Below are 144,179 nucleotides of genomic sequence, written 5' to 3' on the forward strand. Positions count from 1 at the left end.
CAAGTCATTCCAAATCACTGTCAAGGCCATGTCAAGATCTCTGCCAAGGAGAGGAAGGAAAGATGGTGCTCCCTGAGCCAAGTTGGAGCCCAAAGAGAGACCAGTGACTCCAGGGGTTATGTAAAAGTCACTGAAAAATTTTGAGTGGATTCAGCAAAAGGACCAAATGGTGCAACCCAGGACTACAGGGTATGCTGAGAATGGTGAAAAGTGCCAAACAGAAAAGAAAAGTTGGGATGACTGATGTGTAGGCATTTAAGGAGAGTAATGTTAGTTGTGGCTATTTGATGACAAGACCAGTGGAAGACGTGTATTTTAAAATGCTTTTAAGAGGTATATAATTTTTTCCTTTCAAATGTATGCAAATATGCAAAGAAAGCTAATAAAGGGGTGCATAATAAAGAGTCTCAGAGAACTGGCTTTAATTAAATTACCCCATTAAGTGTTTCTTAATGGCTTCTTCTAATGTGCCTGCACATTTACTATTAAGTACATTAAAACATTTTTCTCTCATAAGAGCAATAAAAAGGATGAACTACCTAGACAAGCTTAAAATAAATTAAACATAACTTATTTGAAAACAAACAAAATGATGAAAACTAAAAAAGCCACCCCACGCACACTTTGAAGTTTATTGACGGTCATGCAGCAGATTTGAATAAATAGACAACTATACTGTGTTCTCAAATGTGCACACTCAACATTAGAGAATTATGCTTTTTTCAAATTGGCATGTTTCTACCATTCCAACCTAAATCTTCATGTGATTGTGAAATTTCTCCAAGGGTTTCTAAAGTTTATTTGGAAAAGTAAACATAGGATGTTAGCCAAGATGTTTTGAAAAAGAACACTGGGTGGGGTTTGCAGTTCCAGGTGGAAACTGTAATAAATCTAAAATAATTTAAACAGTGTGGTATGCAATATTACTTGCTACTTGGTGCCATATGGTCATAAACAAAAATACATATAAGGCCCTAATATTGCATGGTGGTTTTGAATGGAAGTCAGCAAACTTTTCTGTAAAGAACCAGATAATGAACATTTCGACTTGGTGGGCTGTCTGATCTCAGTTGCAACTATTCAACTCTGCTGTTGCAGCATGAAAGCTGCAGTAGATGATAGAATGTGGTGCCTGCGTTCCAGTACAACTTTACTTACAGAAACAGGCAGCAGCCTCAATTCGGCCCATGGGCTATAGTTTGCCAACCCTGGTCTTTAAGGTGTTTATCCAGAACCTAGAATTCAAAATATACATGTGCAAATTGTCATGGAACTCAGAACTTTTCACTTAGGAAGATCTCTGTGGTAGATGGCTTAAACAAAGGGTCCCAATTTGTGCAGCATCTTCCATCAAGACTTTAGTCACTTTTCCTACCTTCTGACTTGCTTTGGCCAATACAATACTGTGATGGCATATCATTTGAAGCCTGTGCCCCCAAAGAAGACGCAAGCTTCCTCTCTCACTCTTAGAACCCAGTTTCCATGGCAACAGGTCTGGTTTCCTTTGCTGGAGGATGGGATTCTATATGGAGGAGACTCCTGGTGTCCCAGCTGACCCCCAGCCATTCTGGGAGCTGAACAGACTCACCAGTAAGCCCAGTCTAGATCAGCTGGGCCCAGATAGATCAGCAGAACTGCCTAGCTGAGCCCAGCCCAAGTTCCTGAGCCACAGACTCACAAGGTCAATAAATGATGTTATGTTAAGCCACTATATTTTGTGATGGCTTGGATGTAGCAAAAGCTAATTAAAACCATTCTGCCTTTGAACATGTAAAGCAAATTTATTTTATAACGTAGACTTTTCAAAAGGAAGAACAATTAGAAAATCAACTGTAATTTGTTTAGAGATTTGTTCTTAAGACCTTTTTGCTTAACTAGGTTCTTCTGTTTTGATATCTGATATGATTGCCTGAATATATTTAAGAAGATTGGGTTCTTCATACTAAATACTATAGGGATACAGGCATATTTTTGAAATACCTAATCTCCTGGAACCTATTACCAAGGCATAATCATTTTGGTTTATAGGCATATTGGCACCAAGTGGCTAGTAAAATTGCATTAATTGTCTTAGACTAATGAGAGAAAAATAGAGCAGATTAACAAGTAAATGATGTGTTTGTGTCTGGCCAGGTAAAAGAAAACGATATTATAGTGAGCTGTGTGATATAAGGGTTTTCAATAGTTTGGAATGAGACGTGAGATGAAATTAAATCTTCATACGGTGATGAGAAGTAAAGGCATGAACAAATCAACAGAACTTGTGCTGGGGCACCATGAGCATTCATGGTGCAATCAGCCACTTCATTTCAGCAAAATAACTTCATCCATCAAATTGCTGTTGTTATTTTGAATTTTATTGTTTTCTTGTGGTTTTGTTTGTATTTCTTCTATAAATTCCCTTTGTTTCTTTTGCTGTGTTGGGGAGTTTGGTTATTCTCTCAAGGTAAGAGCAGAGCCTTTAACTTTGCTGACTTCACTTTTGATGCAATTCACTGGGATAAACCTGGATTAGATGTTGAGACAGCCGGAATCTTTTCCCTTGTCCAGGCTTCAGTTAATATCTAAAATAGAGTATTCTAACTTGAACTGTTGTCCTCAAGCTTCAGTGAGCATGTTTAAAATGCATAACTAGGAGCTGCATCTCCAGAAAATTTTGTTAAGAGTGTAGAGGAAGACAAACACATAACATGAGCCAAAACCAACAGAATTTATGGTAGAAACAGACAATTCAAGAAAAACAGTTGACTACTTTAATACCACACTTTCAATAATGTACAGAACAACCAGACAGAAGATCAACAAGGAAATAGAAGACTTGAACGCTATAAACCAAAACTAGACCTCCTAGACACCTATAGAACACTCCATCCAACCACAGCAGAATACTCGAGCTTCTCAAACACACATTCTCTAGATGGACCACGAGTTAGGCCAAAAAACACATCTGAATAAATTTAAAACAAGTTAAATCATACAAAATATGTCCTCTGACCACAATGGAATGAAATTAGAAATCAATAACAGAAGGAAAGTTGGCAGATTTCCAAATATGTGGAAATGAAACAATACATCCTAAATAACCAATGGGTCAGAGAAAAAAATCATAAGGATAATTAGAAGATAAATTGGGATGAATGAAAACAAAAATACAACATACCAAAGCTTATGGCATTCATCTAAAGCAGTACTTAGAGGGACATTTATACCCATAACTGCTATATTTAAAAAAGAGAGATCTCAAGTTGGCAAACTAACTTCCCACCTTAAGAAACTAGAGAAAGAAGAGAAAACTAAAGCCAAACCAAGCAAAAGAGGGGAGTTAGATTAGAGCAGGAATCAATGAAATAGAGTGTACAAAAACAGTAGAGAAAAGCAGTAGTTTATTCTTTGAAAACATTAATAAAATAGGCAAACCTTTTGGTAGACTGACAAAAACAAAGGAGAAAAGAGAAGACTCAAATAACTACAATCAGGTGTGAAAGAGGGGCTATCACTATGGACTTTACAGAAATAAAAAGGATTACAAGGGAATACTATGAAAAAAGGTTATGCTAACAAATTAAACATCCTAAAGGAAATGGGTAAATTCCTAAAAAGAATTACTAAAACCAACTCGAGAAGATAGAAACCTGAACAGACGTATAACGAAAAGATATTGACTCAGTAATTAAAAACCTTCCAACAAAGAGAAGTCCAGGACTAGATGGCTTCCTTGGTGAATTCTACCATCGTTTAAAAAGTAGAAGAGAGAACACTTCCTAACTCATTCTATGAACCCAGTATTATCCTGATACAAAAATCAAACAATGACATCACAAGAAAACTACAGACCAATATCCTCTATGAATATGGATGCAAAATCCTCAGCAAACCAAATCCAGCTACATATAGAAAGGATTATACAGCACGACCAAATGAGATTTATCCGAGGAATACAAGATTGGTTCAACATACAAAAACTATCAATGTAACCCACCATATTAATAGAATAAAGGGCAAAAAACACGTGATCATGTCAAGAGAAGCAGAAAAAGCATCTGACAAAATCCAACAACTTTTATGATAAAAAAACTCAACAAATCAGAAATAAAAGAGAGCTTTTTCAACCTGAGAATTAATGTGTGTTTAGCAAGGTTACAGGATACATGATCAATATAAAAAACTGTGTTTCTACATACTAGTAAGGAACCAGCGAAAACTGTCCTTTAGGGGCCAGCCCCCTGGTAGGGTGGTTAAGTTTGGCACACTCCACTTCAGCGTCCCACGTTCACTTGTTCAGATCCCAGGCACAGACCTACACCACCCATCAGCCATGCTGTGGTGGTGACCCACACACAAAGTAGAGGAAAATTGGCACAGATGTTAGCTCAGGGCTAATCTTCCTCAGCAAAATAAATAAATAAATGAAATTTTTAAATGAACTGCCGAGTGGTGTAAGTGGTTAAGTTCACGTGCTCCACTTCAGTGGCCCAGGGCTTGAAGGTTTGGATCCTGAGCACAGACCTAGCACCATTTATCAAGCCACCCTGTGGCAGCATCCCACATAAAATAGAGGAAGATTAGCACAAATGTTAGTTCAGTGAAAATCTTCCTCAAGCAAAAAGAGGAAGATTGGCAATAGATGTTAGCTCAGGGCAAATGTTCCTCACAAAAAACAAACAAACAAATAAACAAAAAACCAGTATCAGGTCTTCCATTTTCAGGAAGATAGAGAACATGAAATTTTCCCTATTCCTCTGGTTAAGTACAACTGAAAACCTTGGATGTTATACATAAGACAAACAAAGACACTGAAAGGTGGGGAGAAAGCAGGTAGGGCAGGAACCTCAGGACCTGAGGAATGACATGACAGTGAGTTCCCTGGGTCTTCTTCTTGCCTTACCTATCCCAGACTAAGAGCTGAAGAAAATGATAACTCAGAAACACGAATGGCTGCAACCCCAAAAAACCCCAATGAAAGCCTGGTTGTCTCTAGCCAAAGGGCCAGGAAAGAGGCATCCTACCAAGACAGAAACCTTTTAGACAATAATCACTCTGCTCCATGCAAACACCACAGGAATAACTGTGGTCCCACCGCCACTCATGCCAACAAGGGGAGATGGACCTCCTCCACCCTTTGGAGGCTGTGACAAGGACCACTCCCTCCCACTGGGGTGTCAGAGATGGCCAAGTAGAGAGCCAGGGCTTTCATCCCTGCCCACCTGTAACTAGGAACAACTCCCCCTTCCCTAGGTCAGTGGCGACCACATAGGGAGCCACAACTCCCATCCCCACCCAGCAATAAGCAGGAGACCCTTCCTTGGGTGTCATCAGAGGGAGGCTAAGGAGGGTCCTGCGCTTCTCCCTCCACTTGGCAGTGAAACAGCTGGTGGGAATATAAAATGGTACAGATCCATTTGGAAAAGAGTTTGGCTGTTTCTTTAAAAGATAATCATGGGCTGGCCCAGTGGTGTAGTTGTTGAGTTTGTGTGCTCCGCTTCAGCAGCCTGGGGTTCGCCTGTTTGGATCCTGGGCACAGAGCTAGCACCACTCATCAAGCAACGCCATGGCAGCATCCCACATAAAATAGAGGAAGATTGGCGTAGATGTTAGCTCAGCAACAATCATCATGAAGCAAAAAAAAAAAAAAGAGATAATCATTCACATACCACGTGATCCAGCCATTCCACTCACAGGTTTTTTCTCCAAATAAATGGAAGTATATGTCCACACAAAGACTTGCACACAAATGCCCTTAGCTGCTCTGTTTGTTAACAGGCAAACTCTGGAAAACAGCCCAAATGTCCATCAACCAGTGAATGGACAGGCACATATTGGTGTGTCCACACAATGAAACACCACTTAGAACAAAGAGAATTGAACTATTGTTACATGAACAACGTGGATGAATCTCAAAATAATTATACTAAGTGAAGGAAGCCAAACAAAAGTACATACTGTGTGATTCCATTTTAAAAATTCGCTACTCTATAACAACAGAAAGCAGATACGTGGTTGCCTGGGAACCCAAGAATATGAGAACGAATGTACAGGAGAGATTACTAAGGGGACACAAGGAAAATCTGGGGAGTGACAGATTTGTTCATTATCTCCATTCTCTGTGTTCTTCCTTATAGACTAGAACAGGAGGGTCTGGAATATTGATAAATTAAGTTGGATGCCTTCATTAGTTTTAAAAAAAGAGAAGATTAATTTCTCCTCTATCTTAATATCTAAATTTGGAAAAAAAATTATGAAGGGACAAGTTTGGGGCAAAATATAAGATTTTATCACTCAAGACACTTGAAAGGCTTTGCATTATGAATGTAGACCACTTGAACAGGTACCATAGTCCAATTTGCATGGGTCTGCAAGCTGAATCCTGAATGTACATGTTTCAGTCCAGAAACGTGGGCTGAACACTGGAGCCAACAGAGCTGAAATTCTCTGAGTCCAGGAAAACCAATTAACACCTTTGCAGGCAATAAACTGGAATGCATAAGGGATCATGACTTTAAATTTATTTTAATAAATGGTCCAATAATTTGAAGTTAAAATAAATAATTCATCTTCTTTTCTCCCTCAGCCCTACGACTTGGAAGATATATAATAAGCTGAAATCATGGTGCAATCGTCAGCAGGTCCTTTCACTGAATTCTGGTCTTAAAGGCACTACTGGAATGGTTCCTAATGAATAGCAGTCCCCTGAACTCTTGTATTGGCCAGGTATTTGTAAATGAGTAAGAATAGTGTTGTGGTGTTGCAGTGGCCCAGAAGAGTTGAAGCTCCCCATTCCTTCTACTCTCCACTTCCCTCTCCTTCATGGGGACCTACTTGGATCATTAGTTTGGAAACCTTGCCATGTTGCCAGACACCTCACTCATGCCTTTCTAACAGGGACATGTCCCTTTCCAGGAACTTAGCCCAAATGAATCCAAAAGTGGGACAAAAACATTTCAAGCTGTGTTTTCACTCCCATGAAGCAAAACCAAAGAGCATCTTCATAGTGGGCACAGAAGCATCCATCCTCAAGCGCATTCCTTCTTGAAAAGAAACTATTTGTTTATTAAATCCTTCCTGAATTAAACTAAATCCATGAAAGAAAAGCATGTTCCAAACAGCATTTTGTTTTTAAAAATCCCTTCTTAACTATCCTAACTATGGAGAAGGGGCAAACAAATTATATTTCATTAACAAAATATATAGCCAGCTCGTAACATTCATTCTACAAATATTTATGGACCACGTACTATGTGCTGGTTGCTTTCTCAGCACTGGTAATACAGCCATGAAAAAAAGAGGCAAAAATGTCTTTCCTTACAGAGGACATTCTGGAGGGAGAAGAGCTGACCTGCAAGAATTAAAATAAGGGTTAAAGTATGTGAGGAAATACTGAGTGTTACGGAGAACAGTAAAGTAGGGGATGGAGATAGGGAACCCTGAGGGAGGGAGGGCTGCCATCGGATAGAGAGACAGAGAAAGCCCACTCGGAGAAAGTGAATTTGAGTGCTGCTTTCAAAGAGTTGAGAAGGTGAACCATACAAATATTGCAGGAAAGGGAGTTCCTGGCAGAGGAAACAGAAGGGCAGTGTTCAGAATCAGCAGCCCGACCGCCACAGCAGAGGGACTCCGTGGAGGCTGGTGCCGCTGAAGAAGAGTCTGGAGTCAGAGAGTTCACGGGGCCAGATCCCCAGGGGCCTTAGGATAAGGACTATGGCCTTGCTCTGAGTGAGAGAACGAGTCACTGAGAATTCCTGAGCAGGAGATGACATGATCTGACAAATTTTTTTGTCTCATTTTATTTTAATTTTTTTAGTTGTGGTAAAATATACATATCATAAAACTTACCATCTTCAACATTTTTAAGAGTACCCTTCAGTAGTGTTAAGAATATTCACATTGTTGTGCAACCAATCTCCTAAAATCTTTTCATCTTGCAAAACTAAAATTCTGTACTCATTAGACAGCTCCCCATTCCCCCTGCCCTCAGCCCCTGGCAACCACCATTCTACTTTCCATCTCCATCAATTTGACTACTCTAGGTACTGCATATTAGCGGAATCATACAATACTTGTGTTTTGGTGACTGGCTTATTTCACTTAGAATAATATTCTCCAGGCTCATCCAGGTTATAGCACGTGTCAGAATATTCCTCCTTTTTAATGCTGATCAATATTCCATTGTATGGGTATACCACAGTTTGTTTATCCATCCATCTGTTGATGGGCACTTAGGTGTTTCACCTTTCGGCTATTGTGAATAATACTGTCGTGAACATAGACGTGCAGACATCTCTTCAAGACTCCGCTTTCCATTCTCTTGGGCATACACCCAGAAGGGGAACTTCTGGATCATATGGTAATTCTATGTTTAATTTTTTGAGGAACCGCCATACTATTTCCCACAGTGTCAACTGAGCTTTAAAAGGATGCTTTTGCTGCAATGTTTAAGGATATGCTATAGAAAGACAAGAATGGTAGCAGGAGGTCACTGAGGAGGTCGTCATAGATATGTTTCCCTGCCAGGTTCCAAGATGAGAATTTGCATACAGGAAGTTTACCGTGGATTATGTTGGAGGGGATCCAGGTGATGCATGTCGGGAGGGCAGAAAATAGGATTTGGCAGAGGGAGGGTTTGAACAGAGACGCAGTTGCAAAATAGCCTCATCTGATCCCATGGACTCTGAAGCTAGGATGGCCCTTAGTGTTGTCCAACCTTGAGACAGGAGGGCTGGGCCTTTCTACCCCATGGTGACCAGTCACTGGACACATGCCAAATCCAGGGTGAAGATGTGATTTAAATTAGACAGCTCTCTTCAATGGAGGACAATTTCCAGAGAAGGACTCACTCAGAGCCTTCAGCCACCAATCTTACCAGCAGCTGAGGGGATGTGGGCTCCAGTTCTGAGGGGGCAGGGTGGACAGACCACCACAGCACCCCCCACAGAGGCTCCTGCAATAATCTATGCTACTGCCGACGGTCCAAGGGTCCTGGCAGTTGAGGTGATGAGCATTTGAGGTGATCGGAAGTGTCAAATTCTTGAAACATTTTGAAAGTAGAGCAAAAATTATTTGCTGACAAATTGGATATTTGGTGCGAGATAAAAAATTTAAGCCAGAATGATGCCAAGACTCTCAGCCTAGAAACTAAAAAGATCAACTTGCCATTAACTGAGATGGAAAAGGCTATTATAAGAACAGGTTTTGGGGTGATGCTCAGGAGTTTAATTTTGGACATGTTAAATATCAGGTGTCCGGTAGACATGCGAGGACCAATGTAGAGCAGGTGGTTGAATATACAATGGTGGTTTCCGAGGAAAGGTCCATCTGGGGATAAAAGTGTAGGGGTCATTAGCATAGAGATGTTATTGGAGGTCTCATCAAGGAAACGTAAACAGAGAAGAAGAGGTCTGAGTTGAACCATGGAGAAGTCCAACTTTTAGGTGAGGAAGAGCCAGCAAAGAAGATGGTGAAGGGGCAGTCAGTAACAAGAGAAGAAGCAGGGACATTTAGTGTGCTGTCTGTTCTCTGATTGTTACCAACATCCCAGATTTATTCTTTGTCCTTTCCAGCTGTTACATGCCCTGGAAGGCTGTCACCCACTTGATCCATACTATGGGCTTCCCTTTGGGTTTGGCCAGTGGGAGCCACTGTCAGAAAATCAAAGGGTACAGGGAGAGAGAGATGGGGCATTTATACCTCCCTTGCCATCCTTCTTCAAAGCAGTTCTGGTAGGGCCTGCATCACTCTACGGCGCACTTCCTGCCTCTTTTCCCCTTCTTTGGCTCCAAATCTCAACTAGGTCCTGGGAACAACATTTCTACTGTTCACCCCTTCAGGTCTAGGAGTGCTGACAGCTTCCTGGGGTTGTTAATCTACAGGTAAATCAACATCCCTTTACCCTGTCACATTTATCTTAATTGTCCACTCATTAAAATGTCTCTTTAAAAATCCCTGCCAAGCATTTCATCTGCCAAGACCCTAATGTGTGTGTTATCCTAGAAGAAAAGCAAAATTAAAAAGTATGAAAGAGAAGAATGAAATCAACTGTGTCAAGTGCTACCCACAATTTAACTAAGAGGTGGACTGAAAAATGACCACAGGGTTTCACGGCCTGCAAAAAATGTTGATATTATCAAGAGGATTTTTTTAGCAAGACGTGACAAGGGGATGCTCAGAGTTTAAGAGAGAAAAGAAAGAGACGAATTTGAAAAAGCAAGAGGGGACAACTATTTTAGGGAGTTTTGCTGTAAACAAGAGCAGAAAATGGAGCAGAGCAGGGAAGGAAAAGTAAGACCAGCACTAGGTTTGTGAGATGGGAGAAGTGATAGATGCTTAACGCTTAGGGAAATGATCTGGCATGGTGGGGGTCAACGATACAGGAAGGGAGTGGAAAATTACTGTCAACACGTCCTTGAGTAGGAGAGAGTGGGTGCTACCTTGGGCATGGGAGGGGGGCTGCCCCCAAAATGTTACTTGAGAATACATCTACAGTACTCAGAGAGAAGGCAGAAGGTGTAGGTACAGATGCTGATAGGTGGGGGGGGTGGGGGGGTGTGGGAGTAGAAATGTGTGGAATTTCTTTTCTTATCACTTCTATTTTTCAAACTAGAAGCAACGCCATCACCTGAGAGTGAGGATGAGGCAGAGATTGTCGGAGGTCTGCAAGCGAGGGATGGTGTGCCATCGGGTAGAGAGTGGGAGAGTGACGGGACCAGGGCAAGGTATGATGATTGTGAGAGTCTATTAAAGGGCCACACCTTAGAGCTTCAGAGTCATATATTTAAAGTAAGATCATGGTTGTTCTGGGTTTCTCCTGCCTTATTTAGCTACCTAGGTTCAGGCACAGAGTAGGGAACAACTCTTTTATAGGTTTGGGGTTTTTCCAAGAAAGTACTATAAAGCAAGAAAGGTCAAAAGAGCTGGGAGGCTATGTGGAAAGAGAGTGCTCATAGTGATTTTTCAGGAATCAGCATGTTAAGAGGAGTGTGAACAACAGTGCACTGGTATAAAATTAGGTATTAGAAGGAATGATATGGAAATGTAAGTGGCGTATTAGATATCTTAATCCCCACCCAAGATACACTGAAGGATGCAAAATGACTTTTGTATACATTCCTTGTTCTCAATGGGCTTAAAGTCTGATGGGAGGGGATAAGATTCTCATGGTAGGGAAAAGAGTTCACTGGCTATCTTCACCTACTTTCGCAATGCAAGGAACTTTGCAATTTCTGATTTAAGACACTTCACAGATACACGAGAAGTAGGTATCATTGCTCCATTTTACAGATGGGGAAACTCACACCTAGTAACTTGTCTCATGTTGGAAGAGCCAGGATAGTTGAAAACAAGCATCTTAGTCAGCTTGGGCTGCTGTAACCAAATATCACAGACTGGGAGACTTAAACAACAGAAATTTATTTTCTCACAGTTTTGGAGGTTAGGAAGTCCAAGGTCAAGGTGCCGACCAATTTAGTTCCTGAAGACCTTCCTCCTGGCTTTCAGACGGCTGCCTTCTCGCTGTTTCTTCACACGGCCTTTCCTGCACACGGAGAGGGAAAGATCTCTCCTTCTTATAAGGCCGCCAATTCCATCAGATTAAGACCCCACTCTTGTGACCTCATTTAACCTTAATTACCACCTAAAAGCCCTGTCCCCAAACATAATCACATGGGAAGTTAGGCCTTCAACACATGAATTTGACAGGGACATAATTCGGTCCCTAGCTCCAAGATCTTCTGATTCCACAATTCCTTGTTTTGCCACTTTGTCTAAGACAGACAAATGTAAAGATTGTTTCTGGATGAAATAACAAACAAGTCCACTGGACGTGCCCTTTCATGCCTCAAAATCTTTGCAGTGCTCCCTCTGTAAAGTAGAGACTTTCATATATTACATTCATACTCAAGTACTTACAAGAACAATGTAATATAGATCAATGAGTGTACCATTGATATCCCTGATAAAGTAAGGGGGAAAAAAGCAAACCCGAGCCCACAAGTGTGGTATGGCACCACTTCCTTTCAAATGGCATTGTGCTAGTTTGCTAGGGCTGCTGTAACAAAGAACCACAGGCTGGATGACTTGGACAACAGAAATGTATTTTCACACTGTCTGGAAGCTGGAAGTCAAAGATCAAGGTGTCAGCAGGGTTGGTTCCTTCTGAGGCCTCTCTTCTTGGCTTGTAGATGGCTGTGTTTTCCCCATATCTTCCCTCTGTGCCTGCCTGTGTCCAAATATCCTCTTCTTATAAGGACGCGAGTCATAGTGGACTAGGGCCCACCCTAATGACCTCATTTAACTTAATTACCTCTTTAAAGACTCTATCTCCAAATACAGCCACGTTCTGAAGTACTGGGGGTTAGGACCACAACATTTGAATTTCAGGATTCACAGTTCAACCCAAACAGGTATCAACATTGCGTATGTGGAGAATGTCCATGTGTGTGAGCTTGCGTGTTTGTAAGATGCACAGGCCTGTTTATAGATGCAGAAAGTGATGTTTGGAGCATTCACAATAAATTTATAGCACTTGCCTTTGGGTTGGGGAACTGATTTGGAAGATGAGGTGTGAAGGGAAACTTTTACTTCTGATTCTTATACTAGTCTTAATTCTTGATTTCTTACAAAGAAAATATATTAAGCTTGTGTTGAAAAGAATGAAATGTTTTAAAACAGTAAAGGGAAGAGTAACAAGGGCCATTTTGCACTTCATTATGTAAGCAAGTCTATAGAAACTCCAAGATTGCCCAGTTTTTATGAAAACCAGATGACAGTGGTTGATACTACAGCTGAGTTATGGGAACTCACCTACAATTGTGAGGGTCCCCAACCTCCCTTCTCAGAACCTCAGTGCTCTCATCTGCAGAAGGAAGGGTCTGGCTGAGATGATGTACAAGACCTTTTCCATTCATAAGTGTCCACATTCCATGGTCCCTGTAGGTAGGGGTGGGAAACAGTGGGCAGGAAAGAACATTGAGTAACAAGAGATGTGAGTTCTAATCCACGTGTCAGTACCCAAGTCAGTGTGAACTTGGGAAATTCACTTTGCCGCTGTGGGTCTTGGTCTGACCATTCATTCAATAAGAAGCTTGACCTAGATCAGTGGTTATTCACTCAGCTCTGGAGTATTCTGACCAGGAGGAACTTCACAGTTGGCTTAAAGGGCCAGTGAGCAGGAGTATCTTTCTCCTGTCACAAATGGGCAACTCTGTATCTTCCTATAAAATAATTGACTTCTGAAGAAGTTTGCACTTAGAGGGAGGAGAGGGTTCGATGGCTAATGGAAGTTCCTCACAGAGAAAGGGATTTGAGCATTTTAGGTGGTCTTTCAGTTTAGAGGCCTAAACTTCTAAGGGAAAGGCAGAAACATCTGATGTGTTCAGCATTTATATGTGTGGAGTATGGAATGTCCATGAAGATGTCAATTGACACCTTATATCTGGCCAGATCACAGCAGGTATCGTGGGCCATATTAAAAGGCTTAACTCTTACTGTGCTGTGTGTATTTGGAGGCTATGTTATTATGTGCATACTAATTCATTATAATATCTTGACAAATTATTCCTTTTATCATTAGCTGGTACCCCTTTCCACATGCTTTGATAATAACATTGATGCATTAATTTTTTGACACTATTTTCCATCATTTTAATCTCAACTACTTTAATTGTTATTTGCTGCTTTTGTTTTACTTATTTATTTATTTATCTATCTTTTGGTGAGGAAAGTTCACCCTGAGCTAACATCCGTTGCCAACCTTCTTTGTTTTCTTGCTTGAGGAAGATTAGCCCCTAGTCAACATCTGTGCCAGTCTTCCTCTACTTGTATGTGGGGTGCCTCCACAGCATGGCTCATGAGTGGAGTAAGTCTGGGATCTGAACCCGTGAACCCAGGCCGCCGAAGTGGAGCGTGTGGACATTTAACCACTCAGCCACAGGGCTGGCCCCCCAACTTTTGTTTTAGATATGACTTTTGTAAGCAGCATAGATGCATTTTTTGTTGTTGTTTCGCTTTATCAGATCTAATACACTCTGACTTTTAATGCATGAGCATAATCTATTTACTTTTATTGTAATTACTGAGATCATTTAATTTTTTTATGAATATGCTTTCTCTTTCCCTGCTTTTTCTTTGATTGACAGAGGCTTATTGCTTTTCCTTTGCCCTTACAAATTATTGATTCTATTTCTTTTCCATTAGCGGTTACTCTTAAATTTCAAAATATACACATTTTTCTAACTACATGTGAAATTATTGTTTCACAATTTTTCACCATCTTTCTCTCCCCAAAAAACTGTTAGAATTCTGGCATGATTTAATTACCCATACAGACTCCCTCTTTATTAATTTACCTGTTATTATTACTATCTAGTATTTTCCTATGTCGTATAAAAACAAATAATCAGATATTATTATTTGCTGCTATTTTTTTAAAGGTAAGATTTAATTAGATTTGCTAACATAGTTTACTGGTTTCTCTCGCTCTTTTTCTTTCATCTTCTATCCTCGCCCAGCTTTCTAGACTCTTTTCTCTTCTTGCTGAAATACAGCCTTACAGAGCTAGGTCCATCAGTGAGAGTCAGAGCAAAACAGTATGAAAACATCTCTGTTTCAATTCATTTTTGAATAGTAATATAGGTTGGGTTTAATTTTCCAGGTTGATATTTATTTCCCTTCCACATTTTAAGGATGTTACTCTAGTATCTACTAAAATTGATTAAAAGTTTCCTATGAATATAATTCTTGTTCTTTGTATATAATATTTGTTTCTCTTTCTAGTGACTTTTAAGAGTTTCCCTTTATCCTTGATGTCCTGAATTTTTACCACAATGTTACTAAGTATGACTTTATTTTGTTCTACTTAGTGGGACTCATGTCTGTCTTCAATTATGGAAAAGTTTTCTTTTAGAATATTGCTACATTTGTCACTCCACCTGTTTCCAAGTTCTGGAAATAATATTAAACGTATATTAAAACACCACAATCTGTCCTCAATGTTTTATAAAGTCTCTTTCGTATCTGTCATCATTTTATACTTCTGTGTTGTTCTGGATGAGTTTGCAGAATTATCTTCCAATTATCCGTTCTCTCTTTGTGTCAAGAGTTGTTTCACCTTTTGACTTGCAATTTTATCAATTGTTAAAGTTTTTTCTAGAATTTCAAAAGGCTTTAGCTCCTGTTCACCCCTTCCTAATTTTTCTCTGTTGTTTTTGTCATATGGTGCTCCACAATTTTATATAATTTTTCCTTTTTGGTTTCCTCTCATTTTCCTTCCAAACAAGTACATTTTTGTTTTCTTTTAGAGTTTTAAAATATTATGTCACATAAAATAACATTACATGTACCTGTAGTCGTTTCTTAGTATTGTTCTCTCCATGTAATCTCCTGGGGTCCCCATTTCACAACCACATATAATATAGTCAACTCAGGACTTTCATCTCACATGTTCCTGATCCACTTCCTGAGTCAGGATGGTATTTTCCCCAGTTCTTGATTTTGGCTGCCTCTGCTCATGTCTGCTCCTCTGGGAAAGCAGCATCCTTCTGGCCACAGCCTTGGAACTTAATCAAAGCTTTTATCCACTTCTTTTTAAGGGCAAGTTCACCTGCCGCCATGAACCCCTTGTTTCATGCAGTGATCAAGGATCACCCGTTACCATGTACAGAGCCTGAGTCCACTTATTATTAGCCCCTTGCAGGGTTTGATCACATGGCTATTCAGGTGTGTTTCTGGCCCGATGTCTAGTAGGTTTATATCACAAGTCTTTATTTACAGCAAGGTATTTTTGTTTGATTTCTGATCCATGGAGAAATGTATTTTTGTTTTCAGTGTCACTAAGCCTATTTATATAAATGTGTGCACACACACCCCCCACATTATCATTGTTCCAAATTTAGAGTTGAGATTACAGCCTCAGTCCTTAGTCCATAGAAGAAGGGGATGATAAAGTCAGGTTTTCATTGTAGCAAGATGCTCTTACAAATGGGGAGGAGAAACTGAGCCTTGTTAGAAAACTACTTCCGAATCCTAATGCAGAAATACCATGGAAAAAGCAGAGGCTGTGAAGCCCAGTGGGCCTGCCTTTGCATCTCTGCCCCACCACCTTCTCACCACATGATACTGGATCAGTTGCTTAATCTCCCTTGAGCTTCGTTTTCTTTATCTATAAGATGGGGATGATAGCACCATTTACCAGTAATGTTTGAGGGATAAGCTCAAATCCTGTGCTTAACAGTTCTGGCTATAATTTATTGACCAGTTCCTATGCTAAGCACTTTGTATATATTATTTCAATCAATGCTAGCAAAAACCCTGTGAGCTAGGTTTCATTACTCTCGAGTAGAGATGTAAAATCTGAGGCTTAACACAGTTGAAATAATTTACTTGCCTGAGGTTGAAATGCAAGTAAACTATGAAATTGGCATTTGATGCTGCTTCTATCTGGCTCTTAATAGAGAGAGGAAAGCTTTGTATCACTATTCATATCGCTAAGGCCAAATCTGAAGGGAGAGAGGGAAGAAGGTAATGTGGGACAGAGAGAGTGGAGATAGGGCAGAGAGGACAGGAAGGAGGCGAAGGTAACTCAGGCGTGTATTAGAGCAGGTACAAGGAGGCTCTATTCCCAAGAACAAGTACACCAATTTGCCTTCTACAACAAAGATCTGAAAGCTCGGCTTCAGGCAGACAGACATAGGATTCAGTCCAGGCACCTCTCCTTCCCAACACTGGGACCTGGGGAAAGTCACTTCACTTTCTGAGCCTCAAGTTCCAAGATGGGAATAACAGTCCATATGCTGTAGGCTTGTTGAGAGGATAAAATGCAATGGTATAGTATGTGTGCAAACACCCAGAACAGTCCTTGTCATAGAGGTGGGCACAGCCAGGAGTCAGACCCAAGTCCAGTTAACTTGAAACCACTCGCCCTTTTCACACTCAAGCCTGCTTCCCACCCAGGACAGGCACCTGACCCAGCCACGAGGGACAAGCAGGACTTGAACATGGAGAAAGAAGGTGGGAGGGTGTTTCAGTTGGGGCGAAAGCTATAAATGCATGAAAAGCTTTGTTTATTCATTTTTTCAGCAGCTTGTAACCCTAAAATACTTTCCACGTTTTGGTAATAAAGCCAAATTGGAAACCAACATAAAAAGCTTAAGGTGAGGGCTACTTTTTCTGTTACTTCTTTTTCTTTTTTTATGCAACTCTGTAATTAAACACAAATCTTGAATAATGCAAACCTATAATTCATGCAAATTGATCCCTATTGAGATGGAAACAAGCCAAGTTTTAATTTGTTGAACTTGTGGGAGATAGTATAATGAGTTAGAAAGAACAGATGCAAAAATATGTCCCCTTTCATCTAAAATGAGCCCAAACACTTCACTTCTGTGCTCAGTCTCATGAGCTTTTAATGTCTTCAATATGATTTTAAATTTTTTCATTAAGGAGATGATTGCTCATCACAGGCACATTGAGTTACATTCATGGAAAGTTTATGGTTTTTCCAGTTCCCCATAGCTGTCCAGATTCTTCAGCGACCTCACTTCCTAAGACTTTTAAGCCCTGGAAGAGAACTTGATCCATTGATGGTCTGTAATCAACAAATGCTCTAAATGCAACCTTAACCAAAGCCTCAAGATTTTTTGTAAATGGTCTGTAATTAGTTCTAATGTGGGAAAAAGGGTAGGACATTCACAAACTCTGTTCTGGCGGTAATACTGAGGATGGAAGCCAAGAGAGAAAAGCATTTCAAGCAGAAGAACTGCATAAGCAAAAAGATAAAGCATGAATATGCATAATGTATTTAGCACATAATGACTAGACAGATCATTCTCCTCTTTATATTGACTCTTCTCATAGGTACACACAAAAGGAGGTTAAACAAATTGAATTTCTCAGTGTATCTCTTCTTCAGTTACGATCTTCCCAGTGGTCCAAGTCTTTTCCCTTAATAGTAAATGATCCTTCACTCTTTGAATAAAATACGGAAGAAACCAGTGTGAGTTGCATGCAACATATACTGAGTAATAAGAGGAGGGGGTGCCAAAAATATAGTCCCCATCCGCATGGAGTTTGCACCTTAATAGAGATGTATCTGAGGTCCCCCAGATAATTCCCTAGGATGACTCATAGGACTCAGCTTATCGTCCTACTCGTGGTTAAGCTTTTTTACAGTCAAAGGATGCAAAGCAAATCAGCACAGAGAAAATGTACATGGGGCAAAAATCCAGAAGAAACCAGGTACAAGCTTTCAAGGGTCTTCTCCCAGTGGAAACACAAATAAGGCGCTTAATTTCCACAGCAATGAGAGGTGAAATAGTGTCAAATGTTGTCTACAAGGGAAGCTCATTAGAGACTCAGTGCCCAAGGGTTTCATTGGGAGCCAGTATTGTAGGCACTCTGCCTGGCTCATACCAAACTCCAGACTCCCAGAAGGAAAGCAGGAGTTCAGCATAAACCGTGGTGTTTGTATAAAGAGTTCAGGCACAGAGTGTGACTCTTATCCATTCTAGGAATGGTGGGAAACCTCCTGAAATCCATGTTCCCATCTCCAGCCAAGGACCAACCTTGCAAGAAGGCCTTTCTTAGGATAGCGGTCCCAGGCCTGCTAGGCTAACTCTTTTCTTCACAGGAGGACATAGGAGGAGTAATTATCATCTAATGCAGAATGCAAATGATACTGGAGAATACAACTTAATCTGGACAAGAATATAGAAAAAAAGACTATTTCTAGATTAGGACAATTCAATAAGTATTTATTACTGCTGACAGTGGAGCCTGGTGGAGACAGTGTTCAGAGAGCTCAGATGAGAGAGAGAACGGTGAGCAGCAGTAAGGAGGAAGGTCTTCCCTGAGCTGTGTCTGAAGGATCAAGAAGGTGTTGGAGAGAATGTGGAAGGTTGTCTAGATGGAGCAAACAGCATGAGCAGATAAAGGATTTAGGGAAGAAACATACTGATTAGAATTGGTTCATTCATCCTGCCTGTATTAGTTTCCTACTGCTGCTGTAACCAATTACTACAAATGTAGTCATTTAAAACAACCCAAATTTATTCACTTACAGTTCTGACGGTCACAAGTCTGAAATAAGTCTTACAGGGTTAAAACCAAGGTGTTGGTAAGACTGCCTTCCTTCTGTAGACCCTGAGGGTGTCTTATTCAGCTTCTAGCACCACGTACATACCTGGCTCAGGACTCCTCCCGCACATCACTACGACCTTTTGCTTCCATCATCACGTCTGCTACAACTGCCTCTGATCTCTCACCTCCCTTTATAAGGACTCTGTGATCACATTAGCCCCACATAGACCATCTAGGATAATCTTCCCATGTCAAGAACATTAACCTAATCATATCAAAGTACCTTTTGCCATATAAGGTAGTGTTCATATGTTCTGGGAATTAGAACATGGACATCTTGTGGGGAGGCATTATTCAGGCCACCACAAATCATCCACCTGTTCATTTATTCATTCGGAAAAAAGGTATTGATCAATTACGTATCATGCACTGTACTAGGCAAAGGGAATTTTAAACACACACAGGCACATGCTCACACACGCATGTTAGTTGACAAGTATGCATGTGTATGTTCAGAGCTCTGGTCCAGATCTTCCCCGGGTGTAGGAGGAGTATACAGGAGGCACATAATCTAGCAGAGGGGTAAAAACTTCTCGTCATGTATGGAGAATCATCAGGGAATTTGCTTGGAGCACTACGAGAGCAGATAAAGAAGGGTCTCGACAATGCATCAAAGGATTCCTTCCTTATGAGAAAAAACATGTGTTCCATGGCAGCCCCAGCCTCAAAAGAAAGGGCAGATATTTCAGCAATTCAGAGATCGGATATACAGTCATGGATCACATAGCAATGTTTCAGTCAATGATGAATTGCATACACAACAGTAGTCCCATAAGATTAGTACCACGGAGCCTAGGTGTGTTGTAGGCTATGCCATCTAGGTTTGTGTAAGTGCACTCTGTGATGTTCGCACAATGATGACATTGCCTAATGATGCATTTCTCAGAACATATCCCCATCATTAAGAGACGCTTGACTATAAAATACTTCATCCCTGAGACACAATGAATTTCTTACCCATTGAGGTTAATAGCCTGGGTCAAGAAAAGAGACTATTTTAATATTAAAACAAAGAGAAATGATGCGAGACATTCTGATGCCAAATTATAGAATACATTTACATGGTCAATACCTGGGTCTGTTTTTTACAGGGACTTGGCCAATTCATTAACTGTTATGGCCAATTCATTAATTGTTAATGACAATCTAAGTTGAAGATAATTAAAATATTCTCATTTATACAAAATCATATTGGTAGTCAAAAATCCAATATGTGATAGCACCGATCAAAATGCTATTTAAGTCTGTAGTTTGAAACACAAGGTGAATGCTCTCTTCAAGTGATAAGTAAAAATCCTCTCAGTATACATTTAGTGAGCACTTAAGATGTTCATGGTATTACATAAAAATGAAATTCCCAGAACCTAATCTCTAGGAGTCTGCTGGAGGAAACACATGCACAGATAATCATGCACAAATCTGACCTGGAGAAATGAAGCTGGGTAAGTGCAAAGTGCATGAAGACCCAGGAGAAAGTGTTTCATTCTGACTGAAGAATGGCACAAAATCCAGAGTGGGCACATTTTAAGTTAAGCCTTGAAAGTGATGATGATAATAGTAATAATGGTAATGTTAATAATGATGTCTACTTTTTGTGTTCTTATCATTTTTTGAAAGGAAGACAAACCCATGAGAGAAACACGGAACAGTACTGCTAGAAGCGTAATCTTCTTGCTAATATAGATAAAAGAGCATGAGTTTTAGATTCACACAGACAAAGATTCAAATGCTGGCTCTCATGCTAATTATCTGTGTTTATTTGAGTGATTTATTTAACTTGTGAGTCTCAGTATTCTCATTTACAACACAGAAATCTTAATAACACAGAAGCTGACAAGTTATTTCTTTCCATCCCCTCAGCCATTTACTAACTGTATAAACACAGACAATTTCCTCATCGTTAATTTCTTTAAACGCAAAATAGGTACAATTTATACTATTTACTTCACAGAAATGTTGTATTAAGATAACAAAATAACATATGCAAAATATGCTCTGTAAATTATAGAATGCCAAACAAAAGTTAATGTGTCCAATTTCAATATCACCTCTAACAGAGGGCCAGCCCCAATGGCCTAGTGGTTAAGTTCGGCGCACTCTACTTTGGCAGCCCAGGTTTGGTTCCTGGGCGCAGACCTACACCACTTGTCTGTCAGTGGTCATGCTGTGGCAGTGACCCACATACAAAAAGAGGAAGACTGGCAACAGGTGTTAGCTCAGAGTGAATCTTCCTCAGCAAAAAATAAATAAATATCACCTCTAAGGGAGTGAAATTGTAGATATTTAGAGGTTCAAGGAATGAGAAATGAGAATATGGTAACTTTGGAAGGCTTCCTGTAGGAGATGGGATATGAATGGTGTATTTATGTGACTTTTGAAGCACTAACTATGAATACCACAATTCAAGACCCTGTAATAGAGTAGGAAGTGCTAAGACGTCCCCACTGGGGATTTAATCAATGTAATGGATTTCTACACAGGGATATTGTCATCAAACACGGGTTTATTTTGCTTTTTATCATACAGTTGGCTTTACTGAAATAGAACTTCTTTTATCCAGGAAGTAGCTCAGGGACACAGCTCAGCCAGGGTCAGTTTCCAGTGTAACGGATGGTCAAAACTGACAGTTCAAGGGTCTAGGAGGCAGTTGGAACTTTGACTTTTCAGGATCATTCTGGTAGACGAAGGCTGGCTCAATAAGATTGGAGGATAATCAGGGAGGATACAGGTGGGGACGGATGTCTGCCCTAAGGAGAGAGAAAGGAGCCATGCATGGAGACTTAGGTGCTGGCCAAGGGAAACAGAGAGGGTCAGGCAGAGGAGCTTCAGGTCCTCAGACAGCGCCCGAGAGCCTGCTTGCTAGAGACGAATCACTCTGACATCCGCCACAGAGCTGAGAAGTTTCTGACCATCACCTCAGTATGCCAAGAGGAGTGCTGTGTAAACAACGCCTTCAGCAAAAATGTAATCTGAAAACATATCTACCTCATTCCATAATGAGTACAGAGAGAAATATATATTGATCCTATGAAAAATGGCATGAGCATGCAAATCCAGAGTATTTCACTGAAAATAATCGACTTCAGTGAAGAGGAAAATTCCAGGATACTGTTTGGAATTTTCAAAAGGTGCAATGAGATTTCTCCCTGCAGAGTCCTGGAAAGCTATAGGATAAAACAGATTGAGTCGACCAGGTAAACGGAAAAGAAAATGGATGAGATGAGATAGAAAAACCAGCAACAAGTGTATTAAAAATCATACCATAGTCTATAAAATAATTTTTACAGTGAATGTAAAAACAGATAGAATAAAATAAATGATACGGATGACAAATTTTCAAAATCAAACCACATTGCAGAGGAAAAGTGAAAATATAAAATAGCAAAAATCTAAATTATTATAAATTTCTATCTTAAAACAAAGATATGATAATGGACTGATAGGAGGTTAAAATTGTAAAAATATTGGCTTAATTGGAAAATCTAGATCTAAATATATTTATAAGACAAAAATGTAATCAGAGAACACTAGAAAACATAGACAAGCTGAATAAGACACTAACCATGGAGCAAACTGGAAAAAAAGGAGTTATGGAATTATTTCTGAAAACCTGCCCAGCCAAGAGAGTTTCTGAGTGATTTTTTTTTCAAATTCTTACCCTTTATAAATGGTGCTAGAATATAGAAATATGAAAATGCTCTCAATTTTACAAATCCAGTATATAACCTTGTTTCCAAACCCTGATGAAGATAGCATAAGAAAAAAATGAAAGTCTCGATTTGAAACATTGCTATAAAAATCCATAATAAATTACAGGCAAATAAAATCCAGCAGTAAGTTTTAAAGTACTAGAGTATTATTTTAGAAGGAAAGAATTGGATGTTAATTGAAAACAGTAATAATTTTATCATTTCTGGAAGAGATACAGACAATTTTTGCATCCTCTTTGTGGTAAAACTCAACATTACTGTCTATTACGCCCATCTCCATTTCTTCACCTCTGATTCTCTTCCGAACTACCTCTCTCAGATTCTTGCCCTCAGTCCCCCAGTTAAACCTCTCCTCCATTTTACAAAGGCCAGTGGCCACCTGTCAGCACTCATCATACTCAATTTCTTATCAGCATTTGACACAGTTGAACATCATCTCCCTCCTGAATTTATTTTCTTGGACACCACACTCTCTCGATACTTCCTCCTGCCTTTCTGGTCACTCTTCAGCTTATTCTTTCTCATCATCCCAATGTTCATCATCTATATGTGACCCAGGGCTCATCCCTGACACCTCTTCCCTATCTATACACTATGTGATCTCAGCCAGCCCCATGCCTTTACATACCCTTGCTCTGCTGACAACTTCCGTATTTATGTTGACATTCATTGCTAACTTGTGAGCCCCAGTTTCTCAGTGCACTATCTGCTCTACACCTATTTAGATGTCTGGTAGTCAAACCAAACTTCACGGGTCCAAAGTACAACTCCTTATTCCTGCCTCCCTTGCCTGCCTCTCCACAAAGGTTTACCAGCTCAGTCATTGGCACCACCAAATTCTTCAGCAGAAACCTTAGATGCCATCCTTAACCACTCTCTTCTCCTCATACCCCATGTGCAGTCTGTCAGCGTGTGTTGCCAGCACTATTTTCAAAATTAATTCCCAAACTTAGCACTTCGCTTCTCACCACCTCGACCATGATCCCTCTCATGGAGAGATGTTTCAGTCTTTGATATGGGAGCATGTGAACATTCTCAGAACGTATATAAGGACGTGTGTGTTATTCCACATCCGTTTCTGCTCTTCCTTCCTTCTACTCCTACACCAGAATTAATCTCTCTTAAAATAAATGGCATAGGGTTCAGAAAGAGTCTCTCTTCCATTCTGATGTGTTTCCACTTATTTAGAACCAATCTCAAACTTGTGATTGTCCCTCCTCTGTCTTTGCCCAAAACTCTGCTCATACCACCATCTCAGAACTTACTTCCTCCAGTTTTCTGAGCCCCTCTCCCCTCAGTGAGAAACATACTTCTACAGTATCACCAGATATTCCTGTGCCTCTCTTTGTCCCTCCGCAACCCAATTATAAGCATCCGTGAGAGGAGGGAGTTTGAGCTGCCACCCCAAAATAGGACCTTTGTTCAGAAAGAAACCTTGATAAGCTGCTCAAAGTAAACACTGAAACACTGACGTCCCGAGGGCGTGGAATCAAAGAAACACATGGAAAAGCCAAAATGCTTAGTCCTAGAAAAGAACAGAGCATGTGAGTATTGAGAAAAAACAGGAGAAAGAGGAGTTATTGAGCAGGAGGGCCAACCAGCCAGTAGACCTTTTAAGGTCTGGGAATTTAACATCCAATTTCAGCAAGGTTACATTGTGTCAACATAATAAACAACCCCCGTCTTCTTCCCAAACTCGCAAGAAAGTTGACTACCTGTGTCAATACTGTCAATTGTGTGTGTGTGTGAGTGTGTACATGGCAACTGAGAGAAGGGGCTGAGTTCTATGTCTGGACCAACATGGGAAAAAGGAGAGCGGGTGTGGCATAAACTGAACTCAGCAGCAGCAGGAGCCTTGAACCAGACATGACAATGAAAATATGAGTCTACCCACCCCACCTCACGTTGGATGTGTATAGAATTTTAAGTACTGGGCTTCCAGAGTTAGAGCTTATCTTACATGCATCTTAGATCCCAGTAGCTATGTAGACCACGCATATCTATCGCCCTGTGAGGGGCACTCAAAAAATGTATAAATATGGGGCTGGCCCCATGGCTGAGCGGCTAAAGTTCCACTCGCTCAGTTTCAGCAGCCTGGGTTCGCAGGTTCAGATCCCAGGTGCAGACCTACTCATCAGCCATGCTGTGGCAGCATATCACCTACAAAGTAGAGGGAGATTGGCACAGATGTTAGCTCAGGGCTAATCTTCTTCAAGTAAAAAAAGAGGAAGATTGTCAATGGATGTTAGCTCAGGGCTAATGTTCCTCAAGCAAAAAAAAAAAAGAGGAAGATTGGCAACAGATGGTAGCTCAGGGCAAATCTTCCTCACCAAAAAAAAAAATGTGTAAATAAATGTGATGCCTGAAGATCAGCCCATGTTGTTAATAAGGAGGGAGGAGGAACTCCTAGACCCTCTTACCTGATTAGAAGATGTTTGCAGCTTTGATGGCTCAATAAAGGATCTTTTGCTACCTCCAAGACACCGCCTTAATGAATGCTGGCAAGTGTTCAAAGCGAAGAAGGAGATATGCAAACGAGACTAATCTGTGCTTTATCTAAGGTATAAACAGAAGCTAAGTAAATGTGCTCAAAGGGACATGTGCTTGCTTAGAGTTTGGTAATGCAGTCACACACATATTCCATCAACAGCTCAGCCTCCAAACACAGGCAAAGGCACATCTCATACCAGTTTTGCGCCTGACCCCATTACCAACCAACCTGACTCTGTTCTTCAGAGTCAAAGAATATCAGGGCTCGAAGTCACGGCACCAAACCCCAAATTCCCGTCCTTGGCCCAGTGTAGTCCACAAGGAAGGTGCTCCTGGTTCATCATAAAGTGACAAAAATGAGAAGATTTGATTACAGAAAGCTAATTTTATCCCAGACGTTTCTCTTCTCCCTGTGATGTGGCTCAGGAAGAGTTGCCACAGCGGCTTCGTATCTCACATGGCTGTATCTCCTGTCAGGTGGGCCCGTGGTGGTTCCCACTCTTGTCAAGGCGGGCTGGCTTCTGGGATCCAGTAACAGTGCCTCCTCACTCTGAAACAATGAAGGCAGTGGATTCATGGTGTTACTAAATCTGGGCTGGCTCAGCATCACCTATTGATTTATCAGCTTTTCTATTACCTGTTTAACCAATTCCCTGCAGTAAACACCCTCTCTTTTGAATACTCAGAATTGTTGGTTCACAAACCAGCCCCTGTACGCGGAGGGCAAGGAGAAATTGAAGACAGAGGCAGGCCACTCCAGATTGGTAGGTGGCAGGTTGAATAAGCAGGGGAAAGTATGGACGAGGCTTATCTTAGGCGGCCACAAGACAAGCAGCTCTCCTCACCCGCACGCCAGAATCTCAAAGTTTATATAGAGGCCTTCATGGGGTTCAGTCATGTACACCATCCACAGGGTCTTAACAACACATTGCTCTCTCAAGGCTGTGTCTTTGAAAACAGCTCCCACTGTGGGAATAGTGGGCAGAACATGCATTCCAAGGATGGACGGCAGGGGGGTGAGGCGTGGGGCTCCGATTATCCCTGTCTAGCTCAAGCGTCAACTGGCGTCATGTCCTCTCGATGACCTCCTCCAACACAGAATGGTGTCTGCTTTCCTGGTTTTAACCTGATACATTACCTTTCTGGGTTTTTTTTTTTAAGTTACAAAGTTAATATACGAATCTATCTGCTATAATGCCAGGTATCACATCAAGAAATACACAATAAACTACACAATATATGGTAGTTATCTTGGAAACATGCTTAGTAGCAATGATCAGACTTCATGGATTTGAAATCTGGTTCCATCACTTCCTAGCTGTGGGAACTTAAGCAAGCTATTTAAAAGATCTTTGCCTCATTTTCCAAATCTGCAAAATCAGGATAATGGTAATAGCTACTCTAAGGGCTGTTGTGAGGATTAATTTGATTCATGTACAGCACTTGAACGAGTCCCAGTACAATAGGTCCATTAAACGTGCGTCATTTTCATGAGATTATCACTAAAAAAAAGAAGAAAAAGTCAGTTGATGAAAGACCAACCAAAAAGGGAATGAGAAGTAAAAGCCTTTGAACACCTAGTCTGAGCTCGTTCGAATCTTATGATTCCAAAAGCAAAACATCTATCTTTTAAACTAGTTCAAGAGGTCAGCGGTATCACCATGAGTACACTGGGCTCTCTTGTCACCTATAGAATTGAATGTGTGTGTATACACACATGTCCGTACGCATATCTGTGTGTGTGTGTGTGTGTGTGTGTTACATATGTATGTGGTTCTGTCTTTGTAGTTATCCTATAGCAGCTAGAAATGTGCCTGTTGGGTTGTTCCTAGCTTGGCTGGTTATACAACTCTTCTGGAAAGAGCACGAGACTGGGAGGTAGGAGTTAGAACTTTGGGTTTCTAGTTGAGGTTGTGCCGCATAACACTTATGTGATTGAGAACAATTTACAAACTCTCTGAATTTAATCACCTTTACCTACAAAATGGGAATAATATCTGTCTTCATAGTTTGTCATACAGATGAAATGGAATTTTGCTCATAAGACAACAGCAAATTATGAAAGGGATTTCCCATGTTCTCCAATAAAAAGCAGAGGTGGAGTCTCAGGCAGAAGAAACCAGGAAAGCATGGTTCTATCTCTGTCCTATGGTTTTGGTTCCATTATTATCCCCTTTTCTGGATGAGGAAACAGATTCACAAAGAACTTCACTATCTTGCCCAAGATAGTTAGTAAGTCGCAGAGTCTGGATTTGAACCCAAAGGGTCTGGAATCAGAGCTCAGGTTAATAGCCAGGACTTTCTCGTCCGCCTCTAACCAGGTGGGGTGGTGGCACTGTACTACATTTTCCAAGGCCTGTGTGAGGCAGGAATGTCACCCTTGTGGAGTAAGAGCCATGTATGGTTGGAGTGCCGGGGAGATGGAAACCTATGGGGTGCTTTGTAAGATGGTTCCCAGTGACTTCTCAGGCCCATAGGATGGTTTTCAACAGCACAACTCTGGAATGAAATTTTTGGAGAAAAATAGCGAAGAGCTGGAGCCTGTGTATCAGCTCCCTCAGAGTAACTAAGTTGACAGACACATGTGCAGGCGTGCAAAGAGGACATCCTGAGAAAACAATGCGAAGATATGACAGACATGGAGGGAGCCTACCAAACTCACCCAGCTTCTGACGTTGGACAGTCAGGCCTTCGAGGAGGCCCTATGTCACATCTGGGCCCCATAGTTATGTACTCAGAGAACCTGAAACAATGTAGGAATTACCCTTCCATCAGATACCAGGTGATGTGGGGCAGGCTCATTCATCTTTCCATGTACAGGTAGTTCATGTATAATCAAGAAAGACTACTGATCATATCTATGCCAATTCAATACAAGAAGAAAGCAGAACAAATCATAAGACTCATTGTATTGTGTTTGCAAATGTTTCCAAATTCATGCTCCCAGTTGAATCTTATACCAATTCGACCTTATTAATAAAAGCTGATATTTATTGAAAACTTACAATAGACCAGGCACGACAGTAAGCACTTTACCAGTGTTTTCTAATTTAATCCTCAAAACGCCCCCATTTTATTGATGAAAAAAGTGAGGCAAAGAGAGATGAAGTAATTTGTTTAAGGCCTCCCATCTAGTAATTGGTGGAATGCAGATCCCAACCCAGAATGTCAGCCTCCAGAGGCCAGGATGAGTAGGCGAGGCTGACAGAACTCTGCAACTCACTAATGAAAAATTAGCTACAAGGCAGGGATGATGAATTGGGGAATGACTTTGGAAAGTACTGAGTGCTTAGCAAAGGGAGCACTTTCTTGCAAACGCAGATCTCATTGCCAGTGGCAAACGTCAGATTCAGGTGCCAGAGTTTCCTCTGCAGTGTCCGGGCCAGATTGTAGCCCTTCTGGTGCGTCTGCAGTTGGCTGCTTTGCCTGATGAGTGCCACCCTGGAGTCAGGAAGTCACTTCCCAAGAGCGGGAGAGCCCCCCCAGCTCTGACCACAGGGACCAAATGGCAGATCTTCAGGCCTCTGCTTCTTTGTTTGCATTTCAGAGAGAGTCAGGCTACTCCTCTTAAATATTTCATATTAGCCAGGGCGATTGTTTAATGCATACTTTACATACCTTTAAGCCCTTCACCCCTTATCATTGCCTGAAAATGGAAATGGAATTTGGGGAGGGTCTAGGCCTGGATTTAGAAAGGAATTGGAGCCCGCAGGCCTGCGTTATGGGACTCTTATGAGATTAGATCAAGTCAAGTGTGTAAGCAGTGGGGCTCCCTTCAACAACAGAGGGGCTGGATGGATACGGCCAACTCCAGGATGCCCCCAAACAGCCGTTTCACTACATCCAGCATCTCTTTCTTGTCCAGGGGTTTATTTGATCTAATGGAGTTAGTCCTGTTTCTAAATACAAGGTAAAAAGAGAAGGTTGGGTAAAAACCCTAACCCTAACCCTAACACTCTGCCCACCCCATGCTGGAAGCCCCGTTTTGAGTTCTGTTGCTTAGGTCACTGCCCACGGCATAAGGAAGCGACCCGGTCCTGTGTGAAGCACTCTCTCGTATGCGCTGCTTCCTGATGCTCTTGCTGTTCCGGTCCAGCGCAGGTGTTGGTGGTTTTTCTAGAAAGGATAACCCCAATCCCTCTGATGCTAGCCTGGGCCCCAGCCCCACACCCCTGGGCCAATTAGTTTATATCCACAAGCGCAGTCTCTTTTCTCAGAGCAAACCCTTGGGGCCGGGTGGCTGCGTAGGGTCCAGGCTCTCCTGACACGGCCTTGTACTGCATCCCAGCCAGACCTGCCTTCCACAGAAGAACATCTGTGATGGTGGTTCTCACACTTCAGAGAGTGTATAACGCAGATCCCAGGCCTGTTTTATTGCTGCTTTTAAAAATAATAATAATACCTCCTTAGTAAGTCTAAATCGGGATGAATGTCAAAATGAACAGGATGCTGATATAATTGGTCTAAACTGGTCTGTGCACAGCAAACAGGGTCCTACATCACCAGAGCTATAAGCCAATAAAGCGGAAGGGAACGTGGTTATTGTTTCCAAAAAGCTTTGGCAAGTGGCTGAGACTCCTTGAATGTAACTGGCTGGTGGCCTATCTGGTTTCTCTCTTATACCCTAAAGGATAATGTAAAGCAGAGAACAGTATTTAAATCCCGTGGTGGGGACAGGGATGAAGAGAGACTTCCTGAACAAGGTTCCATTTGAGCCCAGCCTTGAAGGCTGATAGGCTTGTAAAATCCTTGGGAGAGAGTGGGGCAAGCGGATGGTCCAAGCTCGTGGAAAGGGCACAGTGCTGACCAGAGCTGACCGTGGCAATGGGTGCTGGGGGGTGGTGAGTCATCTTCGGGGGTGGAAGCAGAGGACAAATGAGAAGAGGAAAACAGAGGCGGCAGGGATGCAAAAGTAGTTTGCTGGGTCCCAGAATGCTCTCCGGGAAGTTTAGATTTGATTCCCAAGGGAATATAGATTCCCCTTAGGAGATTACAGTGGAGAAGTGGCCCAATTAGAACTGGATTCACAGAAAATGCTGGCCGCCTTTTGTGTATTTCATCAGCGGAGGAGGAACTGGAGGCAGCACACAGTGAGGCGGCCGCTGGGAGGGTCCAGATGAGAAAACCCCACAGCGGGGCTGCAGCAGGAGGGAACAAAGAGGAGAGGAGAGACCACTGGGAGAAAATCAACAGAACTCTGTGTTCTCAGACTGGGCGACTTGAAGCCCTTGTTATCTGCCTCTTCTGAATCAGGAGTTGGACTGGAGCATGTGAGTAACAGACGGGGTGCTATGTTGATGGTGTTGATTAGAAAGAACTGTTTAACAATGTGCCTAGATGAAAATTTCAGGGCTGGAGACCCAATTAGTAGGATCATTAGAGGCTCAGCACAAGAGCTCCAGCTTTGTTCTCTGGGTGATTTTTAGTGGCAGCACCAGTGATGGTGAAAGGAAGAGATACAGAACATTTTAATGACGGATGTCACTCACAAGTGCGGCATGATTGCTAGTTGGGTCCTAGAGGGCAGAGATCTGGAGAAAGGCAGCTTCTACACAGCAATACAGATCTGAGGGTGTAGCGTGATTCAACATCCCTCTTGCACCTGTTTCTGGCAAAAATAATCATAATTAATTTTAGGGTCTTTTTTTGGATCCCTTCAAAATAGAACTCGTGTATTAGCACTATCAATTCCCACTTCATAGGATCCAAAAGCATACTCACCTCAAAAGAGAAGACTCATATAATTAGCAAAGGCCTCAATTTGAGCTCTGAAGCTTTTTCTGTGAGCGCCAGTCTTACAACACTCCTCAGAAAACTATCAATGTCATGACAGTCATGAGCAGCTGACTCAAAATTAAACTTCAGTCCTCGGTGAGAATTAAACTTTGGAAGCTTGCATTGTAAACTTAAAATTAAGCTAATTGTCATCAATATTATTTTCAGTAACAAGAATGATTCGTGTTTCCTGAGCACTCACCAGTGCCAGGCTCTATGCTAAATTACTTACATACGTCACCTCATTTAATTCTCACAAAAGAAAAGCAACAAGAGCAAAAATAAACTGGACTTCAACAAAATTTTAAAATTCTGTGCTGAAAATGATGCCATCAAGAAAATGCAAAGACAACCCAGAGTGGGAGAAGATATTTGCAAATCATGAATAGGCAAGGGACTTTTATCTAGAATGGTTTTTTTTAAACTTTTACACTAATAAAAAGGGGGAATTTTTTTAAGTGGACAAAGAATTTGAATAGAGATTTCTCCAAAGAAGACACACAAATAGCCAACAACCACATGAAATGATGCTCAACATCATTAGTCATTACAGAAATGAAAATCAAGATGACAATGAGATTGCTTCATACTCACTGGGATATTTATAATAAAAAAGACACAATATCAAGTGTTGGCAAGGATGTGGGGAAACTAGAATCCTCATATATTGCTGGTGGGAACGTAAAATAGTGCAGCCTCTTTGGGAAACAGTCTGGCAGTTCCTCAAAAAGTGAAACATAGAGTTACCATATGACCCAGCAATTCCACTCCTAGGTATATGCCCAAGAGAATTGAAAACACGGCCACACAAAAATGCATACATGAGTGCTCACAGCAGCAATATTCATAGTAGGTCAAAAGTGGAAACAACGTAAATGTCCATCAACTGATGAATGGATAAACAATATGTGATACATCCATACTATGGAAATTATTCTGCCGTAAAAGGAATCAAGTACTAATTCATGCTACAATATAGATGAACCTTAAAAACATTATGGTAAATAAAAGAAGCCAGGCACAGACAGCCACATGGTATATGGTTCCACTTATATGAAATATCCAGAACAGGCAAATGTATAGAGACAGAAAGTAGATTAGTTCCTGTCAAGGGAACTCAAGGGCTGAAGGGACCAAAAAAATGAGGAGTGACTGCTAATGGGTATGGGATTTCTTTTTGGAGCGATGAAAATGTTGCAAAGTTAAATTGTGGTGATATTTACGCAACTCTTTGAATATACTAAAATCATTGAAATGTATACTTTAATTGAGTTGAATTATGGTATGTGAATTATGTCAAAATAAAATGATTTTTATAAATCTCCTTAGGATAAGCTCTTAACTATATCCAGGAGAATAAATAGGTGGTGCATGGGAAGACAGTACTGAGGAAAACACCCAGAATGCAATGCAGAGTGATAAAGGAAATGAAAGACCTGGAAAGAAGCACAGAGGCTAGATTGGGAACCTCCAACATCCATGTAAGAATAGTGCCAGATGAAGGAAATAATGGACATTGACAAAGGAGATATTAACCAGAAATATTCCAGAAGAGAAGATTTTTTTAAAAGACATAGACTGTCACATTAGAAGATGATATTTTGAGTTCTAAGCAAAAAATTTTAGATATCTAGAGAGACTTTAAAACATAAAGAAAAAGGAGAAAATCCTAGAAGCTTTCTAAAAGGAACAGATCACCTACAAAGAAATCTGTTTGAGAGCAAATTTCTCATCAGCAAGAAAACTGATGCAGATGGAAATGGAATAATATCTTCAAGGTGCCAAAGGAAAGTAACTTTCAACCCCAAATTCTAATCCTAACTAAGCCATAAATTATGTGCAGTGAAAAGTAGTGGTTAAATGCATAGTCTCTGGAGCTAGAATACATGGATTTGTAACCCAACGCTGCTCCTTATTATTTAATGGTATGTTTTAATGTAAAAGATTAAAACAGAAGTATTATGACTGAACAAACACACACAAATCTCACAAAAATGTTTCAACAACTTTCAATGGATTGATAAACTTTTCACCATCTCTTGCCATAAAGTAATTAAATTAGAAACCAACATTACAAGAGTAGAACAAACAGACCCCAAAAAAAGATGTGTACTTTCAAATTACAGAGGAAAAAAAACAAGAAAGAGTAAATATAAGCAAGTTAAGTGTTGAACAACCTAGAAAAAGTTACACTAAAGGAATAGAGGAAATAATTTAGAAGTCTGTTGAAAATTCAGAATTCAGACCGCTAATATTTTGTTCTAAAATTCTCTTCCTGGTTTCTCTCATTTGTAAAATATTGTAACTTTTGTTTTTACACATACGTTCAAAATGTTACGAAAATTGTGAGAACCATATCATAAATAGTATGCCTCTGTGTATGTGTTTGTAATGCTTCATAGAGATTATAACTCCAGGAAGAGAAGGATGAGGATTCATTTACTACCATATCCCCATTCTATATAATAGTGCTTGGCATCTAGAAGAGTAATAAATATTTATTAAATATTACAGTTGAATATGAAGTAAAATGAGTCAGACGCTAACCCTCAGAGAATTTTTCAGAGTCAAACAACATTGGATTATAATCCTGTTCTGGAACATTCTGGATGAATGCTAGGAAAGTTTGTGTCTGAACTACAGTTTTCTACAACATAAAATGGAAATGACAATAGCGACTTTTCAAGGATCTTACAGGACTTAGAAATGAGGACCAGGTGCCAACTATTAAATTATTGGGTCTTAGCTCCACACCACACTTCTAATACTCGGTTCTGTGATACTGGGGCTGGGACTGCAAACCACATTTCTGCTTGGCCAGCATGTTCCATGCTAAGTCTGGCAACAGGGGACAGTAGAGCAGGACTGTAAGGCTCGAGGAGGAAGAAGAGACTTGCTTCTTCCTGTTTGCTCCCCCATGAACTTCCTGTCTACTTCCTATTCCCATGAGCATCCCCATTGAAGGCTCCTCCACCCTGGCAGTGGCTCATTCCTGCCCTTCGGAGTAGTTGAATCCAGTTTGCAGTTTTTTTCAACACCGCAGAACCAGCTTATTGAGGGTCCCTCAGATGCACCAGCACCGGTGGAGCAGTCACTTCCTCAGAAGTATGAGTTTCAGCTCCACGACGCCTCTTCTAAATATCTACATCTTAATATATGTCATTCTAGCCTGTTCCCTTTGATACCTGAGCCCTGGAATTGCTACCTCTGTGATACTGTAGGGTGTCCCTTCTTCCCTTTTGGTTACCTAATTAACAAGTCTCTATATTCAGTTCTCTCTCTTCAAATAACTTTTGTGGTTTCTGTCTCCTGACTGGTCCTAGATTGAAAAAGAACTCAAAGCCCCTAACGTGGTGCTTCCCATTATCATTTACAAAGCACTGTTGCACGCACCACCACATTTGGTCCTCAGAACAATGTTGGGAAGAAATCACTATAGGTGGTTCCCCTTTTTCAGACAAGAAAAATAAGATTCCCAGAACCAATTCCAAGCAATTTTCTAGGATTCAACCTTGCCCCTTGTTAAATATCCTTTTTCAAAATTTATTGGGTGGTATTTTAAGATAACCATCAAAACTAGATTTTGAATTAGTCTTCATTGATTTATTTCAGCAGAATACTGAACTTGATCAAAACTTTTTAATTCATTTCAAATATTTTCCATTAAAGTAATACACAAAAAAAGACAAACATTTGATAAATCGCATCAGTTTGGTGTGAAAGTGAAGAAGACAGACCTTGTTTAATTCAATTAATAACCAGGGAGCCTTAGGAATCTAAAAGATGTGGACCTCAATCTGATCCCCACAAGTTATCAGCCATGTGAATTTGCACACGACACTTGAGTTCTGAATCTAAATCTTCTCATATGTAAAGTGGCTAATGCATCATTGGGCTGTTATGAAGATTAAATGGTTTCTGCACAATTCCTGGCACATAGTCTGTCTTGAATAAAAATTGTGTGTCATAGAATACAGAGATTGGTCCTATCCTCAGAGTAAAACAAAACATATTGTCTTTAAAATTCCTACAAAATACAGTTGGATAATTTGCACAGTTCTCTGGACCCAGAGAATAAGTTCTTTTCCATCTTGCTACATCTCTAAAAGAAGAGTTGTACTCAATCCTTGGTTTAAAGCTATATTATTTGGAGACTTAATGATCCTTGAAGTCACTTCAGGGGCTGACATGAAGAGCAGCTGCAGCAGAACTGGAGACAAGAGACCACTGAGGAGGCTTCAACCAGTCCAGAAGATTCTGGCAGCCTGTAAAGGAATCTGTAGTCAAATGCCATAAAAAAACAAGGAAACTTGTCAACTCACATATTAAGGCCAGAGGTAACATAGGCTTCAGTGCTTTAAAGAAATCTACAAGGACCAAGATCGTTGTAACTCTTTTTTTTAATCTTTCCCTTTTGCCATCCTCAGATTTCACTCTCAAGCCAGGAAGAAGGTTGCTTATAATCTTATGAGCTTCGCATATGATCCACTGATACCATGTGGGAGAAAAGAGTGTCACCTTCTGCTTCTCTATTAGGATGGAAGACTATTTTCCCAAAAGGCTCATCAGACTTTACCTGACAACTCATCAGCCAGAGCGAGGCCATATGTTCCTTTGCAAGAAAGGAACACGTGCTCTGAAGCTGGAGTGGGATCAGCTTTCTCTGAGGTACACTGTTGCTTGCAGGATGGCTGCTCAGAAAAAAAACAGGTTTCCATTAGAAAGGAAGAAGTGGGACTTGAAAAAGAGACCCTATTACAAATAAGTATTAGGAGACCACTGACCCCACTGATATCAGAGATTCTTAGTTATCACCTTTATGGAGGTTACCTGTGTGTACTAGTTTCCTAGGGCTCCTGTAATAAATTACCACAGCTGTGTGGCTCAAAACAACAGAAATCTAATTTTTCACAGTTCTAGAGGCCAGAATCAAAAATCAAGGTGTTGGCAGAGCCATGCTTCCTCCAAAGGTTCCAGGGGAGAATCCATTCCTTGCTTCTTCCAGCTTCTGGTGGCTCCTGGCATTCCTGGGCTGGCGGCTGCATCACTCCATTCTCTGCCTAGTTGGTCACAAGGCCTCCTCCTCTTCTCTGTGTATCAACTCTCCCTCTGCCTCACTCTTACAAGGACACTTCTCATTGGCCTTAGGGCTCACCTGGATAATCCAGGATGATCTCATCCCAAGATCCTTAACGTAATCACATCTGCAAAGATTTTTGGAGGGAGGGGGCAGGTCACTATTCATCTCACTACACTGAGCCACAGAGTTCTTGAGACAGAATGTATTTATAAGCTCCAGCAAGGGCTGTCGCCCAGTAAGCTTGTGATAAATGTTGGTTGAATCTAAATCCATTTATACGTCTCTGCAGCCTCAGCTGGCATTTTACTCACTCCCTATGCCATTACTTCTGCGGTTCTTGGCAAAAGACAGCATGCTCTTGGCCTGAATAAAGCATGTGAGCCAACAGAACAAAGGGAGTTCCTGTGGGATGGAGAGGAGATACAGGGGGAAGTAGGGTGACTGAGATGACAAGGAAAAGGAACAAGATGGCCACTGCAGGGAGTCTGGGTGGAGGGGAAGGCATCTTAGATTCTGCGCGCAGGATTGCTGGTCACTCTGTCTCAGGGCTTTTCTTAGTGCTGGTGTGGGCTATAAATACCTTCTATGCCTCAAATCGAGCAACCACCCCAAGAAAAGGTAACTTCCTCCTCTTGAAAAATTCACAATTTTGTAAAACATACACTTTACAGACCCTACATCCAAGGTATTTTTCTTTAGGGCAAACACATTAATCTTCCCAGGCCCTCATTTTCAAATAATGAGCCAAAGCAGTTTTCCCATTACTCCGTTTTCTATTTTTTAAAGGAAGGTGATGCCGAAATTTCATACTCCAATTTCCTGCTCAGACTGTTTCCCAGCTGGAATGAAGGGGCCATTAGAGTCGTCTATCCAAGCCTGGCATTTTACAGAGGACGAATCTGAGGCTGGGAGATAAGTTGCTTGCCCAAAGTCAAAGTCACTGACAGAAGGAACAGCTTGAGCCAAATCCCGGGTGGGGAAACAAGTTCCTGGAAATCCAGGTAGTTAAGCAGGACTGGAGCGGGGAGTGGTGACCTTGGTCCCTTCCTGGGTCACCAACTTTAGTCAAAAATTTCTGTGTTCTGTCCCTTAAATTATTCCTAAGATACTTTATGCAATCTCATTTACCAAATAAAGGTTAGACTTTTAAACTGTGAAAGAGTCATTATTTCATGTTCCGGAGACTCTGAGCAAGTGGAGTGAATCCAAAGGATGAAATAATAAGATCTATAACTTTGCCATCGATTACATTCAATGTACCATTTATCACCCTCCAGTGACAGGCAGTTCCCATCCTCAGGCTGGTCCCTGCTATGCTCACCTTTTCAAGAGTTCTTTTTTCTTTTTTCGCTTGAGCAAAAAGCCAAAATCCAAAATGATGTGATGAATGGAGGAGGTCATTGAAGAAAAGAACTACATTGAACTAAGCAGATGAAATCACAAACCTGCCTCTCTTTTCCCACCCCTGTCCTCTCACAGGCTCTGAGCAAGGGAATGTCGGGCTGGAGGGACCTTCTGGAGAAGAGTTCAGTCACAATGCCAGTGCTGCCCATCAGGAAAGACAGACCCAGGGGATTTCGGTGACTTGCCCACGAGCATACATTCAGCTGGTAAATTGGTTGGCTGGGAGCGTCCACGGCTGGTGCTTTCCACAACTCCACATTGTTAAACCAGCAACTCTGAGTATAATTTTGCCTAAAATAAAAGTATCTGCTCAAAGGCTTTGGGAAAATTTCAAGTACAATAATTAATTTGGCAACAGCAACAGAGTCAGTGTATCAGTTCAGGCTCGATCAGAGAAACAGAACCAGTAGGATTTGTGTAGAAGGAGGGCAGAGAGAGACAGAAAGAGGGAGAGACAGAGAGGGAGAGTTGGGGGCTGGGAAGGAAGAGAGAGATGGAGATTAAGTTATCACAAGCAATTGGATCACACAATTGTAGGAACCGGCCATGTAAGCTTAAAGTCTATAGGGCAGGCCATCAGGAAGGGATGTCCACAGGCAGGCTGGAACCCAACAGGCATGTGGTCCCCAGGCAGAAGTCTTTCTCTCTCCCCAGGAAAAGCGTAAGCCCTCTTAAGATCTTCCAACTGATTAAGTCAGGCCCACTGGAGATAATCCCCCTAATTTAAAATAACTAATTATGGACTTTAACCACATCTGCAAAATTTTTTCACAGCAACATCTAGATGAATGTTTTATTGAGTAACTGGGTGAACTTGTTCAGCCTTGCCAAGCTGACAAGTCAAGAAGCTATCAGAAAAATCATGGATACCTAGTAACCAAATTTCCAGCTGAGTGGCATGGAAAAGTCAGGAACGGAAGAAATGATCCTTGGTGAGAAAGTGCTTGAAGTTCATGACAAAGTTTTCAAGTTTTACTTACAATGGAAGACGAGTTTCAAAAGATGCCAAGTTTCCAGATATGTTATTGGCTATAAGTGGAGATATTGCTGCATTCAGTTTGCTCATATTTGTTTCGGATTTTGCACTTATTTTCATGAGAGGCAGTGGCCTCTAGTTTTCCTTTCTTGTAATATCTTTCTTTGGTTTTAGTATCAAGATTATGCTGTTAAAAGTCAGGATGGTGGTTACCCTTGGGTGGAAGTAGAGTCTGTCAGGGGATACAAGGGGATTTCTCTGGCACTGGTAATGTTTTTCTCTTGATCTGTGTGCTGCTTACATGGGTATATTCAGCTTGTGAAAGTTCATTGATTTGTACACTAGTGAAGTATGCACTTTTCCATATGTGGGTGTGACTGTCCAGGTCCTTTAGGAAGCAAACACTATGAAGGAATCAGTCAAGCAGGAGATGTACTAGAGAAATGTCTGTGAAGGATGACGGGGAGAGGGAGTTAGCAGGTGTGGAGAGCTTTCACACTACAATACAGGTGTGACATCCGTGAAAGGAGGGAGAGAAGGAAAAAAGATTGGTTAGAAAGAGACCACATTGCCGCTCTGGGAAAGTCTCATTCAGGCCAAAACAGTACCCTACAGCAAAGACCACTCATTAGATGAGGCTGTATTGAGCAAAAACATTCCAGCTCTGGTATCCTCACTGTGCTCAGTCATCACTGGGAGCAGCTGGGGGAGCAGGGCATTGGCATGAAAACTACAGCAGATCCCAAAGGGGCAGAAGCTAGAGGCTGACCGCCTCATGGTAGCTTTTCTCTTAAGGGGAGGACTGAGCAGCAGGCTCCCATCACTGACATGGAGGGAGTGGGGGAAAGACAGCACTGAGATCTAGTTCTTCTGTTTACAGATGAGAAAAGTGTGGCTTAGGCAAGGTAAACATCCACAGACCCAAAACTAGTAAGTCTCAAGGATGCAGAATGCTAGCCTAGATCCTCTTGGTTCTCAGATCTTCATTTCCTTCCAATTATGCCAGACTTCCATGGTACTAATTCTGCAGATTCCAAATCAAGGCCCTTTATTGCTGTAGTCCCATAATGATGAGAAAACAGGCCTGCCCTTTAAAACATTCCTGCGTGTGTTACAGAACTACAGGAAACTTGAGGAAATAATGTGTTAATGAAGGCAAAGTCCTCTTCGGTTATTTTGCAGACAATCTTCCTCAGAAATTGGTGATAATTAGTATTCTGGCTATTTTTCTAAGCGTGAATTCTTCACAGGTGAAGCAGTTCAACTTTGTAACACCTGAAGCAGAAATAAATTATGTTATGATCAGAGGGAATAGTCAATCGCCAGAGGGTCTCCTTTTGGAGACCTAAGCTCGACCTGGTAAGACAGCGGAGCAAATCGTGACCATGCTCCCCAAACAAACACCATGAAACCCGAGTCCAGGAGAGCTTCAGGGTCAGGCAAGGACCGCAGACTGTCTCTGTGCGTGGAAGGCGGAGCCTCTGCGATCAGAAGAGAGCACAGAGACCCTTACCTCTAACAAAGTCCCAGGGAGCAGGGCAGGATGCAGACCTGGTGCCCCTGAATCTGTACCCTTGCTGCTTCTTTCCCTCATGTGCAAAAAGATTCTCTGAGGGGGTCTTGTTCCTCTTAGATCAGTTTTCCATTGCTATTGTAAAAAAAAATCGCTCAAAATTTAGCGACTTAAAACAATACAAATTTATTATCTTACAGTCATGGAGTCAGAAGTCTTAGATGCACCTTCCTTCCGGAGGCTCTGGGGCAGAATTTGTTCCCTGGCCTTTTCCAGCTTCCAGAGGCTGCCCTTATGCCTTGGCCCATGGCCACGTCCCTCTAATCTCTGCTTCTGTCTCTACTTCTCTGACTCTGACCCACCTGCCGTCCTCCCTCCAGAGGCTTTGGGGGCAAATCCAAAAATCCACATCTTTGTCATTTTCAGCTCCCAGAGGCCATCTGCATTCCTTGGCTTGGTGTTCCTTCCTCCACCTTCAATGCCAGCAGCATAGCATCTTCAAACCTCTTTCTCTCTCTCCCTCTTTCTCTCATTCTCTCCCTCTCTCCCTCTCCCCCTCTCTCTCCCTGTCCATCTCTCCCTCTCCCTCCTCTGTCCCTGCTTCCATCATGACATCTCTTCTCAGACTCTGACCCTCCTGCCTTCCTCTTATAAGGACCCTTGTGATTGCCCTGGACTCACCCAGATAATCTCCCTATCTGAAGATCCTTGACTTAATCACATGTGTAAAGCTCCTTTTGCCTATGAAGTAACATAGTCACAGGTCCCAGGGATCCAGACATGGACATCCAGAGGAGGGGGCATTATTTTACCTATCCTGCCCCCTAAAAATTCTCTGGCCTTCGGAAGATAAAATATTTATTCCTTCGTTTCTTGATACACCTGAGACAGGCTGGGATATTTTGGAAGACTTACATTTACCAAAGGAAGAGAAAGGGAAACATCGCAAGCAAAAGTAGAGAGGAGTGACGATGCTCATTGTATGCCAGGTTGGGTTCCTATGTCACTCACACCTTAGGTTTTCAGGTCCAGCTTCATAGGACAGCTGATCTCAGATTCCACCTGGAGACTCTCCTCTTATTTTACATTTAGATGTACCCCTTCCAACTTTCCTTTTTTCCCCCCTCCCCCATGTCATACTATTACTACAAGTCCTCTTCCACTGCCACTTTGAGAGGTGGTCTCGGTCATGGGCACGGTCATCAGTGTGTGTGAGTGTGTGTGCAAGTGTGGGTGGGTGGGTGAGTCTGGGGGGTGGATGAGAATGTGAGTGGGTGAGTGTGTGACAAGGGGAGCATCGTAGTGTGTACGATGGAGTGTATAGACTTCAGCATGTGTCGTCTCCATACATAAAGAAACCATCTAACCAAGGCTATTTTCTCTGCATCAGGGCAAAGATGTCTTCACATGCCTTCTAGCACAATAGCACACTTTTCTGGTTTTCCTCCTACCTCACTGTCAGCTCCTCCTCAGTTTCTTTTAATCTATTCCTATCTTCCAGATTCTTAAGAAAAAATCACCCAGGGAGCAGTTTTTGGACTGCTCTATCTGCAGTCCCTCCATGACTCTGTTCATGGGTGATCCTGACCCAACACATGGCATTAATGACTCTCTACACACTGAAAGTGCTCACATTTTTCCTGACTTGAGAGCAGTGCACCAACCTGACTTCTCAAACACATCTACTTGCGTGGTTGAAAGGTATTTGAAATTTACTATGTCAAAAAACAAAGTCTGGATCTTTCCCCAAGAAATCTGCTTTTTTCCTAGTCTTACCCTTGTGAGTAAATAGCCAAAGCCCTGGAAGTGTCATCCTCAGCTCCCTTCTTTCACACCTCATCCAACTCACCAGCAAATCCAGTTGACTGTACCTGTAAACTTATCCAAAACCTGACACCTACACTGCCACCACGCTGTCCAGACCACTAGATTTTTGCCATAAGATGCTAACTTAGCTCTCTGCTTGTGCACTTGTTTCAAGAGTCTATCCTCGGACCAGCAGACCGAATGACCCTTTATCTTAGGTCAATGACCCTTTATCTTAGGTTCCCTATGAGCAGAGCCTGAACTGGAGATTCGCGCCATGCACATGATTTACTGCGGGAGTTCTCTCAGAGAAAGAAGTCTGTAAGGGAGTGAGGGAAACAGGATAAGAAAGGAGAAAGATCAGAGCCAGGATAGGGTCTCAAGTAAAGTCTGGCCTTGGCTTGATCCACAGGCTGGAGGGCTCTGAGAATAAACCACACGACAGAGCTGTCACCCATTGAGCCAAAAGCCCTGGCCCTTTGTAACCCCTCTCAGTCATTTGCTATGGGCCAAGTGTGGTTCTGGTCAACTGTGGGCAATCTTCCAGAGAAGGTGGCAGCTGAGAGCATCAGCAGTCAGCACTCTCAGGATGCAGGGGATGCCTACGCTGGCCAGGTGAAGGGCACCCGAGTGGGTCGGCAGCAGCTTCTAGAACAGTGGTTCTCAAACTTCAGTATGCATCAGAATCACCTGGGGGTAGGGTTGCCAGGTTTAGCAAAGAAAAATACAGGATACCTAGTTAAACTTGCATTTCAGAAGAACGAAAAGTACTTTTTCAGTGTGTGTGCAACATTGCATGGGGCGTAGTTATGCTACAAAAGTGTTCATTGTTTATCAAATTTATTCAAATGTCACTGGGCATCCTGCATTTTTTCTCCTCCCTGGAGGGCTTGGTGACAGAGATGACTGCTGTTCTGGTTCACTAGGTCTGGGGGAGAGAGGGATCGGGGCTGTGAACATGCCCTTCTAAGAAAGTTCCAGGTTCAGCTGATTCTTCTGATCGAGGGCCCACACGCATGTTGAAAATCACTGTTGTGGTATATCCTTTAAAAATATAAGTCAGATTGTGTTGCTCAAAACTTTCTAGGGCTTTCCAAGTCCCATAAAAGAAAATCCAGTGTCCTGACAAAGGCTTTCAAGGGCCAGGTGCCCTGGCACTTACCTCTCTTGCCTGTCCCCTAATCCCAGTCCCCCGTCACCTGCCAGCTGTCAAGAAACTGGCTACACAGCTGTTTCTGGAACAAACCAGACACAGCCCAACCCGAGGACCTTTGCACAAATAGTTCCCCCTGATTGAATAGAGACAGGGCTCAGTACTTTACCTCCCCCAGCTTTTGCTTAATGCCACCTTGTCACCCAATTTTAAATTGCACCCCACGCACCACCCTAACCCCCATCAAGCTACTGTGCGTTATTTATCTCTGCAGCACTGGCTCCAAGTGACAAACAAGAAAATATGCCATTGCTTCTTATCTCCCTCCTCCTGCTAAAGTTGAAGTTCCCTGAACACAGAGCTTTGTGTTTATTGGCTGCCATTCAGTAGCCATGTCCCTTCCCAGTACGTGGGGGTGCTCAGGTGTGTGGCATGTGTGTTTAAAGACACAGAGATGCCCTAGTCTGACACTGCCAAGCCTACTGTTCACTCATTCTGTGAACACTGGCATTAAGTCACCCTGCACACAGGCATCGAGAACCGTACACAGACGATATGTCCTCTGCAAATGGGTAAAGCCGAGCCATCCAATGTGCGTGGGGGTGAGGGGGAGGAGGAATAGGACTTTTTAAGAAGCTGTTGCAAAATGAATTAAAGCAATTTGGCCATTTCACAATGTCAAGGTTTGTCGTCGTCTAAATCAATAATCAGGCTAAGCAGGCAGGTGGAAGGGTGTCCCCTTTCCCACAACTCTATTACCGGAGAGTGTGTCACAACACAGATGAGGCTCAGAGACAATTCTGGTAAACATGCAAGCCTGCACTCACAATCAAGCACCCAGCAGTAGCATACCAGACTTTTGTAAGTTCAGAGAGTTCCCCACCCTTTGGCCCCAAGCAATTTGAAACCAGCTGAAAATTTTGCTCCGAGGCAAATGCAATGATTTCCTCAAGGCAGACCCATCCCAAGCTTTCTTCCCTCCAGGGGATTTGAGGCCCCCATGAAGGCAGAGAGGCCGGGAACAACCCAGTGCCCCAAGTTGCTCTTGCTACAGGGTACAGGGAGAATGGGGGGCTGCCAGGCTGCCGGATCCTCAGACCCTGTTCCCCCGAGGGGCGTGGCGGCCGTACAGTATTTCATGCCAGCCATGTGGCTTGGCCATTGCCCATTGTGCTGAAGAGAAGTTACTTCTAATGTCTCTTAGAAACAGATGAAGGTATTTAAGGAATTTGGCAGCCTCCTCTAGAGCACAGAATCTCCTTAAGTTACTTGGGAGTTAACTAAAGGCCCCTAGGGTGTGGATTAATAGTTATGCAAATATGTTACACTGTTTCAGCTGAAATGTTTTTATTTAAGCTACACGTAGACACTATAACAAATGTCCACATATATGTGTGTGTGTATGTATATATATACATATATATATAAAGTTTAAAGTGTATTAGCTAAAATCATCAACACAGGAATCAAAAGAGAAACTTTACAAATGAAATAATTGCAGGATGCTTTAACAACAAAGTTGGCAACTGAAACAGAAACTTTTTTAATTCACTGGATTTCTCAGTCCTAAGGACCAACAAAATGAAATAAACCTGCAACCATCATAGAATTAACATTTCTAATCCTGAACACTATTTATATTCTGTATATAGGATCTTCACATTTGGAACTACTTATCATCTTTCATGTGGACCTAACCCTCACACTAAAACCTGACCTTGCACTCCTCAAATAGGAGATAATCAGACTTCTTTAAAAAAAAATCCTCATGGGCACAATTGGTGTTTATTCATAACTAATGCACAGAGGTACACATTTCGCAAATCTCACAAAACGCTTAGCCTTCCTAACAAAAATTAAAACGATTTGAATTGAGAGTAACATGCAATGCTCCCTGTCTTTAAATAGGCAGAGTTGGGATATGTCTAAGGTAGTTTGTAAAGCTAAGTGGTTTAGAAAAACTCAGCAGCATTTAATTATTGCAGAACGTTTTCTTACAGCTCCCTGTCCAGCCCTCACCGATTGTGGGGGCCAGCCCAGGTGCCCCTGCGCCGTGGCATCTCCACTCCTAACCCTGGGGCAGTCACAGTACCTCCTCTGCTAGGGTGACCAACATCCCAGTTTGCCCAGGACAGACGGGTTTCTTGGGACACAGGACTTTCACTGCTGACATGAGGACAGTCCCAGGCAAACAGGGATGAGTTGGTCACCCTAGCTGAATCCTCTGATTCCTCTACAGGAAGGGTCCCTTCCATGTGGCTGCCCCCAAGGCCAGTGAGGATCGCCCATGAGCGGTTTTCTTATTCAAGGTAGGTTGCTGAGCCTCAGAGAACTGTTTCCAAGCCTCTCCCCTCCACCCTGCTTAGCACTGTTCGTGGCCTGGTCCCTTGAAGGCCCCACCTGCCCCTTGTCAGCCCAGAAAACCCAACAAGAGGCTGGTGGGGGGCAGGGCACGTGAGCAGCTGCAGGTACAGGTGGGTGTCGTTCCAGTTGACTGGGAGGGTGGGTGGGTGGGGAAGCAGGAGTATAAAGAGGCAGGTTGGGTCTGCCTCTCTCCTTAGCTGGTCTTAGCTGGCAGGAGTTGCTCTGGAGTGTGCCATCCTTGGGTGACTGGAGCCTATAGCCGCTGGGGACGCTTAGGCTCTCATGATTCTGGGCTATCTTCTGGGAGCTCTCTGTTGGGTGGGGTAGTGGAGTTGCTGTGCATTTGTTTCAAGCTTGCAAATCTTCTCTTTCTCTGAATTCGTTCTTCCTGAAGATGCTTGGGGCCTCTCTCTCTTTCTTGTTTATCCTACTAAAGCCCAAGGAATCTGCAGCCAACAAAGGCCTGTTTTGGTGCATTTCCTCTCGCGCCATCTGAGGGGACTCATCTTTGCACAAAGAACCCTCCTTTGCATTGAGGCCCTTCTTTTCCTTCTCAGAAGAGGATGTTAGAAACAGTACATCCTTGGTTCAGGGAGTCAAGGTGAAGCTTGGGTTAGTTTATCCAAAAGCATAGGACAGGAAGGAGCTGGCTGGTCCCCTAATAACACCACCACTAATGGAAATAATAGAACAGGGTCTCAAAAGCTGCCGCCGGTGCTAAGACTATGAAAATCAAGGTTGGTGGAGAGCCACAAGCAAGGGCTCTACAAAGCGTGTGAATTCGGAGGTTGGGAAACTTGAGGGCCTAGGGTCTGTGGTACAGGTGTATCTTAGCTGTCAGTGTCCGCCTTCCATGAGAATCAGGCCAGCCTAACTCTATTAGAACCATCAGGTCAAATAGAAAGCAACATGGGGCCGTTAAAGAGATGAACCTGAGACCTAACTCTGAGCTGCAAGCATTCCTTACGTTCAGGGTGCTCCCCCCTGAGCAATGGGCGGGCTGCTGCCATTCCAGGGCCTCGGAGCGCCAGGTATTGTCTTCTAGATGCCATTCCTTTGTTAACTCCTCTTGGGATAGTGAAGTTCTAAGGGGCTTCTCGGACCTGAATTGACAATGATCAAGAACTCGCAATCCTGAGTCAGCCGTTTGGGCACTGGACCCACCCAGCCTCAGAGTAAGAAAATGCTCGGAAGAGCTAAGACAGGCACAGATCTTGCCACAAGCTTTGCCTGAAGCTCAGGATGCTGGTTCCTTTTCTGGCAGTGGATGACTAAAACAGAGGTTCCTGTCCTTAGACCTCTTTAACAATTAGATCAGAGTGAGTATTCCTGGAATAAGAGCTGAGAAGGAAAAACTGACCATTATTGGCTGTAGCTGGCCACTAGAAAACCCTTAGGGCCACATCTCCCTAATTTATGAAGCATGGGGAATGCTGCCTCCTGTCACTGAAGTGCTATCTGGGTACCAGACTTAGCAAATTAAGCTTACAAGAACACAAGTTCTTCAGCTCATAAGAGTCTTCTAAGACTCAGCCTATCATGAACTAAACTTAATTGAAGCAAAACAATTTTTTTCTCAACCTGGTAGTAGTTCAACATCCCTTGTCAACTCCAACACCCCTTTGATCAGCATTCATGTCACCAAGAGGAAGTGACCCTGATCTTAGTTGCAGCATTTCATAGTCACATGTTTCTACACTCCTGTCTCATTCTCGCCTACAGAACACGTTATCCCCACTTTAGAAAGGGAGGAAATGTCATGTCAGTTGACTTTCTCAAACACAATATAATTAGTGACTGGGGGAGAGGGATTCAGACCGGGTTCTACTCGATCGGCTGGCCTTTATTCCCTCACGCTGAGAATCACGTGAATGTGGTTGTAGCCTGACTCCTTCCTATTCTTGGAAACCTGGGCCTTGACCGCTTTGACACTGCTGCCCCAACGTGTAAAATAAGGAAGTAAGCAACAGTGCTGAGGCTGTCTCAGACCCCACTCCAGTGTGGGGTGCGCCTAAAGCTAGAGGACACCAGCTAACCTGCTCCTGCGGTGGGGCGTGGACATCCAGCTGGAAGAGAGGTGCTAACTGGATTGCTGGAAGCAGCCCCCAAACACCGCCGCGAACAGCAGACAGGTGCTGCTTAGCTGGCACGCAGGTGATCAGTGCTCCTTGTGGAGAACTTGGAAACGCTAGAGGACAAGAAACTGTCTCCAAGTATGCATCCTGGAGAGCAAATTAACAATGTGGAGTGTTGCCTCGCTTTTGCCAACCTGCTATAAATATTGATATGCCTTTAAGTCTCCTTATGGTGCAGAAAATACTGCAGTCCAACGCATGTGCTAAATTAGAGAAAGCCACTAGAACTATCCTGCATTGATCACAAGCTTGGCTTTCTGCTCTAGTTTCTGCAAGCTGCCATTCCCTCTATTGTTGTTGCTGAGAAATGTCATCTTTAGGATTTTTGCCAAAATAGCAATTCCCAGACAGGATAAGAGCCTATGTCAGTGAGCAACAGTTTCTAATTCTTCATGACGTAACAACATAAAGACTGTTAGAAAGCTAAGCCTTTGACTTGCCTTTTAGTTTGGCCTAAGTATTGCCTTATGAGTTGAGTAGACGATGGTTGATGGTCTTCATATCAACATTTATAACCTTATGTTCTTTGGTCATACCACACCCCCCCGCTTGCCACAGTCGAACATATGTGAAGTGTGTAAATATTCAGAGGCTGCTCATCAAATAGTGTGCAGGTGGGCGGTTTAATTCACTGGGGAGCCGACACTGTCCCATGATGTCTGTGCTGAGGCCATTTAGATGCGATCCTCAAAGGGGCTGGTGGGCCCGGGGTAGCCCCTGTGGTTGAGATTGGGGGGCTCAGGGTGCACAGAGTACAGGCTCATTACTCTCCAGAAGTGAAGCTTGTAACTCCTAGATTAAAAATCTGAGTGTGTGGGCTCAAAAGAAGAGAAACTTCGGTGGCATTATCTCCAATACTTCCCATGAGTCTGTCTTCTATTCAGGATGTGAGAGTAAAAGGCGCAAAAAGGAAAAAACCTTTTCCAAAACATCACTTGATGGGCATAAGGTCTAAGTGTTAGGTCAGTGAGACTACTCAGAGCATCCCAACTGAGGGCTTCCCAGAGTTTTGGAAGATAAAGACCAGAGCTCATAAGTACATGGCTTTGTTGAAGATGGTTCCACACCAGCCTCTACCCTGAACTGTGCTCATAGTTTTAAAGAACAGTGGTTACTTCCAAAATAGGAATCCATTCTGATGTCAGGCTCCAGGGAAACACAACATAGCTAGCCTATGCTCCTGGTAAAGTTCTGATGGCCCCAAATTGGCATCCACATGGGAGCTAAGGAGACTGGACTGAGACACTGCATTTGAAGCAGACCCTTAGACTTGGCTGAGACTTCCCTGATCTTGCCTCTGACTGAAACTTGTTCAGGCTTGTTTCTGCTTTACTCGTCCCTTGCCCACAGACTGTCTGATCTTGGTTTAAAAAAGAAAATTGATATTCTAAGTCCATATTTGTGGGCTGTCTAGAGCTGTGTTCCTTCTGCTTGACAGTTCTGGTCTGAGTCTAGCTTAGTAGCTAATGATTACATTTGTAAAAGCAAAGCTTTTATTGAATGCAAGTGGTAAAAAACTATCAAAGGGTGGTCCAAATATCACCAAGTATTTGACCGTGGGCTTGGGAGTAAGAAGAAATGGGAGAGACAAAGTGACCCCTTGGCTTGCAGAAAGATTGGCAACTGCTGGTCTAGTGGATTGGCTCTGCAAGGAGGGGACCCTACGGAGAAGCCATAGGGTATGAGCATCTCTCTTCTCTCGGACTTTTGGGCAGTTGGAGGTCGGCAAGAAGAGTTTGAAGTAAAATGGAAGACGCTGAACTTGGAGCTTTACAGGGCTTGTCCTCGCCAATCCTAAACTCTCTGGAAACAGTGTAAGTGCAGATGGCTGTCAACCAAATGCAACCAGATCATGCTCGGGGTTTTGGTCCTTGTCTAATAAGGTTGACTGGAGTCAGTGACACATGCTGCTGAGCCAGGCTCCATCTTCCATGTTGAGACCTCCTTGAGAGGCGGAGGGCAGGGGAGAGCTACCCTGTATTCCTGACTGGAGGATTGGTATTCCGCTCGTATGCACAACTGAACGTGACACTGGCATGAAGCCACAGGTGTTGAAGCAGACTGAACTTGGGGATTGGTTTCACCTTGGTGGTCAACATGTATCCCAGGAAGACACCTGTCTGCTAGAAGAAAACAAATAATGGAAGCTCCAAATCCTAGGATGTTCTGTCACAGAGACTGAATGTCAGGAGTGTTTTCTCAGATGTCAGGGTCACTAGACCTGAACGAGTAGCCTGGCTTCCAGCTGTAGCACAAAGGCTTGAGGTGTCAAAGTGTGACAAATCCAGCCACATGAAATACTTGTACCAGCTGTGCTTCAGAAAGATACATCAAGACATACTGAGACACGCTATAGAGTGACACTTCTGTCCCTATGAGCACTTGGTATGGGTCGCAGATGACATGGCATCCAGAAGAGTATCCCTGAGGCTCACTCTTGGGGAATAACGTGACTGTGCTTTCCTTCTGAGGCTCACTTTTGAGGGAGCAGAAATGAGCATCTGCCCAGTAGATCTCTGGTGCCATCGGAGAACAGCTCTGAAAATGAGGCTCTTTCGTGAGCATAGTGTCTTCCTACACAGTATTGGAGTGTACCTTTGGGATGGGTGATGGATGAGGGGAACACTTAACAAAATGATCCTTGTCAAACCATCCGTACTTCTGGAACTGTCTAGTCTCTTTAAATGAGAGCTGTTAGTTGAGATTAAGCCAGTTCTTAAAACTAAAACAAAACCAAACTCCCTGTGGCCAAATGGTCAGGGGGAATAAGCAACTTTACAGGATAAACATACTTTTGAGAATTGAGTCAAGGAAGAGTAGATCTCAATGTGAGCGGGACCTCCAAGGGAGGTGGTCATACTAACATGGCCAAAGGGACTGTGTCTGAAGTTCTGTGTCACTGGCAGTGAAAGTTCTAAAGATGGGTGAAATAAGATCATGAAAGAACTTTAAAAAAAAAAAAAAAAGTGGATCTACCTGTTCTGACTCCTTTATCCCCACCATGTTGGCAAAAGTACAACTCTTTATTTCTATCAAGAGCCATGGATGGCTTTAGCTTTGGTTGTTTTTAGAGAGAAGCGAGTTAATATTGCTGCGAAGTGATGATGGGCAACCTGAAGAGGCCAAAAGCAGAATCTGTATGTGTATCAGTCACTCTAAAAGTTCAAAAAATTCTATCAGTGAATGGGGAGAAAAAGGGCCTAAAAGACTCCTAAAATGACCCAGTAGTTTAGTCTTTTCAAATAATATTGAGCCCATGTCACTCTTATACAATAAAAGTCCCCCCCCAACCATGGTGTTTTGGTGTGCAAAGTAGACCAAGTCTAAGAAACAGTGTGCAAAGTAGACCAAGTCTAAGAAACAGTGTTAAGTGTCAGTGACTGGCTGACTGTGTGGAAGATTCTACAGGAACTCGCTGCTGCTCTTATATTCTTTCAACTAATGATGATTTTAGTTCACAAAATGGCCGAAGAATAACACTAACTTTCTAGCAAACAAGCATCCAGAGGACAAGACTGAAGTTCCCAGGAGACTGAGATTCAAGTCTTACTTCAACCCAATAAAACATGAGTGTGGTGCTAAGAAGTCGGCTGGGACAGTCACTCTGGCAGATCTGGGAGCCTCAGGAATTCTACCCCACTTCCTTGAAGACAGCCAGGCCAAAGGTTGTGTCCATGGTGACCAGCAAGCTCTTAGGGAGATCTGGATTTGTGGCCATGCTCTCAAGGATGTGGCCAGAGAGATCCCAGCTGCTGAGCAGCAACACTGAGAGGCAGACCTGCAAAGGTAGGACTGTCTGAAAATTCAACAGCCTGTGAACTTATTTGTCCTAAGTATGTTATTTCACTAAAAGGTAAGATGGGGGGCAGGGGTAAATATGCGTGGGAAAGCACGACCTAGGAATAGAGCATTACCAACAAAGCAGATGCCTTCCTCTTGACTCCTCACTATCCTCAAAGGCAAAGTTAATCAACAGTGAGAGACATGAAAAGTTTGTTTTGAACTTCACACGCTGTGATCCATTTATATACACTCGTGTCTTTTCCACTCAACTGTGAGACTTAGGTAGTTTGCTCATGTCTATTGCTGTAGTGTTTCCTTAAGGACCAAACTCCAACTTACCTGGTCTAGTGCTGCTATACATCCAGGCGGTAGCTTGGGGCTGTTAAAACTAGTGCTAGGAGAGTATGGTTGGACGTGGCAGTTGATGTGCCTAGGTGCACTTTCCTGTTGTGTATGCACTTTGCAGTGAAATCTCGGGGCACAGGCTTTATATGCTTGGCTTTGAAGGGGACACATCAAAAGTCTTCCAAGAGTGACATTTTACACTCTCAATGTGTGAGAGGTCCTGTTGCTCCACACACTTGCCAGTGCTTGGTGCTATCAGTCTGTAACTGCAGCCCTGCTGGTGATTAGACAGAAGAATCCAGTAGCAGTACTTCGAATTACTGAAGTTTTATTGTCACTACATTTCCTGTTTTGGTATCTAAACAATGCCAGGTATTAACATGACAACAACTCTTTATGATCAGATTTCTTGCAAGTTGCTGCTTTGTTCATTTGTGTTCCAGCAGAGTGGTCACTATGGCAACAATCTGAGTATTCATGGGGAATGGGTGTGGGGAGGGTGGTGATACATCATCAAATCCATTCTAGGACCTAGAATCCATAGGGTAAGAGGGCTCTGAATAATGCAGAGTTCTAACTTACAAGATGAAAGGAGGTTTTCCCCCAGACTCCCTCTGCTGGCGTCCGTTCTCCTTCTTTCCCAGGGGTCTCATCCTTATAACTATAGATCTGAGTCAGGTAGGGGCCTTTCACTCACTCAAATGTAGGCCTGACTTCTTTCCTCTCCCAGGAAACCATCTGTTACCGCATCACTGAATGCCCCTCCCCTCCAGCCTCTGACTGGGGTCCATGTGCTCAGGACTTGGTAGCACTGGGCAGCTTGAGGCTGATCATCTACCTGGATGAAGGCTTCCTCCATCTAGTCTTTAAGTTCAGGAGCAATCAGCCTGCTAGGTCTCCTTCCAAAGGTAGCGTGACTTGTGTGAGTGAAAGGAAAATTCCTAAGAAAATCCAAGTACCACATACCCCGATGATTGCAGCACGTTTGTGGGTCCTCTCTGTCTACTTCACGTGGCTGCTGCTGGTTTTACCCAAGTCACCTGTTTCCAGGGAAACTGCTGCTGTGGGTGGTGGCAGCTAGCCTGAGAGGCTTAACCCTGATGAGAACAGAGCTGACCACTTGACCTATTCTTTTTTTGTTCCTCGATGAAAGTCCGTTTCTGATCTTGGTGTTGAGGACCCTGCTACCTCGCCTACACATAGGGTACAAGACAGAATTGGTAGCCTTTCATTCATCTGAAATACAACTCAGCAATGGCAAAAGGAAGGTCAAACATGACCTTAGGAATTGGAAAGCTCTGGAAAGAACTCAAGATTGTGGTCAGGTTTGCAAGCTGGGTACCCCCTTGTGCTCCACTGAGGAGCACTTGCCTATCATTCTGTATAAGAATGTTTAGACATCTTTTCTTAAGGAACAGAGCCTGATCCTTGAACAGGGTTGGGGGAGGCAAGGTTTTACTCTGCATCCCCATACAGGCTGGTGACTTCACAGTGATCATAGTACAACTCAAGGTGAAGACCAGGGCCATCATGCTAGGACATCAGCCTGCTCAGAACATGTGGTTGTGACACTGAGGGGTCCGCATGATCCAAGACAGAGCCAGTTCTCAAAGGTAGGAACCCTGATCCTCCAACAGGACCTCTCAGTCATGAGGGCAGAGCACACAGGAGGCTCCAGCTTCTGCAGAACTCATGTCCCAGGGATACACTGTGCAGAAATCATATCTCATGAGTTCAGTGCTGAAGGGGGAAGTCTTTCCTTCTCTAATGTCAAGGGACACTGCCAATTATGGCCAAAAGATCCAAACATTGAGACTGGCTGACCCATGAGGAGTAACTTAGAATTGTCCTTGATACATAAGGGTTGAAGCGCTTGAACTCTGCAGACAAAATCTTTCTGGGGACCTCAAGGACCAGGAGAGGAAAGAGGGCAGGTGCTAGCCCAGGTGCTGAGAATGAAATCACTGTGCAAATGAATTCTGCATGAGGATGTTGGGGCATTAGTTCTCCTCCCTAAGGAACTGCTGACAGCCCAGCAGTGACAGGGCAGGGAGCCCACACCAACATGCGGTCTGCCCAACTTATTACCTCTGAAATAGCACTTGTTGTCTAACATGCCATTTAAAAAATACTCAACTATGAGGTTGAGCCTAGAAGAGAATGAATCTGTATCCCCCTGTCTCATCCTATAGTCAAAAGCCAAAATGCTCCTTGCTCAGTCCTTCCATAGGGAAGAACTTCAAGCCATGTGGGTCCATCAATCACAGGTCAGTTTCTGTTGTCTGAAAGCTCCATGACAACCTGATGGGCATAGATTTCCAGGGGGTACTTGTGAGTATTTTGGTTCTTGGCATTTGAGTAAATTAGCTATGGTGAATAAACTGGTGGGTTAAGGGGGCTCAGGGTTCCTTTCAAGATACAAATAGACACAACTGGAGAGATGACATGGGCACCTTCTGTGTAAATTCTGATGTAAGAAATAGGTGGGGGTCCCAGGATGTTCAAAGTGAAATGAGGCCACACTTTGTTCCCAGCCCAGCATGTGCCCAGATCCGCTGAGGACAGGGGTCAACATTAAGACCATCCCTGAGGGAGTGACAGCCATTCACTAAGAGGAAAGTGGACACAACAAGAGTTATTTAATGTCAGAACTTAGGCAGTGGGAAATTCTGTCCATCTCATTCTTCCCAGCCGGGTGGAACAAGATATTCAGAGACAAAGAAAAGGACTCACTGGTGACATCTAATAGAGACAGCAGAGACTGAGACTGCTGTGTGACCCTCTGTTACTGCCAAGGTAACTGGAGCACATGCCTTCTCTCGCCTCTGTCTCAGAAGCAGGATGCTTCCCCCGTAATGTGCCATGTGGGCAAGGGAAATGCCTTAGTGGTTCTTTGGGTACATGAAGCTGTGTAGTCTAAGTAAAGGCAGGGCTGAACACTGTGGAAATCAACTTCAACAGCCTTGAACAGAGCTGAAGGCAACTCAGGCCTCAAGATGTCCCCAAGAAGTGGACTGAAAATGTCTAGGGAGAGCTTTAGCCAGTATATGTCACAGACGCTCAGCCTGGGAAACGAGGCCTAGAGGAAGATGGGCTCCAGGCCAGTGGTCGGCTCAAGGTGTCCCTTGAGACTGGTTCTTGTGCAGTTGCTGAGCAGGTACTGCTCTCGAAGATCTCCACTCTTGCTCAGTTGGACAGACAGCTCCTGCGCTGAGCAGTCAGTCAACTCCTGTCCTTGGTGACAGCACTGGATCTCAGGGGAGCCCCTGATGACTGGCCTTTGGCCAATACCACTGGGCGTGTGCAGTTTCTTCTGCCTACACAAGCGGGTTCCTGTGTGGAGTTCTTAGATCTTTACCCAGCTCTCTGCCCCTATAGTTGCGTTTGGGTGTGTTACTCATTGGATTTGTTGCTGTCCCAGTAAAGCATGGTGTTCCCTAAGCCAGCAAAGCTAAAGCCACCAGGGTCTGCCAGTGGCCTACTTTTGTCTTGTACATTCTCCGCGCTTCATTTGAGCTGTAAGTGCTTTAGTTGAAACCTAACCCACTAGCATTGTATGGAACATACTGTCGTTTCTCGTCTTATGTGGCGTATAGACCATGGATGCTAGCATTCAAATACGGGATACCTACAATGTATGATTGCTCTTCTAAGAGAATAGGTGTGCCCCTGTCCACAAGAAACTTACTTTGTCGACCTCGATTGATCCTACCTCTTTAACAGCTTGTTTCACTTGTTAATGAACTGCTTTCTTTCTGAACTTATTACGGGAAATGGATCAGCCAAACTCATATCCTCGCTATGCAGCCAATGAGTGCAAAGTATCGGGGTGGAGGTTATACAAGGCCTTTAAGATATTTTTAAGGACTTTGGCTTTTACTTTGAGTGGGAAGGGAATGTATTGGTGAGCTTTAAGAAGAGTGATATGACTTGTTCAAGTCTCAGCTTGGCTCTGTGTAGAGACTAGTCTTTGGGGAGAAAGTGACCAGTTCGGAGCATCATATAGAAAACAAGATGTGAAGTCCTGGCTTAGCGCAGGGTGTGCATGGTAGTGGAGGTGAGAATTGGCCAGCAATAAGCGTATTTTGAAGGAAGAATTGGCGAGGAGCTGTAGGGGAGCTAGTATGAAAAACTTGGGGAGAAAGAGGTTAGTAAGTTTGAGATGCATGAGCCAGTAGCTGTTGAAAGCGAACTGCTGTTGATCATTTATTTTTATTTTAAACTCTTCCCATATTATCCTCTACTCAGAGTAGTGAAGAATGAGTGTTTTCCATGTTAGTTAAACTGAGGGGGAAAGGGACTAAGGAGTTCAGTGTTTGCAGCAAATGGTTATGGGGATGGGTGACCCAAACTAATTTCAGGAGGAAGGAAGTTCATTGGCAAGTGATAACTAGCTGTTAGAGGGATAGGACAAGAAATGCCAATGTCAGAGTAGGATGATGTCAATTTGGAGGCAGTTCATTTAAAGGTCGAGATGGCATCTACAGGAAGCCATGGGAATTTGTTGACTTCACAGGGAGGAGAAAAGCGCCTCTTTGGAAGTGAGATCAAAACAGAGGCCCACTGCTTTGGATCATCTTCATGGCTGTAGAAGTAGCCGAGTGTGACAGGTAGCGCTGAGGGGAGCGAGAGGGAGGAGGCAAACGGCTGACAGTCAAGGAATGAGAGCGAGCTGCTATGTGGTCAAAAGGTACTTGCAGCAAGGTGGTCAAGAGGATGGAAACGGGATTGTTTGGGCTCTGAAGGAGCTGTGGAGTTGGAAGAGTGAGGAATGTTCTGGAGTTGCTAGGTAAATGTGCACCCCTCTAAGCCCTGTAATGCTGGGGATATGGGGAGAAGATACTTTTCTCTGTAGTCCTTAGAAGCAAATGCAGTGCTCTCAAAGGGGCAGCTAGGTTTGTTTCACAAAAGAATAAGGAACTTTCAGAAGATTTCAGGACTCCTAGCTCTTCCTGTGGCAGAGTTGCTTACATCCTCAACGAACTCAGTTAAATGTTTGGAGGCATCTCAAAAGTGGGGTGTCATATTGGGATTGAGTCCAGGTGATAAACGATATAGACAAGGTATATTAAACTTTTACCTTTTGATTTCTATTTTCTTGACCACCCCAACTCTAGAATTGTTTCCTAATCTCAATTTCTCTCTACCACCTTTTTTGCCTTCCAATTTTCTTGAGGCTGGTCTAGAGCCTAGAGTTCTAGATCTCTTCTCTTTATGCAAATTCAATCTTATTCAGTGTAAAGAATATCTGACTCTTCTAATTACCTGGCTTCATTGTTTTAAAACTACCCGATTGACCTGCCATTGGATTCCCCCAATGATGTGTAATAGGTTCCAAGGATGAGACTCTAGAAACATGTATCTTCCCTAGAAGGTGGGGGTCCTTTCTCCAGAATCCCTAACCTGAGTTGATCTGAAGCTCACTAATAGGGTTTCTCCTGTCCTCACCTCTCCTGGCAGGTCGTCTTGTCCTAGAACCACAAACACTGACCTCCCTCCCTCCAAACAGAGGACCTCCCAAAGAGCCAAGGAAGTTGATTGTGAGGTTAATTCTTCTGTCTCAGAGAAAGCACTCTGGCCCCAAAACATGACCAGGGTTTTATGCTAGAATCAAGCATAACAGAACTCCCCGTTTAAGAAGATGGAGCTGAGAGCCATCTTTCATTTGGGGGTCTGGCCAGTCCCCATCTGGGACTATGGTGTGAGCTTTGACCTTTATACCACATACTGTGTTTGCTCACTAGGAGAGGGCTCTGCTACTGCGTCTGCTGGCCTCCAGCATCCTACCTGGGGAAGTCCTGTTTCCCTGTAGGAACCCTTGATATCCTTGGCAAAGTCAAAGGGATTGTGCCTTGTAGCCTAGGCTGTCTTTCACCAGCTAACAGCATGAAAAAGGCCTTGGAATTTCTGAGATAGTAAAACTGGAGGATCAGAAGCAAGGGTATTTATTTTTCTTCAGCTTTATTCAGGTATATACAATAAGTACATTAAGTATGTGCAATTATCTCGATGAATTTGGAGAGGTGCACGGACCCAAGATACCATTGCCAAAATCAAGGCAAGACTGTTTTCATAAATGCTTACATACCCACAATTATTGACAGTTCTACAGGGAACCAAGGGAAGGGAAAATTACTCAGAGGCTGTGGCCTATGGTGACAGGCCACTTTGGCAAGTAGTCAAGGGAGTCTGATTCAACCGAGAAAAGAGCTGACCTGAAGGGCTTCTGTCCAGGGAGGAAGCAAGGAGGGAGCCTGTAGCCCTGGAATGGGGAGGGAAGAAGCTGACTGGCTAGGAGATGGGTGGAACTTTCCAAGTCAGAGGCCAAAAGAAACTTGAAAAGTTGAGGCTGGGCAGCTCACCAGCAAACTATGCATGGTAAAGAGGACCTCTTAGTGAGGACAGAGTTACACCCGGGCCCGACTCCACTCCTAGACGTCTGACACCAATATTGGGCAACCTGACCTCAGGAAAACTCAGTTTCAGTTGAAGTAAAGATCAATCCCTGTTTTGAGTGAGAGAAGACTCCTGGTGGGCCCCTACATGGAGATCCATTCCAGAGCCACACGAGGCCAAATCTGTATGTTTGTGTTTTGTTTTTTTCGAAGAAATGTATCTGGCCTATGTCAAAAGCTGGAATACAAGGAGACCCTCTCTACTAGCCCCTCACCTGAGTTGGAGGGTCTTTGACGGGGCCTCCCCAGATGACAGACCCAGTACAATAAACACAGAACTGCACGTCTATCATTAAGCCCTTCAAACTCTCTCCTTCTGCCCAGGTTCTAGCTGCTGAGTCCTGATGCCCATGCACAAATCAAGATATTCGTTACCCATGTGATGAGTCAGTTCAGACCAGAGATCATTGAATAGGCAGGAATAATCCTTGGGCTCAACAAAATAACATGGCAAAGCTTATTTGAGCCATCCAAACCTCAGCCAGCTTGATCTCTTAAATATTTCTTGTGATAGTTTGGCCACTGGGAAGTTCCAGGCATTTCATGCACCATCCTTAAGTGTTTTATTGCTACCAGGACCCAGGAAAAAGCCCAGAGTTGGTTTTCAAATGTAGAATACTTGCTGGCAGAAGTAGGCGTGGCTCCTCTCCTCCAGGAATCTGTTATCATCTGGCTGGGGCTTTTTTTCAGTAGCTCCATGAGCAATTCTGTCTGCCATAGTTCCAATTTTTACTCATTGAAATGTAAAGACTGGCGTGGAAGATCGTACTGTAGCCTGGACGATATTGAAGGAAAGCCTTCTCTTGCTCTCTAAGTTAATGGCAACTGTAAAAAGGAACTGTTTGATGGATCTGAGCAGCGTCCCCAAATGTCTTATGTCCTCCAACTCGAAAGATGCCCACCAGGCGATACATCTGCCTTCACGTTACTGTGAAGGCAGCAACTTGCCCCTCATTTTAATAGGATAGCCTGATGAGTTCCAGATGGCTGAACGCAGTGACTTCAGGGCATGCTTCTCCCTAGAGAATCCTCATTGCATGGGCTTGAAACACAGCCAGATCGTTAGCCTTTCTGACTCCTAGAAGCAGGGGTCTCCTAACTTCTCAACATGAACAAAGCAGAGCTCTGACCAGAGAAGGCAACCTGCCCTCAGCACAGATCTGACCTCTCATTACCCAGAGACACCAGCCTCATGATCAAGAGCTCTTGAAAGAGTACCTGCCTAGAGATGTTAATGGTCAGGGCTGGCTCTGGGGCCTCCCTTCCTCACGGCCTCTATGGGTGTGGCTGTTCTGCCTGGCACTTCTCATCATTTCCCCTTCCAAGTTGAGGAGGGGCAGCGCTGTTCCAGCAAGAGTCAATCTGCTTGTCTCCAGGGCTTTAACCAAAACAAGGACTCAGGGTGCCGGAGCTCAGTGTAGATGTTCTGCCCAATCAGATCTTCCTCCCTGAACTTGACTAAAGTTCCATTGGGACTCATCAACTTATCAAAGATCTTTATCGACTCTCCTAAAGGAAGTTTTCTAGCAGGGCTGCGCCATAAACCTTTTTGGAAGACCTGTGTTCAGTGTATTTCTATTGATCTACCTTCAGGTTCACTGATTCTTCCCTATGTCGTCTCCATTCTATCAGTCCATCCAGTGAGTTTAACTTTATTTTCAGTTCTAAAACTCCCATTTGGTTCCTCTTTAAATCTGTCTGAGATTATTTTTTTCCATTTGTTCCAAGTGTTCATAATTGTTCCCTGGAGCATTTAAAAATCCTTTTCTGATAATTCTAATATCTGTCTTGGTGTTCATATCTTTTTTTCATTCTAGCTGAAATGTCTCTGGCTCTTGGTATGAGTAATCTTGAGCTGTACCTTAGGCTTTTGAGTAGTATAAGACTAATTCCTATTAATCTTCTATTTTATCAGATAGTCAACCTGTTCAGAATGCACATCACTTCTATGGGCTATAGATCAAACGTCAACTCAGTTAATAAAGCGCTTGCAGTGCTATCCTGGTGGATCCCACCTGTGTTACTCAGGGCTAGCATCTCCCCAGGGTCTCCTCAACACCAGCTGGGGGTGCAATGGGGGAGTGCTGCTTCCCACAGGAGGGAAGTGTGGCAGAAGTCAGCATTCTGCCCACAGGCTGTGAGACAGAGGGGCCACCCCCTCATTACTGCGGGGAGTAGGAGAGAAGTTTCTTCCCATGAATTCTGCTGCAGCAGTGCTCATTGAGGTGGGGGAGGGGCTTGACTCTTCTTGCCTCAAGAGCACGCAGGTGCAATTACAATGTTTGTATGGCATTTGGTGTCCTTTTCCCAGGCCCTTGGTTAGAGAGAATAGATTTTCCTTGGGGTTATTTCTCACCTGTGCCTGTCTGAATTCCCTGGCTGCAGACCTCCCCCATGCCTAGGCAAGGATACACGGGAGGTCAGACAAAAACCCAGGAAACTCATTGCTGTGTTGTTTTTTTGCATCCCAAGGTCCCTAGCCAGTATACCTTCTTTTCTCCAACTTTCAGAATCTTCTGGTAGGTGAGACTTATGCAGGCCATGGACAGCTTCCAGCCAAAACTGTCAAACCAAGCTGTAGTCTGCGGACAACAGACTACTTCTCAAGACAATGAAATAACCTTGACTTTCTGATTTCCCCAAGATCTCCCTCTTTCATCTACTGCTAGTCCTGCCTGCTATTACAATCTAACACTCCTTGGGAGCCAGCTGAATGTTTCTCTGTATATATTTATCTTTATCCTTTTACTTCTGATCCATTATGGTTGTCTTCTGACACTTAAGCTAAAACCAAGCAACCTTAGGTGTGTGTTCTCAGACCATGGCTACTGCTGTGAATTTAACTGACTACACTTTTAATCACCTCTTCACCCATTTGAGGGAAAGATTACCATTCTATAATAGTACAACTGGACAGATGAAATCAACAGTTTCTCATACAGTCCAGGCAAGGAGGACACCATGCCATGCAGGGCCACGTCGGGGAGCAGAGTGAACAACCAGGGGCTTTGGGAAGCAGGCTTTGTAGTAACAAGGGGATGACGTACCCCCTGGTTCCTGTGGGAGGATGTTTGGCTTGTTTGAACAATTCCATAGGCTGGCAGGAAATTTAAACCCAGCACTTAGGGATAAGCAGGAGCTGTGCCTGGTCCCTGAATGGGACCTTATGCACAGGAGCAGAGTTGGGAGGGGAACTTACAGTTAGGCCATTCACAGCCCCCGCCCCAGTTTCACCAGACCATACCAGAGGAACAGTCATCCCCATCCTCATGCTGCAGACCAATAAATAGCTCTTCTTTTAAATGCATCAGAAGGTAGATGTCCTACGGATTCCTTCTGGTTCTTAAACTCCCCTCACGTCATTAATCTCAATCTCTAGTCTTATAACAGTTGAGACTTCTGTTGTTCATTGCAACCCTAAGAACAAAAGCCAGCTCATTGGGAATATATGCTAATAGCGGGCTATGTTTGCAATAGTCTCTTTGCTCTCTTCAGAGAGATCCTTGTTTGCTTTGTAAGAACTCTTTTACCTACTCAAAGAATCTGCGTACCCGTCGGGTGAACGTAGAGACTAACCCTGTGATAAACAATAGACTCCCAACACTATGTGTGTCCAGTTTAGGTACTGCTTCTATGCAGAGACCAGGCTTACATCTGTCCCCACCCCCCTGCACACTACAGTACCCTGTGTATTGGGAGTAATTGTTAGGCTTTCAGATACTCAGAACTGCCTCCCTCCAGTGGGCCATTCTTCTGCAAGGGTACCCAGAAACCTCCAAAATGAGGCAAGTGTGGCTACTCGGGAGAATTTCCAAGAGCAATAACTCACTTTTCATGCATGCTATGCAAGCTTTGATTCCCGTAATAGGAATAATACAAATGGAAAGTGGTCAGTGATTTGTCGCTCACTCCAGAAAAAGACATTAGTGACACAAGTTCTTCTCTGGAGGCCCAACAATCCAGTTAAATTTGTTAGCCATTGTTTTGATGAGCAATCACGTCATTTTTTATTCTTGTAGTTGGGTGAGGAGGAATTCAGCCTAGAATGAACACTTCGTGCTGGAACTGTGTAAATATGACCAGTCAGACACAACAGTCTAGGCTAAAAGAAAAAGCCAGCTGGTTCTCCACAACAGGACAGCTAGATTTTAGACATGTTTTCAACACCAGAATTTTAGTAACATAGGCCCCTGGCTACTAGTCCTGTTGATTAAGAACTAATAAGCCTTTTGTTGGTGGTAGTTTCCTCTTACAGTTGACTGAATCCCATCCAGAGTCTTCAAAGCTACTATACACCTGTTGTCAAGTCAGATGTTTCTACAACTATCATACAATAAAAGGAGTGTGAGTAACTCAGTCTAACCAGACTGTTCCAAGGACAACCTTCTAACTGGAATTGCTGCAACTGGTGAGAATCTGCATGGTCTTATTTCTTCTGCCCTTGGCCAAAAGGGGACAATAAGAGGGAGCTGGACAGGAAGCGTCTTGATAGCTTTCAACAGGTAGCAGGACTAGAGCTAACAGTCTTACAGAACACCAGTGTTAAATAAGGCTGCTTTACCACAATGATGGAATGAGGCATTAACAAGACCCCTCTGTAGTTACGTCTGCACACAGACAAAAAGAACAGGTGCAAAATGCCAAAACGACCACGTATCCTCCTCCTTCCTAACAAGTATGACTTTTCTCTGAATCTTGTATTTATGTCATCTCTCTGTTTCACTGGTTGTGTTCTACATAAGCAGATGATGAGAAACAGTCTTATAGGAAGGATGTTTATTAGGCATAGAACCTAAGAAAAGGGAGAAAGTAGGACTGGATACTTGGATGCAGGTTCAAAAAAACCTTGAGTCAAAACATCCAGGTCCTTATACTCCCACCTTTAGTCAGCCATTGGATGTTGAACACCTGAGAGAGAATCCTGAGAAGCAGCTCAAGTGAGGCAGGTCCTGAAGGAGCTGACGGCTGGAAATGGCTGTCAGCCTCACTCCCCACAGCTGGGCAGCAAGACCTTGGTTAAAGGGGGAGGTCTAGATTTATCTAGATCTAGGTGTTTGGGCTTGTGGAGCTCACTCATTGGTGCACTGGCTATGGAAACTTCCTGGGAATTGTTAGTTTGAGAGTTGATATTACTAGCCATTCTAGAATTTCTCAGATTCCCTTTCAAAGACAGATCAATCCAGATGCCCAGTTTTATGAAGTAGTTTCCATTTTGTGTTGGTCTCAGTCCATTGTTCTTTAAAAATGAAATTCAAACGTAGAGAGGACTTGGCTGAATTAGCTCCATACATTAGGGCATGATGAAGTAGTATATTCCAGAGAAACTCCAGGGTACAGGTCTCCTAATAGACCCAGATTCTCTCAAAGGATGGCCAAGCCTTGGGATAACTTCTGTTAGATTATGAGGTTGAGGGGCTGGAGGGACTGGTAATGAAGCTGGACCCATTGGCAGCATGGTCTTAACTAGATAACAAGGCAAGTTGAAGGCAAGAGAAGCTAGGTGAAATGGCTTAAGACAATTTTCTCGGCTTTCTGTCATCTTTGCTCTGATCTGTATGGGAGGCAGAAGGAAGAGAGCCAACTTGAAGTCTTCCATCTAATGTGGGGGCTGTGACCCATGAAATTAGGGAGGTAGGAAGCAGGAGCCACACTATGTACTGAGCTCTGCTCCCTCAGATTCTAATAGGAGATTGAAAAGTTAAGGTGGGTGATCCTTGTCAAGGTATATTTGGGAGAGTTGGTTACTGAAGACAGAGCCAATCTAAAGAAAGACATCTAGAATCTTTGGCTTCTTAATCACTAATTCCTTCCTCAGGCTTGAATACCCTAAAGCATATGAGAACTTGGGTATATGTCTCCATGATCAGTAGGTCACATGGCATTACGCAGGAGCCATCATGGGTTTTACCCTCTTTTTGGAGAAGCAATAAGTTCCTAGGTTCATAAAATTCTTATCTCTACCAAATTTCCAGCTTAAAAAAAAAAGTAGCTAGAGGATAATCTCATTTGTAGAAAACTTATATAAAAACTTGCATAAATCCGATGAAATCAGAATGACCAGCGTGGGAATAAGACCAACCTTAACAAGGTTATAAAATTAGGAATCCCTCTACTCTTCCTGCCAGAGTGTGAAGCTGAGTCATGTCCACAGTCACTCAGGAGGTTTTTAGAGCTACGTGCCATACTCTGTCAGAAAGGTGCCTGTACCCATCCACTTAGCGTACCCTCAAAGGGAAGATCACATCCACTTGTATAGTTCTGATAAGTGGATTCTAATCAAAGTGTCATCAGGACCCAAAGTTTGAAGTGCATGACTATTCCTCCAGCTTGGTTGTCCTCAAGGAAATGTTTTATTCCCTGGAAGTTTTGACCTTTTTGTAACCAACAGCTGTCGCTAAATTCCCAATTTGCATACTTGCACACAGTACTTAATTCATAATGACACAGACAGAAGACTGTTTCAGAGAGGCATGCCTCTTAGTGTTATCTGAAGAGCTAGATGAAAGGACTTATTTTTTGCTATGTGAAATATCCAAGCAGGAGGCTCAGAATGTACGCTACCTCGTTATCCATTAATAAACAATATTTTTTCAAATTTGACTAGGAATTATGGGTACAAACATTGGTTTGATTCTTGGTGATGTAAAGGGTTCCTCCCAACTCTTCAGTTTCTTGACTGCAGATCTACCTACACAGATGGCCCCTCCGTGTAGCCATGGTTAACAAACACGAGAGGATGGTCCTAGGACTAGGCAAGCTGCTATTTCACAGCTTGAGAAAGTCAAGAGGAGTTTAAACTGGCAGAGTTAGATTGTGTGCTAAATTACAGCAGTGTTTACTAGTAACTAAATTTCAAAAGGATGCAAAAAACTTAATCTCTACGTGAAATCTACACTTTTCTGCAAGGATAACATTGACTTTGACAAACATCTTTTCTACTAAGGAGGTTTTGGGGAGTTTGGTCACTTTTTAAGCTGCTCTTGCTCTTTTCCTTTGCTTTTGCACCAAGAATATGGAGACATTAAAACAATCTATCCCTTGTTCCTTCTCCTTGTAAAGCAAAAAAAAAAAAAAAAAAAAACTGGGGAAAAACGGATTTCTAGAGATGCAAGAGGATACAAGTTGAGGCAACTACCAGAGACGCCAGGAGCTGAATTTAGGGAAGTTACTCAAGAAGAGAGAGCCTTCTCTTAAGGGACTCCCCTCTGCCCAAAGTCTTCCCAAGTGCTTCCTCCGTTTGAGATTGGAAACTTCCAGTCATCAGCATCCAGGACTACTCTTGCTGCCTGCCTGGTGTGAGAACTGCCACAAGACTCCACCATTCAATGGCACCTCTCTGATATGCCAGCCACATCCCTTGCATACATGGTGAATGTCAGAGTAAACAGATCTGGTTATCTTGGCTGCTTCTCCCTATCTATAGTGGCAAAGTGGTAAATTCTAATCAGTTTTATCTCAGATACATGGTCTCTGGGTTTCAGAATGATTCCTGCCATAGCAAGCTTGGTAGTACCATTGAGGCTGGGAAAATGAAGCTTGTTGTTTGAAAGTTGAGTTCCCTCCTCAAGGGATGAGATCCCACCTGTATCAATTGGGGTGATGCTGGTGCAAAATGTTAGAGTCCGCTGGTATCTTCAGTGGCACTCTTGAAGGGGACAAACAAATGGATCATGACCTCTACCCCTTCTTCTGACACTCTTATGTTTTTATGCCCATGATTCTCTCCTGTAACAATTTTTTCAGGACTGTCAGCAATGCTTCCTATACTCACAATGGCTTGGGTCCCTCAGTTAAAGTTATCTTTAGTATATTGGAGGAACTCATGACCACAGCTCACATCATCACGGCCCCCCAGAAGGCTGCGGATGACCTCTCTGACAGGTTGGTGTGAAGGCCTTGAGTTTCAATAACGTTACTGCACTTTCTGGTTCTTAGACTGTGGGCAAGATCATCCCTGAGATGAATGGAATGTACCCCAAAGTGTCTGTCATGGATCCAACCTATCAGCCAAATTTGGTGACATTAAGAAGGTGATAAAGCAAAAGCTGAAGGGACAATGAAGGGCACCTGCTGAGTAACTTGGTACCAGAAAAGGGCTGTCCTGGCCAGCGTGCAAAACCTAGATACCTACTATTCAGAGTTTATAAATTGCCAACCCAACTGTGAGAGACTTCTCTGTATAGTAGCTTAGTTTGTCTCAAGAGTCTGGTCAATTCTTTGTAACCTGAAATTTTGGCAAAGGTAGACTTTAAAGCTGAGAACCAGATCCTACAATTTGCTGAGGAATAGATGATGTAGGTACCCCATCCAGACCCCCAGCTTGTCACTTGCGTCTTGGTGCACACCTTTGAACTAGTTCATATGTACCTGTAACCTGAGAAACGGTACGAAATGTATGTCATAGGGTTTATATCTTTCTTTCCTCAATGCAGAGATTACAAATTCTAATATCTCTGAAGTCAGGCAGAGGGTTCAGGTCAGGGAAGAGCGCCGGGTATCCCGTGGTGACTACCCAACAAGAGCTCACACCCTGCTGAAAGGGGAAATGGCTTCTCAGCCCAAAGCTACTTTTACTGTATTTGAACTCAAACAGTATTGCCAGATCATTCCATTTTTCAATAAAAGCTGGAGGTTTGGATTTATATATGAAATCGCTGGGTTTATAAAAACTAACTCAAAATCTGTTTTTAAAAAAGCCTCATACAGAGTATATAATTCTGTTTAGTTTTGCATATTCTAGAACTCCATGTAATCTATAGTGGAAAAAAGTCCAAACAGTGGTTGTCTCTAAGGAAACAGAACAGGGGTTGATTGGAAAAGGGTATTAGGGAAACTCCTGGAATAGTGATGACTTTATGTCGATTAGGGGTTTGAATTACTGGTGCGTGCGCTTACCAAAACTGAACGACACACATAAGATCTGCACGTCTCATCATATCTGGTTTTTACTTCAAAGGGAAAAATAAGAACTATAAACATATTGAACTAGAGCATGCATATCAACTAAAATAATTGAAGTATCTAGGGCAAAGAGAGTTGATGCCTGTAACACACTTTGAAATGCATCAAAAACGTTTGGAAGATATGCAATAACACCAATATTAAAATTTTTGTTTAAATTTTTTCATAGTATTAAAGGGGAAAATCTACAAAATGCCTGAAAGTCAAAGCTGATCGCTTAACACTTTCGTATTAGCGTTTATTCACTTGGGGAAAAACACAATATTGTAAGCCATACCGGTTTCTCTTTTCCAACCGATTGTATTAAGCCATACATAGCTACTGTATCGCTGGAAACAAGGAATTGCAGTTTGTGTAAAAGTAAATTATAATCATCAATCACCATAGACATTATGGATAATAAATGAAAATAGAAGCTGCTTAGTTGGTAAGTACTTCACAGACATTTTGTCTTAATTCCCACAGCAGACCACCTAGGCAGTTACTGTTATAAACCACGCCTTACTCATGTGGGCACTCAGCCTTAAGAAATTTAAGGCTTAATTTAAGTAAACTAAAACAGAATTCGAACTGAAAATCAGTCTGTAGGATCCGTTCAATGGGTAGGCTGGAGTGAGGTGCAATTTTGTCTTCGTAAGAACTTAAGTTATTAAAAGATGTTCTGAGCAAACATGCCTTTTAAATCATCACAATACTTCATGCCAATTCAAAGAAAATTCCAAATTGGTGTAATATGGTGAAATAGAAAAAAGAAGAGGATTATAGGTTGATCATGGCCAGAAAGGTCTAGTTTACCACTTTTCTGTAAACTTTTCATCAGGTGTGATTATGCTAATTTATAGCAAAAAGGAAAATTTAGTTGTGTACATTCCAGTGGAAATCCAGTATATCACATGACAAACAAAAGGAAATTCTTAATTGCCAAATGAAGAGAGAGGAGCAATGAATTGATACATAGTTTATAGACTCAAAGTGAAAGCTTTGGGTTAGGGGACCAGTGGGGTGAGTGTCCAGGGCATTGCCCAGGCAGGGCCGTGGGCACAAGGACCCAGGACCAGAGCTCCGTCAGCCTGGCTGACGTGTTCCTTCTGCCACACAATGCTTCTAAATTTAAGTGGGGCTCCTGTGTCTCTGCTTTCTCTCCATTGTTCTTATTACTGTTGAACGAAACCAGTCCACGTGTAAAAGTAGCCTGTTGTGTCAGAGGAGGTGCAATTTTGGCTGAACCTCTGAGGACCTGCTTCATGGCTGGGAGAGATTCCCAAGGGGTCTCTAGTGTCCGAGAACCACAGAGCTGGTGAAGGAGGAGGCAGGTCAAAGAGCGTTCATCTCCAAGTTCATGTTCAGTCCTAATTCAGTGATGTATTAGGACTTTTGGAGCACCCAGTCTACATTCTCCACATTCCTGCTAAGGTTTGGGGCTGAGAAACACAAGATAGAGGCATTCCTCGGTTCTGTGGACTATGCCGGGGCTAAATACTCCAACCTTAACCCAATAACAGGAGCCAGGTGGAGTTGAGTCCCCCGACACGGCCAGGATTGGACTGAACACAAACCTTATTTGCAGGAAGATGACCTGAGTCGGGGTCAGCTCCTGGGCCAGGGAGGAAGGGGGTGTGCGTGAATGGCCAGTGTGGCCACAAGAAGTACATTCCTGAGGTTCCTAGTCCCTCTACTATGCCTACACCCCACATCAGCTGGGCACCTCTGCCTGTGCTTATAAAAAGCCAAGATCCTCATCCTGCCAAGAAAGCAACGTTATGGTCATGGAGCGCCCAGCTTTGCAAAACTGGGACCCTTCCCAGGAGATTGCTTCCTCCGTGGTGGAGCAGGTCCAAGATTTCTTAATTCTCGTTCCTTGGAATCATTTGATCTCGATGTACAGCTGAGCTGAGAGGCCAGCATCTCCTGGAGAACTCACAGTGAGCTTTCCCAGAGCACAGCCCTGACTCTCACCTGCCTGGCCTCTGAAGGTAGGACAGTCGCAGCTTCATGACACTAAGAGGCTCAGGAAGTTATTCCCAAGCAGCCCGCCCTTCTGATGGGTGATCAGATTCCCACTGTGTGGGTACATGAGAGGATGAGGCAGGAAGGAAGCAGGGCTGGTCTGTGCAAAAATTAACCAGCCTGTGACCACAGGAGCCAGGACAGTACATGTGGGACCAGATTGTGAAGATGCTTGATCAAAAAGACTTGAATTAAAATGGGATAAAGGATAGTTCATTGATTTGGAGACACTTTCTCAGAGTACACTCTAGCAAGGACCTTATGGGACAGTGGAAACTCGCTGCAGATGGCACCTGTTCAGCATGGGCTTTTCTTAGGCTTATAAGTGAAATGCTTGCATTGCTCTGGCAGACAGCAGAGAAAGGGGTGAAGGGACCCAGGGAAGTGGGCATGCTGGAAAGTGTATGATGAGTCCAGAAGATGAATAGATGGCTATGCCCCTGAGGCCTGGAGGACACAGCTTCATGAATGGCACACAGCCATTAGGAATGCACTGGTGAGAGGGGCGCAATGATGGCTCCCCTACAGGACAGAGCTGACGGTAGGAGAGAGGTTCATGGAGCTTGGCTCACTAATTAGCAGTGGAGTTTATTCCAGACCCCAACCCAAGCAATAGAGGCCAGAGGGCAGCACTTAACCACCCAATGGTTGACAAGGTGACTCTTTAAGCCAAGAGGCCGTGGTCTTCAAAGAACAGTGGAGATGGCTAATAGAACATGTCTTCAGATACTAAGCAGTACAATTCCTGGCTTCATAACTATTTTGTCCCATGAATATGATCAAAAGAAAGTGAGAATGAAGAACAGGAGACAGAGCAGACTCAAGATCTCTTGCCTGATTCCTGGACCTAAGATAGTCTTTAGACTCTTCACCCCTTGACTGAAGAGGTGGCCAAATACCCAAAGAACCTTCCACACCACAAGTATGTATTCTCACAATTTGACCAGTTCTTTCCCAAAAAGACCTATGGCCGTTTACTCCAGACTATATTCAGAGGAAAGGAGAAAACCCACTGTTCCAAGGACTATTAAGATACAAGATATAAGTTGACATTAACGGCCAAAAATATCTTCATCATGGCCCCTGGTCAAATGGGGTCATTTGGGAGTCAGGCTGCAAATACACACTTAGACAAGGCCCAGTTCTCGCTGGGCCCATTACATCTGCAGACACACCTGGTGGTCATTTCTCCAGTCCCTAGATATGTGACTGGGAATGACATCCTTGATGTGAAGTCACCCTTTACCACCTTGGCCTGTGGAATAAGAGCTATCATCTTAGCCAAGGCCAAATGGAAGCTCTTTAAACTGTCTCTTCCCCCAACAAAATAACCTAAACAATATTGCATCCCAGGGTGATGGACTCAAGTGCATCAGGCGCTCACTCCGTGCCCATTGATTTGACAAATGCATTACTTTACATCTCGATGAAGAAAGAGGATGAGAAGCACTTTGCATTCACACAGAGCATTCAACAATATGAACTCGGTTTTCTTCCAAGCCTATGTCAACTACTCTGCTCTGTTATATTATAGTTCAGAAAGATGGAACCAGCTGAGCATTCATCAACAATGTCATGCGGCTCACGCATGATGAGTAAGAGGGGGCTAGCATGCAGGAGGCCTTGGTAAGACACATGCACCTCAGAGGGTGGGAGTAAAACTCTGAGGATTTTGGGAAATTGCTGTTTCGGTAATAATATTAGAATCAAAAGGCCAAAGCATGCTGGGACATCTCTGCAAAGGAAAAGACAATTTGTGGCATCTTGCATCTACAACCACAAAGAATCACAATACCCAGTAGGCCTCTTGGGGTTCTAGAGACCACGATCCACATCTAGGTATACTGTTCCAACCCGCATAGTGGATGACATGAAAGAGGCTTCTAGCTTTGTGTGAGGCTGAGAGCAGGGAAAAGTTCTACAAGTCCGGGCTGAGGGGGAAATGGCCCTTACATGTGGGTCATACTGTCGGGCAGATCCTGGGGTGTTGGAGATGTCAGTGGTGGGCAAAGGGGCACGTGGAGTTCATGGCAAACTGCCGTGAGAAAATCACACTGCAGGTTCCTAGAGTTCTACAGCAAGGCGTGCTTTCGGCTTACAGCGCCGCGGAAAACTGTCCTGATAAACCAGAGTAATGGCCTGCTGTATGTGCAGCTGAAGCACCAACTTGCGCAATACTCTCTGAGGATGGTGCCATCCTTCAGGATTCAGAATGCACACTAAATAGAACTCTATAATTCAGGATTTTAAATGCACGCTAAATAGAAGAACTCTATATGTCATTCTATCCCAATAGAAAGAACTCATGAGTCTAGAAACCAAGCAGCGGAAGTAGGTGTGACCCCACTTACCATCATTCCCAATGACTCACAGGGACCTTTGTGCTTATTATCTCAAATTCAATTCCTCAAGATTGAAGGTCCTAGTTCCAAGAGGAGTGAGACTTGGGGTATAGGGAGGGAGGAGGGGTTCATTCTTGCCAGAGGACACAGCAAGGATCCCATTGAAGTATAAGATATGACTGCAGCCTAGGCACTTTGAGCACCTTGTGTCCAGGACCATCAGGCAAGAAGAGAAGTCACCATCCAGACAGGGGTGACTGACCCTGGTGCAGGTGGAGGTACAGCTTCCACTATATAAGGAGGGCAGAGACGGGGAGATATGTGTTGCTCAGGTGATCCACTTGGACACTTATTGGTATTCCCTTGCTCAGTTGTGACTGTGAGTGGACAAGCACAGTAACCCAGACTGAGACATGTGTGCCTACTAGGGGCTCCGACCCTTCAGGGATGAGAGTTATTTTATACAACCTCAGCCAGCAAGTGCAGCAGAGGTGGTAGCTGAAGGGTCAGAGGAGTCTTAGGTTGTGGAAGAGGGAGACGATGGGTACCAGCTGCAGCTCTGGGACCAACTGCAGTGACATGCACTGTGGATCATCCTGCTAGCCCCCTTTTCCTCCTCTGCTCAGGAAGGACAGGCCTACCAGGGCCCAGGAAGAGCTGTTCCCTGTAGTTGGCTGAGACCACAGTGGTGCCACTGTGTCCTCTGCTTGATTTCCTTCAGACTGGGGCCAAGATGATTCAGACTTTCTGAAAGAACTTCTGCCTGATAGTTCACAGGATCTCTGGAAATGATCCCCATGTCTTTTCCTTGGAAGGGTATTGGGGCACTTTAAGAAATCCAAAGGCTCCTTGTTCTTCCTCCATAGCAAAATGTCTACCCTACCTGATTTCCAGGAAGAATGTCATCTGTCCTATGAACTAAGTCTTACACAGTATCCAGCAGAATGTGTTGGTGTTTCTTAGAGGGCTTTGGGAGAGGTGCTTCCATTGAGAGTTAATTCAGTGGTTCTGCAAATGAAGTGAATCTTGGAACAAAAGTCAAATAGAGCAGCTTCCTGGACTTACTAAGAGTTGCTTTCCCCAGAATTTGAGTCGATGCTTTCCTGTGGCACTTGAGCATCTTATCATGGACAGGACTATGATAGAAGAATCAAATGTGGAAGCTACCAGTGACTAGAACAGTTGATTCTCAAGATGACATTAATCCAAGGAAGTGAGGTCTTCTAAGTTACATTATTTTACCTGTTATCTTACCAGGACTGAAGGTAGCAGAGCCCAAAGAGAAGGGAATATGCCTCAGAGTATGCATGTGGCTTTTGATAGTGGAGGCAAAGTCCTCAATGGTTGTGGGAACAGGAGTTTGATTGCCGGGCCACCAGGGGCTTCCTGACACTTGCGTTGCCAGATCTCCATGTCCTAGAACAATCCGTACATCAGGTTCCTCAGACACAGACAAGGAGAGGGCCTGGAAGATGCTACAAATAAAGGCTTCTCGGGGTCAAAGACCTCCAGACAGAGGCCAGTGGAAATTGGGACTGAGACACTGGCGGGAGACTTGGTGGAGCAGAGGACTTTTAGCGCAGTGAGAATACAGTCTGATACCATAATGGTAGGTATATGTCACATACATCTGTCCAAACACAGCATGTACAACATCAAGAGCAAACCCTAAGGTAAACTCTGGGCTCTGGGTGATAATGATGCAATGATGTAAGTTCATCAAATGTTATAAATCTACCATTCTGATGTGGGACGTTGATAGTGGGGGATGCTGTGAATGTGTGAAGGCAAGAGGCATATGGAAGATGTCTGTACCTTCCTCTCAGTTCTGCTGTGCTCCTAAAACTCTGGAAAAAATAGTCTTTTATACAAAAAGAATTGGCCTGAATATTCCCCTAGTCTAAGCGGGAATGGGACTTTCTATTCCACATCCATGGCTTGATATTCTACGTTCCCCCACAGGGTCAACACCCTGTCCCCCTTCCACTACCTCTGACTGGTGCATCTCTCTAGGAGTTGATGACATCTCCACATGGTATCTTATGACCACCCCATGAGCTCTCCAGAATCCCATGCCAGGGAGTGTCAACTGTTCTAGTGCTAACCGCATGGCTGCAGGGTGCTGAGTGCGCATCAGTTGATCCCTGTGGGAAGCAGGGTGAATGCCTTCCTTCTGAAGGGAAGTCGCTTTCATGAAGGGAATCATTGATTTCCAAAGTGGACACATTCCACTTATGAGACTTCTCAGAATGCCTTATTTTAGAGATGTAGAGTGTGATAATAATCTTGTGTGTATTTTAGGATTTTTTGACCATCTTATTACTTTGAGTGATAGGCTGGCCTGTTGCAGGTCTACTTTCAGATCTGGTTGAAACACCATGATATGGAATATGGTATCTGGGTTCCAAAGAAGACACTGAATGTGCCTGAAGTATGGGGTCCAGCTGCACTTGGGGTAAACCTTGACCTATAGGAAGAAATAGACAACAGGGAGCAGGCTGATAAATCCTCCTGTCTCTCTCCTCTGTGGACTACTGAAAGTGCAATTACTTTGTGACCCTTCTGGGCCTGTGAAAAAACTTACCAAGCAACGCCTATGTCAATTTGCAGCTCTTTGTGAAGGGTAGCCCGAGGGGGCAGGCATTGCTTCAGATCTTTCCTTACGTTGCTTATTTCCTCATGCTCACCCTAGCCAGGCCCAGCCACAGTGCAGATCTGACCATTTTAATCCACCAAATGGTGAACTCCAGGGCACAAACTGTCACATAGGGGAGTCCTGCATTGGGTGGAGATGCTCAGTCATTGGCAGGGGGCTGCCTAGGATAGGAAAAATTTATCCTCAGCTCAAATGCTGAGATGAGTCCTGAAAGCAGACCCCTGGAGGCTGTCAGACAACTATTCTCCTTGAAGGTGAACACCTTCCTTCTTAAAGACCCAAGGCACACACTCTGTAGCTGCCACAGCTCATCACTTGTGTCACATGGATCAACTTCTCTATTTGTGTAGGGGAGCAGCTTCCCCAGCCTCTGGTGGCAAACTTAGGAGGTTGGAGGAATGAGCTACACCCCATCTCTGTGGTTGATCTTGGACCACAAGTGGTATTCGTGCTCTTGCTCCTCCACTGTCCATCCTAAATTCTCTCCTAAGCTTGTCTCAGTGGCTTACTTTGGTGTGACTCAACTGCTCATTCCTGAGGGGTCTGAGCCCCTGATAACTACCCCTTCTAAGAGTAGTGTTGCTGTACTTGTCCATTAACATTCACATTGGGTAATGAAGGACCAAGATGTGTCCAAGGGGACCAGTAAATGCCATAGATCTTCCACTCTGCTGCCTCATGTGACAGAAATCCTATCTCGACAATCAGGGCCAATGCCCCTTTCAAGATGGTGAGCCCTCTTCTTGCCTGCTGGTCCTGGACACAAGAAGCCTAAGTACCCAGACAGCAGCCATAACTGTAGAGTCAACAGGACCCTCTGGCAAGAGTGTGCTGTCTTTAAGGAACAGAATCTGTCTAACCTTGCAGAGCCAAGAGTTGCAGGAACAGAAAGTACAAGTCTCTCAGTGTTTCATTGGTAGTTACAGCAAGTTGGGGCCTCTCCTGTTTCCACCCCTTGGTTCCCACACCCATGTGTTCCTGCACTGGAGGAAGAGCACCAGAGAGGCATCTGTTTAGTGCGTATACAAGGTGCCCATCCTTGCAGAGAATTGCCTCTGAGCTGGTGCTTCAGCTGTGACTTTAGGAGTAGTTCCAATGCTCTATCAGGCCAGCACCCTCTGAAAGGTGCAGTATATGATACAACCACTGGATCCCAGGGTCTCCCCAGCTTCTTTCACTGTAAAGTGATTTCACTGGTCAGATGCTGTATCAGTCCATGCTATGAGTCAGACATCCAGTAAACCCTCAAAAGTGGTTCTTGCTTTGAGGTTCCGATGGTAGAAAATACAGTACATACCCAGAATATATATCAACTTGAGAAGGAATTGCTGGCCCCTCCAGGAAGGAAGGAGCCCACCCAATAAAGTAAAGGACACGAAGTGGCCAGTTTGTCTCCTTGAGGTATGGTGCCATGTTGGAGGCCTCAAAACTGGTCCCTACTGCTGGCAAGGTGGACGCTCAGAAGCAGCAGGAGCTATGTTTGCCTTGGTGGGTAAGAGTCCTTGCTGTTGGGCCCTTGGGTAGCCTCCACCACTGCCACCAAAGCCATTCTCTTCATATGCCCATTGCACTATTTTTCACATGGCTGCTGATAAATGCCAGCTAACGTATATTTAACAGATTTATTGAGACATAATTCATATACCATAAAACTCATTTAAGATGCACAACTGAGGGATTTTTGTATATTCAAAGTTGTACAATCATCACCACTATCTAACCTTAGAATATTACCCCAAAGAGAAACTCGTTACCCATTAGCACTCATTACTTATTCCCCGCAGACATTCCACAATCTCTAGGCAAACACTACTCTATTTTCTGGTTCTATGAAATTGCCTGTTCAAGACAGTAGTGTAAATGGAATCATACGATATGTGGCCTTTTAACCTTGGTTCTTTCACTTAGCATCACGTTCTCAAGGTTCATCCATGCTGTAGCATGTGTCACTACTTCATTCCTTTATGTCAAGGACTGGCTAATATTAAATTGGCTAGAGTAATATTCTCTACTGGATTGTTTAGTGGTTCCTCCATGGTGGACATTAACATGAGCTACAAAGCTTCATGTTCACTCCCATACGTTGATCTGAAAATCAGCTCAGGCAAACAATCATGGAGGCACTTCAGCCTCCTGCTCATGCATGCTGGCTTCCTATCAAACAAGAGATAGTGGGTTGGTGTTATGAATGTACATATACACATATATAGACACAGCAGTGCCTACACTGGCTGCTCTGGCTTCTGGAGGAAGTGCCACCTCCCAACCTCTACTGCTTTGGGGCCTATCATTCCCATTGAAAGATGAGCCAAGTTTTGTGGGCACCTCCACTGTCATCAGCCCTGGCCTACGGAGTAGCCACCACTGAAATTCTTAGTGGTGCTGTGTCCCTCTCACAAGGCACATTCCTGATGGCCTTCCTGAAGGACGTGCCCTAGGGACACAGAATGGGCAGAACCCTTGGTTATTCTGGCCTCACATATCTCCTCCCTTGCACGCCCTAAAATCCTTTCCTCTACCATCTGCCACAGCAATTCTGGTGTTACATCTTCACACAGCCTAGGTCGTTGCATTTTATAGACTTGTATGAGCCACTTTCACAGCAAGTTTGTCCCATCCCTTGAGCTTCTTGTCCAGGGTTTAGATCCAAATCCCTGAGCAAGTGCCCCAGCACCAATAAACTCCCTTATCTAGACTTATATTCTGGGCCCTCAATCAAGATCCCTCGAATTCCAGTTCCAGCCTGCTCCCTCAGCTCCTATGAGTTCATGCTAACTCTTGCAGCTCATTGGGAGAATGGTCCATTTCCTGTTATCAGGCACAGCACCTTCCTGGCTGGGTTATACTACGACTTATCCTTAGTTTTCAGCCTGGGGGCCAGGAGAGGAAGTGGAACCCATTGGGTCCCTTGTGCCTTGCAGAGAAGTCTCTGCAGTGTCTTCCCACACTTGAAGTGCAGGATGCTGGGGGGAGTGTCAGCTGATAGGGAGGGGGACCACCTCTGTAGGCTCTGAGGGGCCAGGAGAGTCTGGGGAGCCAAAATCTTCAAGGACACCTCCCAGATAGCCCCATCCCATATTTGACAAAGCAAACCTGCCTCACTTGAGCTTTCATTTGACTCCACAACTTATAAAATCTTACTGCTAAGCCTTAAGTTTGGTCTTCAGCTTTTTCTGCTCTCCCACTGTAAAAATGGAGGCCCCTTTGTGACCTAAGGAGATACTCTGGCCTCCATACACTTCTCACTTGTTTAACTGCCCTCCACTCTTCAGTGTCCCCGAGAGCAGCACTGCCACTTAACACCCAGTCAATTCCAATCCCCCAAATGCCTGAACCATCACACCAGCCTTGATATTCCCTCCCTCAAGGATACTCTCCCAAGTCACTACCAGTGAAGGTTTTAGAAGCTTGGCCACTGCCTCATGCCAATGACCATTCATGTCCCCTATTAACCCAGGAGGGTTCCCTGGTTCAGTCCCCAAACCCCTTCTTACCTGCTACTTTTTCAGACCACTCCTGGTATCAACCGTGTCAGTTAAGACTTCCAGAGTAGAAGTTGAGATGGAGTCAGGAATGCAAGAGGTTTATTGGGGTAACACCCGTGAGCAACAGAAGGAAAGGAAGCAGAGGTGGACACAAAGGGCTTGGGGCAGAGTGCAAGTATGACACAGTCTCAGACAATCCAAGTTGGAGCTCAAGAGCAAAGATTACCCATTAGGGAAGTCCTATATATGTGGTCAGGCCTTAGCACCCCACCCTGCTTGGTCATTGGGAAGAACGTGGCCTCAACTCAAAAGCTCAGCAGAACCTGAAGACCTAACGGGGAGGTGCTTAGCTGAATGGCAAGTTTATTCTTGGAGGGAGGTCTCAGCAGCACACCTCCACATCTGCCATACAAGTTTTGTGTTACATGTCGTCAAGTCAGCTCTGACTCCTGGTGACCCTGTGAATGAGTGATGTCCACAATGTCCCATCCTCAGCAGCCCTACCCAGCTCCTGTAGACTCTTGCCTATGGCTGCCTTTATGGAGACAGCCATCTTATATTTGGTCTCCCTCTCCCTGCTGCCTTGTACTTCTCCCAGAAGTACTGTTTTTTCCAAAGAATCCTGCCTTCTCACAATGTGCCCAAAGTAGAACAGCCTCAGTTGTAGCATTTTTTTTTTTGCCTCCAGCACTAGTTCAGGCTCAATTTGCTCTAGGACTCACTTGTTCATCTTTCTGGCAGTCCAGGGGATCCATAGAGCTCTCCTCCGATGTCATATTTCAAATGAATCCATTTTTTTCCTGTTAGCCTTCTTCACTGTCTAGTTTTCACACCCATACATAGCAATTCGGAATACGAGGGTGTGGATAATCTTGGCCTTGGTCTCGAATGACTCTTCCTTACACTTGATGGTCTTTCCTAATTCTTTCATTGCTGCCCTTCTGAGTCTCAGTCTTCTCTCAATTTATTGGCTGTAGTCTCCATTTAAATCGATGACTAAACCAAAGTAAACAAAATCTTTAACCTAGACAACGAAGACATTGACATTATTAAAGTTGTGCATTCTTCGGTAGTCATGATTTTCGTCATCTTGATGTTTGAATGCAGTCCTGCTTTGGCACTTTCTTCCTTCACTTTTATCAGAAGTTGTTTCAAGTCATTGCTGCTTTCTGCCTGGAAGATGGCATCATCTGCCTGTCTTAGATTGTTCATACTTCTTCCAAATTTCACTCCTCCTTTGTCTGAATCTAGCCTAGCTTTTTGATCTGTGTAAAGACTAAACAGAGAGAAATTCACTCTTGTCTGACACCTTTGCCTATAGGAAACCATTCTGTCTCGCCATATTCCGTCCTGACCATGGGTTCTTGTCTACAGTACAGGTTACACACCAGGACAGGAAAGTGCTGAGGCTCGCCCAGCTCTTTGAGAGCATCCCATAGCTTCTCATAATCCATGTAGTTAAAGCCTTTACTGTAGTCTATAAAACAGATGACCCTTAAATTCTTTGGAGCACTCCAGTAGCCAATGAATAGTCACAATTAGATCTCGTGTGACTCGCCCTTTTCAAAACGCAGCTTGGACATCAGGCATTTCTTGCTCCATTGGAGGTAAAAAGGCTTTGCTGCAGCATCTTCAGTGTCACTTCACTTGCACAGGAAGTTAGGGCAGTCGTCCTATAGTTACTGCCCTGCTCAGCCTCTCCTTTCTTGGGGATTGGGATGTGTATTGAGTGTTTCCAGCCTGTAGGCCATTGTTTTGTTTTCCATGCTTGTTGGCATATGCTTCTTAGGATTTTGAGAGCTTCAGTCTTTGTGTTGAAATAATTCTATTGATATGCCATCTACCCTTGGTGACTTATTTGTTCCTAGTACTTTCAAGGCAGCTTTCATTTCACTACAAGTTGTAGTTCATTTCTGTTCTGGTCCTGTGTGTTTCTTACAATGCTGTTCTGTGGGAATGGTGCTGGTTGGAGCCTTGATGACTTTTATATGCTCAAGGGTGCAGGTTGTACAGTATGAGATTATGTGGGCCAGAACGGGGTGGGATCAGACACAGGCTGTCACAGGCTCTCTCTTACCTTGTGTACCCAACATTCAAGGAATAATTTTGTCATGTCAAGGAGTTGGTTTTCTTACCTTGAAGTTTTTGAGCTAGGACTGGTGGGACCTGAATCATATATGGTCAACACAAGTTCACTTGTGGTTCTGTGTTTTTTGTTTTTTTTTTATGGTATGGGTTTGAGAATACCTGGTGTGATTTGGTTTCCTGGTCACTTGTCCCCCTGATGTCTGGGGCACAGAGCTCACCGTATTTACTTTAAGCTCCACTCTTCTCCTTCCCAGAAGTCTTCTGCCACCATCCTCCTGTTAGAAGTGGACCAGTTCCTCACTCTGCTGTGACCTTGAAGGATACAGACACTTATAGGCACAGAAGAAGTCCTTAGACACAGCCAAGCCCATGAAGTAGCTCACAATATTTTAATATTGTCCACAAAATAGTGATTATCTGGAAAAGGAACCATTCTCTGCAAGGTCATGGTCATCCCTGGTTAATGAAACACCATGCCCAGTGTCTGAGGCCTGAGTTGTGAATGGATCAAAGGAAGTTCACTGAGGGAACTTCTGGGCTGGAGAATCTCTGAAAGCTGCTGAAAAGGCATAGAGATCTCTTCTTGATCTCTGGCGGTCCTGCTGGTAGTCCTGCTGTCCCGCTATCTCTTTCTGGTCTTATCTGGGGACTCCTTGGACCCATATCACCACATTGTCACCAAAACTCATTTTGCTTGACCTCTGATGTCAAACGTGAAACCAAAGTTTTGCCACTACATTCCCCACTCCCACCCCATATTTGACATCTGTATTTGGTGGCTTTTGAGCAAGAAGTGCTTTTTTTTTTTTCTGTCGTATAAGAGAAGCACAAAAGGCCCGCAGAGCTGACTTTCTTCTCAGCTGGAAGCTTCTCCCAAAATAAATCAAACTGAGTCTGTGACCTCAGCCTGCTTCAGGCATCCTCCAAGGACAAAATGTCACCATGACAGAACCCTGATTCGTTGCTCAAAAGCAAAAAGTGGCAATTATTGTCAACTGCCAATTGATGTCCATAGATGAAAAGGCCTTAGGATTTTGAGCTTCCAATTAAGAGTATTTGTACCACAGGCCAAAGGAACTCATTTTAGCTCACAGACAACACTAGGCCTCCCCAAGAAGGTCCGGTGTCTTTGTATGGTGTCCTCAGTGGATAGTGACTCGGAGGTTCAGATTCCGCTCTGTTGTTGGGCAGCTGATTTGGGCATGGTAGGAAAGTGGCCTGATGGTGTCTCCAGCTATGAAAATCATTTGTCTTGCAATCAACCACAGGATAGTTCTGTAAGGCTAGGAGCAGGTCCTCTAGTTCCACTCAAGCGTGGACTGGAGCTTCCTTTGTAGGGCACAGCAATCGTTGGCCTGGATGTCAGTAGGAGGCCACAAGGAAAATGCTGCCAAGCCAAGGCAGTGACTAAAGCTGCCTCGTGGATGGGTTACTGCTTGTGCACTAATAACAAAAGCCCTGGAATACTGGTTCCAGGCATAGGAATCTATCCCTGGGAATGGTTCTGCTGGCTTCCAAAACAGGCTTTCTCTACCAGTGTGCTCGGGCAACAGATCTTAGATGCTTCTAGAACTTCTAGACAATATTCTCACCCAAATCAAATCATATGGGGAGCCCTGTCTCCAAATGAAGTAGATTATCTGATGGAGCAGTAGCTCTGAGAAGGGGTGTGAGACTCATGAGAGAAGTAAAGAGAACACTGCTGTTGATGAAACGTAACGTGGTTCATCAAAGAGCTACGCCCGGTAACTGGGCGGAGTCCTGTACTGATACTCCTCCAGAGAGCTGAGCTCCGGGATGCCTCATCTGAAATCCTGCAAATGGGACCACTGCCCTGCAGGGGAAGTAGAGGGGGCAGCCTGGTCTAGAAGGAAGTATCACCCTTGGAACTAGATGCTTAGGTTACAGACTCCTTGAGTTCAGCCTGACCTGACTCTGCTTTGATGCTCCTCTTTTCTCTGCCTCACATGTATACAGAGGACAAGCAGAGAGAGGACCCCAGGATCCTTCTGATCTTTGTGAGGCTGGTTGTCTCTTCCTATAGGGACCTGAATTTGGTGACACTAACCATCCTCCTTGATAGAAGTAGAAGAGAAAAAGACAGTCACAAAGAAGTTGAATGAAAGAGAAACTCACGGTTTCTTTAATCACTTCCCACTTGCTCTCAGCTTCTGATGGATTCCTTTGTGCTGATGTGAGTGTAGGAGAGAAATGTATCCTTTGTAATACAAAAGATTAAATGACATCCCATTTATTTGAAACTAGTGTTTTCTTTAAAGGTATTTGAAGTTATAATTCCTGATACAACTGTTATATTATAGGCTATAAGAACTATTTATTTCAAATACATTACTATTAATAAAAACAGAATATAAAACTATATTAATTTTCTCAATGTTCTCACTAACATTTCATGAACTACCAGTGGAACACGGGCCACAACCTGGAAGCACAGAGGCACCAGCCGCAGCAGATGCGTCACGCTTCCTACTCCAGCACTGGCACTTCACTGCCCTTCACGTCCCCAGTCCCCAGTCCCCAAAGCTTGAAGGACAGGGAGGCAAGACTTGAGGACGACTCCTGTCTCAAAGTCATCTCAGCTCAAGTCACTCCCCTCCTAGGAGGAAGAGACCGAGTAGGGCATGGGGAAAGTATGTTTCAGATTTTTTTAGACCCTAGAAAGACAGAACAGTCTGCTTGAGATCCTCAAGATGCTGGAGAATCTTTATCTGGAGTGCTACTCATTCTTTCCCAATCTTTAAAAAAAAAAAATGAAACTTGAGGATTGCTGGGCCATGGAGAGTGAGGTGCTGTTGAGGTCCAGCTCCCAGCAGTCCACAAGCCTGATTGGCCAGAGCTACAGTGATAGCCTGGTTGACACTGAGCCCAGCTATGGCCCAACTGAGCTTCAGACCCACGTACTCATCTGCATATTTCAACGTCTTGCAGTTCCTTCTAACTCAGTTTACCCTAAGTGGATCTCGTGTTCTTTCTTTCCAAAACTTTTTCTCTCTCGTTTATTTCCTTCCCAGCAGTGCTTTGCACCCAGATGGCTAGTTCAGAACTATTCTGCTTGACTCCCCTCTCTCTATTATGCCACCCAAACACGTGTAATTCATCGCCAAGTCTGGATTATTCTAATCATATTCTAATCTCTTGAATTTGTCTCCATTCTTTCATCTCTTGCTTAAATCCAAATTCAAACCAACTTTATCTTTTCTCCCTGTTCACTACAGCGGCATCCTCACTTAATCCCCCTTCTAGGCTTACTCCCTGCCTCGTAATTCTACCTGTGTAAGTTTAGTGATAGCTATGTTCCACTTAATTTTATTGCCTATGGCTATCTGTCACATTTCTAATGTTTGTTGAGCTACAATATAGGGAGGGACATAAAAACAAGAGCACTGAAGCTAGGTTTGCTAGGTTCAGATCTTAGCTCTGCTTTAACAGAAATGCCCTTGAATAAGTAGTTAACATTTTCTGTTTCCCTATCTGAAACTTGATAACCCTCACAACAAAAACCCTATGAAGTCAATGCAGTTTACACGTTTTAATCCATGTGACGCCCATAGAATAATGCCTGACACGTGTTAAGTCCCAGATGGAAGTAGTAATTATGCTATACTTTGATTTTAGTGTTCTTCCTATAACACATTTGTCCACCTTAATTTCTTGAACTCCATTAGCTTGATACGCTGCTGCTTTAGAAATGTTTGAAATACATTACTAGATCTTAAAATGTCTCCAAGAATGTACAGAAACTCACTAGGCTGAGCTTTTGATGAAGTCTGACATTGGGTGATTTTATTCTCCCTTCTCCCTCTCCAGTTTTGAAGAAAGGGGCCTTTTTGGTTTCTTTCTGATAATAAGCTTTTAATGCGTTATTCCTACCAGCTGAAAAGTTGTCTAGGCCAGAGAGCTGGTTGGGGTCATCTAAAATCTCCACTTGCTTGTGTTATCCTGTACCCTCTGGCCACGTCTGCTCCTTCCCTTACCTATCGGGCATGTTTCTTCATCTCAGGTGTTCAAGGAGTCCTTGCAACTCACAGTCATACCCTTGAAATCACATGAGTCTGTTTCCATCTAGTCCTTTCTGCTTCCTCACTCTCCTGCAGTCATGATGCCCTAAATTATCCACTCCTGTAGTCTCCCACCCCCAGCAGGCTAGGTCATAGAGCAGAAGAAACCATGGAAACAAGCAGTTTGTTACCCAGCACCCCTGCTTTTGCAAACACCTCATGTCACACCCCTCAGCCCAACTCTGGTTTCAACCATGTCTGTGTTATGTGTGTCCACAGAGGACAGCATCCATATCAAGCACACTTTTCACCCTTTTGCCTCAGTACCTCCTCCAGTGCTCAGAGACCACTAGGCCTTCCAATCTGGAAAAAGCAAGGGTATTAATTCCTCTAGGGGTAACCTTCAGGCAAAAGGAACTAGAGCCAGCAGATAAAAGCTCCGACTCCTGTACTCAGTCGCTGATTCCAAGAGGCACTCGGTAGACTTTGAGAGGTCCTGTTGCTGGCAGTGGGGACCTCCTTAATGCTGCCCTCTTTGTGCTTTTCCTATTTCCCTTCTTCTCTCCTCTTTCCTTACCCCTGCTTCCTGGGACTCACTCCCAGATAAACTACAGCATCAAAGTACTTGTCTCAGGATGTGCATTTAGATGAACCCAAATCAAGACACAGCCAGCCAACACAACATCACAGGGGGAACCAGGCTTTAAATGCCTGGACCGCACTCCGCTCCCTTTCTCTGACACCCTGCTGGGGCTTCCCTTAGCCAGACAGGCACCAGAGGGCACTGGATCCTGTCGACCAGTATCAAGTAGGTTGGCCCCGGAGCAGACAGCAGGGTGGAGAAGCATGGAGACTGGATATGGCGGGCCAGTAGAAGATGCCCTGCATGTTTCTTTTTTTAATTCAGACCATAATTTACATTCAACTGGAACACTTATTACATTGTAATTTAATTGTCAATTACTGACAATTAACTCATACATCACGTTATATGCTTTCTGAGTTCTTGTTCTTCTCCTCTCTTGCTTTCTTCAGGTTGATTTTGATTTCCCCTCCAATCTCTAATGTTTAGTCTTTTAGGAGTTATCCTAGGGATTTCTGTAACATTGATATCAAAATCTAGTCTAAGTTAGGACTCTGACCTCTTCCCTAGAAAACATGAGAATTTTAGACTACTATAATGACAATAACCTACTCCCGAGGTGATGTTTTACTTTTATGTAGACCATTTCAACGTATATTTCAGCCTTTCATTATAAGTCAATATTCGCATAGATTTACTTTTCATTCTTCATCGCTTCCTGTTGATTCACTTCAATCTTCAACCATTTAATTCTTCCTGAAAATCATCCTTGTTTTTTCCCAGCTTTGACATAATTGACATATGCCATTGTGTAAGTTTAAGGTATATAACATGTTGATTTGATACACTTATTGCAAAACGATTACCACTGTGGTATTAGCTAACACCTCCATCCTGTCATATAATTACCTTTTTTTTGTAGTGAGAAAATTTAAGGTCCACTCTTATCAACTTTCAAGTATACAATACAAGATTAATTTTAATGACCATGCTGTACATTAGATCCCTGGAACTTATTAATCTTCTATCGGAAAGTTTGTACCCTTTGACCAACATCTCCCCGTTTCCCGCCAATCCCTGGTAACCAACATTCTACTCTGTTTCTATGAGTTTGGTTTTTTTGATTCCACGTATAAGTGAGATCTTACAATATTTGTCTTTGACTTATTTCACTTGGCATAATGCCCTCAAGATCCATCCGTGTTGCCAAAATGGCAGGAATTCCCTCTCTCTCATGGCCGAATAATATTCCATTGTATATATATACCACATCTTTATCCACTTATCCATAGCAGACACTTATATTATTTCCATGTCTTGGCTACTGTGAATGATGCTGCAATGAATAGAGGGGTGCAGATACTGCTTTAAGATAGTGTTTTCATTTCCTTCAGATATATACCCAGAAGTGGAATTGCTGGATCATATTGCAGTTCTATTTTTAATTTTGGGGGGAACCTCCATACTGTCCTCCATAGTGTCTGTACCAATTTACATTCCTACCAACAGTGTACAAGAATTCCCTTTTCTCCAAAGCTTTGCCAACACTTGATATCTCTTGTCCTATTGATGACAGTCATTCCAACAAGTGTGAGGTGATATCTCACTGTGGCTTTGACTTGAATTTCCCTGATTAGTGATGTTGAGCATCTTTTCATGTACCTGTTGACCATTTGGATGTTGTCTTTGGAAAAATGTCTGTTTGGTTCCCCTGCACATTTTTTAATTGGTTTCTTTTGCTATTGATGTGTATAAGTCCTTTATATATTTTGTGTAGTAACCCCTTATCAGATATGACTTGCAAATATTTTCTCCCATCCATAAGTTGCCTTTTCATTTTGTAGATTTTTCTTCAGGCACACCAAAAGAAACAATCTTATCTCCTATAGTGCAAGTCCACTGGTGACAACATTTTTTAGTATTTTTTTTACTAAAAATACTTCTATTTACCTTCATTTTTAAAGTGAACTGTTTAAGTACAATGTTCAGAAAAGTGTACACACACTAAGTGAACTTTGAAAATTAATTGCAGCTGTAAATATATCGTGTACTCAGTACTTCTGATCCCATTTTCTACTACCTTTTCCTGTGCATAGAAATGCAATTGACTTTTTAAAAAATGAGCTCACACCTAGCAATTTGTGAAAAAGTAGTGTTATACATTGTCTGTAGCTCCTTTTGGATTTTGTGCGTATAAAATCAGGTCATCTGTGCATATTTCTTTCTTTGGAATCCTCAGGCTTTCTACATTTTCCTGCTGCATCACGCCTCCAGTACGTTGTTCAGGGAAAGTAGGAATATTGGCCATCTTCCCAAGCTCAGAACATTTCCAATATTTTACCGTAAAGTATAATGTTTACTGTAGGGTTTTATTCCTTATTTGCTAGTGCCATGTTTTTTTTTTTTTACTATGACAAGGTATTGTAATTTTGCTATGCTATTTCTACGTATGTCCTAGTGATCATATGATTTTTTCCCTCTGTTACTGTGAATTTCATTGAGTTTATTTATAAAATAGTTCTTGCAATCTTGAAAAAAACCTATTAGATAATGCTGAATTACTTCTGTATATCACTGGATCTGATTTGTCAATTTGTTTAGAACCTTTGAAACTACATGAGAGGGATTGGTGTATAGTTCTCCCTCTTTTTTTCTTAATGCTAACTCCTTGTCACATTTTTATGCTGGCCTCAAAAGATGAGGAATTGTTTCCATATGAATGGTAAGAGGAGATCTGAGGTGTCCTGGAGGAAGGGTTGACATTCCCTGTAGAGTTAATATTTGGATGTCCAGCAGGTCTGCTTACGTCTTGTTCCTCTTGATTCTTGGCTACATTCTCCTCTTTGCATGTCTAGAAATTTGAACAACAGAAATTGGGAATAAAGGTCCCTAAGTACCCTCCTACTAGAGGGGATCATCTTCCCTGTTGGGCATGTGGGTTGAGGAGACTGGCCCCTCTCCCTACTCAGAGACTGAGCTGAGGAAGACCAGGTGGCAGTTTTAGTAAGCTCCTTCTACCTCTGGGTGGTTGTTATTCCTAAGCTGCAGTTGAGAGCATGGAAGTTCTGGTTCTTTGGCCCTGAAGGGTGTAGGAGGTCTTGCTCTTCCCATCAGAGGGTCCCTGCCCAGCTTTCCAGGCTCTCCATCACAGCCTCAACATCAGGCAGATGTCTTCAGGGGAGATGAAGCAGTGTGCTTGGGGCAGGCCCCTTCCCCAGCATGTGTCCTAAGCATGGCAACACCACTGACAGTTTCACTCTGCTGTTTAGAAGCTTTCAGCTCAAGTCCCAGCCTTCTGTGCAGCCCTAGGACGTAGAAGAGGTCCTCTGAGAAAACTGGTCATGTACTCAAAGCCCTCAAATTTCCAATTTGTCACAGCCCTGGATAATCAACAAAAACTCAACTGCTCTCTTTGGCCCTGGCTGAGGGGCTCTGCTGGGACAATCACATCCTCAGCCCATGCCCAGAACTGACAGTTGTCACCAGCAAAATGGGGCTGGCTGTAAGCAGCTCACCAATGGTTCCTCACCTCGAATTTCAATTCATCCAGTCATCTTTGCTTCTGTGGTTCTCTACTGTGTAGAAGTATGATTTTGTGGGGGGTAATCTAGATTTTTTGCTAGTTTCAGCAAGAGTTATACCTACTATGTTCTATCTAGGGGTGGATTTTTATTACCTTAGGATAATTTTTAAAGCTCTATAATTACTTTAGAAAATTCAAGATACTTTAATGTAGGAAAGTACCTTATGATGACATGTCTAGATCCTACTGATGTTGTTCAGACCCAATTCAAATGTCATCCCCACACACAAGTCTGTCTTAGCCAGGTCCAGCTTCATGGGATGCAACCTGGGAAGTCACACAGACCTTGTGCTCCGAAGGGCCTGGACTTGGTTTAATGTTTCAAGTCACCTTCTTAAAATTCTTGATTAATTTAAGAGGCCCTGCATTTTTGTCTGGCACTAAACCCCATGAATTAAGTGGCCCCTTCTACACCTAATCTTAGCTCCTTCCTCTGAAACCCTAGCTCTACCCCCCAGCACGGTCCCAAAGGATGACACCACCTATTTACCTGCATCCCAAAAGTGCCATGGAAACTACCGTTGAATAGTTTTCTCACTTGAAACAAGACAGAGGAAACAAAAGTTTCAGGGTCTCTCCCTTCCACCTGACCAGAGGTGATCACTGTACCCACTCTCCAGAAATCCTCAAAGGCCTCAGGATTCCTTATCCCAGGAAACCCATGAACACACAACTGGAAGAAAGGGGCTCCCAGATGCTCATCATTCTGGTTAACTGGGGGAGGAGGAAAAAGGCAGAGGAAGTGGGCAGAGGATGCTCCTCACCAGTAAGCTCTCCTGGTCCAGTGATTCAATCCTTAGAGAACAGGCCCACGAGCCCTGGAGAGCCGAGGCGCTCAGAGGCTCTGGAAGAGCTGCTGGTGAGACTGCAGAGTCCGCACTGTGGGACTCTGTCTTTGCTTTTCCTTGGGAACCTGTAGCCCAAGGGTTCCTGGCTACTTCCTTCCCTCCCTCCCTCACCAGCTCTTGTCCATACTCTTCTCATCCTAAGGGATGGGAGGCTGGGCTGCAGGAGTGTGAGTCCCTAAAGGGGCGATGGGCAATGACAGCCTCTGTCCAATGAGACCTAGGAGACCACAAGAAGGTCCTGCCAGAACCAGGCCCCTTCTAAGAGCCCTTCTTTCCTTTGAAATCTTAGTGTGTCCTTCAGAAAAGAATCTTGGATACTGACTATCCCCAGCTCAGGAAGCCAGGGTGAGGCTTGGGTTATTGACTCAAAAGCAAGGACAAGGAAGAGATGGCTGTGAGCCCTCAACTGGCCTAGCAGCAGACAAGGGTTTCCACATTACCATGGAAACCAGTGCCAGGTGGGAGCTTAAGGGGGAAAGCAGTGGAGGGTTGCTAAATACTGGAAGGGGTGGAGACTTGTGCACACAGGGGAGAGTCAAGAAGTGAAGCTTTTCTTGATGTTTTCTGGATTCCTCCTCATTCTCATTTAACCTGGCAATTGTTAGACAGTCGCATGTGATCCTCTATTGAATATAAGCCATTATAGCAATCCCCAAGTGGGGAGACACAGAATGGTCTTTAATTACAGACTATTTCTTTCTCTGCATAGTAAATAGCTGCTATTGCAGTACCTGTGGAGAGCCAGGCCCTGTCCTAGGGACATTGTTGTTGAATTCAATAGCTCTTGTAGTCTTGGAGGATTAAATGGTTATGGGTATAGACACTCTCTTATTGACCAATAGAGATCTACATAAAGCTTCAGCGTATCACTTGCTTGATCCACACAAGCCTATATTGTGACAGATGTTTTATGGGATTGTGGAAGGCAAGATGCTTACAGGAAAACTTGGCCTGAAATTCTCGATACTGGTTCTTCTGAGCAGTAAATGAAAAGTGAAGCCGTTGTCTCTAGGCCCCTCTTGAGTAATTAAACTTCATTAATTATGCATGGGATGCAAGACTTAGATGGAGCCTCAGTAGAAACACAGAAAGGCGTTAGCAGTCTTTGCTGACCCCAGGAAACTTGCAACTGAACTTCATGAATATATTCATAAAGTACTAACGGGGCACCAGACTTTCAGACTGTTGTAAAATCAGATAGTAACTTCAGAATGAGTATTTGCTTATGTAATTTAAATAAATGTTATTGGTCCATTAAGACTCAATTTGACAAACTAAATTCTGATTAGTCCATCTTTCTCCTTAGCCAGGCAGAATGTTTCAAATGATTCATGGTGACATGAATATTGTGGTCCCAGACAACTGGAGTGGGGGTGGGTGAGCAGGGAGGGTTGTGGCTGGCGATATGGAAGTGTCATTCTCTCTGTCCACTCCAAGGTATACAGAAGCCATTACTCCACTTTAGAAGGGCAAAATGGGCTTTGTGCTTGGCTAGCTCAAAGTAACACAACTAGTTACTGGTGGAAAAGAAATTGAGTCTAAGGTCTTCTAATCAGGCTGAGAGCCCCTTATTACCTGATATTGGGAATTGGTGGAATTTTGACCTATACTCCCAGATTTGCCGCAAATCTGGTAATTTCATGCTAGTCTCCTAAATGATGTGGTACTAAGTTTCCTGCGCCTGTAAACAAGGATGATTTCCTAGGGTTTTATCAGCTGTCATATCAATGAATAATCTAGTCAATGTTGAGGACACTAGGTAACAGAGCTGACAATATAACAACCATCGGGTTGGAAATGGGATTCTCATTGGACTGTTTGTAAAACCAACTGAAAATGCCATTAACCAGCAAACATGCCATATTAGTTAGGGCTCCCCAGAGAAACAGAACCAATAGGAGGTAGATAAAGATATTGACTCAAGCAATTATGGAGGTGGGTCAAGTCCCAAGATACACAGGGTGAGTCAACAAACTGGAGACCCAGGAAACCCAGTTATGTAATTCCCACCGAAAGCCTAGCAGGCCCGAGACCCAGGAACAGCCACCATTTCAATATGAGTCCAAAGGCAGGAATAAAGCCAACATCCCAGTCTGAAGATAGGCAGGAAGAACTCTCTCTTGGAAGAAGGTCGGCCTTTTTCTACTCAGGCCTTCAGCTGATCACCCTCCCTAATGTGGGTGGCCCTCATTCCAACTGCTTTACTCAGTCCACCAATTTAAATGTTAATCTCATCCAAAAATGCCCTCACAGGCACAACCACCATGTTTGACCAAGTATCTGGGCACCCAGTGGCCTAATCAAGTGGTATGTGTGATGGTTAATTTTATGTGTCCAACTATCTTTAAATATTATAGATGAGGTTCTGTGTTCTCCATTGAAAACTTGAAATACACTAGAAAATGGCCATAAGTCCAAATCTTAGAGACGAGTTAATATGATGTTTCTCTTAGTTGTTTGTTCTTATTTAATGATGGTACTGCTATATACAAATGCACTCTCATGGGGCAGAAAATGCTGCATCTAACCTCTTGCATGTGGCTTAATTGGAGGACGTTTCTAAAACTCATGATAGCCCCTATTCCGGTTTAATTGTCTCTGCAACCAGCCTATTAGAACTGTCAGTGTCCACAAAAGTGACGTCGGAAGATGTTTAAGATCAAAACGGCTGTTCTCGAACAACACTATATGATCCTCTACCACTAGGCAAGATTTTTTTACTCACAGTCAAGATGAAAAATAAGGCTAATGCTGTGACTCTTGAATAAAGCAAAACAATACATAATATTTTTGACATTCTTATTCTGAAATAAAAAGTTCAATAGATATTTCCAGTCTTACTCATCAAAAGAAGTCATAACCCAGTCTCACCCCAAATTAAAAATATTTTAGCCTTGAAATCTAAGTCTCAGACCACTTTTTTCCCCTTTTTACTTTTTTTTTTTTTTTTGCTGAGGAAGATTCACCTTAAGCTGGCAGCCACCACCAATCTTCCTCTTTTTCTTTGTGAGCCACCATCACAGCATGGCCACCGTCAGATGAGTGGTGTAGGTCCGCGGTGCCCGGGAACTGAAACAGAGCGCACTGAACTTAACCACTAGGCAACCAGGGCTGGACCCTGGGACTCCTTATTAACAGAGCATGTACATTTCTGAGAATTAAAATTTTCTAGTAACGTTCATATTTTCCTATGAGGTCTGAGTCCAGAATAATTAGGATGTTGTCTTTTAGGGTCCATGGGGCTAACTGACCCCTAAGGTTGACATAAGACACTTGTCTCCAGAGTGGACGGATAAGTATGGACCCAATACCACTTCAGGGAGACACAAAGCTTGGCTCTAAGGGTGGATTCTGCCACTATGATGGATAGCACTGTGCATATCCACTTATAAAATGAGGCATTGGGAAGAACAAATAAAAACAGGATACTAGGGCCAGTGCCAGGAGCTCCCAAGGTTGTAAGATGGTCTTACAATCATGTGCTCAGTGGCAACCAGTCAAGAATCATGTACAAGGCAATAACAATTCTGTCTTCTTGGTCACTTAAGCATCTAATCTAGAATGAGCTATTTGGCTCCAGACGTGAATATGATTCAGTGTTCTAGAACTTATTTCCTGTGGGGAACAGCTTATACTAGGACCGGTTAGTCTTCAAAGTTTAGGGACTCTCCGACTATTTCGTATATTGAAAGAACACTCTCTAATATGAGACAGATTGGTAGTTGCCAGGTTAGGACTAGGATCTGTGGATATTTACAGCAAGGCAGCTCAAAATAAAGAAGAATCCTCTAGCCAGCTGACAACAGGTGGAATGAGTTGACTAGAGTAGCTAAGCAGATGCGGGTTGTCACCTGTGAGATGCCTCGAATAGGTGAGTGCGACTGGGCATGTGTATGATAAAACAAAGACAAACATGCTGGGAGCTCCTGTGCCCCTCCTGTCCCTGGATGCCCTCAGATGAAGCCTTCAACATTACCTTCCCTAGTCCTTGGATAAGCCACGTGGCTGTTGCCAGTGCTACATTGTTAATGGCCTGTTTATTTTACTTTATGTTCCTTTCCCTCCAGAAGACAAGGAGACCCTCTGAAAGCAGTGTGTTGCCGCGGACTGGTTGACAGACACCACTGGCTGAAGCGAAGATTTCTGTGCTCATGCACAGTCTTCTCCCTGAAATGAATTAATTCTATTTTTCCAAATGGTAACATAGCAACTCTACATCCCTCTTTACCTTCATGTTGATTCTAGCATTTCCTTCCACCTAGAAAGTTCCATTTTCAACTTCCAGTTGTCTACACAATTGATCTCAAGATTCTTCTATCCATTGACCAAAGACAGATGCCTGCTATCTACGAGGCACCGTTCTAGGTACAAGGGATGCATCAGTGAACAAGATGGACAAGGCTCCTGCTCTCATGGAGCCTTCTAGTGGGAAGACACTAATGACTGCTGTGAAAAAAAGCACATCAGGGCAACAGGAGTTAATGGAGTCAGATGGGATGGGCTTTGGTTAGCTGGAACATCTTTTCCTTCATAAATTTCAGCTTCCCTTTGCCTCCTCTATTCAAACTGGCCAAACTTGATAATCAAATCTTACCTAAGACAGACCTCTTCCTTATTCCTCCTTCCTCCAAGCTTGCTTCTTCTGCAGCTAATGACCAATACAGTTCTAATTCACTTGCAATCAAACCTGAGCTTTGATAACACTCCTTAGCAGAAGCAATTTTCCTCTAGCTTTTCCTACCTACTCCACAACATGTGACATTTGAAAAAAATAGCAGTATCTAATCTTAAGGCAAAAGACATCAGTGGCCAGGATCAAATACTTAGCTATGTCTCGACTGAATTATGTTCCTCCCGTTGTCTTTGCTGGGTTCCCCCAAAATTGGGCCCAGAGATAAAGCAGACTCTGAGACAAGGGTTTACTTCGAGTGTGTGGAAGTGATGGCAAGGGATTGGGGAAGGTGATACAGGGAAGGGAAGGCAGGTATTAAGAAGTGTCTTAATAAGCCAGCAGCCACAGTAAGTGACTAGAGATTAACCCTTCAGGAAAGCTCTAGGAATTAGGATAAAACACATTTCAAAATGATTGAGAAATCTGGGTTATGTATGCTCCTGACACTTATTAGTCATTGTTTAAGGGTACCCCAGGAGAGTCTGGAGGGATGTTAATTCCAAGGCATTTCCAGCCTATTGTGTTGCAGACAAAGTGGGTTATATAGCCTATGGGCAGCCTCCAAAGAAGAAGCTGATGTTCTGATGCAGGCTTCAGGAAGTCAGCCTGGAGCGTACAGAACTGGTAGCATGGGATTAAAGGGGTATGGTTGGACTGACAATGTGTCCCACCTAGGGGATGAAGTAGCGGGTATTAAGCTGAGGATTTATTTTAAAGTATTGTCCATAATGCAAAGTAAGAGCTGATAACAGTGAATGGTAAATATAGAAGTGGATTTTCTATCTTTGCCTTAAAATGGTATTTTTAAAATGTTAACATTTTAAAAGCACTTTTTTAAACAAGTGCTTTTGCTATTACTTTTCTCTATTACAGATTTTTTTCCTGTCATCTCAAATACTTTAAATGCAAACTATCAGTTGAGAACTTGTTTTCTATGAGATGGGGATGAGTGTGGTGGTATTGGCTTTGTTCTATCTTGGATCAAGCCAGCCCTTCATGGAAATCCTTGATCGCCTAAATTCAGTCTTGGATCTGTGGAAACCATTGGGAACATCTGATCACAGAATCCTCAGACCTGGTCACTGACAGTGTCTTTGCTCAAGCATAACACAGAGGCAAAACAAATATTTGAAGAAATAATGGTTCCCAAGTCCCCAAATTGGATGAAATACATGAATCTACACATCCAGAAATCTCAACAAATTCCAAGTAGGATAAACTCAAAGAAATCTACATCAAAACCTTATAATCCAATTGTCAAAAGACAAGGAATCATGAAATTAGCAAAAGAGAAGCAATTCATCTGTACAAGGAATCCTCAATAAAATGAACTAATCTCTCCTCAGATCATGGAGGCTAGAAGACAGTGGGATGATGTATTTAAAGTACTGAAAGAAGAAAAACTGTCAAAGAATTCTATATCTGGCAAAACTATCCTTCACAACTGAAAGAGACGTTAAGATACTTCAGAGACAGAGAAACTGAGGGAGTCCATCACTTGTAGAACGTCTCTATAAGAAATGCTAAGCTGACTCCTTCAGGCTTAAATGGGAAGACACTAGAGGGTAACTCAAATCCATATGAAGAAATAATGGGTATGGTGTTTCCTTTGGAGATGAATACTCAGAGGAGATAGTAGTGGTGGCTGCACAACATTGTGCACGTACTAAATGCTACTGAATTGTACACTTTAAAATGGTGACTTATGTTATGTGAATTTTGTCAATTTAAGTCTTCTGGGAGACATAGAGTAAACTGAAGAACTATTTGGGACCCATCTGATTGAACCGTTGGTACTCTCAAAGGACTTCATGTCAGCAAAGCCAAGATGTGTTTGTCGGAGCTGCACAATCTTTATTCTGGAACACCTGAAAATACTGGAAAATGTGTTTGACAAGACCATGTACACAGGTAACTTTACCTTGGTATAACTGGTTTCGATACCCAACCTTAACGAAACAATGCAAAGTTGTAGTTCAATAACCATCATATTAAATGGATGCAGTCGTGACCCAGGCTGAGACCACCTCTGAACATCCCTAAACTCTGAAAGACTTATATGAGATGCTATTCTGTCCACTTTCTTTTCCTCAGATCTGATTAACTTCAGAATTTAGGAATGAAGGGTAGACCTTCTTCTAGTACACTGACTACTCCCTCTTTGAGCTGGGTTAGCTCTTCCAGTGAAGGCAAGACCAGCCCCCCTCTAAGAGTCTATTCCTTAGCAATAATGGTCTTATGATCCTCCACATGTGAGTCTCTGCAGATGAGGTCCCTTTTTCCTCTCATGCCAGGTCCTCCAGGATGAAGCCTCTATGGCCATCACTGGCTTTTCTGCCATGGATTGCTTCTAAAGAGAGAAAATCTACCGTTTAATTCAGCGTTTCTGGGATTTCACAGATTCTCAGTCTGAAATTATTTCAGACTGAGGTCAGGAAGTTGAATAAGCCTGGCCACAGTTCTTGGGGGCAGAAGCTGTTGCAGACTTAGTTCCTCAGGAAGCAGTTCCTGAGATAAAAACTAATGTGAGAGAAGTGTATTATGGAATGCTATTGGGGTCAACACCTGTGGATGGGAAGGGACAGGACTGGACAGGGGAGAAGTTGACCCATGACACATTCTAAAGGAGAAAACTGTTGACTTTATGGAGAATTCTGAAGCTAGGACGATGATTCGGAGCTCCTCAAAGATGGAGTGAGAGGACCAAGTCTATACTCCTTCCTAAGTCAGTTGACACCCTGGGAATGGTACATGACCTTATGCAAAGGTCACGCTGAGACATGGTTCAGCTGAGACAATCCCATGGAGTAGTAATAGCTCCAGGCTTTCTTCAGGTAGCATTTTCCTCAGCACTGCAAGTAGCTGAGACACAGAAGCCATTTGTTCCTGGAGGGGAATTTAGACAGCAGAGGACAGTGTCCTCCACAGCCCTTTCATCACTTAGATTCACTTCTTGGTATAAGTTCTAGAAGTTCCCCTAGGATTCCAGAGGGCTTTTTTCCTTAGGTAAATACAGAATAAGAAAGCATAGAAGGTTGGAGAGAGAAATTGTATCCCATGAAGCAGCTGATGTTGGAGCTGCAGCTGATACAGAGCATCGCCATCCCCTACATTCCGTGTTCTCCTCACCCTTACATACCTCTGCTGGTCTTGGTGGCTTTCCTGGTGGCATGAGCAAGATCCTCATCTCTCATGGATCCGAGCTCCTGAAATCATGTTCTTCTCAAGCTATATATGCTGTGCACTTGCCCCTTTGTGACCAAAACAGAGCAAGGGATTGCTAAAAAGCACACAAGTAGATCATCTGGGTGCCAAACATCTTTTGCTGCCCCCACCACCACACTGTGTGTAAAAGCAGCCCTACCTCGTCCTGGTGATCAGAGCTGATTACTCCACCAAGATGGTGTCCCTTCACTCAAGGACCCTTGAGTGCTCATGCGTCAGCCGTGGCTCATTTTTAAAATAGGTCTTTTGCTGTGTCCCCCTTTTGGGAACCAGTACTCTTAAATCTGAAAGGTCCAGAGTTGTAGGACCAGGAAGAAGGACAAATCCACAAGTGGGTCCGTGGAAATGATGGCAAATGGGAGCCACGTCTTCTTGAAGCTCTTGGTTCCCAGGCCCAAGGCAGTGTCAACCACGATCCACCCTTTTTACATTTAAGTCCATTTCTTTTTATGAATGGTGTACCGCTATGGAAAGCTCTTTCATTTAAAGTATACTGCTTCAGGAGGATGTCACCTAAAGTATTGCCTGAAAACTATTGCTTCAGCTTTGAAAGAATTGTACCTATGTAGTAAAGGGTTAACCCAGCGCCTCTGAGTTGTCCATACCCTGAACACTCTGAAGAACGGTTTAGCCCTTGCCTGGTTCCTGAGAGACCCTCTAAAACCTTGGAATATCCTACCTGATGAGTGCCTTAGTTTACCTGGGGGCCTGGGGCCACACCAGATAGTCTATGCTAACAATGTGACGTGATGGAGGATGTGGTACATCCTCCATCCATGTGGGCCACATGGTATCAGCTCAGTCTCTGGAGGGGCTGGAGACTAAAGTCAGCCATCCCATGCCCACCTCCAATAAAAACGCTGGACACCAAGGTTCAGGTGATCATCACTGCTTGCACATGTGTAGTCATACATCATTGCTAGGAAAACTAAGCAGTATCAGCATGAACCCACTGAGAGAGGACAACTGGAAACTTGTACCTGATCTCTACCGTATACTGCCCTATGTGCAGGGAAAGCACAAGTAGCACCCACTACAGTGGGGCTTTGGGTGAAATCCTGTCTTTGCTTGCCCTCTTCCCCTTCCTTATCCTGCTCATTCCCGGTCCCTTGGGACTTTCTTCTGGGAGGACTTTATAAATAATTTGCTCACATTCTCCTTTCATGGCCTCTGAGATCATCAATGTAAGACAGTTGCTACCAGAAGTCATTCTAGGAAGCAGAGTTTCAGGATGGGATTTTGGAGGTGGATAACTCACCAGCCAAATAACAAGGATCCCATCACTGGAGATAAGTGGGCTACTAATAGTAAGGGTAAAGCTAGAGTGGTGGTTCTCAAAGTGTGGTTCCCAGGCCAGCAGCAACAGCATTCCCTGGGAACTTGTTGAAAACACAAGTTTATGGGTTGCACCCCAGACTGACTGAATCTAACTCTGGTGGTGGGGGCTCAAAGGTTTGTTATAACAAGTTCTCCAGTTGTCACAAGTTCATGACAAGAGGTTGACTTCCACCCCTGGTGAATTTGGTGGTGGAAGGGGATGCACTAGCTTGTGCAAATCTGTGGCATGTAAGGAAGGGGGGAAATGGCTTGAGTGAATAAGGACTAGAATTGGTTGAGTGTGGCTGGGTCAGCCATTTACATTCTTAGGCCCAATGTAAAAGTTGAAAGGTCCCTATGGTGATGCTTTAGAAAGACCTGTGTCTCCTATAGGCCCCTGTTTCATGCAGTGAACCCAGCTTATGTGAGTCTACTGATGTGGAATTTAGGCTCCTGTTATCTACAGATTTTAGACTCCTTGCCTCTTCTTGCTATTTCCAATCTCAACATCCAGCAGGCCACAGCTTCATCCCCAGCTTTTTGCATGTTACTCTGTCACTTTTGAATGTGTTTCTATTAACTTTTTTATTTGGGGATCACGGAAATTTTAAAAATATACTCACCATATCATATTTACTGGGATTTATTTAAAAAAATAAAAATGGGAGACTGGATGTCTGGCCTGACAATGACTAAGCCAAATAATTTAAAATCTGGAGGCAGCTTAGAAAGGTCTTTTTCGCCCCAGCAGTCTAAGATTTCTGAACAACTCTACATAACCTGTCAGCAATTTGTATACTATATTTATTTCATCTGCTGTATTAAATTTTCTTTCTACCTTAGATTCACTTCTATTTAGAACCAATTAAGTGTATTGCAATTTGGTTTGATCCATGTTTATTTTTCTTGCCTAAATGTCCTGGTTAGAATCTCCAATACAATGTTGAATAGAAGTGGCAAGAGTGTTCTTGATTTTAGGGAGAAAGCATTCAATGTAACTATTGATGGGAGGATTTATGTCCGCCATTTTGCTATTTGTTTTCTACATGTCATGTCTTTTTTTGTTCCTCTATTTTTTTGTTCTTCCATTGTTGCCCTTTGTGTTAAATAGATCTTTTCCAGTATACCACTTAGCTTTCCTTATTGTTTCCTTTACTATATTTTTGAGTTATTTTCTTAGTGGGTGCCCTGGGTATTACAACTAACAGCTTAATTTAAAACAATCTAGATTGCACCAAGTTAATTTCAATAGTTGTGATGGTTGATTTTACGTGTCAACCTGACTAGGCTAAGAGATGTCCAGATGGCTGGTAAAACATTTCTGGGTGTGTCTTTGAGGATGTCTCCAGAAGAGATTAGCATTGGAATCTGCAGACAGAGTGAAAACAAGATTGCCTTCACCAACATGAGTGGGCATCATCCAATCTTTTGAGAGCCTGAATAGAACAAATGGCAGAAGGAGGGTTAATTTGCTCTCTGCTTGAACTGAATCACCTATCTTCTCCTGCTCTGGGACATCAGCACTCCTGGCTTGCTGGCTTTGAGATTCAGACCAGGACTTAGACCACTGGCCCCCTAATTCTCAGGCCTTTGGACTCGGACTGCATTATACCACTGGCTTTCCTGGTTTTCCATCTTGCAGACACTAGATTATAGGACTTCTCAGGCTCTTTTACAGCATGAACCAATTCCTATTAGAAATCTCTTCTCTAAGTAGGTAGGTAGGTAGGTATATAGATAATCAGGGTTCTCCAGAGAAGCAGAACCCAATTCTGCTTCTCTGGAGAACTCTAATGCAATAGATTACAAAACTTTTGCTCCAGGGGCTGGCCCCGTGGCCGGGTGGTTAAGTTCTCGCACTCCACTGCGGGCGGCCCAGTGTTTCGTCAGTTAGGATCCTGGGCGGGGACATGGCACTGCTCATCAAACCACGCTGAGGTGGCATCCCACATGCCACAACTAGAAGGACCCACAACTAAGAATATGCAACTATGTACCAGGGGGCTTTGGGGAGGAAAAGGAAAAATAAAATCTTAAAAAAAAAAAAAACTTTTGCTCCAGTATAACAGCATACTTTCCTTCCTTCTTGGTGCTATTACTGTCAGACAAGTTACATCCTTTTGCATTATAAGCTCAACAGTTTCATAATTATTGCTTTATGCAGTTGTCTTTTTAAAAATACTCTTAGACTTTGTATTTTAGGGCATTTTTATATGTGTGGAAATATTGAGCGCATAGTACAGAGTTCCCATATACTACCACACAAAGTTTCCCCTACTCTTAATACATTAGAATGACATATTTGTTACAATTAATGAACAATATCGATACATTATTATTAAATAAGTCCATAACTTGTTCAGATTTCCTTATTTTACCTAATGTCCTTTCACTGTTATAGTGTCCCATCAGGGATACCATATCACATTTAGTTGTAACGTTTCCTTAGTCTCTTCTTGACTATGACAGTTTCATGGAATTTACTTGTTCTCAATGAATTTAGTAGGTCAGGCGTATTGTAGTATGCCCCTCTGTTAGAATTCACCTGGTGGTTTTCTCATGATTGGATTGGCGTTATGGATTTGGGGAAGGATGGTCACAAAGGTAAAGTGCTATTTTATCACATATGAAGGGTACATACTATCAACGTGATTTATGACTGTTAATGTTGACTTTATCAGCTGGCTGATCCAAGTGTTCAGGTTTCTCCACTGTGAAGTTATTTTTCTCACCCTCTTTCTATACTGTACTTTTTGGAGGGCAGTCACTATGCAAGGCCACATTTAAGGAGTGGGAAATTATCTCCATCTCCTTTAGTGTGGACTACCTAAATAATTTAGTTGAAATTCTTCTTCATGGGGGTCTTGTGGATATCTATTTCATAACCCAAATTATAATCCAATACCATTTTTTGCTCACACTGTTCCATCTTTGGCTATTGGGGCTCAATAAGTTGGCTCCTGTGCCCCATCAATGTGTTTAGTTTGTTTGTGCCTTTGTTTTTGTATACTTCCTGACTTTCTGGTACTATAAGATGCTACAGTCTCATCTTGTATATTTCTTGCCCCAGTCTCAGAAGCAACCATTTCTCGAAGGCGCCCTGGTTCTTGTTACTGGAGAAGAGTCTTAGAAACCAAGATGTAGGCACTAGGTGTCCTTGTTTCTACTGGGGTGTCATTTATTTTGGGCCCCCTCAGCTGACAAAGCAAAGAAATATGGGTATATACTAATGGATGTGTGTTTATGTATATGTATCTAAATATTTCTGTATGTATCCATCTATATTAAGTTAAATATGAGTTCACACTGATGTCTCCAACTTTAATTCATTACCACATGGATCATTCTAGCCTCCTCCCCTTGCCAATCTGTAAATTTCCACTCCAACGGTGAGAAATCGGGCTTGCACCATCCATTTACTTAATTGTTCAAATCCAGTAAAAATACATAGCAGCATTAGAATTGTTAACACATACTCCCATGGGAAACAACTTTCTTGACTAAAGAGTGCTATATGCAGTTCCTTTTACATTTACTGACGGCTTCCATTCGTTTCCAACGTCGTTTTGGTCATCACCTTTCCCCTCGCCCTCTCCAGAGAGGTTGTTTCATACACGTATACTACAGTTAGTCTCTTATCACAGTCTGCCTTCTTCCCTGGGATTCTCTTACCTTTGAAATGATTTTCTAGTTTGCATACTTTAAAATTTGCTCTTTGTGTTTAAAGTCCTATAGATTTTGACAAACACATAATGTCATGTGTCCATTATGGTATCAAAAAAACTTCACTTCTCCAAAAGCCCCATGTTTCACATATTCGTCCTTCCCTCCCTTTCCACAAAGAGCTTCTTTAACGTAAGAATATGCATTTAAGGTTTTTCCACATCTTTTTGTGGCTTGATAGTTCATTTATTTTTATTCCTAGATAATATTGCATGGATGGACCACAGTTTGTTTATTCATTTGTTGAATAATACCATGGTTGCTTCCAGTTTTTGGCAATTGTGGGGAAAAAAAGTTGCTATAGACACTTATGTGCAGGTTTTTGTGTGCACTCAAGTTAGCGGGGTAGAAATATCTATGAGCACAGTTGCTGGATTGTGTATCAAGACTATGCTAACCTTGGTAAGAAACTGCCAAACTATCGTCCAAAGTGTCTGTACCATTTTTGCATCTCCCACCAACAATGAACGAGAGATTGTTTTTCTGCATCCTCGCTGACATTTTGTTGTCAAGTTTTTTTGGATTTTAATCATTTTAATAGGTGTGTAGTAGTATCTCATTATTTGAATTTTTGTAGTTCCCTAATGACAAATGATGCTGAGCATCTTTTTATGTGCTAACTTGCCATTTGTATATCTTCCTCACTGAAGTGTTTGTCCAGATCTTTTGCCCAGTTTTGAATTTGGTTGCTTTCTCATTGAGTTTTAAGATCTTTTTATATATTGGATACAGGTTCTTTACCTTATATGTGTGTGGACACTATTTTCTTCAAATCTATGGCTATCTTTCTCATTCTCTTAATGGTATCTTTCACAAAGTAGTACTTTCTAATTTTAATAAAGTCCAGCTTATCAGTTCCTCATGGATTGTGCTTTTGGTGTTGTATCTAAAAACTCATCACCAAGCCCAACATCACCTAGGTTTTCTCCTATGTTATCTTCTAGAAGTTTTATAGTTTTGCATTTTACATTTAGGTCTACATTTCATTTTGGATTAATTTGCGAAAGATGTAAGGTCTATATCTAGATCCATTTTTTGTACATGGACTTCTAATTGGTCCAGTACTTTTTGTTGTAAAGATTATCCTTTCTCCTTTGCTCTATTTTCAAAGATGAGTAAGCTATGTTGGTTCAGATCTGTTTCTGGGCTTTCTCTTTTGTTCCATTGATCTACATGTCTACTTTTTCACAAATACCAGACTGTCTTGATCAAAGTAGCCATATGGTAAGTCTTAAAGGTGGATAATATCAGACCTCCAACTATGTTCTTCAGTATTGTTGGCTATTCTGCATGTCTGTCTTTTATATAAACTTTAGAATCAGATTGTCAATATCCGCAAAAGAGTTTATTGGGATTTTGAGCAGCTTGCACACAGTTTGTGGGAGCCAGGGTGGGCAAAAAGGACACTGACCTCCAAATATCAGGGGTCTATGCTCTTGGGACCTATGAAAATATCCTGGATCTGTCGCTTCTGATCACAGAGGTGCAGACAGAGGCAGGCAGCCATTGTTGTTGCACCTCCCCCATTGTTGAAAACCCCTCACTCTCCAGTGAAGCGACTTCCAGGGAACTTAAGACTGATGCCCATCTTTCCCTCAATTTTTCTCTTTCCCATTTTTGGAGCTAGACATTAAAGAGTAGGATGTTCAAAAGCACCAGCATATACAGGGAAAATAAAGTTACCAAACATGACCAAGGAAAGGCTCAGAAAAGACCTAAGATCTTAAGTTTATGCCTCAGGCTGATCCCTGGCAAAGAGACAGCCTACAGCAATAAATAAAAGCAATTAACAAAAATGACAAGAAGAAACCAACAGACTCTGCAGGAATGAGGAGAATCTAATTTCCAGATTGGCCACATTATTAGATACAGTTGTCTGATTTTCAAGAAAAAAGATCACAAGGCAAACAAATAAGAAAGGATGACCCACTGAAAGGGAAGAAAAATCAACAAACTGTCCCTGAAAAAGATCTAATGGTAAATCTAGTACAAAAAGCTTAAAATAACTGTCTTAATAAAGATTCTCAAAGAACTAAAGCAAAATGTGGAGAAGGTCAAGAAAACAATATAGAAACAAATGGAAATGTCAAGGAGATAGAAAACCCAAAAATCAAAAAAAGAAAATCTGGAGCTTAAAAGTACAATAATGGAAATGAAAAATTCTCTAGATATTCAAATACATATCTGAGTAGACAGAAGAGCCTGAACTTGCAGATAAGACAATGGAAATTGAGTCTGACAAAAAAGATTGAATAAAAGTGAACAGAGCCTAAAGGGACCTGTAGGACACCATCAAGTGGACCAACATATGTATTGAGGGAGTCCTAGAGGAGACGGAGGGAGGGAGGGAGGGAGGGAGGGAGGGAGGGAGGGAGGGAGGGAGGGAGGGAGGGAGGGAGGGAGAGGGAAAGACAAAAAGGAGCAGAGAGAATATTTGAAGAAATAATGGCTGAAATCTTCCCAAATTCTATGAAATACATATCTAAAATCCAAAAAGATTAAGAAACTCCAAGTAAGGTGAACTCAGAGACCCACAGACACATTATAGTCAAACTTTCAAAAGACAAAGAGAAAGCAGAAAGAGGGAAGCAACTTATCACATACAAGGGATCCTCAAAATCATCAGCAGATTTCTCATCAGAAACTTTGGAAACCAGAAGGCAGTGGGCTGATACATTCAAAGGACAAAAAGAGAAAACTGCCAACCAAGAATCCTATATCTAGGAAAACTATCCTTCAAAAGTGAGGCAGAAATTAAGACATTCTCAGAAAAACAAAAGCTGAGGGAATTCAGACCAATAGACCTGTCATAAATGAAATGTTCAAGGTAATCGTACAAGATGAAAGGACACTAGACAATAACCCAAAGGCATGTGAAGAAACAAAGATCTCAAAGGTAAACTTATGGGTAATTCTAAAAATTAAAATTATTGTAACAATGGTTTGTGACTGTGCTGGTTTTCTGCATGATTTGAGATAAATACATTTAAAAATACTGGTACATAACTTAAAATTAATGCATTAAAAATTAGCTTATGTTTGGGGGCACAAAATGTATAAAGATGTGATTTTATGACATCAAATGAAAGGAGTGAGATGGAGCTGTAAAGGAGGAGAGTTTTTTGTATGTTATTGAAGTTAAGCTGATATAAACTCAAATTAGAATGTTATATTAGAATGCTAAACATAATCCCCATGGTAATCACAAAGATAGCTATTGAATATACACAAAAGGAAATGAGAAAGGAATTTAAATGCTTCACTACAAAAAAAAAAATCAATTAAGACAAAAGACCGTATGGCAGGAAATAAGAGACAAAAAAAAGCTATGAGGCATATAGAAAACAAATAGCAAATGACAGAAGTCCATGCTTATCAGTAATTACTTTAAAAGTAAATGGATCACACTTGCCAATAAAAAGGCAGAGATTGGCAGAATGGATAATAAAAATATAACTCAGCTGCATGTTATCTAGACTCACTTGAATCTATTTGTGTCTTTGGATCTAAAAATGAAAGCAGGGAATAAGATATTCCATGAAAATAGTAACCAAAACAGAACAAGGATGGCTATACTAATATCAGACAAAATAGTTTTAAATTGAAAAATGTTACAAGGGACAAAGAAAAAGTTCAATACAAAAAAATATTAATTATAAACACTTAGGCATCTAACGACAAACAAGTATGTTAAGCAAAAATGGTGGAATTGAAGGGAGAAATGGACATTTCTACTGTAATAAAGATTTCAATACCCCACTCTCACTAATGAATAAAACTGGATAATGAATAAACTAGATAATTTCAATTGATCTGTCTTCATGCTTGATGCTTCTTCCATTTCAAATCTGATGTGGAACTCTTTTAGAAAATTTCTCATTTCAGTTATTAACTCCACAATCTTATTTTGTTCTCTTATAATTTTCATGTCTATTAATATTCTCTATTTGGTGAGACATTGTTCTCATGCTTTCCTTTAGTTTTTAGACATGGTTTCTTTTAGTTCTCTTAAGATATTTATGGTAGCTGATTTAAAGTCTTTATCTAGCATGTCCAACATCTTTGCTTCCTTGGGGACAGTTTCCATTGGCTGCCTTTTGTCCTACGTGGGTCATACTTCCCTATTTCATGAGGGTCTTATAATTTTGGTTGAAAATTGGACATTTTAACTGTGGAAGTCAGATCTCCCCTCCTCCCAGTTGTGTTGTTGCTTGTCACTGTTGCTGCTGTTGTCGCTACTGCTGTGTGTTTTTGTTTTACTGGATTAAATTTGTAAAATCTATACTCTTGGTCATGCACAGCCACTGTAGTCCCTGCTCTATTAGCTTAGTGGTCAGTTAACCATTGGACAGAAGTTTCCTTAAACCTCTGAGCCCATAAGATTCATTTACCTTTTGCTGAAAGAAATGAGAGATTAGGGCCTTCTCAGGTCTGTCTGGGGCAGGCAACAGCTCTCACTTGTGTGTGGCCATCTATATCCCCGGAATATGTTGGAACTTGGGTTAGCCTTTGTTATCCCCAACTGGTAATGCTGCCTTAGACATCTACATTAAACAATTGCCTCTAATTGTTTTCAACAAACACCCTGGAATAGGACTGATCACAATTAGTCCTGAGAATAGAGCTTTTCAGGCCAAATAGTGAAAATTCTCTGTGGATGGGGTTTTGGGGGAGCTCCAAACAGTTCTCTTCCTTCCAGTGGCTCCCAGGCTGCTGGTTCTTGCAGCTACCACAGTAGTAAGGTTTTGCAGTGTTTAAGACTCCCATGAGGCTGAGGAAAGGGGGATGGGAATAGGGCAAGTTAAAATGCACCAATGCACCATTACAACTGAGATTGAGCCATTTCTCTTGAAAAAATGCTCCCCAGGTTGTTGCAAGCCTCTGGCTGATTTCAAGAGTTCTTAAAAAGTTGATCTTGACAAATCTTGCCAGTGTCCTCGCTGCTTTTATGGAGAAGTGAATTTTCAGAGATGGTTCCTCAGGCATTGCAGGAGTGCTTCTCTCTCTCATCTCTTTTTGTCTCAAATGTTTCCCTCATTTTTCCTAAATGTTAGTTGTTAATGAAGTGTCTGGGCCAGTTGGCTACAGATTAGCCCATATTATGGACAAAAATCCATACTTTTTTTACCTCAAATTGTTTGTGTTTACACAGGAAGTTCTGGTGTTAAACTGCAATTTCTCATTGTTTTCTGGAGGAGAGAAGATAACGGATAAATTAAAACTATTAAGAAATTTAATTAAATCAATATCAAAAGTTTTTAGGGGAAAAAATAACAAATCTTGCCACAAAAAATTACCCACACTTGATGTGGCCTGAGGCCATTTACCATTTATAATAATATTTAGGTCAATAAAGATGTAATGTTATGATCCAACAGCATTTTTGGTATTATGACAGTGAATAAAAGATATATAAACATTGTTTAGATACTCTTAACAAACCACGTAATTCCATTTATGATCTTGGGCTTCTAAAGGAAAGAAATTCGCAAAAATTCTGAAATGTCCCATCACAGGAGGTTATTTCACCTTCAGTGCAAATATCTAAATTTCACCTTTAGTACATATATTTAAATTTTTGCATGGTTTGTAATAGAACATACCTGCAATTCAATTTTTCATTTTTGGCAATTTTTTAGGTATTACACAGGTGAAACATGTAATCACCACTAAATTATTAAAGCCTATTAGCACGTTACTTAAAAAAATATTTTCCCAATGCAAGTAGCAGCATCTGTCAAATTTGACAATTGTCCATGTGAAATCTTACATTTCCCACTTCTATTATACTATAGATTTTCAATCATTTTCTAATTATTTAAATTTGTGGTTAACAGTTTTGTAATTACTGTATTATAGAACCTGTAAAGGTAAGGAGAACTGGACTAGCCACTCCTCCTCTTCCTCTCCTCAGAGAGGCAATAGCCTCAAACAAAAGTTTTAAGGCTTACAAACATTTTTGCTTGTTTGTTTTTTCCTTCTTTTATACTGAGCCCAAAAGCTTTTATCTCTTGACAGTTTTTAAGCCCATAGTGTCATTCAAGCCTGATCGTTCTATAAAAGAATGCCTTTTCCTCAAAAGGAAGCTACAATTTAATTAAATCATATAGCTTATATTTAATATTCAATTATTCAGAGTTTAGTTTTCTCTAGAATACTTGGAAGCCATAAATCACTGATTTTCCTCTGAGTAAATAGTTCAGAAACTCTTAAGATTTATCAAACATTCAACTTGGCCAACACACAAACATATTAAATAGGAGATTCTAAAATAAGCATCTGACAAATTTAGCAATGGAAATTTCGTCTCCAATTAAGTATCATAATTGATTGTTGAGAAGGCATCTTTCCAAACAATTACTTTCAAAACTTTGCAAATGCTGAGCACTAATTTTAACCCAATTATCTCTCTATATATTTGAACAAATCGAAGTCCAAGATCAGAGTTCTTTAGTAAAAATTGTTCTTTTCCTGTCTAATTCCCTTGCCAAACTTGGGGCTTTTTCCCCCTGTCATTTCAGAACCTCTGCATTTTTTCAGCCAACAAACTCAGGAACATATTGGGTATTTTTTGTGCTGGCTATTGTTTAAGTTTGTTTTGTTTTGAGAAAGACAAACCAGAATTCACTCTGCTCTCCCCTGCAATATGGGGGCTAGAAGTCGAGTAACTATATTTGCCAGCGTCTCTTTTCTCCGGGTCCTAGATGTAATTTACATTCTGCTAATTAGAAATATTCATGCAAGCCTGGAAAAGTGAAATTGAAACGGAATCCATATCTTCACCTCTAATGCATGTGCTCGCCAAATGCAGCTTTAGCATTATCCTCCACGAACCCCCGTTATCCTGCCTCAGCCCTGGAGAAGAGCTGTGAGGTTTGTAGTGATTTCCGTAGGGACCTGAATTCTGGGTAGCAGCTGCTATCTGACTCTGTAGCAGAAAGCCTGAAGTTAGACTTGGTCCCTCTAACTTTTGCTGCTTAGCTGTTCCGGTGAGTTTGTAAGGATGTGATTCCTTGATTTAGATTATTTCTGCTTAAAATACCTACAGTGATTTCCTGTTTTCCTGTACCCTGAATATGGCATTTCACACCAAAAAATGATGGCTTGGATATTTCTGATTGTACTGAAGTGCTCACAAAGCAAAAATGACAAGTTCGGACCTTTACATTTTCTGTGCAAGGCATTGTCAGAGTTGGAGAGCTTCTAAAACATCCCTAAATTTCCTCTCTTGTAGCTATAGGGTCAATGTATTGTAAAATCAAACCCAAATATTGTTCCTTCAAAGTGGCAAATAATTACAAAACTTAGCTTCATATCCTAGGGCTCTTATATGAAAGTCTCGGATTCATTCAAATGTCCCCATTCCAGTCTTCAGGATGCTATTCTCAAACCAATCATGAGCCTCAATTCCACTGAGTTCCATTTCTGCCAAAGAAGTCCCTCCTCCCCTACCTAAGGATTCAGACATCCACTTGCCCAGAGCTCCTGTACAGACACACCTGTGGAAGTGACCTTGCAGGGGACTCTGCATATCCACAAAGCCCACCTTTGTCACCTCGTTCCCTCCAGACCAGCAGCTACAGTCAGGTTCCAACATACCCAGGGAAGGAGGGTGAACACAGGAAGCACTAGCTTACACACTGTCTGGACTGCAACTGTTGATTGTTATTACAACTGAAAGCTGGGAATGTGTGTGGAGATAGATCATGAGGGTGTTAGCCCAAGGAGGAAGAAATATAAAATTGCATTGGTCCAAAATTATCAGTAATAGGGCACTTACTAGAAAGGTTCAGATTTAACGCGTTGTCTTAAGCAGCTAGGTGTAAATGAGCTGTTGGTTTAAATGCAAGTTCAATGTTGGCCTATATTAAGTTGAAGTCAAGGTACCAGAACCTGTTTAATAAAACTTAGAGGAAAGAATCCAAGGACTTAGAAAGATGTAAACGTTGGAGTGTGGATTTATCTTTGAGGCCCCGTGTCATACCCTCTTGGCCTAACTTTTTGCTCCAGAGTTGCTTCAGAATTATGCGCGTGTAGTCTAACATCCCATCTCAGTTGCTCATCAGTCTTGCTTTCTGCCCCAGGATGTCTTGGTTGCTGCCGCATGAATACCTGTGGGAGCCCACTTCTCCATTCTGGCTCAGGTATGGATCGGGAATTGCAAGCTAGTTACCATGTGGCCAAAGGGTAATGGAATATTGTAGAATTATACGCCCCTATTCCATGCCTTGTGCAGCACATTCTATGCAGCTACTCTGAGGGTTCCAGAAACTTCTAGCCCCAGTTTCCTGCAGTGATAAGGACCCCAGTAATTCACTGCTGCAGATGCTGTCAGTGCCCCCACAGGCCTTCCCATTGCAGTGCCTGTGGTGACTGCAAACCTCTTCCCTTCTCCAGCCAAGGGCTATTCCTGACCCTGGAGCCTGCTGTTTGTGCACACGTGGATCTGAAGGGCCTGAGGGTCTGCAGCCTCACTACTCGGGTGGGACGATCCCAGGTCACGTGGTCTGTGTTGGTGTCCAGGGTTCTCGGATGGCTTTAAGCCCTGATTGCCCACAGGGTTACTTGCTTGATAATGCAGCATTTATTTGGAAGATGAGGATCCCAGGAAATGCTGGTGAAGGAACAAGGAAGAGAGGCAAAGAGAAAGGCAGCAAGTTAGCATCTGAGTCCTTGTCTCAGGATGTGCCCCTAGTGGGACTTAAGGCTTCTTGTGATGGCAAGTAGCCTAAGGAAGCAGATGCTCAGAATGGGAATCGAGTGTCAAAAGATAAACTGAGGCATATTAAATTTTAAGAGTTTATTTGAGCAAAAATCAATTCAAATCGGGCAGCACCAAACCGGAAGTGATTAGGAGCTCTCCATCCACAGGATCCAGGGGAAAAACATATAAAGTGCAGAAACAAAGAAAGGAAATCATTTGGTTGGCTATAGCTTAAAGCCTAGTTGGCTATTTGTGAATTGTTGTCCTCAGGTTTCGATTTCATAACGTCAAGGCATCTACAGGCTTAGATTCGTTTGCTTATGTAAGCCACCATGGCATTAGAGTTTAATTACTTTAACACTAGAATTGGGTCACTCACTGGCCAGATTGCAACAAGGACCCCAATACCGATAGAAAGTGGGTAGGGACAACACCTGTATGCTGGAGATCACATTGCTAGGACCCTAACCTGAGGGTAATTGGGACGGGATACAAGTCTTTGATTATGCTAATGAGGTTCATCTTTTTTTCTTACATTAAAGCGTTTAATTATTAGTTAAAATTCAAATAAATCTGGCAAAAACATTTTAAATTGTGTGCCAAACAAAATGCTTAACTTTAAAGAGCACTTACAAATCAGAGAGCGAAGACGGACACATTAAAATCCCCAAAAGAAAGAGCAAATGATAGGTCAGGTCTTGCACGCAGGCACAATGTAAACAGCCACCAAATCTGTGGAAAAAAGGAAACACAAATCTATCGACCTGGATTGAGTTAGGAAAACAAACCACTCTCAGAATTTCAAGTAGGTAGGGACTTCAAGCAGGGAGTTAGGTGTTTACAAAACACTTGGAAAAGCTAGAGGGAGGAAATCAGGGGGGGCCACTGCTACCTCTCAGGTTTCCTCCACAGAATCAGGAAGTTGCTACTGACGCTCAGGCCAGGAGTAGCTGGAAAGCGCTGTGAATGGTCGTAGCTGCCAGCAGCAAGGAGACCCACCCTCCCCTGCAGAGGCCACCGCAAAACTCGAGGTCGGCAGAAGCCCTGACTTCGCCCCCTACTTCCAGGAGAATGATGGCTTCTGCAATTTGGGGCAGCTTCCAAATCTTGCCTGAGGACCTCTCCATGATAGAGTGTAGACTGGTATACTACTGGAAAAGGTTCTGAAAAATGTAGATCCAGTTACCAGTCTTGTGAAACAAGGAGGGAGAATAGAGGTGGGAGGAAAAGAACGCTGCTGAATGCAACAGACAACAAAATGGCGTGGTCTGTCCATCGTTGGCCAGATTATAAAATAAAATGCCAATGGAACATAGTCCATGAGGTTGATTACCTACAGAAAGAGGGTACAAATTTACACTTTTACCAGCTTTGTTTCCAGTTTGATAAAATATAACCACTTAAAATATGCACATTAACTGACCCACCAACCCAATTCAAGGAATTGATCTTACGGTGACAATCACACAAATTTACAAGAACGTATATGTGCAGATCCTCGTCACACAGACAAGCTTAAACATCCATAACTAGGATTTTGATCAAATATTCTAAATGAGACAATGAGTATCATGCAGCTGCTAAACGTGAGAGATATCTGTATTTATTGATACACTATTTTTCTGAGTCTTCCATTGCCCTTAGGATAAAAGTCCAAATCCTTACCTACAGAGCTCTGGGAGCTGTGTCCTTGTTTACTTCCTCAACTTCGTGTCATGCTGCTCCTACCCAGACCAAACATGCCTCTGCCACATGGGTGACCTGCCAGTGCCTCTTTCCTTTCTGTGGCCCCATTCACACTGATCTGGAACATTCTGTAAGTTGTTTATCAGCCCATTTAGGCATTTATGTAAACGCACTTGTGAATATATGTGTAGAGAAAATGGATTTAAAAAGGAAGTTATTCTTGTATTTCTATATCTGTGGTTATATTTGAAACTCTATGGAAGCTTATTAAATTACTTTGCAATTCTATGACAGTTCGTTTGAAAATCTAGAGGAAATTATTCATAAAACTTGGTGACAGATTTGGAAATCTAGTGGAAACAGATGCTTTTCTAGCAAAATGTTTAAAAAATGACTCAGCAAGAGAGAATTTGACCAACTTCATAACCGTAGAAAACATTTCTGTGTCATTAAGTTTAGAAGTTTCTCCTGAAATATCATAGAGGTAAGTTTTGTCTTATAAACCAGTTTCAGAGTGTATCATATGTGTAGAGAAGTGTTTACAACATATATGGGTATTTGCTTTATTTTTCTTTAAATATGTATACTCTCCAGATTAAAATGCTATAAAAATGTTACCTGTGCCATGGAAGTCCTCTATGTGCCTCCCTCATAGCATCCCAGAGATTAACACAAAGTTAGCACACTGCTTATGGCTTCATTATTTTATCAATGTAAATTCCATGTAGGGATACCAAAACAATATATTGCATAGCTTTTTAAAAAACTGCAAGCATCAACCTAGCTAGGGAAAGGGCACTAAGACCTCTGTTGTACAAAGGCTCTTATGAGAAGAGCAACTATAAACAGACTCCTTGGGTCCCAGTCTGCCATCAGCTTCCCTGTTTGCAAGAGCCCATTCTGGTACAGGTGGTAGACAAGCTCATAAGTGAGTTCTGGGAGACAAAGCTCACCACAGTTGCGACATAGAGCAGATTGCAAGAAGGAAGAGGCTGACCTGTATTTTCTGCTTTTAGGCTCTCCCTTGCCTACCTCCAGTTCTGAGGAATAGATCAAGACAACAGTTGTGTTCAGAAATTAGTGTCCTCTGGTGCTTCCAGCATCCAGACCAAGAGGGAGAGCGAGAACTTCATCAACACAAGTTCAAGACAAACCAAACACCAAAAGAAAACGGCTTACCTGGAGAACTTGTCCTCTGATGAAAGAGATGTCTCTTGGATTGCTCACCCTTGGGACATTCCTTTTAGGAACCCAACCACCGAGCTATGAGAAGTCCAAGCTCCATGAAGAGGCCACCTATAAGCACACCAGTGCCTACCCCAGTGGACAGCTGGACACCAGCCAAGCCAGCATCAACTGCCAACCATGCCAGTGACCCATCTTAGCATCTAGCCCAGTGGAGCTTTCAGATGACCCCCACATCCTGTGTGGTTAATCTGATGTGTTACTTTGGGTAGGCTTATGGGGCCCAGCCTAGATATTGTCATAAAAGCATTTCTTGGATGTGATTAACATTTAAATCAGTAGACTTTGAATAAAGCAGATTACCCTCCACAATGCATATGGGCCTCTGCCAATCAGTTGAAGGTATTAAAAGTAAAAGTTGAGGACCCCTAAAGAGAAGGGCATTCTGCCTCCAGATTGCAATGTAGAAGTTCTGCCTGAGTTTCCAGCCTTCAGACTCAAGACTACAACATCAACTCTTGCCTAAATTTCCCAGCTTCTGGCCTGTCCTGCAGATTTCAGATGCCAACCTCTGCAATCATCCAGATCTGCTCAATCTGAAAGGCTGAGCAGACAGACAAAAATCCCTCTCTATCTATAGATGTGTGTGCATATACATACACACACACATAGCCCATTGGTTCTGTTTCTCTGGAGAATCCTGACTAATACACTATGATGGTTGATTTGTGTCAACTTGGCTGGGCCATGATGCCTATATATTTGGACCAACATTATTCTGGAAGTCTCTCCAAGAGTGCTTTTGGATGAGACTAACATTTAAATCAGTGGACTTTGGGTAAATCAGATTGGACAAGGCCCACCTGCATGATTGAGGGCAATCATTCATGGCCTGAATGGAACAGAGGATTGACCACCCATGAGCAAGAGAGACTTCTCCCAGAAGACAGCCTTGGGACTTGAACTGCAACATCAACTCTTCCCTGGGTCTCTGCTGGTCCACACTGAAGAATATGGACTTCCCAGACTTCATAATGGTGTAAGCCAATTCCTTAATATAAATCTATATACATCCTATTGGTTCTGTTTCTCTGGAGAACCCTAATACATATACCAACTACAACCACAACTACACAAATACAACTACAATTGCAAGAGCACTCCCAAGCAAGGACCACCTGGCTGAGCCCAATTAACCCACAGAACCATGAGAGAGAATAATGAATTGTTTTAAGCCTCTAAGAATTGAGATGGTTTGTTATGTAGCAATAGATAACTGGAACACGGAGTTCACGTGGGTTTTTTTTTTTACTCACAACCAAAAGAATCTTCACAAACACAATATCTATCTTTCCTTTTAACTTAGTTTTTCCTGTGAGGTCTTGATAGTTGAGGCTCTTTATTCTCCCCAATTTCCCGTAGTAACTCCACTTTATAGATTAGACTGGTCATTCTAATACCGACCCAGATATCAGTTTCCCCACATTAAACCCAGCATATATGGGATTAAAACCAAAACACTCATTCCCTGCTTACTCTCTGGCTTCCTGGCTGCAGAATCCACTCTCCTCCATGGAGACAGACACCGCCAAGGACAAGCACCTGGACTATCTCCTCCCGCAAAGAGATACTGGCTGGTGGGAAAGCTGCTGACCAGCAAGGTCATGAGCTCTCTCCTCTCTGCAAGTAGTCTCAAGACCAAAGACAGGCTGGTGGGAAAGCTCCAACCAGCAACGCCATATGCTCCCCCTCCCCTACCTAAAACCCCAAATAAAAACCCTTCCTTTAAGCTTTTCAGGGAGTTTGGGATTTCAGCGTTAGCTGCCCGCCCTCCTTGCTCAGCACTGTGCAAAAATAAAATTCCTACTTTCTTCCACCACACCTGGTGTCAGAGATTGGCTTGCTGCACAACGGGTGAGTGAACTCACTTTAGGTTCGGTAACAATTCCAGCAGGATTGGGGGAAAGGCAGAGAGTCACATATATATGCATAATCAAGTACTTTTAGAACTTTTATTGTGGATCTTTTCTCTCCATTGAGTTGGATCATTTATCAATATAAAATAGCCCTTCATTCCATTTCATACTACGTCTGAAATCAATATCTCCACGCCATCTTCCTTTTTGTTTGCACTGCCCTGAAACAAAAACAGAAGGTTAAAGATAGAAGGACAGGGGCTGGCCCCGTGGCCGAGTGGTTAAGTTCGCGCGCTCCGCTGCAGGCGGCCCAGTGTTTTGTTGGTTCGGATCCTGGGCGCGGACATGGCACTGCTCATCGGACCACGCTGAGGCGGTGTCCCACATGCCACAACTAGAAGGACCCACGATGAAGAATATACAACTATGTACCAGGGGGCTTTGGGGAGAAAAAGGAAAAAATAAAAATCTTAAAAAATAATAAAAAAGATAGGACAAACAAGTTTATGTGAGTTTCTTATAAGCAACACGTAGCTGGGGGTTTTTTTTAGCCCAATCTGAGAGTTGGGCATTTGTTTTGTTTTTTAATAAATGAGTTTAAATTTATACTTTCCTGATATGGGGTTCTTTTGCAAAATTAGATGGTGCTTTCAATTCTGGCTGTTCACATATGAAGGCAAGACAAGTTCAGTTATGACCTTGGACAGTGTTCCCCAGAGAGCTTTCTCCAAAGCAGGGAAGAGTGGTGTAAAAGGACTGACTGTACTTAAGCCAGTTAAGTGTTGCTGGAATTGGGTTAATTATAGTACATAAATCAGTACTGGTGCAAGGATGATATTTAATCGTGTATGTATATAAACCTTAACTCCACACATACGCAAACTAAATCTAGATAGTTTTAGTATTCGAATTGAGTTTATATCCATTGTTCAGAGAATATAATGTCAGACATATTAGTTTGCTAAGAGCAATCTGGAGTCTAAAGTGATCTGCATCACATTATCACATCACATTATCACAAAAGCTTGAAGTGCAACTTTCATTGTAAGAGTATAAAAAGCAAACTACATTTTAGAGGGAACCTAATAAACGCCCCGCCCTCCATTCCCCACGGGCTTCGGAACACATTCAGAGAACATATGAGGGAGTAGCAGATGGAGCTCCAAAGTATGAGCTTTATCACTGATAAAGGCGAAGCTGGAGGTTGTAAACTGAGAGAGCCCAAAGGTCTTGCTGAGCGAGCCACCGAGTTAAGCAAGCACACCCACTCCATCATAAAAGTGAGGGGCCCACCTGGCCCCAAGGAGCAGAGGAGAAAGGTGTTCTCTCTTGCCAGGCTGGTACCCAGGGGAGGAAAACAAGGGACGAGCTGAGCATGCCCAGTTTATTCTTCCCAAATTTGCCAGCTAGTCACGTTACTCTCTCCCCCTGATGCAGAAGGAAGAGGTGTGACAAAGCCAAGAGTTAACCTTCATTGAACTCTTGCCACCTAGAAGAAAACACCCAGGGTGGAGAAGAAAGATTCCCCCATAATACGCGTCTTACGTGGGAAAATCAAATGAAAGTCACGGTGGAGCATCCGGAACTCAACACCACTCTCCTGGTTTCTTCCTCCTCGCCTGCCTCGTCTCAGTCTCCTTCCCTGCGTCTCTTCCCTCGCCCAGCCTTTAAGTGTCGGAGGCCCAGGGTCTGCTCCTTGGTCCTCTGTTCATACTCACCCTCCTATGTGAGCTCTGTGAGGACTTGAAATACCAGAAACAGGTCAAATCTCCTCTTTTAATTTTCCATATCTAGTATAACCTTAATATCAAAATCTAATTAAAATAGAACTAAAACTATAGGTTGTATTATGAATATAAACACAAATCATGGAACCTAGGAAGCATATCAAAATATCAGTTGTAGTAGATAATTGCGTACCACACAGATCATGCCCCACCCCTTTTATTGACCCAATTACTCCAACTGATGGGAGCGTGGGTGGCTGACAGCTCTCAGCTGAGTCCCTCTCTGGGCACCGGCCTTGACTGAAGAGGGCACCTCACCAAGCTCCAAGGTTATACCTTCCTCCTGATGGAAGCAGGGGCACAGAGGCCCAGCCACCTTGCCTCAGTCCAAGACGCTCTGATGATCCATCCAGGTCCAGAGTCCCTGTGGGGTTAGCAGTTCACCTTCTGTCCAGTCCTGCTTCCTTCACTCCTTCCAAGTTGTTACTGCACATAAATTTCCATCTTAGAACCTGTTTCCATGGAACCCAACAGCAACATCAATAGACAACAACCAAGTTAGTTTCTATGCAAGAATACAGAGAGAATTCAACATCCGGAATTCTAAGCTGGTAATGAAGTGAATTATACTTGATAGAGGAGGTAGAAGAGACTATACCAATGGCTACCAAATTGGCATTTCACACAAATCAGCAGTAATTCCTAATAAAAATTATGTAGAAAATAGGGTTAAATGAAAAAATCAAAACTACTTCTAGTTCTGGGTTTTAATGAAACTGCCCTTAATCTTTTCCCATGTAGGGTATTTGCTATCATACGTTATAAAGACTATCTACCAAAAACTATTATTCAATATTTTTGGAGATATTAACAAGCATGACATATAAAAAGTAAGTGCTCAGAACAAATATTTGAAAAAGAAACAAATCTTTTGCAGATGCTATAATTGCATACCTATAAATCAAGAAAACCCTAGAGACTTAGGTAAAAAAGAAAAAAATTAAATATTTTTAGACCTAACAATTTCTTATGGTGAGAAATATCAGATATATATCCAAAACTAGATTTTCTCTGTATTAACAATAAAAAGCTAGAAATGAAAATGGAATAAAATCCCATTCACAATAGCAATAAATCTAAGATATCTAGAAATAAATTTGCCAAAAATGGTCCAAGATCTGTCTGGAAAAATACTGCAAAATCTAATTGAAGAATATAAAACAAGACCTGAACAAATGACAAGACCAAATGACAACACATATTGTGTCCCTAGAAGGGGGACAAAATATATTTTTTTAATTATATAATTTACAATACAATTATTTTAAGTTATATGTAATTTTGAAAAAATTAACCTCATTGATATAAATATATGAATGTAATATAATGTAAATGTATGAATATAATGTATTTTCAACCAGAATTCCAATGGATAATTTTGAAATTTAATCAAATTACTTCAAAATTTTTATGAAGAAATGAATGTGTAAATTATGAAAACTATGACTCATAGAGCATTTACCATGCCAGATATTGACTTATCATAAAGCCACTGTAAGAAAACGGCACGGTATTGTCAAAGGAACAGACACAGGGATCTATCTAGTTCCTCCACTGTAGAGAAAATTTGTGCTTCAGTGGACAACGATGCCCTGTCTATAGCACACGCTTTCTCTGGCCTGAGACTGGGTGAAGGAAGAGGATGCAGTGAGGGAGACTGAGAAGAGACAGTAGGTAGGAGGAAGCCAGGACAGTGGTGTTGAGTTCCAGGTGCTCCACGGTGGCTGTCATTTGATTTTCCCACAAATGTAAACATACCTTGCGGCTATTTTAGAACACTGTAAATTGTAGATAACTGATAACCCTGAAAAATCATTCAACCCTCCTCTCCCTCCAGCCCCTGGCTTGCAAAAAAGCCTTTGCACCTTTCTTTTACACATTCGTTTCACTCATTTCAACATTCTTGATCTATAAAGATGTCTGTTCTTCGGGTTCTCCTCTGAACAGGTTGGAACGCCTCACCAGTTTCTTTATTGATTAATTCGATGCAAATGTTAACTTGTGTTTATTTTTATGAATGTCGTGATTTTAACTTTTTTTTGAAAATTATAACAGTTTTGGAAATCTTTCACTGGGAAGCCCAATGGATGCCCCCAACAGTGGGCTAAATTTCATCGCCAGAGAAGTGCACCTTGCGGGCTGCTTAAGCCCAGCTGTGTCTTTCTCGGCTCAGAGAGGTAAATCCAAAGCAGTAATCAAACGTGGCTGGACTCTGTTTTTCTAATTTTAATTTTTCTCCCTCCTAACTTTGTGTTTTGCTTTTTGGTTCATTTGTGGCCTTTAAGTCATTTCTTACTAGTGGCGGCAAAGATTGGGAATTTGGTTTTATGATCTCGCCATTGGATAATCTCTGTAAATTGATCAATGGTTTATAGAGATCTACTCTCTGTTGGATAAGAGAAGACAGAGAATCTGGTTTATTTGTCTTTTTGTTTGTCTATTTTGACCTCAGTTCATTAGTAATTACATGGCCACCAGGAAGGAGAACATCTCTTTGATATCTGGACTGGTGAGCTTTTATGTGTCTGTCTTTACCCCTGACCCACAGCTGGAATTGCAGAATTGAAGTTATAAGCTTGCTGTCTGTCTATATGTTTATGTGTCGATAATTTAGAAAGTCCTTTACCTGTGATTATGTAAGTGAATGTTTTCATATGTCCACATAGTATTAATAAACTAGATTACAACATCCCTTAAAGTAAATGAGCTCTTTCCTAACTGGCTCACAGACATAGATAAGCACTCACACAAATAGAATATACCTAACTGTTCTGGAAAAATTAGGCAATTGTAATTTAATACTTTAAATGTGCTAAATAGAAAAAGTCGTCTTTAAAAAGCCAGCTGAGAAGGTGAAAAGAAAACCCATAGACTGGGAGAAAATATTTGCAAACCGTATGTCTGATAAGGGACTTGTATCCAGAATATATAAATAACTCTTACAACTCAGCAATAAAAAGACAACCCAGGTAAACATGGGCAAAGGACTTAGATATTTCTCCAAAGCATAAATACACATGGTCAATAAGCACAGGAAAATATGCTCAAAATCATTAGTCATTAGGGAAATGCAGATCAAAGCCACAGAGTTAGAACTTCATACCCACCAGAATAGCTATAATGAAAATGGCAGACAATAACATGGAGATATTGGACTGCTCATCCTTTGTTAGTGGGAATGTGAAATGGTGACAGTTTCAAAATCTTAAATACAGTTACCTATGACTCAGCAATTCTACTCCTAGGTATCTACCTAAAAGATGTGAAAATATAAGGCCACACTGAAACTTTTGCATGAATGTTCATAGCAGCCTTATTCACAATAGCCCAAAAGCTGAAACAATCCAGATATCCACCAACCAATGAATACACGATACAAAATGTGGCATAGCCAAACAATGGAATGCCATTAAGTATTAAAATGGAATGAAGTATTGACCCATGCTACAAGTTGGTGAACCTAAAAAGAATTGTGCTAAATAAAGGAAGCCAGACACAAAAGACAAGATACGACACGTCTCCATTGATATGAACTGTCCGTAACAGGCAAATCAATGGAGACAAAATAGATGAGTGGTTGCCTAGGCTGATGGGCATGACTGCTTTTAGGGGTGATGGAAATGTTCTAAAATCAGATTGTGGTGATTTTTGAACAACTATAAATATACCAAAAAACATTGAATTAGACACTTAAAATTGAATTTAATGATATGTATATCTAAAGCTATTTTTAAAAAGTCAATTCAGGAATATTTTAAGAATTCAGGTTTACCTCATTTAAGTAAATCTTTGGCAAATAAGATTACATTAATATTTTTAGTTCAAAAACAAAGCTGTATCTTCTGATTTAGTGTTATATCTTCTTTCATTTACCAGTGTTAAGTATAATAAAAGAACATATTTTTATTCTACTCGAGTATGTTCTTCTTAAACTGATATAGGTTTACTGACCAAGGGGGCTAACACTATTCCTACGTGTTTAAGATCATAAAAATCTAAATTTGCATTTGACTAAATTGAATCATTATGATGATGAACTTGTATTTATTTCAACATCATGTTTTGTAGCTTGTCCATTTGATGATTTCTAAGATCTTTAGATAACTTAAAACCTTGAACTGATATTAAATTAACTAATGATATTCACTGGACGCCTAGATAATTTCCAAGTAAAATAGAATCATGAAACATGGACTAAGCGTGATTTTAAGCTCATGTGATTTCACTTCTTATTTTGATATGCTACAGAGAGGCTATATCTTTGGGTCTGTAAAGAATATTTTCATTTTTGCCACTGAGAAGTTGTGTAAGGAATGCGTGTGGCTGGAGGAGGCTGTGGATGTGTATTCACGAGCTCTGGCAGTCAGCTAAAATGCTGGTGTGTGACCACAGCTCTTAGTTACTATCCCCTAGGTCTCTCTGTAAAACAGTTAACGACTTTTTTAAAATCATTAATGTGATTAACATAATTAATGTAAGTGGTTGAGACTATACTTGGGAGCAATAGTTTCAGAGAAATACAATGATGCATAGGCTTCTGTTTTGCAAGGAAAAGAGTTTTGTCCTAAAGCAGCAGTGTTCAGGGTGTTCTTGTTCTCCAAACTTCTTTACACTCTTCAAACTTCTAGAGGACTCATTTGTTAAAAGTCTGATCTGAGACACCTTATGTGAACTTACAGCAAAGCAAGCTTGAGGATTGTGGGGTAAGTTAACATTCCTGGTGCGCTTATGTACGTAATCAGGCCCAAACTCATGAGACCAGCCTTACTCTGTGATCAAGAATAATTTTAAGATTAACTTTGGTTGGAAGTGGGGAAAGGGGCTGACCCCATGGCCTTGCACTCCACTTTGGCAGCCAGGGTTCGATCCCCAGGCACAGACCTACACTGCTCATCGGCGGACATGTTGTGGCAGCAACCCACATACAAAATAGAGGCAGATTGGGATGGATATTAGCTCAGGGATTATCTTCCTTAAGCAAAAAGAGGAAGATTGGCAGCAGATGTTAGCTCAGGGCCAATCTTCCTCACTAAAAGAAGAAAAGTGGAGAGACAGTAGGGGAAATTTATGCTTCAATGGAAAACTATGGAAGGATGTGTCTATAGCACCTCCTTCTGAGTTTGATTCTGATTTGTGGGAGCTATTTGACAACTCTGTAAACTGTAGACAATCTGATGACAGTGCAAAATGATTCTTGTTGTGAAATGCAAATGAACCCTCGACTCCCCCCGCCCACCAAAAAACAAACTCAGCTCTGTTTGCACATTCATTTCAATATTTCTGATCTATAAATGTGAGTGTTCTTGGAATTCTCCTTTGAACTGATTGTACCACCTCACCAGTTTTCTCATTTAGTTAAATAAAATATTTAATGTTTCATCTTGACGTCTGTATGAGAGTCATGATTTTACCTTTTCTTAAATTCTTTTAACACTATTCTGTGGTGCTGACTTCCATGCCATGGAGAATTTGCCCTGTGATGAAGGCTGCATTTCAGTTCGGTGGGAAAAGGCCTCTCTAGTTTGTAAATATTGTTGGTATAACTGGCTCCCCATCTGGAAGAGAGCAAAGCTCGAACCCCCCAAGTCACACCATATCCAAACACGACCTCCAGGTGAACTAAAGGTTTAAATGAACAAATGTAAACAATAAATGTGAAAACGTAGATTTAAGTGTAAAAACTAATGTGAATAACAAAACTCCTAAAAGAACATTTAGGAAAAATTGTAACAAGCTTGATGTGCTGGAGACCTGCCTGAGCAGGACAGGAAAGTATGCTGTTTGGATATTAAGATGCTAACTTTTGTCTTTCATGTGGGTTACATAAGGCTCCTTCCTATTAAATTGATATTAAAAGCGCAAATGTTTCCTCAGGCTATTATTTGTCTTTTGACTGTATAGTGCTTATTGTTACACAAAATTTTAAAATTTTTACTCAAATTTCTTTTACTTTCCAGCTTCTGGGTTTCCTCTCTTGCTTAGGAAAGCTATTTTCATGTCTTTTTATGTTATTTTAGATTTTTATAAAGTTATTTTATACCGTTTTTATTATGCTGAAGTTATTATTTTTCTAGCCATACATAGAAAGCTCTTTATAGATTTACAAATAGAAAACATATCTGGACAATTATACACCAAAGCATGTGTGTTGACTTTTTCCTGAGGGTCGGACCATGGGTGATTTTATTCTCTTGGATTCTGTTTGCTTATCTTCATTAAACAAGCCATATATGTTCATTGTAGAAAAATTATAAAAGAAATTTAATTTTCTAAGAAAATTTAAAATGTCTTATCTCTAGAAGGACGCATGAAAAACTGACTAAATTGGTTGCCTGTGTGGCTGGGGACTGGGGTAGTTGTGGGGCAGGAGTGGGAGAGAGAATTTTCACTGAATCCTCTTTTGTGCCTTTTGCGTTTTGAACCATGTGAATGAATTATGCAAATAATTAAATGAAAATGTGATTTCTCCTGTCCCAAGGGAAGTTTCCTCCCCCACACTGAGTTTTAGGACGGAGCCGCCTGCTGTCATATCTCCCAGTGGCAGCTGCTTACCACCAGATCATAAACACAGCCCACCCCACAGCTTTGCAAACAGGTCTGGGGGCTCCTGTGCCCAGGAGAGTGGGCATCAAAAGCCTGGACTTTGGAGTCAAATCAACCTCAATTTGAATCTGTGCCCCAGGTCCTTAGTGACAGGGCACCAGGAGGAACTCGCTTTCCCTCTCTGCTCGGTTTCCTCATCTCCATGGTGAAGGCAGATAACCACAACAAGCATCTGTGTCTGGAATTGAGATACTGTGTGTAACGTGCCTCACATACAGTAGATGCTCAATAAATTGTAGCTATAATTAGATTTGTCAATTTGGGTATCTTCGAGAGCAGGGTTTTGCAATTTGGCATTATTGACATTTTAGATCATTCTTTTTGCGGGGGTAGGAGGGTCTGTCCTGTGCAGTGTGAGATACTTAGCAGCATCCTTGACCCCTGCTCACTTGATACCAGAAGCATCCCCTGACTCCTCGCCCCAGGAGCTGCGGCAACCAAAAATGTCTCCAAACTTGGTGAAACATCCCTTGGGGGCTAAACCGGCCCCAGTTGAGAACCACTGATCTAGAGGGTCCAGAAAAGTCCTCCATTAAGTTGAGCAGTATTAAGTTCTCATAGCAGGCTAGTTCATTCTCAGCCTTGGCCAGCCCAGCCTTGCCATTCCAGGGAGGGGTGGACTCATCTCTCCAGCTGGAGATAAGGATGAACTTTCGCCATGGGCCAGGTACCCGGCGGGGCCCTTCCTCTATGCCTGCCTCATAAGGTTATTGAAAGAATAATTCTCCCTGTTCTCCTGTGACCTGGGCCAGATACCAGCACCATGATGAGGGGCAGGGATTGGAAGCCCACACACTTGCATTGCCTGCATATTGAGAAAAAAGCAAAATTATAAATATCAAGGGTCCTGCTGCTTCTCTGCTTACATTCAGAAGTTTAAAAAAAAAAAAATCCTGTGTTTCCACCTTCGCCATCTAGTGGCCAGATGGGCGCCAAGGATAAGACACTGCCCTGACTTCCTTGAGAAATTTGAGAAAAGAGCGAATGTTCCTGGCACACCGCTAGGTTATGATGGGCCTTGGGTGTGCCAGCTGAGAAGCCGCCTCATCTTTCCACGGGTCCTAGGAGGTTTTGGTGCCCACTGGCTGCGTCTGCCATTTTCATCATCTTCCAGGCCTGAGGAACCCCTGGCCTTTCAGAAGGAGGGGCTGCACCTCACCTACAAGAGCAGAGAACAGTAGGACTTTCTGAAAACTGCAAAGGGCTCATGAGATAGATTCAAGAGGCCAGTGTCTCCTTTCTAGGGTCTGTTTGGGTTGGGCCTCAAGGCTTGCATCCCTGAAAACTGGCCCTGATGGTTATTTCATTTTTTGATCCCTGTTGTAAGAAGAACCACCCAAAGGGATGGGGATGGGCATTCATGGAGAATCCATCCAAGACAGAGCCAGAGCAGACACTGTGCCCCAGAAAGACTGTGAACTCCCCCAGGACCGAGAGCACTGGCCATCCAGTAACTCAATGCCTCTTACGATGAGTGAAAGAAACAGCTGGGGTCGGTGACTGAACAATCGTCCTCTGTGCTTAGTGGGCATAAGACTCACTCCCAGGTTTGTACAAGGAGGTGACGTGGGTGACACCACTAGAATGTGCGTTCAAGTACAACCTGTCAGAGCAGAATAAAGTTCTGTGTCTCTCCAGGGGCTGCCTTCTGATTTCAGAATCATCCAGGTGTGTTGGAGGCTTACTCAGGCAAAAGGTCCAGCAGAAAAAGAAGTGGAAACTGTGCTCGGTCCATGTGTGAGCTCCAGGTCAGCCATTGTAATTTCTGCCTCAGCGTGTCATCCTGAAAATTCACCCCAACTCTACTGTGGTGATGCCCAGGCTGGTCTAGGTTTCTTCCCAGCAACGTGATGCCCACAATGCCTGCAGTGGGGTCCCCGAGCAATGGCTCTTAGTTTACCTGCCTGGGTCAGCTGTTGTTCCCAGTTGGGGTGGCTGGCCTTAGAAAACTTGGAAAGTGTAGGTAGTGATGTTGTCTTAGGTCAGGCTCTCCAATTCCCCAAAGCAGAACTTGGGCCAAGCACTTGGACCAAGGAGGTTATTTGAGAGGCTATCCCAGGAATCACAGTGAGGAGGGTGGAGAGAGTGAGACAGGGAAAGAGAAAAGCCAGCAAACAAAAGGTGCTTTAAGGCTGCTTAAAGCTGTGGGCAACTGAGACTCAGACCCAGAGCAGACCCCCAAGAAACCACGTAGAACATGCCTCAGAATGGTCATAGAGGTCTCAGGGGATGGCACCTTTGCCCACCTGATGTCATCCCCATTGTTTGAGGTTGCTCCTCGGAGATGCTGACTCCTCTGTGCAAGTTTGTGCCTTCACATGGCTGAGCAGCCTTCTCTGGCTTCAGAAAAGCAGAGGGTCGCCTTATCTGAGGCTGATGTGGAAACGTGTGGAGCTATCCAGCACTGCTGTGCTGAAATAAAGTGCTGTGTGGCAAGGCCAGTATCAGCTATAGATGTCACCAAGTCCAAGCCTCTAGAGTCTACAGAGAACCCATGACAGGGTCCTGCTGACTCTCCAGACCCTTCCCCTTCCTGCCTCGCCCTCTGTCTCCAGCAACACTCAACTTGCTGATGACTCCTCCACGCACCATGCTGGTCTGGATTCCACATCTTCATTCACACTGTTCCCTTCACCCAGACAGCCCCACCCAACCCCTTCGCTTCACATGCCTCTTGCTTATCCTGCAAGAATCAGCTCAGCACATATTAATTCATTTATCTGACTCTCAGTTTCCCTGTCTTTAAAACAGTGGGGAGAGGGTATTATTATTATTGTGAGAATTGTGGAGATGATATATATGTAAAATGGAGATGACAGGTAGAGATATAAATAGACAGATAGACATAGATATAGAGAGATATATATAGATGTAAGCTTCCTGGCACACAGTACGTTTTGCCACTGGAAATTATTACAAGGATCATTTATCCCTTGAGGCCCTTTCCCTCCCAGACCCTGCCTCATTTCCTTGGCAGGCCTGCTAGAAAATCTTTTCTTGGCTAGTATTTCCAAGACCTCCATGAAAGCTGTCTTGAACTTGGGCAATGGTCTGTCTGAGGGGAAATACCAGCAATGTGAAGTAGGATCATCAATCAGATAAGCAGGAATATCCCCCTCACCATGTTGAAAGGTCCTTAAGCCTTTGCATGATGCTGTCTCAGTCCTGAAAAGGAACATGCAGGGCTTTGGGAAGTCTGCCTCCTGCTCAGGTAATCAGGGAGGTGAGGATTGTGAGGCTAGCTCCTGGTGCCTCTTCTCTCCCCCACGCCCATGAGCCATGGAGATGTATCCTGGTTCTCCCTTCAAGAAAGAGCTCACCATTCTGCTGCAAATAGTGCTGCCCCTGGCAGCTTCCAGCTGTTGGTGCTTTTAGGATCCATCTCACTTTTGATCTGAGGCAACACTCTCCCCCAACAGCCAATGACTGAGCAATGTGGGGGTACTATGGCCTGGCCACGTCTGTCCAACACAACTCCTCTAAGAAGCCATCTTTGCTCTGGAGCTCTTGGTTGGGCTGACAGAAACTTTGTCAGATCTACTTGTGAAGATTTTCACTGCCCAATCCTGCTTCTTCATGGTTTTATCTGTCACAGACGTTGTCCCCCAATAAACCTCATGCAATCCTATCATTGTCTCATGGTCAGCTTCCTGGAGGTCTCCACCCACACAGCCCCTTAGCATTGTCAGGTGCATTGGAGGAACATGCTGCCCCCTGCAGGCCCCAGTCTCCCCATCAGGACATGGAGGGGCTGGCCTTGCTGAGCCCCAGGTCTTTCAGCTTGGCCACCACTGAACTTAGCCTCATTAGGAGGCCTTATTTAGAAAGCTTTCCTCGTCATGTGCTGACATCGTACCACCGGCTTTAGCACGCCAGGACAACTTCAACACTCAGGCACAGACAGTTCCTGCTGTCTTCTCTTTTTCCCACATTTTAAAAACCCCTCACATGGCCCTTCCCTTCCTCCCCCAGCCTCCATGGTCTTGGTTCCCATCCAGGGCCACAACCCATATCAGCAGGGGTTTGTGAGAACCGCACAGAGTTCCCCAGTGTTAATCATTTCATCTGAACAAAGAGAAGGTTAAAAGAAGATACTCAGAGGCCTAGAGAAGGGAAGGGAGCAGGACATCTGGCTATGGGCAGAGACAGGGCAAGAAAAGTGTGTTCTGAGGATCTTTTTATCTGAAACGTCCTGTGTCTCCTAAAGATGGCATATTGCACAAACATGCCTGATTTCATTCCCTCCTGAGTCTCCACAAAAACTACAGGAAAAGGAATTTTTAAGCTCTAAATCTAGAAGAACAGGAACATGAGAAGAATAGTGGAAAGCAACAAATTGCAGTAACTGGAAAGCAGACGAGATAGTAGTACTTATCTCAGCCTCCCTGAGAAAGTCAAATACTAACCAGACAGTGAGGAAAGCCAAGAGCCACCCAGATGTACAGCACAGAATCTTCAAAAGGCTCAGGAATTGATGGCACCAGGTACTTCTAGAGGTGGAGGGTGAGAGGGGAGGCTGAAATAAGGAGGATTCAATGGCAGCTATTTAGAAGCAGTTAGTCCTGGAAACCCTCTCTCACCTCAAACCCCTTCTTGGCTTCCCCTCCCCAACCCTGGTAGAAGACTGGAATCTATTCACTGGAGTGAATAAAACAGAGAATCTGTAGCCTAGAGGACACCTGAACACTTAGAGGCAGAATATCTGTTAGAACAAGGCATTAAATGGTTATACGCACGCTGAATGGTGAAACGGTCCAGCTCTTTTCCCTTTGTAGCTCCTAAGCACTGGTAGGCCAACTTTAATCCTTCAGGCAGGAATTGGGAAGAATACTCTCCAGAAACTCTGACCAACGGCAGGGATGCCTCCAAAAATAGGCCCTGCTGGATCACTGTCCATTGAAGTTCACAGTCAGCAAGGGCTCAGAGACCCCATCAGCTCCATTGCTCCCCATCTTAAACGTAAGTAGACAACCAAAGATTACTGGAAATATGAGCAAAATGTCTAACATAAAAAGCAGAGACCAAAACAAGACGGAAAAAACAAAGTTGAAATAATTGAGACCAAGCTGGAAGAAACATCAAAAAAAAAAGTTATTAATATCCTCAGACACTGCAACCATGACATGAAACTGGATGCTATTTTTTTTAGGAGAAAATATGTTAGAGAACAAAAAGAGAACTTCTGGAATTTGAGAACAAATGCAGACATGAAAAAACTCAATCGAAGGGCTGTGAAAAAAACCCTTGAGGAAATCTCCAGAAAGTAAACATAGAACAGAGATGAATGATAGAAGATGAAATATGAGGATATTAAAAGACCATCCTAGGAGATACAGCATGTGAATAATAGGGGTTCCAGAAAGGAAAACCAGAGAAGAAATCATTAATAAGTTTTTAAAAATGTTTTCCCAGAAATGAAATTTCATGACTTTCTAGACCGGAAGGGCTTAGCAAGTTCCGTGCATGCCAAACCCTACACAGCATGGTGAAATTACAGAACAATAGAGATGAAAAGATTATACACTTCCAGAGGAAAATAGACTCACACACACAGGATCAGATATCAGAATATCTTTAGAGTTCCCAAGAGCAGTGCTAGAAGAGAGAATTCTAGAGCAATACTTTTAAGAATTTGAAGGAAAATAATTTCCAAACCAAAATTCTATTCCCATTCAAACAACTAAGCAAATATGATGGTAAAACAGACATTTTTATACAGAAAAAAGGTCTCCAGAAATTTACCTCGCATACAATCATTTTGCAGAAAGCTCCTAGAGGAGATGCGTCTACAAAGCAATAGAAGTACATAGTGGGACTGGGATAGAGGAAACGAGATGAAACGGATGAGATAGTGAAAAAAGATCCAAGGTGACTGACATGTACCAAGCAGTTAGTCTGGATTTGGAGAAGAGTGAATTGGAAGAAAATTTTGAGAACTGCCATTACCAAGAGACCTACTGCCATTGTTGTAAGATCTGGGACTCATTTTGTCTGAAAGTGGTTTTATTCTATATTGTCATATACAATTGTTAGTTTTGCTGGGTATAGAATTCTAAGATGTATATCGTTTTCCTTCAAAATTTTATGATGAAAAAATACAAAGCCAGTGTAGCTTAAGTTTAAATGTTATGTACACTATTAGGCAAATATTTGCTGAGTCTCTCATCTTTCTTTCAAAACTAAAGCTGATGACTGGCTAACCCAGTGCTTTGCATTCTCAAAGCACTTGTGTGAACAGCTTCATTATGAAAGCTCTTGTTAAAAGGTATTCTCATTAACTCTTAGATGAATCTTGTGGTCTCCGGTTTCAATAAAATTTCAATTAAGAAAAAAAATCAAAGAAACTTAGGGCTTATATTGATATACATCTACCAAAAGCAAGCATGTGAGGTTTGCAATCCAATGATTGAAACAAGAAACCATCAGTAGGTTGGTGTCTAGGAAGACGTCTGAACTCCTGAAGAAGTCAGATACCCAGACAAGGTTTGATAGATATTTGACTCTGTCTACAGACTGGAAGAACCTACCCCTTCTCTCCATTTTTATGGCCAGTGAATTGAAGAGCTGAAGAAACTACCTACTGTCTTCTCCCACTTGGGCTATCTCTGCAGCTTCTCAGTTTATTCAAGATTATTTAAGCTTTCTGTGCCCTAGTTTCTTCCTGTGTCAACTGGGGATAATAATAGTATCCACCACATAGAGTTGTGATGATTAAATGAGATGATGTGTGTAAAGCACTTAGAACAGTGCCTGGCACATAGTAAGTGCCATAGAAGTGTTTGCTATAGAAGAAGTTCAGGGGTAGATGGAGCAGGAAAGAGGAAAATGCTTTTTCCATAGAGGATACTTCCCAAAATACTTGTTTTTCTCTTCCAAGAGGAAGTCATGCTTTCTTCATTAACTTATTTGTTTAAGTCCACAAACATTTACTGAGTGCCTATTGTGTGATAGATACTCTGATTCTAAGCACCAAAGACATGACAATGACAGTAAGTCTTAGATTCTGCTCTTGGAGTAGGGGAAGGCATATTTATTTGTCCAGTTATTTGGTTAAGGTCTTCTTACAAGTTTTCATAAGTGCTATGAAGGAGAAGTTCAGGGCATTATGAGAAAGTACAAGAGGAAAACAGAATTTACATTGAGCAAGTAGGAGGGGTTGTGGTCAAGGAAGCTCTCTCTGAGACCCGAAGGATGAGAAAGAGTTGACCAGGCCCCAGGAGGGGTCATTCCATGCAGACCAAGGAGCAGGACGTACACCCTAAGTCAGGAGAACAACTGGTATCCTGAAGATGCCAAGAGAAGACGACCACAGCTGGAAAGCAGAGAGCCAGGAGGCACATGTTGGAGGCTGGGTCAGGCATTTCAGGGTCTTGCAGAGTCCATGGCAAAGACTTCAGACATGGCCTTGCTCTGCCCAGAACCTATTCATGGCTTCTCATTGGCTTAGGACAACAGTATCCTGGTGGGGGAGTTGTCATCGACCAGAGAAGGCGGACACTAGTGCTGTCACTGACTGTGATTAGAGAGGCTCTGATTTGATTCAGAGCAGACAGTGATCACTGGCTCCCTTCTGAGACTTGAGATGGCACTGATGGGTGGGACAAGAGTTTCACAAGTGTCTCAAAGTCCTCTCTAGGCCTCAGGATGTGGGCCACAGGAACAGTTTACTCACTCATGGACAATGGGAGGGTGACAGACAGAGGGTGGACCCTGGAGCTACTACTCTGCACTGCTGGTTTGGTTCAGCATTGCCTGCCCCACTCCTGGAGGACACCTTGCCTGGAGTGAGCTCTCAAGGGGGTCCTGTGCTGAGCCAGTGAGTGTAGGCACTAGGTTTATCATCAGTGTGGCGAGGGATGCCTGGGCAAAGGGAGCAACAGGTTCAAAGGTGGGAAGGGTAGCCCCCATCCCCTGCCTGGCATCACTGATTCAACACAAACTTCTGCTCATTCTTCCGTCAGGACTTTAAGAAGAGGTGGCTTGTGAACTGACATTGTCATTACAGCAACTAACATGCCTAGAGGAACACAGACCTTACAGTGAGAGGTGCAGAGGAGGAGGCAGCTTATCTCATTGTATTTTAATTATTATTAAACACTCGTTAATTGTGCCGGGCCCTGGGGGTGCAATCTGCTGAGCAATTAGACCCAGCCAAGGCTTTAAAGAGAATGCCTGGGGGAAGTGACACTTCTTGACTAGATCTCTGCAGGTGAGGCAGGGACGGAGAGGGCCTGCCAGCTGCCCCTTTCCCCCTGGGCTTCTGTCTCTACGGGTAAGTCACTCTCATCTCCTCCGTGGAGCCTGGACCAGGGCTCCCGGTGATGAGTTTGGGCATCTCCCCTGAGTGGCACAGCCAGTAAACATCCTGCACAGCAACAGCAAAGTGATTTCACTCTAGGGTGACCATCTGTCCTTTTCTGTCTGAGACTTGGGGATCCAAGAATGAGGGACATTCAATTTTAAAACTAGGAAAGTCCCAGGCAAACTGGGATGATGTTGGCACCCTGCTCTCTCCCTTACACATCAAGTGGGGCCAGACCCGGCTGATCCTATCAGGCTCACAAAGCATCTTGTCCTGTTGTTAGAGGTTGGAGTGGCCCTGCTCATCCCCTGCCTCAATTCCTGTAGACACTTTCCAACATGCTAGCTGGGTTCCCGCCTAGTAGTTTCCAGGCCTACTGGTCAGCCAGAGCTCCAGCAGGTATCAGATGGAATGCCCAAAGGATTTCCATGGAGAGAGTTTAATGAAGGGACTATTAATGGAAATGAGGACAGTGCGAGGGGAACCGGGAAGGGATGGTAAAGCACCCAGGGTCTAGGAACTGTGGGAAGCCTTTTCCACTCTGGGGCCTGAAAGGGTTTGGGGGGAGGGAGGAAAGGTGTGTCGCCAGAGACCAGACAGAGATGAACCATTAGCACTCCACAGCAAGGCAGGGAGAGGTCAGGGTTAATCTATAGCTCAAGCTCTCTCTTCCCACCCTCCCATCTCCTACCAGTATCTCCCACTGACCAACTCCAATTGGAAGCCAGAGGAAGACTCGATAATACAGTCCATAGGTTCAGCATCCTGAGGCACAAAGCAGGGAAGGGGGTGGGCAGAGAATAGAACTAAAGAATGGCCAACACACACATCTGTAAGGAAATTATCCCAGAACCAAGGCTCGGAGCTTGAGTTCACGAGCCCTGGGGCCAAACCAGGCACTTCCTGCAAAGAAGTATCCAAGAGTGCATGAGCCTAGGAGTTACGCAGACCTTGGTTTGACTCCCTCCCGTACCCACAGCCTGGTCTCTGTGTCTTCATCGATCACACGAGCATAATGATGTCCACTGTATAGGGGGCACTGAGGGCTAGATGAGAGGACAGGTAAAGCATGTACTGGGGGGCCTGCCACCTGTTTGGGGAAGGAGGGGAGGATGAGAGAACACATGAAGGAAGAGTATTTCTTCCCTCTGATCAGACTGAATTTAATCCTCTCCCGACACTCCCATACCTAGTGTGTCCAGCAGAGCACCTAGTATAAAATATTGTTTTCTTTGGCTTCTTGACTCCACTGGGTCTTGCAAGAGCTTAGAGTTAGCTTGAGGAACTTGCCTCAGTTTCCTCTTTGGCACATGAGGATCAGAATGGTACCTGCCACATAGGCTCATTGTGAGGATGAAAGAGGTGCCCAGACCATGCCTGGCACATAGTGAGCATTCCACAAGGGTGAGCTGCGGTTATTGCTTTTGCCGTTATTGCTAGTATTAGGCTCAAATGAGTTCTTCACATAAATCTCATAGTAAGCTTCCCAAAAACCCACTAGCCCCCTTCTACAGAGGAGCCACATGTCATGGTCTTTTACACGTCAACTTGACTACAGTCCCCAGCTACTCAACCAAACACTAATCTGGGTGTTGGTGGGAAGGGATTTTATAGATGTGATTAGAGGCCATAATCAGTTGACTTCAAGTAAATAAGATCATCCTAGATAACCTGGGTGGGCCTGATTCAGCCCACTGAAGGGCCTTAAAAGCAGAAGTGAGGCCTTCCTGATGGAGAACAAAATTCCATCTCTGGACAGCAGCTTCAGCCTCTACCCGAGAATTCCCGTCTGCCTTTCCTGATGGCCTGCCCTATGCGTTCCAGACTTACTGAGCCAAAGCCCACAGCTGTGTAGCAACCCCTTGCAATAGATCTCTGAATGCATATCTCCTCCTGGTTCTGCGTCTCTGCTTGATCCCTGCCCGATACAGCATCTGAGCCTTTGAGAGATTAAGGGGCTTGCTCAGCAAGAGATGGAGAGCCAGGATCAGGACCCAGCCCCATGTGACCCCAAGCCCTGTGCTTTCCCTTTAATGGTGGCAGGGCATGTGGCTCAGAGATGGGCCCTGGCCTCCACGACTCCGGGATGAATAGGTCTTGATTACACTCCCTACACGCTCTGTACTTCGCAGCTCCCTCCCCCTTCCCCTTCATTCCCAGCAGTGTCATTCATCTCAAGAATGAAAGGAACAGCCACTCACTAGCAAGACAGGGTAGAAGGGGACAGCCGTGCAGTGGAGAGACAGCCATGCACTGGGGGGATAGGCCGGCAATGCGGGGAGCAGGCCTGCACTGGGGGCCCTCCCTGCACTGGAGGAGCAGCCCCACACCCTGTACCCACTCAGAGAATCCCTCAGGAAAAATCCCCTCCCCCACAACCTGCTAATATTTTTATAAGACACTACCCCCACTTCCAAAACCATCTATTCCTGGTGCTGCACTGGGGCATTGCCATGGCAACAGGGCAACGCGGGAGGCCCAGCAAGCTGGCTTGCTTCTCTGATGGTTCTGTGGGGACCTCATGGTTCGCGGAGCGGCTGTGCGAGCCAGCACCATCTGCTCTGAGCAGTGAATACAGAGCCCCTCCCTTTCCCTCCTCTCCTCACTGGGCTGCACCTCACCCTAAACCCAGGCCCCAGGGGCCAAGGACCCCTGCAGAGGGGCCACAGGAGAAGTGCTGGCTAAGAAGTGCAGAAATCCAGAGTTCCAATCCTAGTGCCAAAGCTGGGAATGGGACAGGCCCCACTGTGCTATAATGGGCCAGAGTGAGGGAGGTATGTTTCCCCAGGGAAAAATCAGCCCTGTTACCCCCTAAAGGGGAACTCCGGGTGGGCAGTGCTTCCTAGGGGACAGTGAGAGTAAAAACCCATGTAAGCTGTGCCCTGTCACTTCAGCCCATAGCCATGCTGGAGCCAAGCATCCTGAACACTAGGAAGTTAGAAGACAGCTGGACTCCTGGGGGTGGGAGCTCTCATCTCTCCCCAAGGTCACACAGGTCAATGGTAATCACCCCTCCCTGGGGAACCTTCTCCAGGCCATCACTCCCAGCAGTCTGAATTGGCATCCATACCAAGCGTGTGATGGCAGATCTCGGACGTCTGCCTGGATACATGACGGGCAGAGAGGAGCAGAGGCATCTGTGAGCTGTGCATTTGCCACCCCACCACGCCTGACTGACCCCACTGAGCAGGCATGTCAGGTCTGCCCCAATGCCCCCAGCACATAGTTGTCCACCATTCTCAGCCATAACCCTGCAAGGGAGGAATTCATGACGTTACCTATGGGTGCGTGTCAAATCCCCCACTGCCACAAACCCTGTGTCCATGAAAGAGAGGGGAGAACCAGCAGGCTGGGGTTTGCTCCCTCTCCGTACTCTACCCAGCTCCCCATGTGCAATTCTGCAAATGTCCACACCTGCCTCCCGGCTCCACCTGAGATGCTGCCTGCCGAAGACCTCTGGCTGAGCCCAGGAGAAAGAGGAAGTGGAAGACGGGGACACGCTTGCACCTGCTCGGCCGTGGGAGGCCTGGGAGCAAGGCAGGTGGGGCATGTGCATCTGAAGAGCATGGATGAATCCAGCCACACCAGCCTCCCCGGTGCCCGGAACATGCCAGCATTTCTTGCTGGAACGCTCTCCGCCCATCTGCTTGGCGAACTCTCTCCTCCCTAAAGTCTTTGCTCAGAGTTCACCTTTCCAACGAGATGAGCCCTGACTGCCAACTGTGCGCGTCACCTGCCTCCTGCTGGGCTCAAAATCTCTCTTACTCTGCCCTTCTCCTCCTGTTCCCTGACCCCACCTTCAAATGAACCATATCATTTATCTATTTATTATGCTTATGTCTCACCCACACTAGCGATAAGCTCCTCCAAGGCATTTATGAGCCTGATATTCACTTAGGTGTCCCAAGTACCTAGACAGCAGTGCCGGCATTTTATAGACTCTCCATAACCATTTCTCGAATGAATTAAATAAAAAAAAATATGGCTCAAAACTGAGCTCCCTTTAGTAGATCCTCAGTGAACACGTGGTTTGTGTATGAGGGATGAGACATGTGCTAAAGACGCCCATTGAGTATAATCTGACTTCCTTTCATTAGTATTAGCCAACTGGGATTCAGCATTTGGTCAGTGCCACAGTTGCTGATTTGGCCCTTCCCTGCATGACTCTTGGCACAGTATATTTTAACTTATCTGGTATATAAAACATCGAGGGCTGCTGCATACAGTTGTACCTGTTGTGCACTGCACAGGAAAGCTGGACCAAGGTGGTACGTGGGGCTGGAAATAGGGCCAACCCTCACCAAGCTGCACTTCCATGGTCCCAGGCTACGTTCATGCAAAGGAAGGAGTGACTTTGTCTTCATGAAAGCACCTCTGCTCACCAGGTCCTGTGTCCGCTGGGCTGCATTTCAATTTAGCAGAGGTGTCACATGGGCTAGTGAAGTGTTATTACCCTTTCGCAGATGATCTTCAACGTGACTGTTGGGAAACCCCAAGTCCTCTCCATAGTCCTCCCCCATCTACTCCCCTGCTCACCAACCCCCCCCCCCCCCACTCCCAACCTCAGCCTCTTTGCCTGGAGCAGAGAAGATAGATAATAGGTGCTGTGTTTGAAGGAGACACGGCCATATGATCCTGGACAGATGATCGACCACATTATGAAAGAGCAAGTCTTGGCTGAGGGAGGGAGGGGACAGGAAGGAGACACCAGGAGACAAGAGGACACAGTGAGCCTGAACATTGATGGGAAGAAGTGGGACCCTTAAAATGTGAGGGTGGGAGGTAAACGGTTTCCCACACTCATCCTGGCCTCATCTGTAATATTTTTTCTCTGAGCAGAAATTTTCTCTGCCATAGGCCACCACAGCTACCCTAAGAGGGCACCATAATGCTAGCCACAGATGTATGAACCCAAAACAAGTTTGGCCCATCAGAGTCTCTCTCCTGGAATTTGGAATTGAGATCCAGGTATTGCTAACTAATTGTAGGAAGCCAAAGTGAAAGGTGGGGTACACATGGGAGCTGAGCTACCGTTTGAGGTAGCCCTAATTTAACATAAGACCCTAGAGCTGTGAGTTCAATTTGTGTTGTAATTCAGCCACCCACAGGATTAGCTGCTGGGCAACAGAATAACAGATGACTCTAAATATAGTAAGATCAAAAAATCAGTTCCTGATTCCCGTCTCTAAGATTCTGTTCACCTGGAACTATGCCCAGACACAATAGCTGTGTCTGTCAGGCTTCGAGGAAGTAGAGGTGTCATGAGTGTTGTGGAAATGAGAAGCTTGTGATAGGAATCAGACCTTACACAAGTGTGGGTGAGGTGCTGGAAAACTCTTAGGGATACGTGTGTTCATCCTTAATAGATTCTTCCATGGGCACAGCCGTCCCACTGTTTGTAACCCAAAAGAAGTGTTCCAAAATGTTCATAGCTGCATTAGTAAGAATAGCCAAAAACTAGGAAAAAAATGCCCATCTACAGTGGACTGGCATGTTCATAGAATGGAACACTTTGCAGCAACGAGAAGGAACACACTAGACCGACATGCAACATGGATGAATTTTACAAATAAGCAAAAAAAGCCAGCTCCTAGAGAGTACATGTTTATGATTCCAATTATTTAAACTATAAAAAACAGACAGTCAGAAGTCAGAAAAGTCATTGCCTGGTGGGAGGTCAGTATCTGGAAGGGGTTGAAGGCAGCTTCTGGAGCGACCGTTGTGTTCTATTTCTAGACTTCGGGCTTCTGAGACATGGGTGGTTCAGTCTGTGAAAGTTCGAGCCGTTCACTTCTCTATAGTGCCTGCCATGCTTCAGTAAAATTTAAATTGAAAAAAGAAAAGAATCTCGGATCCAGATTTGCTTCCAGGAGAAGATGAGTTGCTGTCGGATGGACCGTGTTTGGCTGTTCAGGCTACTATCACAGAATGCCATAGACTCAGGGGCTTATAAACAATAGCAGTTTATTTCTCACAGTTCTGGAGGCTGGAAGTCCAAGATCAAGGCATGGGCAGATTTGGTACCTGGTGGGAACTGATTGCTGGTTCACAGACAGCTATCTTTATCACTGTGTACTCACATCGCAAAAGGGGAGAGCAAACATTTTGGGGTCTCTTTAAGAAGGGCACTAATCCCATCTGTGGGGGCTCCACCCTCATGACTTAATCACCTCCAAAAGGTCCCACCTCGCAATACCATCACATTGGGGGTTAGGATTTTAACACATGAATTAGGGACGGATACAAACAGTCCATAGCAGACCACTGAAAAATGCAACGAACTCCAGAGTTCTGTGCTAGAAGTAAGGCCATCCTGACTTGCTAAGGGGCGGATGGTCCCAGTAGGAAACCCGGCCTCAGAAGTACCCAGCACAGTGCATGACAGCAGAACAAGGCCAACTCATATATTCAGCAACTGCTTTCCCTTCCTTGACAACCTAAGGTAACTTTCCCAAGATCATCGCCTGGGCTGAGACATGCACCCAGCTCTCACAATGAGATGATCTCTTGATGACATTTTGTCTTCTCTTGTTGAGTTGTCTGGGTGTGGCAATCGTATAGTGTATGCAGCAGGCAGGGTCCACCAGTAGGCAGTGGCATACTCCCATTGACTGATTTGGGCATGGTTTAACAAAAGGACTATTTTCAAAAACTCAGAGAACAAGGAAATCATAAAAGATAACGCAGAACCTGGGTTAATAATGGCAGGGTGCCATTACCCGCCAGGCCAGGGGAGGCGGGGCACTTCAGAAGCTGGAAACCAGAGGCTGTATGGAGAGGGCCACCTTGCAGAGGCTCGACCCATCTTTAGAAAACATCCAGACTCCAGAGTCTCCACTGGGCAAATAGAGGGAATAAATGCTCCCACATCCCCTCTTGCCAGATCTCCCCATTGGCGAAATCTAAATGGAAGCCACACAGGTCCATTTCCATGGACACAGAACAGAGTGGATCAAGGTGGAGAGAGATCTGGAGGGGAAAACAGAAGATTCCCAGCGCAGCGTTTGAGTCAGGACACTGGAGTCCATGTCACTGCCTCCAAGCTCACCCTGGCTTACTAAAACCTGATTAGCTGAATTCATCACCTAGAAGAAAGGGCAGCGTGGATCTGGCCTCGGGGACTTGACTCTGGACTTAAATATGCTTAGGCTTTGCAAGATGTGTCTGAATTCTGGCTTCATCCTCTCAGCCCACCGGGCCCCAGAGGCCCCAAGAGGCCTCATGCCACAGCTGGTGGCAGACACGGAGCTCTTCCCCAGCATTTCCCATTGGGGGAGAAAAGAGAGGGCTCCACCTGGCCGATGTGAGTCACGCGTTCATCCCTGGAGAGGTCACTGTGGTGGCCCAGGGGACACAGTGCTCAAATTAGCCCAGCCTGGGCGACAGACCACCCTGTGACCGGGGTGAGGACTGTTTCCAACGTGGGGATTCTGCCAGTTGCTGAGCGTGTCTATTCCAATTACACGTTGCAGAATTTGAGAGGCAACCACAGGATGGCCTTGGGGGCCCAGTGGACCCACTGTGAGGTGGACCTGAGCTAAACTTCGTTGATCACCTGACCTCCATGAGCCCCTGCTCTGACCGGTGGGCCAAAGTGACTGTTTCGTTCTCTTGGAATTCGTGTCAGCGTAGAGCCTGTGTCCAGTAACCCCCAAAAATCTGACTATTCCCCCTTCCCCAGTGCAGCCATCCTGGTAAATGGCCATAGGTCCCTTCAGGAAAGGCTAGGAAGAATAGTATAAATTGTTGTCAGTGGAGCTGGAGCCTCCCTCATGGGGACCCGGCCTCCCCTTCATTCAGGGGTTCTGGGTCTGCAAACTGGCTGAAGTCTGGACTCTCACCGGAAGAAGGAGCAAAAGGGAGCCAGGCCATAGCCACACAGAAGTCTCTCTGCACAGTAGACACAGAGCACGTGGCAGACACATGGCCAAGGGAACATGTTCGGAATGCGTACAGCTGAACGGAAATAATAACCACAGAAGCAGCGCCTCAGAACGGTGCCTGGCACACAGCTAGCGTTTATCATGAGCATTCCATATATTATTTCAGTAGGTCCCTTGACTCACGGGGCAATGTTAATAATAACAATTCCTCAAAAGAGCCCTGCTTTACATATGAGCAACCTGCGGTGCGATGAGGTTAAGCAGCGTTTCTGCCTAAGACTGTGGGTGCTGAGCCAGGAAGCTGACCCGGCCCCTACCTGGGAGTTCCCACCCTCCCTGTGACCCCGCCTGGCCCTTCAGGTGGGCCAGGTCATGGAGCCCCACGCTCCTCTCTTTGGGCTCTTTGAGTTTGTTTATCCACACGATTCTCGGCCTGGCTGGGGCTGAGTCAATCAGAGCTGCTAGGACAGTGGACTTGAGCTTCTCAGGGAAATTCAATAGCTGAGTCGATAGGCCTTCGAACTCTGCAGCAGGGACTTGAAAAGGCTGTCCAGGCTGCACCAGTGACCCTGTGCTTCCATCTCCATCCAAACCTCTTCATTCTCTCTGGGGGTGACTGACTTGGGCTCTGGTGAGGGCTTGGCAGGACTGGAGTCACAGCTGAGGCTCGGCTTGTTCCTTGCTGCCACCAGCTCTAGATACATGATGAAAAACAAGATTTTATCCATGCCAGTGCTTCCAGCTTCACCTTCTGCCACCGCTGGTTGAAGGATGTTGAGGATCCAGGCGAGGAAGTGGCTTCTCGACTTCTTCATTTGAAGAGGACACCCCATCCCCTGATGTGGCCTCCTCCAGATGTGGGGGAAATCCCAGACATGCCTTTTGTGTTTTTTTGTCCCTAGAATAGGGATGGGACTGGAGTGGGCAATGCTTAACCCAGATAACTCATATGTGGGATTTCATTGCATGCAACTGTCTCCAGGAAGACGTTGTGGGCCAGTCACTAATTCAATAGATATTTATTATGAACAAACCATGTCCCAGTCACTAAACGCCTGAGGAACCAGCATCCTGAGATGTGGATCTGTCAGGACATAGATTGTAGACAATCACAACTCCAACATCTTAGTTATTGGAAGGTATTTTTCTCCCTGACTTTGTGTCCACCTTAGGCCAGCTGAGGACTCTCCACTTCAGGACCTAAACTCTGTAGCCACTATCTTGAAACCTGTCAGCATGACAGAAGGAAAGAAAGTTCCAGAAGGAGTCATACCAACAATTAATGCTCCAGCTGGGAAGTGACCCATGTCCCTTCACTCAGGACTTATTGGCCAGAACTAGTCACATAATCCCACCCACACAGGGCACCAGGAAGTCTGACCCTGCCATGTGCCTGAGGGTGGGGAGCTGGAAGGAGTTGATGCACAGCAACGCCGATGTGTGGGGGCGGGGTCCCGATGCATGTAAACAGGTGTGCTGGGGAGAAAGGCTTCCTCAGTCAAATATACTCAGGAACCTCTGGGTTAACAAAGCTCAAAAGTTTCCTAGGGCAGTAAAGGCTGTGAGAAGTTGTGGTGTGGTGGGTTGTAAATCTCCAGGAAAGGGATACAGAAGACAGCCATGCAGGTAACCTATTTGGGGGGAGCAGCTTATAGGAATAGCATTCCTTGGAACACTCTGGGGAATGCTGTGAGTTCTTACAAGAAAAGCACTTGTTGGATGAAGGGGTGGGGCACAGAGGATTTTAGGGGGGCAAAACTACTCTATATGGTCTTCTAACGGTGGATCCACGTCATTATACATTTGCCCAAACCCACAGAGTGTACACCACCAAGAGTGAACCCTGATGTAGACTACGGGCTCTGGGTGACAATGACGTGCTGATGTGGGCTCATCAATTGGAACAAATGTGCCCTCTGGTGGGGGATGTTGATGGTGGGGGAGGCTGGGGGCATATGCGAACTCTCTGAACCTTCTTCCCAATTTTGCTGTGACCCTCAAACTGCTCTAAAAAATAAAGTCTACTTTTTGAAAAGGTGGAAACAAATATCAAATAAGAGACGCATACAAGTAAAGAAGATTCTGAAACTCCTGCTGAAAAAGCCCTTAGCACCCAGTGCCTGGCACACGATCATGGTAGTAACTGCTCAATGAAGGTGAGCCACTACCTTCTTATTTAATAGTGTCGCCCTGACCAGGTGCAGATGAGGAAAGTGCCCAAGGACACATGGATGGCAAATGGTAGAGCTGACTTATTATTAATAAGAATTATTAATCATCATAAAAAAGAAGTTCCTTTGACTACTCACTCTGGAGCAGAACACAGAGGTGCTCACAGGAGAAGCAGCTCAACTGAAAACCGGCCCCTGTACTCTGGAATATCTGCCTTTGTGGCTTTTGATTATAGGATTTTTCATTTGTGGCAAGAGAGAACAAAACCTTCGAAACCTCATGTTCTTTACGCTGTGGCCTCCCAATCAGGAGTCACAGGTCCTCTTTGGTCTCAGCTTCTGTGGAGTGGGGTCCTCTTCAGGGAGGGGCCCCCAAAGTGAGTGTTGTGTATACTTATATTTAATGTCAGGCCATCACAAACGTATCTTATAAACGTGGTGAAAATCTAACCTCAGTAACAAACAGAAAAACATACAGAAACTTAATTATATTTAATTAACTATATTAGAAATGACCATTAATTTTATTAATAGGTGCATGATGATGATGACAGCCATGATGACAGTGTTGCTGAAGAGGATTCCTGGAATAGGATCCAGAGTTGCCATCCTGCACCTGTGGCAGGTAGGGAGCTGTACCTGCATTCCAGTTAAGTCAGCCGCATAACGCCCTGTGTGTCCTAACTAATGATGAGCAGGGGACCCCAGGGGAAGCGCCAAAGTGGGTTAGAACCCAGGTATTCTAACTGCATACAGAGCTCCAAGTGGGGTTACAAGAAGTTGTGGATCCTCAGCTGCCAACGCCCTGGGTGTCCTTCTGAGCTGGGTGGGGCGTAGCTAAGATAATTACAGAAAAGATAGGAAAGGAGCCCTGCCCATATTATCCCTCCAGAAGATTCTAGAAAGCACAGAGTGTTTTTAGGAAGCGCTCACATCCTCATTCACTGAGAATAGAAATTTCTCTCCAGAGAGTTCTGCCTTGGGTCATGAACTAAGAGCCAAGCCAGTCTTGGAACCCCAGTCCACAAACTTGGAGCCACTCGACCCCCACTACAAAGTTCCATGACAGTCCTTCCCGAGGCTGCCCACTGTGCGCACAGGAGCCCTGTCTTGGGGACTAGGACAGTCCTCACATGGCCTCTCGTAGGGGCTCCAGGCCTGAGCCTCTGTCTGGATGGCTCTCTAAGCCTCTCCAATCCATCTCTGGGCTATGAACTTGTCTTCTGGGGCCTGGAACATGCCAGGAGGCCGATGACAGGGATGGGAGGAGTAGAGAAAGAACAGAAGGATGCCGGGAGCTTCGCCCAGTCTGCAGGGCATGCGTGGGCTCCGCTTCTGACCTTATTCAGTCAGTTAGGCTTTCAGCAAATACTTGATGACTGTTAGATGCTGGACTCTGTCCTAGGTGCTGAAGTACAGGAGTGAACAAAACAGGTGTAAATCCCTGCCCTCACGTGGCTTACATTCTCCGGAAGACGCAACCAACCAATATAAGTGCAAAATATATCATAGGAAGTGGCAGACGGTGATATGTGCTATGGGAAGAAAGCAAGCTGGAGAGAGGGGCAGGAGGCCACAGGGGTTGGGGGTCCGAGAGAGCCCACCAAGAAGGTAACATGTGAGTATAGACTCTGGGGGAGGTAAGGAGGTGGAGGGCTGGAGAAAACATGTTCTGGTCAGAGGGAGCTGCTGGGCAGTGGTGCTGAGGCACAGCCAGGAGGCCAGCAGGGCCAGAAGGGAGGGTGGACCAGGGAAGGTGACCTGACCTTACTTACACTCTAAAAGGATTGCTTTAAGACCCTCTGTGTTGTCAAGATTCAAAGAACTGCACGTCTAAAAAGAGTAAATTGTTCCATATGTAAATTATGCCTCAATATACATGATTTTTAAAATGCAAAAGGATGCTGTGGGGTAGGCAGGGGAGGGGAGCGGGGGGATGGCTGACACAATAACCCAGGGGAGACCTGGGCATGTGGACCAGGGAGGTTTGGTGGAGGTGAAGAGAAGGGGTCAGATTCTGGGTAAATATTGATGGTAGAGCCAGCTGGATTTTTCTGAGGGATTGGATTTGGGGTAGAAAAGAGAGGAGTCGAGGATAATTCCAAAGTTCTTTGTTCTGAACAGCTGGAAGGATGGTGTTGATTTATTGAGATGAGGAGCCCTTCAAGAGAAGCCGGGATTGGGGGTGGGGGAGGGGGACGACAGGGGTTTACTGTTGGCCACGTGAAGTTTGAGATGCCTAGTAGAAGTCCAAGTGACCATGTGGATGTCCAAACTGGAGCTTCTTATGAACGTTTATTGGATGGAAGGAAGGAAGGGAGA

The 144,179-nt window shown here is 43.4% G+C and overlaps 3 long non-coding RNA genes across 3 annotated transcripts; all 3 read right to left on the minus strand.

The window, feature by feature from the left end:
• Positions 1 to 38,344: 38,344 nt before the first annotated feature.
• Positions 38,345 to 83,781, minus strand: LOC139085352 (uncharacterized). The gene is made up of 3 exons (XR_011543632.1): positions 83,646 to 83,781; positions 81,787 to 81,839; positions 38,345 to 39,832 (listed from the first exon to the last, which is right to left on the minus strand). It is a non-coding gene; the product is annotated as an uncharacterized lncRNA (long non-coding RNA).
• Positions 83,782 to 106,835: 23,054 nt separating this feature from the next.
• LOC139085169 (uncharacterized) lies at positions 106,836 to 113,079 on the minus strand. The gene is made up of 3 exons (XR_011543255.1): positions 111,217 to 113,079; positions 110,958 to 111,056; positions 106,836 to 110,234 (listed from the first exon to the last, which is right to left on the minus strand). It is a non-coding gene; the product is annotated as an uncharacterized lncRNA (long non-coding RNA).
• A 2,114-nt stretch (positions 113,080 to 115,193) lies between these two features.
• Positions 115,194 to 117,379, minus strand: LOC103550491 (uncharacterized). Its single transcript, XR_544799.2, has 3 exons — positions 117,175 to 117,379; positions 116,657 to 116,853; positions 115,194 to 115,332 (listed from the first exon to the last, which is right to left on the minus strand). It is a non-coding gene; the product is annotated as an uncharacterized lncRNA (long non-coding RNA).
• Between the last annotated feature and the right edge of the window lie 26,800 nt (positions 117,380 to 144,179).

This window comes from Equus przewalskii, chromosome 8 (genome assembly GCF_037783145.1).
Source record: "Equus przewalskii isolate Varuska chromosome 8, EquPr2, whole genome shotgun sequence".
NCBI classification, from domain to species: Eukaryota; Metazoa; Chordata; class Mammalia; order Perissodactyla; family Equidae; genus Equus; species Equus przewalskii.